Source organism: Achroia grisella, unplaced genomic scaffold, assembly GCF_030625045.1.
Source record: "Achroia grisella isolate CSIRO2021 unplaced genomic scaffold, CSIRO_AGI_Agris_v1 utg487, whole genome shotgun sequence".
Classification (NCBI taxonomy): Eukaryota; Metazoa; Arthropoda; class Insecta; order Lepidoptera; family Pyralidae; genus Achroia; species Achroia grisella.
This window is the reverse complement of record NW_026712891.1, coordinates 1,674,405-1,796,300: the sequence shown is the minus strand read 5'-3', so window position 1 is coordinate 1,796,300 and position 121,896 is coordinate 1,674,405. Positions and strand designations below refer to the sequence as shown.

General features: G+C 31.3%; 7 protein-coding genes and 1 non-coding gene across 14 annotated transcripts; 4 read left to right on the top strand and 4 right to left on the bottom strand.

Annotated features, from left to right (window-relative positions):
• The first annotated feature begins 277 nt into the window (after positions 1-277).
• LOC131845849 (endoribonuclease CG2145-like) lies at positions 278-5,882 on the top strand. The gene is made up of 6 exons (XM_059194988.1): positions 278-728; positions 2,792-2,903; positions 3,328-3,412; positions 3,854-4,006; positions 4,521-4,609; positions 5,293-5,882. The coding sequence occupies exons 1-6, from the start codon at positions 355-357 to the stop codon at positions 5,530-5,532; spliced, it is 1,053 nt and encodes a 350-aa protein (XP_059050971.1). The 5' UTR covers positions 278-354; the 3' UTR covers positions 5,533-5,882.
• A 265-nt stretch (positions 5,883-6,147) lies between these two features.
• Positions 6,148-17,723, bottom strand: LOC131845848 (5'-nucleotidase domain-containing protein 3). 2 transcript variants are annotated; one of them, XM_059194986.1, is made up of 9 exons: positions 17,499-17,723; positions 17,209-17,384; positions 16,154-16,381; positions 13,871-14,005; positions 13,533-13,690; positions 12,670-12,856; positions 11,697-11,837; positions 11,060-11,211; positions 6,148-9,723 (listed from the first exon to the last, which is right to left on the bottom strand). In XM_059194986.1, the coding sequence occupies exons 1-9, from the start codon at positions 17,644-17,646 to the stop codon at positions 9,498-9,500; spliced, it is 1,551 nt and encodes a 516-aa protein (XP_059050969.1). In that variant the 5' UTR covers positions 17,647-17,723; the 3' UTR covers positions 6,148-9,497. The 2 variants fall into 2 exon arrangements, with proteins under 2 accessions (XP_059050969.1, XP_059050970.1); XM_059194987.1 differs by having other exon boundaries at positions 6,148-9,702; positions 17,499-17,721.
• Positions 17,724-19,354: 1,631 nt separating this feature from the next.
• Positions 19,355-25,281, bottom strand: LOC131845845 (uridylate-specific endoribonuclease C-like). 4 transcript variants are annotated; one of them, XM_059194981.1, is made up of 8 exons: positions 25,164-25,281; positions 24,041-24,116; positions 21,762-22,638; positions 21,335-21,446; positions 20,290-20,374; positions 20,060-20,203; positions 19,883-19,971; positions 19,355-19,792 (listed from the first exon to the last, which is right to left on the bottom strand). In XM_059194981.1, exons 1-8 carry the CDS (start codon positions 25,188-25,190, stop codon positions 19,559-19,561), a joined length of 1,644 nt encoding a protein of 547 aa, XP_059050964.1. In that variant the 5' UTR covers positions 25,191-25,281; the 3' UTR covers positions 19,355-19,558. The 4 variants fall into 4 exon arrangements, with proteins under 4 accessions (XP_059050964.1, XP_059050966.1, XP_059050965.1 ...); XM_059194983.1 differs by having other exon boundaries at positions 25,153-25,171; XM_059194982.1 differs by lacking the exon at positions 25,164-25,281 and adding an exon at positions 24,837-24,863.
• A 105-nt stretch (positions 25,282-25,386) lies between these two features.
• Positions 25,387-27,617, top strand: LOC131845846 (protein-cysteine N-palmitoyltransferase Rasp). Of its 2 annotated transcripts, none has more exons than XM_059194985.1 (4): positions 25,387-25,627; positions 25,956-26,635; positions 26,712-26,929; positions 27,122-27,617. In XM_059194985.1, the coding sequence occupies exons 1-4, from the start codon at positions 25,528-25,530 to the stop codon at positions 27,615-27,617; spliced, it is 1,494 nt and encodes a 497-aa protein (XP_059050968.1). In that variant the 5' UTR covers positions 25,387-25,527. The 2 variants fall into 2 exon arrangements, with proteins under 2 accessions (XP_059050968.1, XP_059050967.1); XM_059194984.1 differs by having other exon boundaries at positions 25,866-26,635.
• A 679-nt stretch (positions 27,618-28,296) lies between these two features.
• On the bottom strand, positions 28,297-37,705 carry LOC131845844 (DNA helicase MCM8-like). Its single transcript, XM_059194979.1, has 15 exons — positions 37,248-37,705; positions 36,551-36,783; positions 34,975-35,062; positions 34,473-34,604; positions 34,084-34,199; positions 33,827-33,931; positions 33,335-33,481; positions 32,481-32,700; positions 31,204-31,346; positions 30,378-30,517; positions 29,441-29,531; positions 29,186-29,310; positions 28,846-29,071; positions 28,613-28,774; positions 28,297-28,503 (listed from the first exon to the last, which is right to left on the bottom strand). The coding sequence occupies exons 1-15, from the start codon at positions 37,462-37,464 to the stop codon at positions 28,309-28,311; spliced, it is 2,340 nt and encodes a 779-aa protein (XP_059050962.1). The 5' UTR covers positions 37,465-37,705; the 3' UTR covers positions 28,297-28,308.
• Positions 37,706-38,229: 524 nt separating this feature from the next.
• Positions 38,230-90,801, top strand: LOC131845843 (dynein axonemal heavy chain 8). The gene is made up of 90 exons (XM_059194978.1): positions 38,230-38,626; positions 38,703-38,813; positions 38,889-39,000; positions 39,413-39,555; positions 39,831-40,032; positions 40,371-40,534; positions 40,883-41,059; positions 41,615-41,718; positions 42,261-42,480; positions 43,045-43,191; positions 43,595-43,734; positions 44,032-44,116; positions 44,457-44,602; positions 45,033-45,177; positions 45,302-45,400; positions 45,956-46,082; positions 46,437-46,539; positions 46,901-47,066; positions 47,263-47,398; positions 47,789-47,900; positions 48,139-48,203; positions 48,633-48,792; positions 48,924-49,056; positions 49,141-49,258; positions 49,614-49,756; positions 50,276-50,456; positions 50,972-51,179; positions 51,733-51,862; positions 52,587-52,750; positions 53,152-53,295; positions 53,767-53,877; positions 53,961-54,115; positions 54,470-54,555; positions 54,792-54,991; positions 55,256-55,427; positions 55,901-56,149; positions 56,226-56,360; positions 56,494-56,622; positions 56,715-56,920; positions 57,021-57,159; positions 57,814-58,024; positions 58,840-58,996; positions 59,474-59,667; positions 60,053-60,218; positions 60,295-60,396; positions 60,906-61,128; positions 61,400-61,529; positions 62,013-62,230; positions 62,472-62,608; positions 63,072-63,124; positions 63,941-64,148; positions 64,993-65,254; positions 65,376-65,498; positions 65,977-66,094; positions 66,345-66,440; positions 66,748-66,854; positions 66,984-67,147; positions 67,479-67,679; positions 67,848-67,988; positions 68,085-68,189; positions 68,543-68,727; positions 68,951-69,084; positions 69,496-69,627; positions 69,951-70,153; positions 70,617-70,731; positions 70,839-71,015; positions 72,089-72,256; positions 72,481-72,581; positions 72,972-73,170; positions 76,347-76,558; positions 78,001-78,139; positions 78,648-78,832; positions 79,252-79,378; positions 79,448-79,583; positions 80,175-80,392; positions 80,863-81,105; positions 81,387-81,522; positions 81,658-81,811; positions 82,245-82,364; positions 82,573-82,633; positions 83,063-83,242; positions 83,656-83,854; positions 83,957-84,218; positions 84,683-84,922; positions 85,268-85,435; positions 85,979-86,120; positions 86,203-86,392; positions 86,651-86,772; positions 87,849-88,010; positions 88,617-90,801. The coding sequence occupies exons 1-90, from the start codon at positions 38,309-38,311 to the stop codon at positions 88,740-88,742; spliced, it is 14,037 nt and encodes a 4,678-aa protein (XP_059050961.1). The 5' UTR covers positions 38,230-38,308; the 3' UTR covers positions 88,743-90,801.
• On the top strand, positions 75,781-75,853 carry Trnak-uuu (transfer RNA lysine (anticodon UUU)). The gene has a single exon. It is a non-coding gene; the product is annotated as a tRNA-Lys (tRNA).
• An 18-nt stretch (positions 90,802-90,819) lies between the features above and the next one.
• On the bottom strand, positions 90,820-110,915 carry LOC131845842 (uncharacterized). 2 transcript variants are annotated; one of them, XM_059194975.1, is made up of 6 exons: positions 110,646-110,915; positions 99,740-99,799; positions 94,386-94,614; positions 91,336-94,251; positions 91,131-91,248; positions 90,820-90,904 (listed from the first exon to the last, which is right to left on the bottom strand). In XM_059194975.1, the coding sequence occupies exons 3-6, from the start codon at positions 94,564-94,566 to the stop codon at positions 90,841-90,843; spliced, it is 3,279 nt and encodes a 1,092-aa protein (XP_059050958.1). In that variant the 5' UTR covers positions 94,567-94,614; positions 99,740-99,799; positions 110,646-110,915; the 3' UTR covers positions 90,820-90,840. The 2 variants fall into 2 exon arrangements, with proteins under 2 accessions (XP_059050958.1, XP_059050960.1); XM_059194977.1 differs by having other exon boundaries at positions 94,386-94,609.
• Between the last annotated feature and the right edge of the window lie 10,981 nt (positions 110,916-121,896).

Here is a 121,896-nt window from a genome sequence, read left to right as displayed (position 1 = left end):
ATGGTTATAAAGATTTTAATATGAATAAAATAAGTTCACGGATACGAGAATATTATATAATACACAGTAATACATATATTTTGCCATGCTATGTTTTTACTTATGTATATCTGTACATTACGAAGGTCATCATTGTTTATCGAAAAAGGAACATGGAACGTAATTTTTCGTTGAGGACAAAAAGCTTGGTGTGTGGATTGAATTGAATTTAAATGCGATATCTACTTGCCGTGTGTATGCTTCGGCATCCATGATGTCATGCAGAGGTCGAATACTGCGATTTACTCGGCGCGGGCACAGATCACTAGTGCGCCGTGTTTCCATCTGAAGTAACGTATCAAAACATAGTGTAAGATGAGATTAACGTTGATTTTTCTATTAACTATAGCAGTGTGTCGTGCTGATGACATAACACACGCGGCGGGGCAAATATTCAACAGTATCCTACCAAATCTTATTTCCAATTCAGTGACAGGACAGCAAGGAAACACAGGCTCTAACACTCTACAGCAAATCGGTACAGTAGTGGGCGGTGTTGTTGATTATGCAAAGAAGAAGAGTTACGAAGACTTGTTGAAACAAGTGCAAGACTCCACCACCGACGATGACCTGCTCCGAGTTGGTGAGGAGATGTTCAACTCGGACGTCAATAACGCGATCAACTACATTGAAGTTAATGTGCAAGGCAAAACTAGTGCCATGTCCAAGAATGACCAGGCGCAAAATAAGTAAGTAACTTGTTGCCTATTTGTTTAAGGTCACATTGAATGCATATAACTTCTTGTAAGAGTTTGTAAATGTTTACAGTTAAAATTTGTTAAAAGTTGCAATAGTTGTAAATATTTACAGTTAAAATTTCAAAATTATAATTAACTTCAAAGTTGTGACTAGCCTGATAGTTTTTATATAGGATCCATATCCATAATCCGAATCAAATTAAGTTATAAATACGGAAATATGCGCTGACGGCCAGCCGGATGGAAAATGTTAACTGCCGCTTATAGAAATGACATAAACAGTAGGTACAGTGGCAGTACTGCCACATAGGTAAACACAGAATAATAAGTACCTACCAAAGATAGATTTTTATAAGCATATTTACAAATCAATTGAATTTTATTTAATTTTTTAATGGACGACCGAGAGAGCGAGTGTATACCTAGTTTATCGAAAGCAAATGAATTCATTAAAATTCAGTGTCAGTGAATATCGATATTTGCTACGGTGTTTTTAATTCAGTATGGATATAATAAACGCCCTATAACGTGCAGTCTCCTGAGTTCTTCTAGTTCATCTAGCTACTTACTAGCTTGCAGATGGGTAGGCTCGTAGAGATTAATTTTACTTATAACTTAACAGTTTAGCACATACAATCACTTACATTTAATCCGTTTTTTAGGTTTTAATCTAAAATTAGCTCAACATTCAATCCAATGAGTGCACCAAGCGTAACGATAAGTCATTTAGATACTAGATTATAAAAGCAACCATAATACGAGTACAAAAATTACAAGCACAGTATATACAATAAGAAATATAGTTAGTATAATAATTAAAATCTTACTTAATATAGAACATTAGGGGGGACGGGATAGTTAGTAACGGGGACCTCATTAGCTAGCAATGTCAGGTCGACATCCACGTTGTTCCTCCTGGTCACCATCATGGTTAATTCTTTAGGAATTTCTGTATGACTGACCTGACCTCCTACTTATCTTATTATCCTCCACTGACGCCCCGAAACCGTATACCGTTGACGCAGACTTATGCACCATTCCATAATCATCTACTTAAAAAAGTATAGAACATACTTTATATACTTACTGTATAATAACACTTATTCGTGGCGTAGCATAATCTTTCCCCGCCTGGAGCCAACAGGAAATACACCACCTCCTCTATTTTAAAAATTAGTAAAAGATAATATCAAAGAATAATTAGATACCTACATTTTTTCAATTCAATTTTTTTTCATGTGTATATACCATGTTTTCTTTTTTAATTTAAAAAAAAATCAATATTGCTTTCCCTTTTAGATGCCGATGATGTCTTTTAGATGCCTATGACCTCGTCTGCACTAGATCAGTCACGATACACATCATTTTTTATATTTTATGTTATTTACGATTCCCAATTCCCTAGTCGGACAGAATGTAAAATAAATAACCTGTAATAAGAAACTTTAGAATATAACTATACTCTTATTAAATATGCAAATTGTAGAGGTCTGCTCGAATAGAAAGCAAACGTACCGGTCATTGCTCATGCATTTATGACGAAATAGTATGACAATTAGAGATTTCTCTTGTATCTCAAAAATGTAGGAATATTATAATAGAATAATTGATATAGGTAGTAGATGATGATTCAGCTATTATTTCAAACATTTCGTTACAATTTTACTCAATAAATGAGATTTTTTTTGTATTACTTGTGTTATTGCTATTTCCATACTATTGAGGCAAATTTTATAAGGGTTAAATTACCTAATAGCGTATCTATAGAGGTGCTATTTATAATCACATTTCAATATTCGTTTTATTCACAATAATCCACCAGCATTATGTAACGCATTTACAAAACTTTCCTGTTTGAAATAGATTGCAATACAATTGAAGTTTTGACAATTATTGATAGCACTGTACAGTTTGCATCTACACTGTGGTCCTGTTATACAAATCTTAAAAATGAGTCAATTTGGACGCCGTCGTACAGACACTTAGTTTATAATATTGTTATCAAATGATCATATTATCATACCTATCATATTATCATACATAATTTGTTACAGTCTCTTGAACGTACCAGACAACGTGTGGAATGGACCAACAATCAGACCTTTTGTGGCACTATTTGACAATTACCACAAAAATGTGATCAGACCCGAATTCGTCACACCTAATGTGAGTTGACTAAGCATGTTCTATCTATATCTTTCAATACCTTCATATATCTAATAAAAAGTATTTATGAGTCAGGCGATAAAATTCGCAATATTTAGATATATGAAATTTTATTGAGAACCTAACTACAGTTGTGAATTACAGAAGAGTCGAATCTGGATTAGAAATATAAAAATATAAAATAACGGATAAGGTAAGTAACTTGCGTCGCGTAGTGACGGTAAGAAATAAATGTACTCCTGCATAGTCCCATCGTAAGAAAATAGATTGGTATTAGGTGATGAAAACACAATGTATGCAGGAAATGCATGCAAATATAGTTTTGAATACCTACCAGAGACAATATTTTAAATTTAATAAATATCTCAGTATACAGATATATGTACCAAATCTATTGATGGTGTTATAAAAAAACTTGTTACAGGAAGAATCGGAGCAGACTACCTTCATAAATACTATACTAGCCACAGGCCCTATTAGGAGTCTCATGGCCCACTTAGTTAATAAAGGTAAGTGAAGATGTACTCGCATGTATCAACATAAACAGCTACTTGTATACTATGTACTAGTAGATACCACTGTAATTAATTACAGTGGATTTAAGACCGCATACCATTTGAATATCTCTGGGAAGTCACGAACCACACTGAAAAATGCTATTAAACTTATTTATGTGAAATTCGAAGAATCTATTTGATACCATTTATATGAGTTTTATTTCGAATAACAAGTTTTCCGGAAGTATATACGTGTTACCAAGAAATACATAGATAGGTATCTATATAAACTGACTCGTATCTAAGGTATGAAAAATTGCTAAGTACATCGGTGAGTTACCTAACAAGTTGATAAATTGCTTTTGAATTGACAACAATATGCATCTGAATAACATTATAAGTAATGTACTTAGTAAATATTAATTATATTCTGATATCAGTATTATTCGACAGGTCTGACACAGTTGAACGAATACAACGAACAAGTGGAGCTGTTCAGGAAAATCTGGTTCACCAAGTACGCCCGCCACTGGACCGGTGTATGCAAGTGCAGCTGTGCCTTCGAGAACGTATTTATGGCTGAATTAAAGTCTGATCAAGTGCTGGGTAAGATTTCTTTTATTTAAACACGTATGTATGTACTGCATATACCATCTGCACCGTAAAATGTGTGGGTAATACAAGTATTGTCACTAAATACAAAGTACTAATACTTATTGCCTATGTAATCTTCGATTGCTGTCCTTTTTGTCACTCTGTCATGCTAATATTTCTTCAATTACCCTACCTAGCTGTAACATGAAATATGCATTTCATGTCTTATTATATACCTTCTAATGTCTTATTATTTTGTACGTGTGTATGTCAATTAACTACTCCTAAACGGATTTAGCGATTAAGACGATTTTTTGTGTATATTGTTGAATTGGTTCCTGCATGGTTGGATCCGGTATGTAGCGATGCATTTCCAAACAGGGCTACTGATAAACTAAAAATAGCATTTAGATTTGTAGAACCTATTTTTAGTTTGTTATATCTAGGTATCTACCAAAATACCAAATACATATGTAATATACCTACAATAAATGTATCTTATATATGTATATGCATTATTGTTTAGGTCTACATAGCTGGCTGTTCTTCGCTAAACGTGAGTTAGACCACAAAGCAAACTACCTTGGATATATAGACAAGCTTGATCTCGCTGGCGTAAGTACCTAATTCAGTATTTTCATTTAAATTATATAACATAAACTTTAGTTTCCATATTTTAGACTTGTGGCTACACTTAGTTTGTTTTAAAAAAACACATTGATCGATTAATTGTTAAGAACTACCTAATATCATTACTTCAGCACAAAAAATAAGTGAACATTGCTCACCTAAACATTACAATATTCTGTACTTATGCCCCAAAATACACTATTACATTAATTTCTGTCTTTCTGCACTTAAATAATACCAAACTAATTCTTCCAATATCTATAGTGTGATACAAGCTTGATCAATTCATATAAAAAAAAAAAATTTGATTGGCAAACAAGCTAATACCCCATGTACTAGCAAGTGGTAACCGTTTTCTATATATGCACATATAGGTACAGCACCACGGACATCAAGTTGACAGTTATGTGACTCCCGTGATGCCACTCATGCTTTGGCATTCCAGAGGACTAAGATATTATTCCACTTATCTTGTCATTTCACTGTATCACCGTTTAACCGAAACACATCTCATAACGCAAGTTACTTGGCCGTTAAATAAGTGAGACTGAAGTGCTAACCTCAGGTTAGCACGCAGATGACTTTACAAAGTCTATCTCGGTATAAACAACTTACCAATATAGGTATTCGTCAGTGGCATAAACCTTTGAAATATTTACTCATTTCAGAAAGGGTTGATATTAAAACAACACTCGATCCTAAGTGAAACTAAGGATGCCCCAGAGGTGAACATGTTCGTTGGCACCTCACCGGAGCTGGAGACGGCGTTGTACACACTATGCTTCATGGCACGACCTGACCGCCCATGCAAATTACGTTACAATAATATCAACTTCATCATACAAACCAAGACTATCAGGGCGGACAACGTTCCGTTGATTGATACAGCATATCCAGTGTTTGGTTAATGTTTAATGTATTGATTCAATGATGTTGAAGTTTATGGAGTAACTGTGTTAGGATAAAATAGAATATTCTAGAATTTATTTCTTTTCTTATTAAATTGCTTAGGATATCTACTGCTTTACGAATGAAACAATTCACTAAGCGGTTTAGCACATTATTCATCATCCTTACCCATAATAAAGCTGGTATAAGTTTTATATTTGTTTTGTAACAAAGTTTACTTAATGTAAAAATAGAAATATTGGACATAAAAAGTTATAGATATCTTGTTTTATTAAATTTAAATAATAGGTCAATCAATTTACAGGGGCTACAGCATAATTTAAGTAATTAACATTTACTATTATGAAAATTAAAAATATTTTTTTTAAACATGTCCAATGATCAAACTGGTTCAATTAAGTAATTTTGTATATGGTAAGTATAAGTTTTATTTAATATTATTTATAAAAAAAGAACGCATAGTAAAGCACATTTCTTTACAGGTACCAATTTGTAAATATTTATTGCAATAAATCTATTAAAGACAATAATATCATGTTTGTTTGAATTATTTGAAATATAATGCTGCATTGATACATTTAGGCGAAATATTATCAGTATAGTATACTTACTCAATTCATAGGTCATGACATGACCCCGTCGATAATGAAATTGCAAGAATATAAACAAGTACGTACGATAAACGGGATTTATTACAAAATGACATGAGTAAAGATAAACAAATCGGTATATTGTAAATATTTTTAATGAGAATAATTAAAAAAAAACCTGGTGATATAAACGTAACATGATTGTTTTAGAATGATACCTGGAAAATACAATACAAAACTTGATGTCATCGATTTGTTAAATGATTTATTGTCGAAGTCTATGGCACTAGTATTTACATAAAGATATCTACAAAGATGTCATCTTAGTTGTTTACAGGAAAATACTCGTCTATTTATAATGTTATTTTAACAATGTATTTCTAATTAATGATATGACATACAATGTGGTAATCGACGAATATTGGCATGAACATTTTTATTTATTTATTATTTACAACCACAGACAGAATGTCCGTGCCACTTTTAATTTATTATATTTGTATTTACAATAATTTTTTAACACTTCGTGGTGTTCCCCACATTCTTCGATAATTACAATTAATCAAAATTATATAAAATGAACATGTGACCCCCGTGGTACCTGTTATACCTTGCAATTGGGACTTAGGACTAAAATGATATGCCTTTATACTTGATAATTTCATTACAGTACCTCGCTCTTCAAATTGAACACACAGCTTATGAAGTAAGACTATTGGCGAAAGTTAGGTGAAATAGTAAGACAGTTGTTCACCTCTTGCGATAATGTGTGGTATAATAGCCATTTACCGGATTCGGTATGGTAAATGCCTTTTTTTGCCACACTGGTAACAAACAGGCTTGCGGAATGGCTCATCTAATGGTAAACGGTTACCGTAGCCTATGGACGCCTGAAACAGGAGTGTCACCTGGCGTTGCCGACCCTTAAGGAACCTTAATATACCCATCTTGAAAAACCCCCATGCTGTAGTATTTAGACAAACCCACGGTAGGTAGTTCATTTCATAATCTAAGTGTACGCGAGAGAAGCCTCTAAAACCGCATTGTCCGAGAGCACTTAGGAATTTGGGTGTGGGGATGAATTTCCTGTCGATTGATGAACCTCTAATTTACGTAGTAGTGATCACTGCAGTTTTGTATGAAATGTCGGAGTGTAGTCTATCTTCACCATAAGACACTATTATTATGTACATTTCAAATTACTAATTTTACATATGATACAATTTATTATATATTCTCTCTAATACAATAAACTGAGACTTATTTCCATAAGGCTAGTAAATAAGAAAATGTTCTACAACTTTATTTTTATTATGCTTGTATAACACTGTAAAAATAACTTCTCATTAAATTAAATAATAATATACGAAAGACGATGTTTAACAAACAAATAGAATGGTGAATACAGGTTAATTATTTTAAGTATATGTCTTATTAGTAATATTATAAATAAAAGAAGGAAGTACACAACAATCCGAAATTCATTGACAGTATTCACAAATATAACAATATTCACGAACTATTTATTTTATTATTAGATATTAACGTAACACGTGTAAACCTATTTGGCACTTAAACTATGATCTAGTAATTCTAGGGTATGATTGGACTATGATACCGATTTAGCATGTCTACATTTTCTAACTAACTAAATAGAACTTCATTCATAGAATACAATAATTTCATTAATTCAATTATATTACTGGAGTGATTAAGTCCAATTTACACATATAATATCCCAAGATGTCATTTAAAATCACTCATATGTTCCATTGATACTGGGTTATTTTCGATATGAGTTATGTTTTAAAGTTGAAACTGAAACGATTCTTGAAGTTCTGTTACAAAGAATTGGAATCGATTTTAAATAAAACCTTAAGATATAATGTAATTTTGAAATGAAAATATTCTTTACAAAAGTCCCTAATGGAATAGACAAGACTTATTTAAATATAAACTTCTGAAAGGTTTTGAAACGAAACATCATTGTAACCAATTGAGCAATGGATATGTAACTGTAAATGCAGTTACAATGTCGGTTGTCGTGTTTAATATCAGCCTATCTAGTTCTATTACTTATAAATGTTAATTAATAGATTCATTTCTTTATACACACAGTTGTAAAATTGACAGTAAAGATATGTTTTTAACACTTATATTATAGATACTAATGATCTTAACTCATCTGAGACAGTATTAAATACACGTGACTAGAATACAGTTGGCTGAATACTTACATTCTATTACTATTCTGTATGGGGCATATGTCAGTTATAAAACGGTACATGTGAGAAATGTGCAGAAAAGCTGGGATCAATAAATAACTATTATCCTTTTCGCTTTTATGCACATAATACCACTAATAATACGGAGTGCGAATTTTGTAAGTGTGTGTAAGGGTAATCTCTGGAATCACATATAAAACGTACTCTCGAGAATTGTGATATACATTATTTCAGACGTATAGCTATATGCCTAGCATATTATAAAAACGAAATTGCGACGAAACGCCAGTCATTTAATTCATCAAATGATTAAAATTTTACTCTTACTTAATCATTTGAAGACTAAAACTTATATTTCTTGATGATTATTTCACTTACTCTTATTTATTTATAATAAAAAAACAAATTCCTATGATGTGGAAACGTTACAACATACCAACAATAAAATATTGAACAATAATAAAAACTTTTTTAAATATAAATATACGAATTGATACTAGGTTTCCTCTACATTATTTTATACTAATATGTAACATTATATGTATTTTTCAGTACCGAGAACGGGTTTTTTATTTATTTGGCCTTTTATAATAAATATTATGCTTAATTATAATGATAACAATTAAAATACTTCAAAATAAAATAAGTAATAAATGGCAAGTTCGGTTAACATACCTGAGCATACAATTACACTACCACAATAAATAGTATACACTTACTAACATGAGATAAACCTCGTATTGTAGATTAGAATTATAAAAATAAAATAAACACTATACATTAACATATGTTCAAGTCTTTCAAAATAATAACACTTATTATTCTAACATTGAACTATTATTCTTAAGTGCGTTCATACCGAAGACGCACACGTCTGAATAATGTTTCGATATTTAAAGTCAATTACACAATTACTGAAGTATTTATTACATAAATAATATTATAAATGACTCTAATAAGTTGTACTCAAATGTAAGACAAAAATATGCAACTTCATATTATGCTTATATAGTTTATTTGTTTGATATTTTAATTTTAATTATGACTGTTACTGAATTTTCTCACTCCTACATATTAATACAGACAGTTTAAAAGGTTACAAACATTACAAATGATGCGAAAATTCGGTATGCACACTCAACATTAAAATTAAACAAAATACGATCCATATTCGTGTGGCATGACACCACGGCGTGGGTAAAACGTATGTGTTAGTGAATAATTCAGTAAATTAGTTATATTTGATGTGTAGATGTCTGCAAAACGGAACAGTCTTCGCGAGAAGTAGGTGGGGTTGTGATACGTTCGGAACACGCTACCGAATTGGGGGTTAAATACAGCCTTTATGTTGTTCCTGGAAGTGAGACAAGAACTCCTACAATGCGAGCATGAAAGGGAAAGACATGTGCGTTATTTACAAAAGCCAATTAGTTTATATACAAAATTTAGAAATAACCACTGCAACACACAAATATTACAATTAAAGCATTAAGTTGGATGGCGTTAATTAGAATAATACATTTTTAATATTGTATCGCCTGCATAAAAGTTTAAAATTCGCTTTGGTCCAATATTAATAATATTAAATTATAAGTTATAAGTAATGCTATATATATAATAATTTCACTATAAACATTATGGAATGCAATAAATATTTAATTATATAATGTTTGATGAACACATAGTTTGATTTTAATTATGACTGAATATTTACAGTGAAATAAAAATTGTATTAGTTTAGATAGCATGTTAAATTCACCACTAAATTTGATTTAAATGCATAGGGGTCAATTATGTAATGCTGATACGAACAATTCTGAATTGTAAAAGATTAAAATCGATGGATTTGCAAACTAATCAAGAGCAGCAGATGCAAGCTAATTGCAACTCTGAAATAGTGCATCCATTATTTCAAATTTGTACATTTTAAATCTGTTTCAAATAACAATTATTATTAACTAGCTATTTGTGCCGGCTTCGCCCGGGTGTACATGTATCTAAATATATATAACTCAAAGGTGACTGACATAGTGATCTATCAACGCACAGCCCAAATCACTGGACGGATCGGACTGAAATTTGGCATGCAGGTAGATGTTACGACGTAGGCATCCGCTAAGAAAGGATTTTGATAAATTCCACCCCTAAGAGGATAAATTAACGCGAGCGAAGCCGCGGGCAAAAGCTAGTTATATATATAAACCTTCTTCTAGAATCACTCTATCTATTAAAAAAACCGCTTTAAAATCCGTTGCGTAGTTTTTAAGATTTAACCATACATAGGGACAGACAGCGACTTTGTAATGATGATACTACTAATATCTCAAGGCAACTCATACAGCGCCATCTATTTCCAAGCTAAAAAGAGTTTGTGTTATCAGTACTATACAAGTGATAATACATAAACATATATATTTTTTAAACATAAAACACATAGAAAACACTCAGATCGACATAAGCAATCATACGTATTAATACAAATATCTGTACGCTACGAAGAATCAATACACACCCATCACAAGTAAAGCGGGTTGATGAATCGCTAGACCGAGGTTGTTAGTTAGTTAATAGTTACAGCGTTACATAATTAGATTCCCCACAATTAGTACATATATTTTACGATAGAGAGAAAAACACAACACACTTTTTAAAAAGACATATATGTTATTCCAATATACACACAAATATTTATAAGAATTTGTTTTACGAACCTTAGAAAATCCCTCTCTGCCATCCATTCGTTGAGGATCTTGAGTGCTTCGGGGTCTTTGTAGTCCTGGTGATCTTCAATAAGTTGTGTAAGCATCTGAAGCCAGTTAGCGTTCTCTTTGAAGGATCTGGTGTTCAAGGTGTTGATCTCATGCTGTAGACAGTTACGACAATTATTAATAATAAAAACCCAGAACAATTCACACAGCGTCATATAGACTATTAGTACTAGTTAAATACATTTTGTAATTACATAATATATATAGCCAATATATGAAGCAATAAATCATACAAATTTATACAAATTTCGTAATAATAAAATCGTTAATTAAAGCAATATTGTTTTCTAATAAAAATGGCAAGGTGTTGAAAATGATAGCAAACTCTCTACAATTTGAATACTGAGTTTACATAATAGATTCTGAAAAATGGTTCTGATAAAACAAATATGTCTTTATGAATCAACATATTGTGTTTACTTTCGTTTAATTTATTTTATCCACACATGCTTCTTTTTAGTAAAATAAAATCTTCAATTATGGCAAATACAAGTACTACTTCTCTATACAAAAACAATTATTAAAAATTTTTTTTGCATATATTTTAAGAAACTTGTATATATAATTTCCATAGACTGACCGTTAGCTCGTTGATGATAGCCCCAGTACGCCAACCGTGTTCTAGCGTCACGTCGGCGAGGTCAGTATAAGGGTGGTCACCGAAGTATAGTACCTGGTGACCACTCCACCCTGTAAGGTCCTGTAGTTGCTTTACTGTTCCCTGTAATTGTTAAATGTATACTTGAATAACGATCTCGCTCCGCTCATAAAATATTTAGTTTCCGACAACGACTCGACTCGGACGCAGCGGCAAGCGACCAGCGACCAGCAACACAATGTTTCTTGCTAGAAGCATTGTGTAGCTCATTCGTCATCTATAATCTCATATATTTTCCTTCTTGCATACTTCGCAGTATATATAATATATACTATTTTCAAACTTGTGTTAAAACCCAGGAATGATCCAACAGGCCAAAGTTACAGTCTAAAAAATACGCAGAGTAATTAATGCAGTTGGCTAAGGGGCGTAATATGTAGAGGTTCTCTTTGTGAGGTTGTTGTTTATGTGCAGCAATGGAAGTCGGATACGTTTGAGTGAGATAATAGAACACGTATCTGAAGAACCACTTTCCATTAGATGAGCTATATTTGCGTGACCGTTTACAATATTTTTATATATTCAGTATGACAGATAAGCGATATTCGTCGTCTATATACATGATGACGTCTATATACAGCACTACTGACATTACCTTATCATGTGACGAGAAACTACCGTGAAACTACTCATCTGTTGTCTTTACAGAGCACTAAAATGACACGCCTCTTATCCTGTAATTTCATTGAATCTGTATTCTACAGCCGAAAGCGAACTTACTAAGCAAGCTACTTGGAAGCTGAAATAGTTTCTGAATTAGTAGAATTGTTACAGTCTCTCTCTGGTATTTTATTATATAAGTACTATTTTTTATTATAAATTTTGTTTACTGTATTGAACTGTAGTAAAGTGTTTTAATATTAAATGTCATGAATTAAATACATCATGAACTCACCTCATAATAAATTATACCCTTTTCTAGAGATGAAACCTTCTCCCATATATGGGTATCGGCATTTTTATCGAACACTCTAATAGGCCGTGACACTTCCGTGAAAAACTTAGGTTTGTTGGCATTCACAATTACCACATCAAAGAAGTCTAACCAGTCATGTCCAGCCAACATTTCCATACCAGCATTACTAGTAAATGACATAAATAAAATCAGTATAAAAGAACAAACAATTAATTAATTGATAATATCTTCAGATATATACTTTCCTAATAATATTTATAAATTATGTTGCCATTTAAAAATAAAGGCAACTAGACAAGCAGTATTATACCATAAGTTTAGAATGTCAACATACGAGATATGATATTCTTAGAAATATAAATAAATATACTTCTAAACATTGCCATAACAGCGATTGATCTCAAACTTAGCTTATAAAGAGATAATTAAACCAAAGATTCAGATAAGACTACAGCTTACTCATACGGCCGAGCATGTGAACAGTCAATTCAAAGTACCTCTCCATTTATTGACTTAAGTATTCTATGCAATTATAGAACTAAATGATAAACATTTTTAGTACTAAAATAAATACTATAATGACTATTAGAAACAATTTAAAAAATATATGAAAGTTTATAGAAATATTTAAATGGTTACTTGATCGTAGATATAGTCAATCAAAATTTTGGTGCAATTTAGCATTTGGCTCTTGCTGTAATATATTCAATCTTACAAAAGATAGACTTCTTCGTTGTCTTTCGTCTTTTGTAAGATTAAATTGATTTGAGTACCTACCTGTACTAGCAAGTAGGTACTAACTTAGTGTAGCAGTTTTCAAATTACAGCATTATAATACATACACGAAATTAAAAGGGCTGTTGGTTACAAGAAACAATTTCTTCCCACTGGTCTGAAGCATCTCAAAATATTTCTTGAGATCAGGATTGGGTCTTATATATTCCTCAACATTTTGTGAAACAATCTTATGCATTACTGGATGACAACTCTGTACTGAATTCTAAAATATACAAAATGACACATTTATAAATACAAATTACAAAATATATGTATATTGGATTTATCATTTTATAGTTTTATTCCTAACAATTCTTCACATGAAAAAATAAAAAACAAATAGACAATGAGGGAATGTTACAGATATACAAATTATTTGTTTAAAAAATTAACGTGATATTACCTTAACATCTAAGAAAAGTATCTCAGGGTGATAGTCAATGTGATTCTTAATAAAATATTCAGCTACATTACAAAGCAGTCCCATTTCAGGTACTGAGAATAGATCAGCTAAGTGTACCATTTTGGCCCGATTTGCCTGAAAATATAAACTATAGCATTATGTAACACATAAAGGAAAATTAATAAGTAGAGGATGTCACTTCTTTATTATCAGCACTATCATTACCAACATACATTTATTACTAATGGGAAAACCTGTAATTTACATAAATTATGTCTATCTTACTATAACAAACTAAGAAGATCCTTCTAAAACACGTAATAGAATTATTAAACCCAATCTCGAAGAATAGTAATATTAGACTAAATCTCATCCATTTACGTATGTATTTATAATATAGAACACAATTTAATATCATTCACATTATCGTAATAAGAAAGTGTGTGAGTTTGGATGGATTTATATTTATACATATTACAGTACTGATTCGATTGAAATTTTGATTATATTCTATTAGACATGGGGTACATTTTATCCCATTTCACGGGCTGATGCCGCGAGAAACAGGTCGTAGTAATCAATATTATCCTTAAAAACAAATTGTATTACAATAGAATCCGTACGTTTCGTGGGTCATTAAATAGAGGAAGTAGCAGTTTGGCCAGGCATTGTTATTAAATAACAACCTCTACTACTTCAGAATGTCAATGATATATTATGATAAACTCTTTCAAGGGCAAAACAATAACCTGAGCTTTGGCCATTTTGTTTAACTTCAGTAGTTCTGAGAATAGGTAACTAACCAATTTTTAACTAAGTAACAAATTTTTATACCCCTAAGTGTTAAAGGTGGCTTACCCTAAAAATTATTTTAAATTTTTTCGAAAAATTTTTTTTAGTTTTAAGGTAAATGTGGCATTTAAAAGTACATACTTAAATTTTCACCCTTATATCACCAACTCCTATTTTTTAATAGTGATTTTAATTTCTATGAAAAACAACGATTGTCGAGTCAGCTAGTAATATATACACATTCGCATTTTGTTTTTTTTTATATAAAATGTGTAATTATATAATCTAATCGAAGTCAAAATCATTTAAAGTAAATTTTTTTATACCGTCCATTTTGGCTAACTACTTCTGCTGAGAATAGAAAATATAAGGACTTGTATTAATTCTGTTACAAGTAAGTACTTTATTATTAAAGTACTTTATATTTAATTTGAGTTATACAAGTAGAGTCGAGAAACCGTGTATTATTCATATATGGTATTTACAATTGACGATCAGTGTCATGCCACACACGATATTCTTATATGACCAGTAGTAGGGGAGCACAAATGAATGATTGCCTACAAGTGCCAGTCATTACTGAATACGCTATCTGGAACTGTGTTACACTCTATCATATAATAATTGAATGTACAATATGCAAGAACAACTGCTTAAAAATATTTTTTTTTTATTTAACTAAGAATTATTGATTCTATTTAATTAGCAATATCGTAAATAAATACATGTAGCATAATATTTATTTATACATGCTCGCCGCGGCTGGTATTATTGTAGGGCTGCGTGAATTATTTTCAAAATAATATACTGTAGGCTACATTACCAGCAAACAAACAAATAATATAGTATTTCCTCTGAGTAATATAATTACGTTTGAATAGATATATGTATTAATTCTGTTATATATTCTTTAAATTCTCACTTACTACTACATTGTTGTAATCCTATATAGATTTGATAACTTCAGGACTTGCATAGGGCCGCTTGCATGGGGCATACCGAAAACGAATCGGCGGTACCAGCACTGTGAGCGCGCGAGTGCAATTAAATTTAAAATATCTTTACTCAGGCAACTAGCTTTGTAAATACATATTCTATTTTACTTAATAGAAAAGCTAATTTACCAGAATGGTTGTACCATATACAAACTATACTTAAATTTAGTAAAAAGAAAATTTGAATATCGTAATTATTATTTTTAAGTAAACAATACCTACAAATATATCTATATATCTGTATTTATAGGTAGTTAGACTATATATTACTATTAACTAAACGGGACTCCAATGATACGGCAAAAACAAATATATTTTTTTCATTTACAATTACAATATTATAGTGAAATTTCAAATATGAATTATAGTATCTACAATAATATCTATTTAGATGATTTGAATATATTTATACCACGTAATGTTAGTTAATTAAAAACTGTATTTATTTATCTAGGCATATAACCAACCCATCATAATAAAAGGACAATAATATTACCTTATGTGCTCTTGTATCGCCCTCTACATAAGCAATAGGTATGATCCTATTTTTGTACATTTTGAGGACTTCTTCCGTGGAGACAGGTGTGAGGCCACGATAGACAGCTCCAAATTGTATTTGCAAAAAGGAATCCAATTTCAAGAGAACTCCCTTTTCAATATCATAATGCAGGCCCCTTACCGCAAAGTTAGGTCTATACTCTAATTTTAATATTTCTGGAGGATACTGTAAATTAACAAAAGTTTTATGTAAGTGTATAGTATCTGTATGAGTTACAACTACATACAATAAAAAAAAACTCTATGCACACAGTTTTACAGACTAAACCAACATAACATGATAGTCACTGTTTTGGGAAGGCAGTCAATATAGAATGGAAATGTAATTAATGTAAAATATTTTTTTATTTGCTGATCTGATAGTAATATATTATGATTATAGTGTTTTATAAACCAATATTTTTTTACTTATCAATACAACAGATCTTCATCAATATTCTGTATAAAATGTGAGGATTCTATGACATTCTGTGTTGGTTGTAGGAGGTCAATGCAAATTGAAATGATTACTATTGTTGTAAACAAAATTTTCAAAACATAAGGCCGGCTGAATGTTCACCTGAACAAGCTAGCTAGAGGTTACTTACTAGCAATAAAGAGTTATGCACTATATGGACTGCAGACTTGCACTGTCTTGCCATTCCAATTATAATTACTGATTTTGAATAACAAAAGAACACAAAAAATTGACATGAGGAACATAAATAGTTTCATACTCAGGGTGAGTATTCATAAATAATAAAATTATTATACATTTTAAACATTACATGTAATTTTTTAATTTAATTAAAATTTTTAATATTAAAAATTATGAATATCTCCACAATTAAAACATTAGAATTTTTTGTGTTAATAGAATTAATATTAATAGCCAACTTTAAACACTAGCTAATTAATTAATAATCTAAAGATACAAAGACCTGCCAAAAATGTCCTTACCTTGCTTTAAAGGGGCAGTAAGTAGTCAAATGGGATAAAAGTTTAAGTACTTACATTATATTTTTCTAACAGAATATCTCTACCAAGATTATAGAGAAGATGTTCCAATGTAGGTTTATAATGTGCCAATGTGTAGTCATAATCGAACCCATATACTTTGACCTCGGAGAGATCCAATTCATTGCAAGCAAACACACCTTTGGGGTTCACATCTTGAGGTAATTTCTTAGCTGGATAAAAAGTTTTAACGACAAAATACAGAAAACAGTAAAAGATAAAAAAATATTTAGCAATTAATTTTATATGTAAAATGAATGTAAAATTAGTATAAAAGTACAACTCACATCGACATTTAAGTTTCGTGCGACAATATGCTTCCTTTAATAGTTCGCGCGTAGAAAATCGCCTACATACTAATGTATACTTTTGAGAATTGGTAAATAAGATGGTTATGGTTCTTGCTCCTAATATAGAAGCTTTAAATAGACTCATATTAATAAAAAAATTATGTGAACACAAAATTTATAAAAATTAAATTAAATATACAAAGATTTATATAATAAATTATAGATATTAAAGTAACTTATGAGTATGAAATAATTAAATCAGTAAGTAAACATAGTTGATTACAGTTATTTTAACTTTATTATTATTGCATAATTGAAAATTAATTAAAAAGTAGAACAATACGTTTAAAAAACACAGTATGCATTGAATTGACTGATGGCTAACTGAATGTAATGATTGACAGCTGAAACGTGCTATTCATTCAGTAAGTAATATATTATATGTCACTTTGTATGTCATTTATTAAGACACTGAACTGACAGCTAATTAATTATTATTTTGTTATGCAGGTTCATGGCTTGGGTACAAGACCTACAATGCTAAATAGAAATTATATATTATGTTTAGTATTTATATATCCATGTATTTAATATTATTTACAGGATAAATCTAATTTCATTTGGATTCAATTTTATAGGTGTCAAGCACGGAACAGATAAATTGTTTTGTGGTATCAACTGTTCATTTTGATATTGTCATCGTCATTTACATATACTATTTCAAATATCTTCAAATACAAACATACACACTGGGGTTACTCTCACAAAGCTATCTCTTCTTCTCCACCTAGCTTGCTGCGGTAACACTTCTCTATTTACATGGAAGTGTACATGATAATGTAATGTTCCATTGGGTATAAATATCTTCATTATTTCACCGACAAGTAGACCCTAATATGGAAGAGGACACTGAGTCCTTAAATACACGTATTTTCTATATCTACCTCAGTAATCTGGGACTTCATAAATAATTGTATTGTTTAAAATATGTGACTGATACATTATTATTATCTAAGGAAGAAGAGAATACTCTCTGATTGGCTGATACAAATATTCTGATGAAAGAAAGTAGATTGGTTTAAAGTTTTATATTGGTACGATAAATAAAATATTAATTTAAATTGGTAAAATAAAGGTACGACGTGAATTCAAAATATACTGATTTAGTTATGTGACTATGAAAATAGTTAGAATAACTCAGTGTCCTCTTCCATATTATGGAAGAGGACACTGAGTCCTTAAATACACGTATTTTCTATATCTACCTCAGTAATCTGGGACTTCATAAATAATTGTATTGTTTAAAATATGTGACTGATACATTATTATTATCTAAGGAAAAACAGAATACTCTCTGATTGGCTGATACAAATATTCTGATGAAAGAAAGTAGATTGGTTTAAAGTTTTATATTGGTACGATAAATAAAATATTAATTTAAATTGGTAAAATAAAGGTACGACGTGAATTCAAAATATACTGACTTAGTTATGTGACTATGAAAATAGTTTTGTTTCTACTGGCATACAGTATTTATCTGTATGAGTTCAAGCGCCATAGATACAAGGTTTAATTTCGAATCTGCTGTAGGCATAGACATGGACTACATGGACGTGATGGGTTTTGTTAGTATAGTGAGATTACTTTCATTTTTAATTATTATAATTCTAATGTCCGCAGCTGACTTACTTTTTCCAATAAAATTGAAGACTTGTCCAGTAGGAACACCAAATTTATGGAATGACTGCAGGACAACTGCAGTCTGGGGGTTATAAATAATTAGCTCTTGCATAATTATGTAATTACAACATTTTAGGTATAAACAAAACATATTTATTTTTACAAGTGACTATACATTATAAATACTTAATCTGTTTATTATTTAAAATATTTAAACTTTTTCATTAAGGTAACCAAAAACTTTAAACACAAACTTGCTGTTATGTACATCTAGTTATTTAAAAAAAATATTTATCTAAATATATACACAATATTTGACTTGAGTATTGGCAATTAATTGAAATAATGAATTTCCAATAAATTACACAACATTTATCTTAAATCTGTGGATAGGCACTACCAATAAAATTTTTACTACGATAGCGATAAGAATGAGTAATAACATTCACATCTTTACCAGCAAGTTTAAGGTAACAGTCATTATCGGTTCGGGTAACGAAACAAAGTGTGTACAACGCAATTTCTAATTCCGGGGAAGTACCGATGAACATACTGTCGACGGGCTTATCAACTCCTTGTTGACTAAAGTGCAATTTCAAAACTGTACCTTTCTGCAAGTAGAAATTATAGTATTAGTAATAAATATACCAACTAAGTTTAAATTTTATTCGCTTATAATTATAATTAACATTTTTACTCACATCGCTTAATTGCGTATATTTCAGATAGCCTAGGTAATTAACTCTATTAGCTGTTTCTTCTTTGGAGAAATATATCCAATTGTGTAGTCCTGAAATGAGCAAAATATAAGAAGGTTATTTATGGAAAATATTTAAACAAATAAATTTTCTGGCCACTTATTAATGAGGAGACCATACCTGATACTTCACCATTTTTAAGTTCAGATACAAATACATGCTCAAACCCGGAGCTGCTAATCTTCCCCCTGCTTCTAGAATACAGGCCAAACCACAGTTGTTTCAAGAAGTCCCTTTGTTGCCTTGGGTCGGGTGTAACATATCCTATAAATAAATAATTGGGTATCGGTCTGTAATTGGTTGCCACCAATATTTAAAAATTTGAATAATAAAATTGAAGAGCACAGGACCTTTATCTTTTAAAAAGTTCATCAAGTGTCGTATAACTGTTGTAGACATGATTGCATCCATAAATGCATTTTCTTCATTACGTTCCTGTAATTAAATATGTGTATTCACATATGCGAGCTAGTTACTTTCAAAAATTTGTATGCTATTAGCATTAGCTGATAAAAAATAACATTTTTTGAGTAGATGGTATTGGTCACATAGGTACCTACTTAGAAATAGAAACATTAAAACAAATAATATTGTCATTCATGTTCCGTTACTAATCGTGTAGTTTATGTATTCGGTTTCAACTTTATGAATCTGATATCACAATATATATCAAATTGTGTAAGGATAATTAAGTTAAAAAACTAAAATCCAACTGGCTACAGCATGACACAAGTAAATATTTGTATTCTTATTAATAATTTTATTTAAAGGAATTAATAAGCTCGTAATAGTGCTGTTTCGAACTGAAGAACCTGAACGTAATAAAAATAAATAACTATAAAAACATACACACAAACACTGAAATTAATATACTAAAATCAGGCCAGACAGGTATTGCACAACTGTAAGCTTCATTGATAAATTTTTGATTTTGTTCAAGTTATTAACTATATTAAAGTCCTTAGATAACAAAATGTAGCAGAGTTTATAAATACTGCTACTGAGATAATATTTTGTATTACAAGAGATAATTAGGTTGAAGGTTAAATTTGTTAAGATACCTACTCCTAAATTCGTATATTCGAAGTTAACCAGACGATGCAAAATGCTACCTCGATATTTTGAACTACTGTTATATTTATTCTACCTATTTTATTTTGTATTACAAAGTTTATTGTATCTGCTATACTTGAGAACCTGGGTAAAGGGAGTCTTATACTTTGTGAAATACGAGTATACGTTGCAATACCTAGATTGTTTTGATAAGTAGATACCTTTATATTACGGATAGTAAGTATGGTTTCATATATTTAAGGTAAACAAAACCATGAATGACTTAAGTAGGTATCTCTGCACCTACATAATATTATGCTTCTTCTCTAAACAATGACTCACCTGCGCAGTAACATGTTCGTTTACCAAAGTGTCTCTTTCGTAATTATCTAACAAGGGGAGTATTTTTTGGACTGTAGGGATATTCCATGCCTCGTCCGTGATAGTGAATAATCTGCAAATTAAGTAAACAATTAGACAATCATAATGCTATCCATCATAGAAATACTTAGTATGATCAAAGAAGTAGGTACATACATAATGTGTCAACTATTTAAAAAACTAATACACGATAAACTGTTGTAGGCATGTTGTACATAATTATTTATTGCTAAAAAGTGATTTAGGGACTACAAATTAGGTATAACTATTACTACGGAATCAGTAAGCATCAGCAACAACTAATTATCTACTTTATTAATGACAACCAACAATTGATCATGAATTGATTACAGATAATTTAGCTAATGTTTGTGTTGATATTACTCACGGTCTAGGTGCCCTATCTTCTTTAGACTGCCCCGTAGTTTTTTCTTGAAAATTAATAGTAATATATTTTGCTGCATTATTGACATCTTTTCTTAACAAGTCTTCACTTAAAGTTTGTAATTCGGTATCGGTAGGATTATTTCTATTGTTTAAGTTATTATTTACGAGTGTACTTGGCAAAATTGGGCTTCCTGGTCGAACAGTCGTCATTCCATATACCGGGAAAGTAGATTGATAAGGCCCTTTGGATGAAGGTTTAAAAGTAGTTCCTGACGTAGATGTGTGCCCACTAACAACGCCGCTGTAACTAGAAGGCTTTGGAATATAAATAGTTGATATCTTTTGATTAGGTTGGGTAACTGGTTGATATATACTGGTAGTACTTGGCGTTACTTTATTATTCGTAGTTCCTTGTAAAATATTACTATAACTTGGTACCTTCTGGGGAGTATTTTCTCTGTCCTTGTTGTCATAAAAGTTTATTAAATCTTTAACTTTTCCCGATGATTGATGGGCAGTAGGATTAGAGGATGGATAATGAGGAGCGACATAGTCTCGTTTTCCAGACGACGTCTGATCAGGGCGAGTAGATCCTTGTGGAATACCTTGATAAGGTGGTGTAGCGGAAGGGGACCGTAAAGGAGGAAAGTCTTGTTTTTTCGTAGTCGAAATCACAGTCACCCCAGGTGGCGGCGATGTAGCCGATGTAGGTTTTAACGGGGGGAAATCTTGTTTACTTATCTGAGTATTTTGAGGATTTGGCTGTGATGTGACGTAATCTCGTTTTGGTGAAGTTGGATTCACATTTGATTCATGTAATAAAAAATCTGTATTGTGATTCAGTAGTTGTTGCTTATTATATTCTCTTCCTGAAACAACTAGAGATATTTTTGGTAATTAGTTTAATGTATAATAAATATACTCTACTTTTGTATATAAAAAAACCTCATATCTGTATATACGACAAAGTAGATATTAATATCTTTCTGTTCACAACCATGATATAATTGTATTTGCCGTCTATATTTACAGCCGGAGTCGTCTTTTGATTTGAGGAATACAGGTACATATAATTTAATTAGTTTTTAACTGTGGTAGGAACTTAACTAAATTGTGCCTACTCGTAGATTTTAATTGCCAATGTTTTTACTGATATTGGGATTTCTTATTATAGCTGAAATTATTCTCGCGTAGTATTATAAAAATATAGCATGTTGACATTGAGAAAAAATGATTTTAATCATAACTAGCTGTTCCCGCGACTTCGCGTGGAATTTTACAAAAAAAATTAATCAGAATATTTTTCTAAAATAGAAAAAGTAGCCTAAGTTACTCCTTATTACATCAGCTACCTACCAAAAAAGTTCCCGTCAAAATCGGTCCAGCCATTTTAGAGATTAGCCGGAACAAACAGACAGACAAAAATACAAAAAATGTTATTTTGGTGTATATACCGTATTTATATTCATATGAATGTAGTAAAAAACGATTATTTCAATATTACAAACAGACACTCCAATTTTATTTATATGTATAGATGTATAGATTAGTATTGTTGTTATTATTAAGGGGCCATCCATTAAATACGTCACGCGTTAATGGAAGCCAGGAGCTCTAGTATGATAAAGTGTGAGGAGGAAAGAGGATTCTCAGTCATATTTTATATAATCTATGAAGGAATCAAGTAGCAAAATATGTGAGGTTCTACTAGTGAGGGGATATTTCACAAAAGCATACAGACTGACAGAGCTTTTCAAAAAGACGGTGCTTTTCTCAAAAAACAATTGTGTGACGTAATTAACGGATTTCCCCTAGATATTAGTATAGATATTTTGAAAACAAATAGGTACTATACATATAATTTTGTTATGATTAGGGTGTTATCAAACTAATTGAGTTCCTATAAGCTTATTAATTATGTTATGTTCTTGTTGCTTTATTTCTTATTTTATAGCCTACAAAATTAGTAAATATGTATTATGTATACATATTAACAAATTTTGTGAATAAATATAACAGTAGTCAATTATTATTTTAAGTAGTTATTCATTAGGTAAATAAATTCCTAACTAAAGAGGTCACCATTTGCTTATTGCTTAAGTTTCCTCAAAATAGGTAGGTCATTAGCACAACAATAACTGCTGAATAATAGGTACATAAATATTTTACAGCCAGTTGTATTTAGTATACAAACGAATATATTTCTTTTGTGGTTAGACAAATTAAAATATAGTAAAGTTTTAAGTCTATTGTTATTAGAAGAATTACGAAATCACTTACCTAAGCTGAAATTAAAAAATAATAATGTTCCAAAAAGTAAATTCAGCATATTTTTCATATTCTTTGGAGCCTGTTCCTGTTGTGTACAAAAAACAAATTACGATGTTTACTAAAAATTGGAAACAGTGCAAAGTTGTCACAAATTTGTTATAGTTATAAGCAGAAGTTTCTCTGCTAACACAGGGTCACAGAGATATAAACGAGCGACTGACAGACGACGTGTCGAGTACTCGAGACTAAACATCTCGGCTCTCAGTGGTCTCTGTTATTAGGTAGCTATAATAATATTGAGTAGGTATTAAATGTGTAAGTGAATGGATAATCTAACTAGGTATATCAACGCTCTTGACTGGCTACTTGAAATGACGTAAAGACGAATGAAAGAACTTCGTTCATATTATAAAATGGTTCGTAATGTTATAATAATTTGCAACAGTCGTCAGATAATGAATATATAATATAATTATATTTCCCTAATGGTTGTACTCCAGATATTCTAAGATTAAAATCGAATAAAAGTTACAATATGTAGCAAAATAGTTGAAACGATAATAGCTACTGATGACGATACTACTACTACTAATACTGATTTTAAAGCTTTTTTTAAATATAGTAATATAGTTAAATTATAGCCACTGGGTCTAATTACATTAAAATTCTGAAAACTGTGATGACTTTTTCTTTCTCCTGCTTCCGATTTTTGCGACATCCTATATGTGGCGAATATGTGTCCTAAAATTATGGATAAAATTATTGCTATACTAGTGATCTAAACATAAAACATTAAAGAAATTACTTGTAAGGACATTCCATTTATCTCACTTCTTAATATTAATAATTGAATTCTGATCAGTTTTATATGATAAGAATTGCAATACCTATAGGTACATATTACATATATTTATTACTACATTTATTAAGTAGTTCAACATCTGTTATATTGGTCATTTCATGTAAATCGACATTAGAGTTTACTGCGAAACAACACTAGAAGGACAAACTATAAAGATGTTGTTAGAAACAAGGATATTGGGTATAAACACAATAGAAGTACATAATATTTTTTTGCTAAATACAATTGTCATAAAAATAACAATAAATTTAATTCATACATTTAAATTACCGAAATGAATTTTTCATTTTCCATCATGCTGTTTATATTGATACAAAGTGTATGAAAAGTTATAATTTCTCTCAAAAGTTTTATACAAATATTATTAATATCATTCTATACTTTTTGTTGCACACTCTATATAATCCTAAGGTCTACGTGAAACACAAACTATGTCAAATGACAGCTGACGTTGACACTAAAAAAGACAGACATCTGTTAATATCATTCAATACATTCATGTTTGTTAATATGTATTGTTACTTTACTTCTTACCGTTGTTTGACTTATTTGCCGGATAAATTTAAATTCATTGTGTTTTCGAAATGATTATAAAATAATTGAAAGTTACTAATACCACTAATATATAATTACAATGGAAGTCACAGTTAATATTTATGAACTCGTGCTTTATTTTTGTGTGTGGATATTCTCGAATATTTATTCCTTACACTTGTTGTTTGTTACACAAACAGGTAATGTAGAATTTTATGTTATTTGAATCTTGTAAGATAAAATATTTTTTTTCATATATCTGAACATCTGTATGTAGAATTAGTCCTTGTTTTATTGTGTCCTAATAAACGTTTATACATGAAAATTACAAAGTTTCGTCAAACCGCTCGTCTTTGAATTTGTAATATTATTTTCCTCATAGCATGATTTACACGACTTGAATGACTTAATTAATTAAAATAATTAATGTATTTCCAGATGTTTTATATAATAATACTGAATTGTCATATATTTTGAGTGACATGAGCCCTGGTTGGGAAATGTTGTATAGACCCAAAGATATTTCAGATGTTGAATGGAGTAGCTGGAAATATTTTATACAGTCATCATGGCATTATTTGATTCTCCAATTTGTGGTATCGGAGATTCTGAGAAGAACTGAATTGATAGCATTGAAATATTGGTATATAACATCAAGTGTGATATTTATTGTCTTACATATGGGATTAAAGCAGTTACTTGTGATATGTGCACAACCAATAATATTTGTATCAATAATATTTTGTGGTGGAAAGAAAATAAGTATTTGGCTAACTGGCATAGTGCTTCTAGTCAGTTATAACTCACTTAAATACAAGTATTTCTTTTGGTATTTTTTGGACCACAAAGAACTTGAAGATGAAGAAGTATATTTAATTTTATTTACCATAGCCTGGATTGAACTGAGGTGCATTAGTTTTTGTATTGATTACATTGACAAAAAAGAAAAGATTAATAACCATAACCAACCTACCGCTGTTGATACAATTGTTGACATGTTCAGTTATATTTTGTATTTGCCATTGTTGTATATTGGACCCATGATTCTTTATCAAGATTTTGAGAAGAGCTTTTGTCGACCTAAGGAAAAATTACCATTAAGACTGAAGAATTTCATTTCAGATATGTCATTATTCCTGTTTTATACCTTTATTTTGGATTTGGCATTTCACTTTATTTATTTTTTAGCAATGCAGAATGATATGGAGGTATAAAATCTTTTTAAAAACTTATTAAGATTTATGATCATAATACATACATTACATATAATATAATTCTTTTTAGACTATTAGAAAGTTGCCCACAATAGCACTGTGTGGGGGTGGGTTGTGGATGGGGCTGGAGTTTCACATGAAGTATGTCATATCATATGGCACAACTACAGCATTTGCTAGACTAGACAACATTGATGCTCCTCCAACTCCTAGATGTATAGCCAGGGTTCATGTGTACTCTCAAATGTGGAGATATTTTGATGTTGGCCTCTACAGATTTTTAGTCAAGTAAGTAAAGATTGCTAAGAGTAATAAATTAAAATTACTTTTTATTTGTTTATCACTATCTACATTATTATTTGCCTACATTTTTTCTTTGAGAATATCATGTTTTTGGTTTATATGTTAGTACCATTATAAAACTTATGCAATATACTTCTTGTTTATTGATGAATTGATAAAGCTTGTTTTTGTTTTCAGATATATCTACAAGCCTAGTTTTACTACCTTGTCCAAATGTTTCATGCTCTATGAGTCAGCAAATAAATTAATAGCTTCATTTTTCACATTTGTATTTATATTTATGTGGCATGGAACAGTTTGGAATATATTTGTATGGTCAGTTCTAAATTTTTTTGGTATAACAATGGAACACATAGGCAAAGGAATATCAGGAGGTGTGTTGTATAAATGGTTCAAGGAAAATGTACTGAAGACAAATGAGATGGAAACACGATTTATTGCTCTGTTATGTACACCATTATTAGCCCTGTCTGCCATATCAAATTTCTATTTATTTGGTGGCACTCAAGTTGGGAATTTATTCTTTGAAAGTCTTCTGAACCCTTCATTTTGGAATACATTGTTAGTCTGCATTGCATTGTATTCTTGCTGTCAAGTGTCTATGGCACTAAAAAACATAGGGTCGAGAACTGATAAATATAATAAACGGATTGAATTTAACTTGGAATGTTAGGTTTAGTCTTTTTCTATTTATTTTCATATATTAAAATTTCTGTGATATTAGGCATAAACATAGCATCAGTTACTAGATGCCTTCTTATTCATATTTAAATTAAAATTTTGTATATTTTTTTATTAAGCTATTTTTCAGTTATACTCAAATTATCAGTATTATTTTATAGAGCCATGTATAAATGTAGATTCATTAGATGTAATATCTTGACCAGTCTGTATCTGAAACTGTTTCGTGCTTATATTGGCGAACCGGTATATTTGTAGATAAACATGCTATCAGCGATGACTTTGGAAGTCATCATCATACAGTTAGTACAGTGCTTTCCCTAAAACATTGGCGATTGTTGGGTTGGCCTACGGTAAGTTGTGTGTGTGGATGCAGGTGGTTCAGAACCATATCAGATATGGGACAAGACTATGTAAGTATCCCATACTCGCCATAATTTATAGCCATTAAAATTTAAAAATAAGTTGTGTAATTATTTCATACCCATTGTTAGTAGAATGATAAAATGGTCTCAAAATACTATTTGCTAAGCTTATATGTTTATAGTTCCTAGAATTTCAGTTTATGATTTATGTGAGTATACATACAGGAAATTATTATTTTAATAGACTAAAACAGGAAAAGTATTAAAAAAATGTGAATATATTTTAACATTTTAACTTTGTATTTGAATATTTACATATTATATAGCAATAAATTGGTATGTATTGGAGCCCTTCAGTAATAGATATGAATGTATATGCATTGCTTCTATCAGATCATTTGGGTCGCCTGATATACCGGCGGCTTTATGTAATTGCATCAATTCTTTTCTGGTGAACACATCTTTACCTAATTGACTTGTTTGTTTTCTTAGAACTTCTAAGAATCTTTTCAACTGAAACAAACATTATTATCCTCATTCATTTTTATAAATTGTTAGATATTATATTAGGCTAGTCATGTATAAAAGTAATAAAATAAAAATATATGATGTAAGTACTTACTTTATTTCTTGAACTTACTCCAGACCCGTTTATTGAACGAGATAGTTGTATGTTACCGAATTCATCACTAAATGTATCCATTAAACTATGTTTCACTAAACTAATTACATCATTAGCATCTTGTACTGTGACTTCTTCTCGTAAATCTACTCTTGCACGAGCCTAAAAATAAAAATTTTGGTTAGACGACCTATAGATATTTCGTATGCTACAATTTAGTAGTAGAATATTACTTGTGATAGTCGAATGCAGGCTTCCAGTTGACGAGTTGTTATAGGTGTACCATCTGAACCATTTTCTTGATTATGACGTAATTCCAAATAAAAGTTTTGTAACACATTGGCTGCTTCGACGCTAAGTTTTGGATGTACGTATCTTCTTGCGTAGGCAATATATTTCCGAAGCAGTACCAGGGGTAGTGTATCAATATTTTCTCCTAGTTTTAATCTTAACTTTTTACTGGAAAAGGTAACAGGTGTTTTATATATGTATTCTATGTATAAAATATATTTTATTTACGTTACTAAAATGCTGAAAATTATGTGAATATAAATTAAACTAATAATTAAATACCTCAATGATGCTTCGTTATCGCATTGGCTTGTAGTAAAGGTGGAGATTATATCATTTTTAGTTGTAGTCTTTTTTTGACCGCTATGCAAAGCTAAGACATGTGCGGAAAGCATTGCATCTATTTTCTAAAACAACAATGGCGGATATACAACAACATAATTCTATATAAATACTTTTTAAACCAAGTTTGTATTTCTGGTACAGCATGGAGTTATACCAGAAATAATACTCATGAGGGTATTTAGGTATACTTACCTCATCAGGTTGATCTAATAAAATAAATACTAAATCAAACCGTGATAAAAGTGCCGAATTCATTTTTAAATTTTCAGATACAGTCTTGGCTCTGAAAGAGAAAATAAATCAAAATTGTACATGCAGTAAATTGAATGTAGATAATTTACAATGATAAAAAAATTATGTATCTAAAGATAAACAGAACATTATATTCCTTTACAAAATATTAAAAGGAATAATATCAAGCAGACGGTGTAGGCACATAGAACATGTTAAAGTCCCGAAAGATGGAGCCCCAGATCTGTATTATGTTGCCACTCTTAAGGAATAAGCAAAACAGAAATAGTTAACCTACTTATTCATCCAGATAATTGGAACAGAATTCCTATCTACCATAATAATATATATGTTCGCTGCTTAAACGTTTATTAGCTTATAAAAAAGGTATAGGGTTAAAGATATACGCTAACAATATACCTTTTTTAGAAACTATAAAAAAGGGGGAGCACATTAGGTCGCAGTGATACAGGCTCTCTTTAGCACCAGCAGATATAGCAATAACCTAAACCCTATGGGCAATATCAGGTTCCAATTTATGTATTTACTAAATAAAATAACACGTTTATATGAATACAATCACAAATTCATTTAGTCATGATAAGGTAATTTATGGATAACAATGGAATAATGCCAGCTCTAACGATTTACGCTGGCAGAACACAAGTGGAGGATGACAAAATAAGCATGAAATCAGGTCAGGTCAGTGAGTCCATCTTGGTAAATGGAAAATTGACTGCGTCACTGCGTTGAGGTCAACCTGAAATGGTCTATTGCTAGCAATGGTATTATTAGTCCACATTACTAACAATCCTCTTGTCTCGTCGTGAGAAGATACGAGTAATAAACAGAAAGGCAGATACATTCGCAGTTATAATATTAGTGTGGATATACTGACCTGTTGTAACTACCACCGGCAGGATTAGCGGCCGCCAGCACGGTAGCTCGCGCCGCCAAACTACATACCACTCCGCCCTTGGCTATACTCACACGGCGCTGCTCCATCGCTTCTAACAGGCTGCTGTGGTGGGCTGCCATCTAATCAATACCATATGATGAAATATCATCCCTTAGGAGGTAGATATGGGGTAGATTTTTTTTACTATGATAATGTAAAGTGCACCTGCGTATGCTAACGGTTTACGCTGGCGGAGCACCAGTGGAGGATATAAGTTGAGCATGAGGTCAGGTCAGTTGGCCCATCGTGACAAATTCGCAAAGAATTTATCACGATGGTTTCCAGATGTAATCGCGTGGAGGTCAACCTGACTTTGTATATTGCTGGCGATGGAGTAGTTAGTTACTTAGTTCACATTGCTAACAATACCTTTCCCCTCGGGCGGGGGGAGTTAATTGTTAGTAACAGGGACTAGTGGTCTGATTGCTAGCAATTATCTTCGTTCAATTCAGCTTCCACGTAGAGAACATCATGGTTAATTATTGGTGAACTCATAATGGGGTGACTGACCCGATTAAATGCTCATTCTATCTTCCTACACTTGAGCCTACCAGCGTATACCATTAATGAAGAGGGGTCTACGATATCATTAATTAATAATAACAATAGTAATACACTTGGACCATTCACACAATGCCATCAAGCCCTAAGGTAAGGAGGGCTTGTGTTGTGGGTACTAGACAACTCATAAATATTTAGATATTTTTTGTAAATATATAATACTGTGCGAGTAATCGTACCTGCGACAATCGTCAAGTTATCTTACCTTATCTAATTCATCAACACAACATACGCCTCTATCGGCTAGTACGAGGGCTCCTGCCTCGAGTGCGAAATCACCGCCAGCCTCCCGGCCCAGTGCCACCGTTAGCCCACCAGCTGATGCAGAAGCACCACAAACATAAACACCTATAAAATAAAACGTCACTAAGAGTAATTTATTATGGTTAGGTCCAGGTAATTTCGCCACGATGGGTCAACTGATCTATCTGATTTCATGCACATCCTATAGTCTTTCAGCACAATTACCTACATCATTACCAAATAAAAAAATACAGATTTATATTCAAAAATATTCTTTCACGTGTGATTGAATCAGAAATGATCAATTTTGACAGTATAATACACACATTATGTTTTTACATTTGAGAATACAAACATGAGGAAAACTAACGATTTTTTTTCGAATAACCGTCCGATAACGTTTGTATGTAAAGCACTATTGATAGTGTTATATGATATAATTTACCAATTAAGTCTTATAAAGTCAATTGCGTACTAATTTTAAAAGTTTCGCTTTAAAGTATGAGATATGGTAGTGAACATAATATTTGTCCTTCAGAATGGCACCGCTTGAAGGACACTATAGAAGTCACGTGGCAACGTGCGCTTTTCATGTATATAACGAACTCTTACCATCAATTAACTAACCCAACTAACTGTATGTTTAATATTATGACTGTACTGAATTCGTTCTATTTTGTATTTTATATTCAAATTTTAATTTTATGTCAATGGATCCGGAATGTTTTTATGAAATCAAACAATATATGTCAAATCTACTCTACTTACTGATCTTGTAATAGTTAATAATTATCTGGCAATTCTTTTGAGGACTCCCGCGACACAGGTTTGCCTGGTGCGGGGTCCAATGTATAATCAACTTTATAATATTTGTATGTATTGAAATGAATAAACATTAACCAACTGAACCAACTGTATGTCTAATATTACGATTGCAATGAATTCGTACTATTTAGTATATTGTATTCAGACATATTGTAACTTAAAAATATAAAGCTGCAGGTATATAACATTCATTTGAAGTTACAACAGGCAAGTTCATTGTTAAATCTACTTGATTGAAACTTCAATCTATTTCAGCGGTAGGTAGATTCCAAAAAAGTAATATAGAAATTTTACATTATTAGAATACAAATTATTTTCCATTTAAAAAGTTACGTTAACCTATTTCCATTCATAATATACGGATTATAAAGTCACAGACAAAGCTATTTAACTATAAATGAACATTTCAAATACCTCTTGGAGCGGCATGAGCTGCAGCTTGTAGTAACTGAGATTTTCCTAACCCAGGATCCCCGACTATCAACACATGTGGATTAGATCTGGGCCCGTTTTCTTGTTCGGTGCCTCCCATTAAACCTAATATAAGACCCGCCTTAACTGCTTCATGACCAAATATTGTTGGGCATAGTGAATGGACTAACAGTTTAAAAACGTTTTCTGACGCATGTATTTCCTGAAAATATTTATGTAAGTGTATGAAACGTTTAACATAATAAGAAATTTGCAATTGATTAGCAAGACTAATTTTATTCCCATCTTATAGTTGCCGTCGACATAATGTCCTATTGCAATGGGGACCGAAATTCTGAAAAACGGCAGTCTGAGCCGAGGTTCGAAATCGCAGCATTGACTTCAGATTTAAGTTGCATCCGTCAATCACGATCTGGTATTTAGCCGCTCCATAAGTCCTTCCGCGGGTTTGTAGCACCCACTGGAACCAAACGTAAATGGGGGCCACCCCATTTACGTTTGGTAAAGCAAAGTCCTGTTTCTCCCAACTTTAGAATACTTCGAAAAGAAAAACATTTGTTGTATAAGTCCTACATGATTGACAAGGCCAATAGACTAGTCAAAAATCAATTCAGTATTGTAAAACTTAATTGTAAAGCTGAATTGAATTCCTACTCGCAACTCAAAGTATTTTTGATTCTCAAGCGATAAATCATTAGGGTATGACAGGATTTTTATTAATGAAGGTTTTTTCTGGAAAGTGTCATTATTCGCTTATTGAAACATGTTCAGCTGAGAGAATATAATTAGTCGCTAATGGTAATATTGGTTAACAAAGCTGATTCAAAATTTGGTACCTGAATAGCATAATAATCCTTAAGTGTAAATGACAATGTAGGATTACTTAGGTTTCTCTGACTGTGTATTGAAATAGCTTCTATATAAAGTTGTAAAAGTCTGGCTGCTCTTTTGCCGTCTTCTCCACCTTTGCTTTCACCACGAACCTACATACAAATAAATGATAACAATCAACTAATTATAAAATACATATTTAAGTAGACAGTACTTGGATGTTTCTACACATATTTGCAACTATTTGCGTTAGGAATGTACAAAAAGATAAAATATAAAACTCCTTTCTATCTTATTATGTTTAAGTCTTGATTTTAAAAGTTTCCACTACATATTTGTGTGTCAAATCACACACAAATATGTAGTGGAATTTTAAATATCAAATGATATTTTTGCAAAAATATTTTTTGAAATTTTAAAGTTAATTCTTGCCAATGCATTGTTGAAGATTAGTAAGCATTACTTATTATAGTTATGAACAAGAATTGAATGAATACCTGTACAATTCCAGTGACAGATAGTACATCACCAGGACATGCTGTTCCAACTAGGTCACCTTGGAGTTCTATTTCAACATTTCTTGGTATTGTACCAGATGCACTCTGAAAGCAGATCAAAGAAAGAGTTAAAAAGATTGAAATTGATTGATTCCCTCTATCTATATTGGCAGGTACTTTTACTTTTAAAATTAAATAAAAATCTGTATACAGCACTTCAAAAAAATAAATACATAATAAAAGGTCCAGTTTATTACCTGAGATTGTATTTCTTGTATTTTCGCTATTTGCCAGTCTGTTGTGTTGGTAAATGGTGATGATTGTAATGGTTCAAACTTTGAACCTCTATTGCAACTTTGACAGCAAACTGGAGCTATAAAATGAAAAGTTGGCATTAATTGTCATTTATTAAATTTTCACTATGTATCTTCAGGATGGTTATTACCTATAGATAGGGTAATAACTATCCTGAAGATCATGGTAGAATATGACAGTAGATGTGCCGGTAAGGATTTTAATTAAATACTAGCTTAGCTAATAATAATAAGGATTGCTGTGTAATCTGAAATTGAAAGGTATTTAAAATTAAACCTTCATTTTCTAAATACATATTTAATTTTCATAGTATCTATTACCATTAGAATACCTGTAAAAACTCCCTGAGGTTGTATAACAGCTTGAACACTGTGGCAACTTGAACATTCAAAGGCCATGGAAGTGCAGATGAGGCCAACACTTCCTACTCTTATAACAGTACCTTTTATTGTGACTAATTTACCTGAAAATATAAGTAATTGCATAAATTTTATTTACACTAGTTGTAGAGCAGAGAAGGGCCTAAATGAATTAGGTGTATGTTTAAATGTAATTCGTTTTTTTTATGTAGGAAATGGAATACAGTAACATTTTACGTAACTTTATATACCTATGTAGAATGTTACTATATTTCATGGTATTTGTTAGTTAGTGTATTGATAGTTACATAGAAATATGGGGAATGTGTTATAATTATCACACTACTCTTCTATGGTCCATGATCCAAATAACTCTAGGCTATGGTTTCTATCAAGTGAACCACTACATCCTTCAACAAACCAGTTATTTATTCAATTCAAGTAATGTGGACTGAACTGGAAAATGTAACTTACCAAAATAGTTAACTTTTAAATTCGCTAGTGGGATCACTGGTTGATGATTCAATAATCGAACTTTTATTTGTGCTTCACATTTTAAACACTGAAAAAAAAAATAGAAATAGAAATAATCTTTATTCAAATAAACTCATTACAAGCACTTTTGAATAGTCATATTTTGATTCTACCACTCATTCGGAATGCAGATTCGTCAAAAGAAGAACGAGCAAGAAACTTGAGTGTTGCTCTTTTTAATAGATGTTTTTTTTATATAAATAATTACAGTATAACAAGTAAGAGGCATGCGATAATCAACATAGAAATCGCTACGCACTCATTATTAGTGTAATTAGATAATATTGTCAGTGCTATGGATTTAAAGTTTTTCTATAAAAACATTATTATCGTTAACGAATTCTTTAATTTTATAGTAAGCTTTTTTGCAAAGGAACTGTTTTATTTGACATTTAAATCTTTTTTCTGGCAGATTTATAACAGACTCTGGTATTTTATTGTAAAACCTTATGCAATTTCCATAAAACGAATTACTAACTTTAGCCAAAACGACATTTATGTAAAATCAGTTTGTTATTGTTACGTAAGCTTTTATTGGTGTAATCACTAACTCTTTTGAAACTGTCTATATTTTCCTGGTATAGATGATATTTTCATAAATGTATTGAGAAGCAACGGTGAGGATATTTGATTCCTTAAAACACTCTCGCAATGACTCCCTGGAACCCATACCATAAATGGAGCGACAGGCCGTCTTTTGTAAAGTAAATATTATATTTATATCAGCTGCTTTGCCCCATAACAAAATACATACAACATAATGTTATGTAAATAGCTAAAATAGACAAGTTTAGCCATTGCCACATCTGGTAATTGTCTAATTCTTCTTACCGCATAAGTGGCAGAACTAAGTCGACTCGCCAATTTAGTAATATGAGCACCCCATTGCAACTTGGAATCTAATGTGATACCTAAAAATACAGTTTCCTCAACAAAATTAATAGGTTTATTAATTTTGTTGATGGTTACTAGCCTTACATTGGGGAGAGTAAATTTGATACATTTAGTTTTATTTGCATTTAGTAGCATATTATTAGCAGTAAACCATTTCAAAACATAAGAGAGAGCAGCATTTACTTCGTCCATATCATCAATATGTCGATTGACTTTGAATACTAATGAAGTATCATCAGCAAACAGAACTATGTCAGCTATCTTTTCTACCATATAAGGAAGATCGTTTATGTAAACTAAAAATAAGATAGGACCTAGAATAGAGCCCTGAGGAACACCCATTTTAATACTAGTTCCCTCAGATTTTACACCATTTATTTCAACAACTTGCATTCTATTATTTAGATAAGATAATAATATCAACTATTTCTGAAATCTATTAAGATTTTTTTCAAGTTACCTGACTGTGGTGAATCTTTTAGAAGTAAAAAAATAACTAAGTCAAAATATGATAATTTAATACAGTAAATTTCAGATCTTTCAGTAGTCAAGCAGTTTTGGACTCATTATTTTTTTTCTAGTATATGATATTGCTTAATAAACCAAAAATATGATAACTTACTTCATGTAAACAATACTCCAATACTCGCAATGTGTACTCAGGTTTTTCAAATAAATCCATTTCAAATGTAGACCAACCCTTATGAAAAAGATCATCATTCAGTAAAGTTTGCAAATCTAATGGAACACTTCGAGTATTATCTATCTTTTCTAGATCAAATAAACTTCTATATTTCTCTACAAAAGATTTGAAATTTTTGATATGTTCAGAAGTTTCATTTTTAGGTGGATATTCTGAAATATAAGTATAACCTTATAGCAGAAATAAATTATTAAAAAAATGGTAAGGATAGTTTTGTAATTCCATTTCATTGAATTGAATTTCTATATGTTTATTATGTTTATTATTTTTATTTTTTGCAAAAATAATTATAAACCTACAAATGAAACATATAGAAAGAAAACATAATCTTTTAATTTAAATATTTACACACATGAGGAAATTTAAATTAAAAGATTATGTTTTCTGAATCACATCAGTTAAAAACTAACATTAACTAAACCTTAACTTTAACTATAACACTAACTAATTCATTAATAAGTGTAATATATTTTATTTACTTGGTAATTTCAAATAATTTTTTTATGGATTCTATAACTTATTTTTTGTGTGAAATAAAGTAAAACAAATAACAATACATAATTTATCTTAAGTATAGTATAGTATTTTGATTGTTTTCTAGACATAAATAACATACCTTCAGAAGGAAAATACAACTTCCATGGGTTTTCGCTTGCATTAAGAGTCACAATAATAGGTAACTTATTGGCTGGTGCTCTTGATGAACCTGCAGTGCTGTTTATTCGCGTGGAATTTGACGAATGTTTTATACTTTGGTTATCAACAGAATTATCTGATTTATTATTAGACCGGTTCCAGTTATACTTATATCGACCTCTCCAATTACGCGGCATATTGCAAAATAAAGTAGTTAGTGTATAATCTATTAAATAATTATGAATAAATATTCCAAGTTTTTTTTTTCTTTTATTATACAACAATTATACTTAGAAATAAATAAACTAAAATCAAATATTGGTACAGGAATCTTACAAAAATTTGTTTTGGAATTAGCCAATCTTTATATTATTAATTTAGTTCAAAAATATTCAATAATTCAATTTAAATTATCCTAAATATTGTTGATATTTTGTTTATTTATGTTAAGACATTTAAGACATTGTCTTAGATATGTCAATGTTTATGTCAGTATGACATTTCAGTTTGTTGTTAAACTCATTTTGGCGCGTTCAATTTTATTGATTTCTCTTACTTACAGACCTGGCTGTATGGGCGCAGTTCCTTTGCCTTTCCTTGTACAAATAGAACAAAAAATATATTATTTCTGGCGGGAAACATTAAAACAAAGTTTATATTATTTCAGACTTTATGTGATGATTCAGTTTATGATTTATAGGTACCTAAATACCTAATATGTTATAATGTTTAAGGACGAACATTGAATATTCAAAATTCTTAGGAAGTGACTAATTAATATATATTTAGCTCATATCTGTTACTTCATTTGCATAAAATTGGGTAAATAAAATAAATATTGTTTTTTTATTAAAATTAAAATATTTCTTTTTTAAGTTTCATTATTCAAGGAGTCAGGATTTGTAAAATTTTTAATTTATTCGAAATTCAAATTACATTTTTCGTATTTTAAATATCAATCATAAAAATATCAATTGTACATTGGTACGTCGGTTTACTTAATATTGAAACTGAATTTAAGATATAAAATTATCGACGATTATGTCTGGAGAAGGCGGTGAGCCCCCGCCAGAAGGTCCAGCAGCTGAGGCTACTGTTAGTGGTGTACCTGATAAAACTATAGAACGGGATGAAGTTGTAGCAGAAACTACAGCGAAAGTAGAAGAATTATCTAATAGGATGTCGCGGAAGCAGTCTGCTTTTCCAGAAGTGATAGGCGACGAGGAGCGTGTAGAAGTAGATAGAACTGCACTTGAAGCCATACTCGATGTCGGGTCCCGACTACAAGATATTCAGAAAAAGAGTAAAGTTTCAATGAGTACGTTAGCCTTGGCTCATGAGTCTTATAAAGACAAACAAGTAAATAAATTTTGTAATTAAATGCTTTGTTTTATTTTAAAGATTTTGAATTCTACTGATGATTTTTTTTTTGTAGGCAAAGGCTAAAGACGCTCGTAATAATAGAATTGGAGGTATTAAAAATCAGCATCGATTTTTGTTGGAAAATGCAGCAGCAACATTAAACAAAAGCATTGAATATGTATTGGTATGTTTCATACCTCTAATATTGTATGTACTACATTTTTAATATGCTGTATTAAAATTGTCAATTTTATTTTAGGAGGGAGTGTTTGACGCTGATGTTCACATAGATCTTTTAGAGAGCGCTGTTGCTGAAGGTGGAAGAAATTGTATAGTTCTGTGTGATGCTTTGTTACCGCCATTAAAAATGGGTATGCACCATCTTAATTGAGATATCTAGACAAGTATTTAGGAATTCTTTGAAAATATAAGTATGCAAAATGCAATTGTTTCTCTTTATTTGGAATACGGAGGGTATCTAAGAGATGTTACGTTTCGTATTGCTACTACTTCGGTACACAGACTCATCACACACAACAAGAACCAGCAAGAAACTAGCGCTTTTTTAAGATTTTGGGTGATACAAACTCTGAAATAGCAAAATATTGACTTAAGTAAATAAATCGTTATAAATATAACAAAACAGAAGCCCATGATCCCGGGGAGATAATCAAAGAATTAGGTATATTGCACAGAAATGTAGATGTTCATAATTAATTATTATAGGTATTAAGCATAGTATTTTAGTTTATATCGTAACATCGATTTATTTCCACTGTCCAGAATCGGGGCGATTTATACATAACCAGAAAGCAAGGATGGAACGTACTTATATATCTGATGCGTCTACTATAGGAACGGAGGGCATATGTATAGCAATGTATAGGATAAAGAACAAAGCTATTGATACAAAAAATGTAGCCGATGTAAGTTTTAATATATACTTATATTATGTATGTTTATTGCCTAAACTACCTTACTGTAAAATATACTACATACAATGTATTTAGAATTTACAATCTTATGGGGCGACTGAAATCATACTCCTTTCTAACGAATACGACTTTAGGGCGCGAACGTTGCACGTTGGTTTAGTCGGTCATAATTTTATATCCAGCTTGAATGGAAAATACAGATGACTGTTTTTAATTCCATTAAAAAAATTACGTACAACCGAATTTAATATCGAATTTAATTTCAGGATTATTATATGGTGATGTTTGATATGAACCGAGAAACGGAGAATGTAGTTTCTGGTATTTACAAAACTATGAATCGTGTGTACGTGCCCGCTCTATACGCTTGTAAAGCATGGGGTGACATCAACCCACCAAATCCTAAGAGTGCTGATATTATCAAGTACTATAAATCAAAGATAATGTTATTCATTGAATATCTAGAAAGTGAGTAACATTAGAACATTAACAAAGTAACTTTAATTTAGGTTTAAAAGAATTAACTGAACACTTGGATTTGACTGAATTCAAAAGAACAGATTCAAACACATTTTATTATTATTATAATAAAAAATATTATATTCATACAAGATAAGATCTATTGTATACTTTATTTCAGAAAAAAGTTAAATAGTAACTTTTTCTTTAAAGAGTTGATTACATTAAGCGTGTAGTAAAAACTGACTTACGTAATTAATTTCTGTATTTTTATAATTTAAAAATTAATTCAAATACCTACCTTTTTATCTTTATGTAGTAAATGAAATATATATATTTTTTAATAGAAACCAAAGTAGATTTGGATTGTTGCACGAAATTCAAAATAAATCTAATGTTGTATGAAGATGAACTGTCCGATTTAGATAAAATGAAACTAGCTGTAACAAAAACTCACGTTCTAGAAGAAATATGTTCTTATGTCAAACAGTGGGTCAGGCAAATTACTATGGTAAGTATTATTATTGATATGTGTGCACGTGTACGAATTCTTATTTTTTCATACCATTGGGAATGGCTACTAAGCTGACGGCTTATTCGACGGAAGTGGTAACTATTTTGCTTAGATATGCACAGGGCTAAACATTTTAATTATCGAATTGCTTGTCCTAACGGTTTGTGATAGCGGGCCACTAGTGGAGTATGAGCAGGAGTCAGGTAGCCTAGGATAAGCTACCTGACTCCTGCTTGCTTGCTGCTCCGAGCAAATTCACCAGGAACTTATCACGATGGTTTTCAGGGAGACCCCATGGAGGTTAACCCGACATGGTATAATTCTTTAATATGGCGCTGATTCTAGGTTTTAGTACAAAGTCAGCAGCTGCGTCGTGAACCTGCCAATATAGGGCCTTTGGCGGAGTTGGACCATTGGCGACGACAATTGACCACATTTACCTCTATTATAGAGCATATCAAGAGCGATCCTTGTCATATGTACATACACACGTTGATTCGAGCTAAATCTAAACTTATAAAGGTTATTATTATGTTTTTATTTTCTATGACACTTAATTATATATTTTCTTGACTACTGTCATGATATATTATACAAAATATACTGTCTCAAAGTGGTGACTCTCATCCATACTAATATAATAAATGTAAAAGCGTGCCCTACTGTCTGTCTAATTGCTACCTTTTAACGTCTAAACGACTGAACCGAACTGAATGAAATTTAACGTAAATATAGATTATAATACGCGGACGAACATAGCTTATCTTTAACTCAAAAAAAGCAGACGAATTCGCGGGAAACTGCATGTATAAATATGTATATAATATAATATAAAAGTTAATTAATTTTGCAACTCATCGGACTTTAACAGAAAGTAATACAGTTAGGTAAGAATTATGGAGCATGCCTAATTTGAAATCGTGATCCAAGGATTTCTGTTTAGAGACTCCCTAGCCTTAATACTAGACATATACAAAAGAGAATCGAGAGATAAGAAAAAAATATCAAAAAGATTTCTAATATATATTCATAAAATCCTCATGTTGGCATTCATAACTAAACCTTAATAATTTGTAGAAATGGCGGTTGTTGGATAATCAAGTCACTGATTATTACAATGAGGCTTATGATAATGTAAAATATTTATACGCTTTGGAAAAATATTGCGAACCGTTATATAGGTAAGTATAATAAGTCAGTAAATTGTAATACCTACATGTTACATTTGGTTTAATTAATTTAGAAATAATTTTAGAAAATCGTCACAAAATATCTATCTATATTAATAAAATTTACGATTAAATTTAGCAAAAGTAGTACCTACTTAACTAGATACAAATTAAGGTGAATAAGTCATAAATTTCCCAAGAATATACAATTATTTTTTTAGTAACATATTCGATTCTTGTTAAATGATTTATGCTATTGGTTTCAGTAATATTTTTTAGATCTGAACTTAGATTTTATTCAAATCTAACAATATAATAATAATTAACATTTGATCATCGTCATTATTGCCTTGATCAGCGTGGTTGTCATTTTTTTGCACTGATCCTCAACCGGCCTCTTTTTATGCGTATCATCTTTCACATAGTCCATACATCTTTTTTTGGTCTGACTCGCGCTTTATATCTATCTACATAGATATTAAGTATTTTCGCTAATTATGGATTAATCAAGTACCTAATCGATATTGGACTGATAATGTAATAAATACTGACAGATGCGATCCAGTTACAATGCAGCAGTATATACCAGGCCTGATCTATACAATTCGCATGATATTCGCAACATCCCGGTACTATAACACTACAAAGCAAATATCGACGTTGTTGGTTAAAGTTACTAATCAGATACTCAATATGTGTATGGATTATTTAACTAATAGTGGTAAGAGGACCATTTGGAACCAGGATAAGTTAAATTTTATAAAGAAAGCAAGGGTAAGAAAGATAAAGAAGTAATTGTTTCAGTTATTATATTTCTTTTTATTTGCGTTGTACAGCTAAAAGATTTAGGAAGATATATAAACAAAACTATTCACTGTACTGTTTCGTACGTAGCATAGCTACAAAAGTAACATTGTATAAATACTATTGCATATACCTACTAATAATATGATTTAATAACAAACATTTAAACGTACCATATGTTTAAATGTTTGTTATTAAACCATCCTCAAACGACTAGTTAAATTCGAATTAAACTTGATATCCAGATAGACTATATTCTAAATTAAAATAGGACAGGATATACCCGAATTATAACTAAAGCACGCGAGTAGCGGCGCCCGAGAGAGATAGTATTCAATAATTTTCTTTTTCCCTGTATATCAATAATAATTCTATTTTTAATAATTAACAATAATTATACTAAACTATATGAAACAGATAAGTAGAAAAAAAAATAGTACTAATAATAATTAAATTTATATCTTTATAAACATTATTTCAATTTCCATTTCATTATATAATACATTTGAGTAAAAATGTCTATTTTGGATATAGTTGTGCCTGAACCTATATAACTTTTACCTTGAGTGCTACAGTGAAACTCAGAAGGAGATGATGGAAGCTGCTGACGAGAGGCCGTTTGATTGTTCCGAAATGTATATATTTGGCAAGTTCGAAACGTTCAGAACACGATTGCAAAAGGTTTATATTCTTATGGAACTCTGACCGATTCAATATCATTATATGCATAAATTGTTACCACCGCGTTTCTATTCATTATTTACAGACATCGTTAGTTTAATCCCGTATACTACTGAAAACAACTACAAAACATATTGATCACATTTACTCATTTAATGATTCGCATAGATCTAGAATTTCCCATGATACCGAATATTGTTTACCCAATATTTTTAAGATACATCTTCATCGTGACCTTAGGACAGTAAACATAAAATTACTTGTTTTTTGGTATAACATCTTATCTGTGGTAAAACTAAAGGTTACAGACTAGGGGATAGACTCGTCTTTTTCACTTATTATTTTATGTGTAAAAAAATATATTGATAAATTACATTTTGTGTTTGTTATTGTATTGTTCCAGATAATTGATTTATTCCAAACTTATATTACTTATTATGTCTTAAATAAAACTACATTAGAAGGTATCGAAGAGTATGCGACTAATTTTAATAAACTTTTCAAGACAATATCTACTAAAAGTTACGATGCTTTAGATCACAGGTTAAACTTGTTTCAATAAGACTGAGTAGTTAGTTTTTAAAAATAGAAGCATTTATTCTTTAACTAGTGGCTGATGTTTTATATTTTGACACAAATGAGGTGCAACAGATAAAATTCAGTTCAGCGAATCTCAACACCACTCTTAGCGTAATTTTCTAAATATTCTATAATGCCAAAATTTTTATGTACACATAGTATAAACATTATTAACATTATATTATTTCAAACGATACCTCTATTTTAATAATATGTTACTTATTATTTTACTAGAAAGAATTAAATTTTTTATTTGTGCAGGCGGCCCGATTTTGATAAAGATTATAAAGTATACAAAGATGCCGTCGCCAGCCAAGAGTTATTGTTGGAAAATTTCATGATTGCGGTAATTATTATCCTTCTGAAACATTATCTTCTATGTTACTTAGGTAATACGGAATTGAGATTATTTTTGAAAAGGAGTTTAGATTACAGAGCTCTTATTTTATAAGCCTATAGATATTTTTTAAATCGATCATTTCTTTACCATTTCATTGTAGGTATTGAAATAGAGAATGTTAATTCTGATATCATGATGTTACTACACAAATTTATGGTACTTTAGTACATTTTTGTTGACTGATGTTTACGTTGTCAGTACTCTAAACAGTTTAATCATTAAAGGGCGTCAGCTTATCAAAGCTTAAGAGATATAAGGTGTCTATTATAAAGTTCTTTTATTTCAGAGCGTTAATAAATGCCCAACAACGGAAATTGCGCTCCAATTGTTATTACGATTTGGAACGCTAAAATTGGATTGCTTGTATCTTGAAGATCAATATTACGATCTGATAAGTAAATACACTGCTGAAATTGAGTCTATACGTGACAGGTATATTTCTAAGCGTGTAACAGTTTTTCTTTTTTGGTTTTCACATTAACTAAAATCCAGCAAATTTAATTTCCATTTTTTATGTAGAGTAAAAGTACAGTATGTTTTCAATAGACCATGCACTAGAAATGTCTAGTTCAGTTTAGTTTAGATGATTTCAATTATAGGTTTTACCTAGGTTTTTTACAGTGGAAGTTGACGCAAGATAATTAACAAAATCGGTACTGCGATTACAGATAAAAATAATAGTTATATATTATTGGATATATCTTTATATACACTAATGTTCTTGTATTTTTTTAAATTATATTACTAAATAAACGATATAAAGCAGCTTTATCTAAATTTATCAATTACAAGAAGTATTTGATATATATTATACAGTATTATACACGACAAGTAAAAAATAACAATAATAATATACATATAGATATAATGAGGAACGAGAAAATCCAGAGTTACCGAGGAATATGCCGCCAGTTGCCGGCAGAGTCATGTGGATTAGATTTTATGATGAAAATATCAAACGACCAATGAAAGAATTCATGAAACATTATGAAGTTATTACACATATGGTAATTAAATGGGCATGTTTTAATACATATTTTTCTGTTTTATTATTCTACTATATTACATTAAAATTAATAGGTAATTAGGTAGTATATAATACTTATTAAATAAAATATAATTTTATTTCAGAATACACAAAGGTGTATAAAATTATACAACGTAATGAGTATAGTATTCACGGAATTTGAATTAATATATCATAAAGCCTGGGTAGAAAATGTTGGGCAGGTAAGACTAATGGGCCACTTTATAATATTTTGCTTATTTCTACGCGATGTACCTACCTATGAGTGACTAATATTTATAATAATAATAATATTATTTTTATATAGCTGACAGTAGAAAATAACTTGTTAGCTGACTTAATACGAAGAGAGTAATTAGTACTTTTTATAATTAATTACATATAAACAATATGAAATAAATACAAAAAAATATATATTTTATTCCCATACGCAAATATATACATATCTACAGGTTTATGATGAAATCATTCTTTTTATTTATTTATTCGTGCTACATGCAAACTAAATTTGTATACATGGCTAACTTAATGTTTGATAACTTCCTCTACAAGTCTTTTTTCTGTTAATTCCGTATCTGATCTTGAATATACATATAGATTAATATATTTTTGTACAATAACACCGCCACGTCTTTATTACAGAATGTATTCGTACTGTGCTGCCTCTGATTATCGATCTATTAATATGTTATAAATATATATTATATTCAATATTTCAGTATTTAGGTATTTATTAAACAAAGCATGATTCGTTGTAGGTGCGCCTCGGTTTGATCGCGCCGCTTTTAATTCGGCATCCTGTAACTAACATGTATATTGTGAACTTTAGTATTTATATACCGGAGTGTATTAGAGAGGTAGAGTACATGTGGCAGTTGGGACTCAGTAAGTAAATTTTAAATGTATTCTAAGTGTATTAATTATTTTAGTTAAAAGCAACTAAACTATATTGTATTATGGTCTGCTTTCTTAAATTTATATCATCATCTCGAGTACACACATAAGAGCTGTATAAATAATTGTACAGTGAAACTGACTACAGCAACATTTCAGTCTTTGACTATACCTATCAAATTACACTCTTTTGTTACGGTGTGTAACAGTGCAAAGCTTCCCTAGCTTCCGAGAGTAGTATAAAGAAATAAATTGCTGTTGTTACTAGTACGACGTTGGGCCAAATGTTTCAGTGCGAGCTACGACGTAGGTCTAGATGTTATACCTATATGTTGTACATTGCAGATGTACCTGATGGAGCTCAGGTGGTTGCGTTCTGTAAAGATAAAATACTGGGACATTATGAACGAATAAAATATTTAGTTGAAAGAAATAACCAGATAAGAAGGTACTATTTTAAATTTTGTTGCGTACAGAATAGTATTATATATTTTATTGTTTTACATGTAAAATATTAGAAGTAAATAATGTCAGTAATTAAGTTCTAAATCGTGGTGAAAGATGCAGGCATGCATTTCTAGTGTCTTTTTATGGTATTATTAACATCATCAACCAATGAACTAGGAAGTAGCAAAAAAGTATAGATATGCTTATCCTATGTCTAAAGTTCGCTTAGCAGGAACTACCGGTCTACTCTATCGAAGAAATAGTAGATAAGATTAAGTTTAATCTTATGGGTTCCACAAACGTAGATAGCAATAAAAAAGTTATTTTTGATTAAATTATGAAACTTGTATGATATATTTCAGGAGTATGCCTAAGTTATATTTACCTTTGCTTCGAGCTCAATTGATTAAACTCGAGAAAGCGTTCCAACCAGGTCTATCCACCATAACGTGGACTTCATTAGAAATACCCTCGTATTGTGATAAGATAGATGCAATATTGGACGAAGTAGATCTCTTCGTTAAAGAGGTAACTGGTGCCATTATTATAACTAACACTGAGCTATTAAAGACTACTTTTTTATGTTATCGTTACTCTTTATAAAATGTATTGAATTCTTGCAAGGTTTTATTAAAAAAATCTTTTAAGTGACACGGGCCGAATAACTACTATGAATGAGGATGAAGATATTAGGACATTCAAGAGAATTTTCTCATATTTTTAGGTGGTAGACATGAAAGAAGCTCGTATTGACGCGATTTTACAGTCCATTACAAAAACCTTGTTAGTGTACCTTCCGGAAGAAGCTGTCGACCCAGGAGTGTTTTATGAAGAGAATTATAATAGACGTGACGAAATAGGTCAGTTTGTAGTTCATGTAGAGAATCAGGTATTTGATATTTTGTAGCACTAGAATATATAACTACTAAGTTTTAGATAACCTCGGTGGTCCAGCGTTGGCACATCGATGGTCGCGGGTTCGATTGCTCACACGGTACAGACAATTGTATTAAATGAGTGATTATTTCTATTGGTCTGGCTGTTTTATGTGTATTTACAAAAATGTACATCTATGTATTTATATCAGTTGTTTAGTACCCATAACATAATCTCTGCTTAGCTTTGTACTAAAGGGCGCTATGTGAGTTGTCCTAATAAAAGTTTTTAAAAAGTTGTAATTTAATAAACTAATGAATGCCTAGTCAATTAATACAATAATATACCCTCAGGATTGTTAAATTACATTTCAGCATCTGATTTACAACAGAAGTCATGTAATGCAGAAATTGCAGTCATTGAGTTGGTTAATAAATTTTTAGACAGTGTACCTTCAAAACAAATTCAGGACTTGAAAGATAATTGGTAATAATACATCATGATAATTATGATCTACTTATATTTTGTCAACGTTCTTATTACTGTTTTAATTGATTATTAAATATTTCACCATTAACTTTTATTAAGGTTTTTTTTATTTTTGGCTATAATAAATATATATACATATATTTAAATCACCTCACAACTTATTTCATTGAAGCTAATTTTTTTTGTACTTCATGCTATAAAAGTGATGGTATGTGATTTTATTTTGTATATTTAGGTTAGATACAGAGAAGGCATTAAAACAAGTAACGTCTGCCACAAGAGTATTTCCAGAGGATGCTGGTATGTTTGTTTATATATCGTAAAAGAAATATAAGTATTTATAAACACAGGTAGTACCAAACTAATAATAATAAAATTTTTAGTTTACATATGGTATTTTATTCTATTATTAATGGACATTAAATTAGTTACAACAAAAAAGGATTTACTAAATCAGTCCACAATTCACTATTTGTCAAAGAACATACATAAAATATGTTCATAGAATCGAACACAGAACTTCATTTTTCTAATGTTATATCGGTATCAATAAGTATCTTACTATTAATGTCTGTTTGTATTATTGAATTTGCGCGTACAATACCTTAATTTTCAGGAAAAGCCACTCATAAGTACTCATTGCAATATTCATAATACGGTTCAAGTGTATAGGCAAGCTTGTTTTCCAGACGTAAATATTAATACCGTTCAAACGATTATGTTCCTCAGCATTTGTAGAGATAGAAAATCCAGATAGATTTGACGTATTGCCTGCGATCAATGAGTGCAACGAACTATTTGCTTATTTTGCTACCAAGTGTCTGGAATCCCTCATTAAGTGCACAAGGCAGAGCTTAGATCTGCTCCGCCGACGGGCTTCTGTATCTAGGTATATCAATGTCTCTTTGCTTAATAACAATAATACATGTTTTTATGTTATTATTAATTCATATTAAAATGCAATTCGATAATGTTGGGCGACTACTAGTTATTATTATTGTTTATCATTGAATCTTTCAGCTTCCTTACAATGACTACTGATCCCGAGGAACAAAAGAAACTGAAGCCTCTTATGTTGACTATGATGTATTTAATGATTCCTCGCATTTTAATAAAGCCAACCCTGGAGGAAATACAGAATTCATTTTCTCAAGTATGTCTATATCGTTCTTAAGTTTTTGTTCATATTTTTTCAATTTCCTTAAGTTTTATATGTTTCTGTTAATTTTGGTTGTAGGTGGTGTTGAATTGTATTATGGATATTCACCGTTACGTCTTTATGTGGGGACAACAAGAATTAATAAAAAAGGAAAAAATGGAGGGACGGTCTTTGTTAAACAGTAGGAGTATGAGTGGTATGACCTTATTGTAATGTTTAAAATACTTTATTTCTTAACTAACAATCTTCGCTAGTTTTAAACGGTATTCCAATTAATTTATAAAAAACTTAACGTAACATCTAAAGCTTTTTCCGAAATCTCTATTGTAGAAAGTATGAAAACCGAAAGAAAATCCATTTCATTGTTTTTGAGATTACCGCGAACATAAATTGTATTTTGATATTTTTTAAATCGGTTAAGTAGTATTTGAGTAGGTATATATTTTACAATCAAACAAACAAGCGTACAAATTAAATATAGTCTATAATATAACTATAATAATTATATGGATATTTTAAAATGCAAATTTAAATACGAACTATTTTTTCAGCTGGGTCAAGATCAGGATCGAATATACTTGGTATCAGAAATTACTTCAGAATGGTTTCGGAACATAAAGACATTGTGAGATCAGTAATGGCTTTACAAGGAATGATGTATATGTTTAAACCAGACATAGAGAAACTGCTAAAAGTCAGTATTACTTATCCAATAATATATTTGACCATCTTTATTGTTCATACTTAGAAGCAATCAGTGACAGGACAGTGTTACAGTCTGTCTATCTGACTATTGTAGCTTTTTATGATTAAAAGGCTGATTAGATCTTATTGAAATTAAAATATAGAACATTACGTTAGTAGAACGGACATAGCCTATCCTTTATAAAAAATAATATGAGTGATAATACTTATAATAATAACCCAGGCCAATTAGAACAGCGCCATCATAGTTCATTTTTTTTTTAAAACATACATAATATATTATATATATGCAATAGAATACATTAAAAGCGATATAAACAGACATACTCATGAATATAAATCTTTACATCGTGCGTGGAATCGAACCAGCGATGATCGGAAGTAAAGCGGTATGTCAAATCGCCAGGCTACCGAGGTCACATCACGAGACCAGATATTGATAATCTTTTAGTATAAAAAAGAAGACAAAGTTGTATGGAACGAGTAGTAGTTAAAGATTTTATTTCAGACTTATGGCAGGTTCGCGCCTTTATGGGCCGAGGATAGAGTCCAACAGGTGCAAAGCTTCGTTGATTCAAATCCTCTCAATGTAATCATCAGAGATATGCTCAAAAAATATGAAAAACAAACTGAAGAAGTTTTAAATTTGCCAGAACGGCATATTATAGGTTCAATTCAAATCAATATGGGTGTGTATATATTTCTTTACTATTTTATACACGGTAAATTCTTTTAAATTATTTTTTTGCGCACAAAATTGTATACATGGCAGACTTAATGACTCATGGCATTCCTTAACCGTTGCACTGATTAGACAAAATAAGGCGGTACAGTTCTAAATTAATATGTACTTAAATATTGCCGTTAATTGAATGAAATAGGAATAGTAACCATTGAGATATCAGAGACTTCGAACAAAGCCGTCTACTTGAGAACTTCTGTCATATCCATTTTAACCATCCAAGGCTCAGTATAGCAATTTCGGTACGGAGGGAATGGCAATTCATGAAGGGTATAACAGGCGTCACATTGATATAATATTCGTGGCGCTTTGCACGCTATATAGATAACAATTGGCAGGTATTCCATAAGATTGTTTGTATTCCAGTTATATAAAAGTTTATGCAACTATCCAGGTATGAATAACTTTAAAATCGAAGTTCTAAAAGTATTTTGACCTACTAACTATTTATATTTTCTATAGATAAAATAAAATTAGCATTGCACGTGGAATCTGTAGAATGGAAGCGTATATTAGGTAAATTGCTAAGTCAGGCATACAAGGAACGTGTACAAAGATTAATGCAATTCATCAATGACCGCATGAAGACGATGGGCAAGAAGATCAAGGATTTGGATGATGTCAGATTGGCTATGTTGTGTCTTGAATTGATCCGAGAAGAATTCATAGGGTAAGTTTTTAAGTTTCAGAGATTTTTTATACTACGATGATGGCAAAAAAGCATACGACGCTTATAATGGTAAATGAAATATAAGAAAGTATCTGTTACCCGCCACTTCATATTAACAAACTTTCGTGCCCTATTTCACCCTATTCCATATTATTTTTTTATATAATCATCGTGATGTAATCATATCTTATTATTTAATTTATTTAGATTCGTGCGCTCGTTTAGTAAAAAGGAGTAAAGTTAACATACATTCACTTTCGCATTACAAAAAAAATCAACTGTCGTTGTTAACTGTCGTTCTGGTCGTTCACCACAGTTGACATGTCTACATTTCGCTTGGTGTATTTTGAAACTAACGTCGCTACCACCACCTCTAGAATAAATTTTTAGTCCAGCTAAAAATAAACTTTCACTCAGTTTTTTTGGTGTCGGCCTGATTTGAACTCACGATCTCTTGGGCGTAATTCAGAGTAGTAAACCTCTAGGCCACGACGGTCTCACATTATTTTAGTATGTATATAATTAAACTAAATAATTGAACCATCTCTTATAGTATGGACATGGAATTAGATTTAATTGAAGAAAGCTACGCGACATTTGCACAATTTAATATTGATATACCTAAGGACGATGCGGATATGGTTTATGGATTACGATATGCATTCCAGAATATGCTATTAACTGTATGTATATTATTAAGTTTAAAAGTTAAGTATTACGTGTCGTATAGGAGGTACTTAGATTATTATTGACGTTCTCGGTCAAGCACCTAGCGGTTAAGTTAAAGTTATTTATGAGTATGATTGTTTACGTGTGTTACGTGTTGTGTACGTATTTGACAAAATATATTAAGTTTTTCTGTCATACCTCCAACCCACCCATTAAGGTCTGCCTAGCATTATCATATCATTATATATATTTAGTATATTATTATAGTATATTAGTTATTATTATATTTAGAATAGTTAATAATGTCTAGTTTGAGTTAACTGTGAATGAAAGAGCAAATTTATATTGAACTTTATTTATATTAGGTAGGTACACGTTTAGTGAATTAAATATAACTAGATAATTAATTTCTGATAGTGTAACAACATAGGTCGAAGAGTGTTAGGTATTATCACTTTAAAGTCTTAGTTTATTATTTAGAGTAAATTATGAAATTAAATGTTTGTGTATTTTTCTTTTATTTATTATTTTACGCTATTTCCTACACGTATAGTAAAATCAGATTTACAACAGCTCATTTAAATTTTAGTTTATCTCTACATTCTACTTCTATTACAGTCTCTATATCTATCTCGTCAACTTATCATCATCATCATCATCATATCTTTCTCTGTACTAAAATGTTAGTATAGAGAAATTAATAATTAAATAATACATAATGATAATTATATATTTTAGTCACAACAAGTACAACAGAAAATTGTAGATATGCAAGGACCTCTGCAGAAAGAATTGACTGAGGGTGTGGCGACATTCCTTGAAGACGTGTTGAAATTCGACGCCGATTACGATGCCTTCGGGCCGATGACCCCTGGCCTCAGTGCCAGAGAGGCTAGTGACAGGTATCATTACCTTATTATCATCATTAAAATTATAGGAACCCCAATATAACCCTTTTTATGTCTCTACTGCCCTTTATCGAAGTTGTCGATGAAATATAACAGTGATTGCATCACTTTGATAACGAATTAAACACATTTTTTTGATGGATGATAATAGAAAGGTGCATTTGCGCTAACGGTATACACTGGTATGGCTCCAGTGGAGGAAGATAAGATAGCAGGTCAGGTCAGTTAGCCCATCGTGACAAATTCACAATGAATCTTTAATGATGTTTTCCAAGAGGAACCGTGTGGAGGTCAACCTTACATGTTACAGTGCTTGCAATAAGATCATCATTCCACATTACAAACAATCCCCTTTCCCCCCAATTAGATTTTAATTAGAGAATATATTGTTGCAGAGTTATTATGTTTCAATCAAGATTCGATGACCTATGGCGACGATTCGAAATGTATTCCAATGGTGAAAAGTTATTTGGAATGGAAGTAAAGGACTATCCTATATTGCATCAAAAGAAGAAAGAATTTAATTTACTCAGCAAATTGTACGGGGATTTTTATTTATTTTGGGTTTAACATTTTGCTATAATTTAGGGTCGTCGTTTGTACTCGTACAGTACGAGTGGTATCTTAAAACCCTCATTAGTATACATATTGAATTGTAAAAGCTTCACATGTTGTAGTAAAATATATATGTGTATGTAAAGCATAATATAGCATTGCTAGAGAAGGAAAGATCTAATTAAAATCAAAGAATCGTAGGAACACTCTGGCCAGGCCGCTTGGTATGTACCAAGCTTGGCCAGGCATGTATTCCTTATACTATGTAGTAGGTTATTATCAAGATATGTTTGAAGTTTTCAAAAGTATTTGCATTGTAGTAAATATCTTATTACCGTACCTCGTTTATTTTCTTTTCTACAATATTTTGTGTAGAATATACTTATTCTTTTTTGTAGTTGCAACAGTTTAGATTTAGCTACAATATAATATAATTTTTTTATTTTACTTCTCAGGTACAGTTTGTATTTAGCTGTTATGAACTCCATTGACGGGTATTTTGAAACACCCTGGGTTGAAATCGATATTCAACAAATCATAGCACAATTGACAGAATTCGATATTAGGTAATGAAATTTGTACCGAATACGTAGTTATATTATGTTTGGGAATAAATTATTGATTGATTCTTTTCTATTCGTGTTTGCAGATGCCGAAAATTGCCGAAGGGAATGAAAGATTGGCCTGCTTTCATCGAATTAAAGAATAAAATTGACGATTTCAATCAAACTTGTCCCTTGCTCGAGTTGATGGCAGATAAATCAATGAAGGATAGACATTGGAGGAGACTAGAGAAACTTATGAGTTAGTGTAACCATTGCAATAATATTTTAAAGTTCTATAATTTTGTTAATGTATTTATAATTGTAGTTTGTAATTAACCTATGTATGCTGAGAAACATACGTTGTTTTGTGAAGAAATTATTTTCTGGACTGAAATAATTATGGATTAGAATTCCTCTATTAAAAAATTTTTATAATAAATTACCAGTTTATAGTAAGGCGTAGAAAACAACTAACTGAATATACTTTTTATGGCAAACAGTATTTTGCAGTAAAAAAATCCAGAAGTTCCCAATAGCCGCCACTCTGATACAAGACGGAGTATTTTTATATGAGCGTTACTTAATGTCACTCAAATAATTGTATATTTTGTAGATTGTGTTTTGGATGTGGAATCCGATTCATTTACACTTGCTAATGTTATGGAAGCACCCCTATTGAAAAATAAGGAAGATGTAGAGGTCAGATGTTTTCTAAATATTGTTGATATTCATCACTCTTACTTGTATTGTTTAATGTAAATAATGTACTGTACGTAGAAGGACTAAATATAGTGGCTTAATCTCTACCTACTCTGTAAGAGTGGGAAAAGTCACATATCCATTAATATAAAAATTGTATAAAATTGAATGGAACTTAACAGTTTAGTTGCTATTTCAATCGAAATTAAAATTATTCAATATCGGTTTTAATGCAGGATATCTGCATAAGTGCTGTCAAAGAAAAAGATATTGAAGCAAAATTGAAACAAGTGATTGCTGATTGGGCAGTCGTAGATCTAACATTTGCGCCATTCAAAAATCGTGGCGAGTTACTTCTTAAGGCGCAGGATACCCTAGATATTATTACTATGCTAGAAGATTCTCTGATGGTGCTGAATTCTTTAGCGTCTAACAGGTATTGAATTTATTTATTTAAATACTTTTAGCAAATATAGTTCGATCATCATGATCAACTCAGAAGTGGCATTGTACATACATATACACGTATATTCTTTAATAGGTGCTTGATGAAGCTTAAAGATGTTTTTTCCACTTTTCATTACGTTGATATAATTCTGGAATTTTATATTAGGTGGTAAGGATTGGAATCTATAAGTGGCTAATAATAACAATGACTGGTAGTATGTACAGATAGTAATGGCAAATATTTATAACTTAGGTACAATGCACCGTTTAAAAAGGATATACTTTTGTGGATTAATAAGTTGGTAAGCACGAGTGAGATTCTAGAGAAGTGGCTTCAAGTGCAGAACTTATGGATGTATCTGGAGGCTGTATTTGTAGGTGGTGATATTGCAAAACAGTTGCCGGCGGAAGCTAAGAGATTTGGCGTGAGTATACTTGTAGTATTAGAATGTTGCTATGTAACTAGGTGTGTTACAAATGAAATAATGAAATAACTATAATACAAAGAACTCTGGTGTATCTGTTTTTGGAAACTTTGAAAGAAGTGTCGTCGAGAAGTTCGTCATTGATGGTTTAGTAAATGGTTTTTATTATTTACATGTTTTTTATACTGGTTTAGCACATCTCTTTACTTCCTACTCGCACGATACAAACAGTGTGCGTGTAATGTGTTTTTTTTGTGTAGGTCTGGGTGTTTTCTACATATATCATGTATGTATTTCCAAAAAAAATCGAAGCATTTATATCAGCAGTTTATTTCTCATAATACAAACTCTGCTTACGTTGGGACTAGATGGCGTAGTGTGAATTGTCCAGGGTACATTAAGTAATTAGTGATGTTGTACTTACATCAATATTACTCTAAAGGCAGCCTTCAATATCTTTTTTTGTATTTCAGACAATCGACAAAACTTACGTCAAGATTATGTACCGCGCCCGTGATATAGTTAACTGTGTAGAGACTTGTACTTCTGATGAAACCCTCAAGCAGCTGTTACCACATCTATTTGAACAGTTAGAAGCTTGCCAGAAATCGCTTACGGGTTACCTCGAGATGAAGCGATTGATATTCCCGAGGTTCTTTTTCGTGTCAGATCCAGTGTTGCTAGAGATTCTTGGACAGGCATCAGATCCTCATTCTATACAGGCAAGTGCAATGTCTTTCTTCTTCTTCTTCTTATGTTATCACATTTTACTAATAAGTTATTATATTGTATGAACAGCCCCATCTTCCGAGCATCTTTGATGCAATGTATACAGTCGATTTCGATGACAAGGAGAGGATAATAAATATGAATTCTGATAATGGCGAGACTATTCCTCTGGAACGACCTGTCGCCTGCGTTGGAGGTGTAGAGGTGATATTTCAAGATCTAATTTTATTCGGAAATATTATAATAATAATATAATCTTATTTTTTCTAATGTGCGTTCGTCAAGCATGTTGCTTGTAGGAAACAAATTTTAAAAATTTTATTGCGATAATTTTCAGATCTGGTTGAATACTTTGTTGGATACAATGAAAGATACGGTTAGGAATATGATTGCTAACATTTCACAAACTATGTCTGGCGATCCGGAATTCGAGTTTTTAGTGGGGTTTTGGAATTTCCCTGGACAGGTAATGATTTTAAAATAAACTATTTTGATTTGCAGTTAGCATTAGCACTTATCTTCTAAAGTCTTAAAATTCTTGGCTCATGTTATTTCCAGGCTGGCTTGTTAGGTATGCAAATTTTGTGGACCAGTGATGCAGAATATGCGCTAAAGAAGGCTAGAGCGGACCGGTTTATTATGAGGCTGACCAATCAGAAATTCCTTGACTTATTGAATGGATTAATTGATATGACAGTCAAAGACTTAGTGCCTTTAGATAGGACTAGAGTTGAAACTATGATTACGATTCATGTCCATCAAAGGTACTGTGAATTAATTTGAAGTTGATTGAAAATAATACGTAAGTGTTTCATAATGATATTAGTAGGAAAATTTGAATGTATGTTATGTATATTTTTACAGAGATATTTTTGATGATTTAGTACGGATGAGAATTAAATCACCCATAGACTTTGAATGGCAGAAACAGGCTCGATTCTATTATTTTGAAGATAGTGACGATTGTATCGTATCAATAACAGATGTGGATTTCTTATATCAGGTTAAATTTACGATATCTTAATACTCTTCTACTCTTCTACTAATCTTTATACTCTATTTAATTGAAGATATCTTAAACTTAATATAATATTATAAATGTGAGTTTGTGAGTATGAATGTTTGTTACTCTCACGCAAAAACTACTGAACGCATTTTGATGAAACTTTACAGTAATATAACTTATGCATCAGAATAACACAGACTATATTTTATATTGAAATTTAATGCGAGTGAAATCGCGGGCACAGCTAGTAAATATGAATACGTAACTAGGTATTTAAAAATTAAATAAAAAATTTCAATTCGGCGAATTACGTTAATGACGTTGTGTTGTTTTAATAGGTGCAGTATTTATACTTTGGTTGTTACATATATAGTTAGTATATTGTATTAGAAGTAAATTATAGACATAAAAACTATATAGAATAAAGTAAAATAATTAATAATAAAGAGTACTACATACAAATGAGTATCTCTGCAGATGAAGTTTTTTTTTCAATCTCCTTTTATTGTCTTGCGCAAAACATAATACGCCACAGATACACAATATATATTGCACGGCGCGCAGCCACAATTAGATGACGAGCGTGTCATAGCTGTATGCGATGTAAATACTAAGTATGTCAATACTCATATCACGGTACGTTTTCTTCAGAATGAATATCTCGGCATCACAGAGCGTTTAGTAATCACGCCTCTGACGGATCGCTGCTATATCACGCTCTCGCAGGCGATCGGTATGAGTATGGGCGGTGCACCTGCAGGACCCGCGGGTACAGGCAAAACTGAGACCACCAAGGACATGGGCAGAACGCTTGGGAAACTAGTCATTGTGTTCAACTGCTCTGACCAGATGGACTTTAGAGGTTTGTGCACGTCTCTTTATAAGTTTCATGAGTTTTTAGCCTCCTTCTTAATTCATAGGTATATAATTATGATATGAAGAAATTGCCTATATGGTCGTTTTTGCGGTTAATACATTAGCAATTTCTCTTAACCTGACATGGTTTTGAATGTGCGAGAACCTTCTACATAGTGCTGTGTTATTGTTTCACCCATGTAATATTTAGTGGTCAATATTAATGTCAAAATTATGAAAATTATTCTGATAGTAAAGTGAATGATTCATATATTCGTAACATTAATGATGCATTGGCGGAATTTAGCCTATGACGATAGCTACATGAGCCACAAGTAATCATATCTTATCGTAACGGGAGCTATAGATGAATAAGGGCTAATATTCTTATTTTCTACTAGCTGTTCACGCGACTTAGTCCGCGTGGAAATTAACTTTATTTTTTCAAATATAACATTGGCTTAAGTTACTCCTTATTACATCAGCTACCTGCCAAAAAAAGGCCCGTTAAAATCGGTCCAGCCGATTAGCCGAAACAAACAGACAGACAGACAAAAATTGTAAAAAATGTTAGTTTAGTGTATGTACCGTAGTAAAAAACGGTTATTTCAATATTACAAACAGACACTACAATTTTATTTATTATTTATAGGTTAAAGGTAGAATGACTAAACATGTCTCGAAAATTTGTCAATAATTTATATGTTATTCATAATTATTTATTTATACACTTTGTCAAATTAATTTATATTTACTGATTTGTTCAAACTGCCACTTACCATCAAAACCAGTATAATTATAAAACTTTTCTCTCATTTATAGGCTTAGGGCGTATTTACAAAGGGCTGGCGCAATCAGGAACTTGGGGTTGTTTCGACGAGTTCAATCGCATTGAACTTCCAGTGTTGTCGGTAGCGGCGCAGCAAATTTATATCTGCCTTACCGCCAGACGAGAAAAGAGAGAGTTCTTTATATTTAGGTGAACCGCTTTTTTATTTCAAAATATGTGTAACTGACAGTAAACACAATATATTATGTTAACATATTAGTACCTAGTTACAAAGTAGTGCTACATATTTTATTTGCATCAATAAATATTTGAACACGTCTAGTAACTTCATCACGGACAAATTTGAATACATGCTACACAATTACAGTTATAAAAATAAATACAATAATATTTATAGCCTGGTTATGAAAAATTACGCTTTGAATATTTGGGAGCACAACCGATAAAGTCAGACGCAAGGCAATTAAACAAAATTTATTTCAAAACAATCACCGAATCCGAACCAAGAATCAAACTCAGAACCTCATTACAGAAGTTATAATAGAAACAAAAATTTATAAAATCCTTATTTCTGAATTATGTAAATTAAAAGCATAGTGTAATTAATAATAAATTTCTTCATTTATTGAAATGTAACAAAATATTGATGTAATTTTGTTTATACAGTGATGGCGACGTAGTGAGTCTGAACCCCGAGTTTGCCTTTATCATCACTATGAATCCAGGATACGCGGGCCGCCAGGAGTTGCCGGAGAACCTAAAGATTCAGTTCCGTTCTGTAGCCATGATGGTACCTGACAGACAGATCATTATAAGAGTCAAGTTGGCTAGTTGTGGTTTTAAGGAGAATATATTGCTAGGTGCCTAATATAATTATACAATAAACTAGATATAGCATATGTTACTAGCTGACAAAAAACAGAGCACTCGTCTATAATTTTTTGGTGACTAAACTGCGACAGTCCACACTTGGCTTCCCAGCTATACCCGAACTCTATTCCTGATGATGATGTTCAGAGGCGAAATACGTGTTGCTATATGGGTGTAGTACTCAATAACCATACTATACTAACTGAATATGTGTGGTCTCACTCATGCTAATTTTAGCGGAATTAAACAAAATAATATAAATCCATTGAGTAATGAAACGAACATTCATAAAATGATACCTAATTCGATAACAAATGTTTATAGCTTTAGGTATTCAGTAAATGTTAGATACTAAATTCTTGGTTTTAATTCTAGCCCGTAAGTTCTTCACCCTGTACAAGTTATGCGAAGAGCAATTGTCTAAGCAAGTGCACTATGATTTTGGTTTACGAAATATTCTGTCAGTATTAAGGACTATGGGCTCTCAGAAACGAGCGAATCCAGAGAGTACTGAAGAAAACATAATGATGAGAGTGTTGAAGTCTGTATAGTTTCACAATATTTTTAACTTATTTTTACTATTATAGATATTTGAAATTATTTTTATTCAATTACAGGGAAATGAATGTATCTAAACTAGTCGACGAAGATGAACCTTTGTTTGTCTCTCTAATTGAAGATTTGTTCCCTGGTATTAAGCTTAGTCAAACTGTACATAAGTAAGTGTTTCGAATGATACTTATCTTCAATGACTATTTTAAATGTATATGTGGTGTGTCCTAGATTTCTTATAAATATATATAGTTATTATATTCTTCTTGCTGATTTTCTTCATCACCAAATAAACATTATCGATTAAATAAGATTTTTGCATTGTGTATAGCATTATTAATACTATTATCCTAATCTCCATTACTTATTAATCCCTTTTCCCCATAAGCCATTAATAAGTAATGAGGATACATATGGGTTAACTGATCTGACTGCATCCTCATCCTATTGTCCTCTAATAATATTCAGAGTAAGTATATCTTTATCGCAGGTCAGTGCACTATTTTATTTAAGGGATAATATCAAAGTAACGAAAACGCTGCCCCAATCAGTTATAACTATATATTATATAGATTACTAGAACATATCTTCTACTTTGCTTATTGAACTTCACTTTTGCTTTAAGCAATAATACGCAACTGTGATGAATATAACAATGATTTTCATTAAATCTTAGAGAAATGCAACGCGCTATAAACTTAGTAACAGAGCGGACGGGTCTCGTTAACCACCCCGATTGGAACTTAAAGATCATTCAGTTGTTTGAGACATCGCTAGTGAGGCACGGTTTGATGACAATGGGTCCTACTGGTTCTGGAAAAACTACCTGTATTCACACATTGATGGCAGCATTGACAGAAGTTGGCAGGCCGCATAAAGAAATGAGAATGAATCCCAAGGCAAGTATACGAGTACACAGCAAGCTTTTTAGGCAGTAAGTGATGGAATGTTATAATTTTATTTATCTATTAATTCTTAACAATAAGTATTTAATTACAAAGTTAAATAAATACTTATTGTTATCGTAAATAATAATAATAATTGCATATTGAGCTACAGTATTTGTCATTTATTAAAAAACTCATAGAATAAAAGCATTTCTTCAATAAGTATTTCTTTTAATTAATAACTAAGGTGCTTGTAATGTTTAATTTGCATGATTTATTGTAGGCTATAACGGCCCCACAAATGTTTGGTCGTTTAGATGTAGCAACGAATGACTGGACGGATGGAATATTTTCCACATTGTGGAGACGTGCTTTGAAAGTGAAAAAGTCAGATACCACTTGGATTGTTCTAGGTATATTATATAGGTTTGAAGTATTATTATTTTAAAGTATATCTTGCTGGCAGATTGTCCACCTTTCTTTTTAAATAGATATTGTATTATTTTGATGAATGAAAGAGAAAAACATATTACGCCGACCCCAAATAAATGGGATAAAGAAGAAGCAGATGATAATTGTAATATATTGATACCTGTTTTTTTTTCTCTTTATTGTCACTTTTGACTACTTCTTTGCGAGCCCTCTTGATGTTGATGATGCGTTGTAGTTGATATGTTCCCGCTTCAGTCGCAATATCTGTAATAGTTCTATTGGTCTTATTAGAAAATATTCTAATACGCATCTTTAAATGTATCTTTGTTTCCATACACCTTGCGAAATGTATACATGTCAAGTGTTGCGTTCTCCATAAAGCTGACAGTTGACGACGGTTCTGGGTACCCCACCTAGATAATAGTCGCGAAGGTACATTATTTATTACTATAATATTATTATAGATGGTCCCGTGGATGCTGTATGGATTGAAAACCTAAATTCCGTACTTGATGACAACAAAACGCTCACATTGGCTAATGGTGATCGTATTACGATGGCACAAAATAGTAAGCTTGTGTTCGAACCTGACAATGTAGATAATGCTTCCCCAGCTACAGTTAGTAGAATGGGCATGGTGTTTCTATCTTCGTCTGTGCTCAAGTGGCAGCCTGTATTGGAGGTACCTATATAAAATGTTATATTGTCATCTATTTTGTGTATCGTTTTATAAATGTACGGATTTTCCGTGTAAATTGTAATTGTATTTTCCCATCAATTACGTAGGAATATATATTTATTCATATTCTAACTTGTTCCTTAAAAAAATGTCATATAAATTATATATACATTTTAAAATCAGGTATATTAAACCCAAGTCACCAATAGATCTGAAAGATACAATTAATATACATGCATTTCAGGGTTGGTTGAAAAAGAGATCACAGAAAGAATCTGATTCTCTCCGTACTGCTTTCAATAAAGTTTATGATGAAGTTCATATGTACGTACAACAGAAGTTACCAGCTAAAATGAAATTACTGGAAGCTATTTATGTCAGGTATTTAACTTTAAAATTAGTTTACTTACGTAACAAACCTACATTTTGTTACATAAGTAAACTAATTTACAGAGTACATAATATTTTAATTAGGTTCATAATAAAATATTATTAGAGTACAGAGAAGTTATTATACGATACTTAAAAGATATAAATATTAAAGTTTTTTTTTATACCACGTAGGTGGCAAACAAGCATACGCCCCATCTGATGGTAAACGGTTACCGTAGCCTGAAACACCAGGGGTGCCACATGCACGTTGCCGACCCTTAAGAAACCTTAATATACTCTTCTAGAAAAACCCCATGCTGTAGTCCCTCGAGAAAACCTCGAGAGAGGTAGTTCAGGTAGTTCATTCCACAATCTAAGTGTGTATAAAGTATGGAATAATTTTAAACATTTCCTATTTATAAAATAGTTCTAGTGAACGTAGAACATAACAATATATATAATTTCTTTACAGACAATGTATTGATGTTTTGATCGGTCTCCTGCAAATAGAAGTTCCTGGTGGCAGTAAGTATATTTTACAATATAACATTTATATAATTATAACTATATTTAAGCTTCAATGGTCTCTAGAGGTTTAGCACATCGCTTTACTTCCGATGGTCGCGGGTTTGATTCCTCGTACGGTATAATGTATGTAACATTTGTATTCATGAGTATGATTGTATCGGTCTGGGTGTTTTCTATGTATATTATGTGTGTATTTTCAAAACAAAATCTCTAAGTATTTGTATCTGTTGTCTAATACCAATAAAACAAACTGTGCTTACATTGGTACTAGATTGTGTTCTGTGTATTGACCAGGGGTATTGTAATTATTATTCTAATTGTCAGGTATATTAAACATCTAAACTGAAGGAATGAACCTTCATTCCTTCAGTTGAGATGTTTAATTTAGAATAGTTTTAACGAAAGAGTTTAAATAGATGCGAGTTAAATCTAAATTTATTAGATTTCTTAAATTTATTATTCACTAATGAATGTTTATGTAAGACCAAAAGATTTCTTAATTTTATTAGGGTAATTTAGGGTAAATTAAAGTATCTTTATATCAACTTAATCTAAAGCATCTACTAATTTGGATTATTAGGAGAACACCAGATTTATACTTAACACACATTATATTTTATCATCATCATTACATAGTATAAAATAAAGTCGCTGTCGCTGGCTGTACCTTTGTATGCTTTAATCTTTAAATGATATCGATTTTTTAAAATAGAAGGAGTGATTCTAGAGGAAGGTTTATAAGCTAGCGAGTAGCTAAAAAATAAAATATAATATTAAATAAAATAATATTGTAAGTAAATTGACCGTTATCAGAAGTGCACACTGACCGTCACTTGGAGCGTCTGTTCATATTCGCCATGATGTGGTCGCTGGGCGCCGTGCTCGAGTTGGATGCGCGCACGCGCATGGCCGAGTTCATGACCAAGCTGCCTGTCAAAATGGACTGGCCCGGGGCCAAGTCCAAGGAGTGGATTATGCCTTTTGAGTACATGGTCAATGATACTGGAGTATGGCAGCATTGGTAATTGTATATTTTATATTATACGTATTAATATTATAATCGCGAAAGTTTGTGAGTATGGGTGGATAGATGCATGGATTTCTTATTCTTTCACGCAAAAACTACTCGATATGGATTTTGATGAAACTTTACAGTACAGCTTATACATCAGAATAACACATAGGCTGAATTGGACGAAGTATAATAATAAATGTCAAGTAAGTGTGATGCAGACGAAGTTGCGCGGGTTAGTTAGTATATTATTAATTTAAGGTTTTGTTTTCTCAATGATCTTTTTATGTTAGCAGATTAAAGATGTTAATTTACTCTTTTTTAGAAAAAAAATAAATGGAGTAATTTTGCTGTCTTTATAATCTTATAATCTCAATAATATTATAAATGGAAAAGTTTGTGAGTATGGTCCATTCATACTCTATATTACCTCTCTATATAATCTATTTCATATAATAAGAAATCCATGCATCTATCCACCCGTTTGTTACTCTTTCACGAAAAAACTACTGAACGGATTTTGATAAACTTATAGTACGTAGCTTATACAGCATAATTATATAGGCTTTAAATTTCATGCGGGTGAAACAGTAGGCACAGGTAGTTGATAATATTTTTTTAATGGCGACGCGATGCCGCGGAAAGTGAAAAGAATTCATAAAAATAAACAAAACAATACCGATATTCGTTGCTTGACGTTCTATTTGCAAATTTAATAAATTTATTTTGAAATACATTTTAAAGCTCTTTGAGATAGCAAACATAAAATATAATTACTTTCCATTTGGATGTCCTTCGAAAATGTTTTGAATTGATTTACCTTAATAAAATGATCGCGTTTCATTTGCTTTAGGTCTGAAATCGTAGAAGATTATATCTATCCCTCGGACAGTATACCAGAATATTCCTCCATTTTAGTACCCAACATTGATAATGTGTGTATATCGTTCTTGATCGAGACAATAGCAAAACAAAACAAAGCAGTTTTGTTGATCGGCGAACAGGGCACTGCGAAAACTGTCATGTTAAAGAGTTACATGCAAAAATACGACAATGAGGTTAAGCTGTACAAAATGATCAACTTTTCTTCAGCCACCACGCCTAATATGTTTCAAGTAAGATTTAAAAGGATATTTAATAAAATACTTATTGAAATGAAACTAAAATTCCCTAATAATTTGTTTAGATTTCAATAATTCGAGAAATATACACTAAAATCTCCATTTTGCATTACAGAGAATCGTAGAGTCGTACGTTGAAAAACGTGTTGGTATGACTTACGGCCCACCTGGTGGAAGAGGCATGACTGTGTTTGTAGACGATATCAATATGCCCATTGTCAACGAGTGGGGTGATCAGGTAATTTACACAATTTAACAGTTCAGTTGTGAAATATACTAAACCAAATACTATTAAGGTCACCTTGAAATAGTTCTTAACTGTTATTTTTACTGTACATATGTACATATATTGGTAACGGTTAACAAAAATGGTTTTTTTACATATTGTATTTAATATTCCAAGAAAAAATTGGAAAATTGTACGTAATAAGAAAATATAGTACATTTCACTAAGTCATTGAAGGTAGAAAGCATTAGTACTAATGGGTAATTGTAATAGCCGTAGAATGTATAGAAATATGAATAATAATAATAAGTCAGTAATAAATTTAACGTCTTGGTATAAAGTCCTCAGTTTCTTCAGTCAAGTTTACTATTCTCTTTTGTGACATTTCTACAAGTGAGCATAGATGGTATAGAGAATAGGACTTTATAAATGGACTGCTTTCGAAAAATAAAACGCACGCTGTTTACTTATTGATGCTATCTGATTTTAGGTTACAAATGAAATAGTGCGTCAAATGATGGAGTGTGGAGGCTTCTACTCATTAGAGAAGCCTGGAGACTTTATTATTATTGCCGATATACAAATGTTTGGTGCAATGATTCATCCAGGCTAGTGCGAGATTAATAATTTTATTTCTTGTTTATTTATTATTAACCTATTTTACGATTTATACAGAACTAGCGACTTATATACTGTAACACGTATGTATTATAGGTACATATGAAACGACATTAAAATCCGTTGCGTAATTGAAAAGATATAGATAAGCGAACAGACAGTGCATGCGAATTTGTTTTATACTTTAAAGGTTAAGCAATTTTACAATTTATATGCAATTTATACTTTGTTAATATACAGGTGGTGGTCGAAACGATATACCTCCTCGTTTGAAACGGCAATTTAACATATTTAATTGCACTTTGCCAAGTACTATTTCAATGGATAGAATCTTTGGTAAATAAAATTATACTCTATATGTATTACTCTATAGCATGGAATCGGTATATATAGACATTTTTAATTATAGATTATAAAGCTAATGAAATAGGTAATAAGGAGCCTACCTACTTGATTCTGAAAACCTACTTGAGACTGAGTATGATAGCTGCCGTTTCGTTGTTTTCATATTAAGACTTATCAGTCATTAAAGAGAGAACTTGTAAAGTCCAATTATTAAAGTCTTTATAATAAAAAAAGTAATTATTAACATTCCATATTATATAACGATGTTTTGATATAATAACTAGGTTTAAATTTTCAGAAACAATCAGCGCTGGCTATTTTTGCAAATCACGTTTCGATAAGAAAATCGTCGAATTTATGCCTAGATTAGTGCCAGTTACTCGGATTATTTGGCAACAAACAAAGGTAAGGTGTTAATTACGTTACACGTATTGATTTATTATTATCAATACTATTGATAAATGGAACGCTTCATTTTAAACCTTGCTCTTTCGCTTTTAAGGTAGTTCTAATGTTTGTTTGTATAATTCTTAGGTAAAGATGTTACCAACACCAGCTAAATTTCATTATGTGTTCAACCTTCGTGATTTGTCTCGCATATGGGAAGGTATCCTATTTATCAAAAGAGAAGAGTTACCGTCTATTAAGACCGCTCTTAAACTGTGGTTCCACGAATGCTTAAGGGTTATTTCTGACAGGTACGAAAAATAAAAAATTGAAACAAACCGTAGATTACGCGAGTAGACTGCAGGTCTGTATTGTATATATCTGTCCCCCTTTTCAAGTTCTCTTTTTGGACGTTTTACTTGCGGAGAAGATGTGGCAGTAAAATACAGGATACGAGGCAGTATATCTTAGCCCACCGTAACGGCACTAAAGGTGCCTTATAGTTACGCCTTTCATGTATATTAGAGGAGAATTGTATTTGTTACTTACCACCAGGTAGGCCGTCAGTTTGGTAGTCACTCCGGTTTGTATTACAATCACAACCATCTGTCTAACATTTGCTTATTGCAACTAACTTTACAGATTTACAACTTTTGACGATAAGGACTGGTTCGTGGCTAACTTTTGGAAAACAGCTGCGCAAGAGTTACCAGATGTGGCAAGCGAGTTTCCCGACCAGGAAACTTTCTTTGTGAACTTCCTGCGAGAACCGGTAGAACCGACGGGAGATGAGGATGAAGATTTTAGTACTGACGCGCCAAAAATTTATGAAGAGCTACCTGCGTAAAGATTAACCTAATTATTCAGTTTCACTATATATTTCTCTAAAGAAGTGGGATAAATTAAATATTATTATTATATTATATAATGAAAGGAATTACACTTATGTATTATAAATTTTTGCTTGATCTCTAGAAATAGGTATATTTGATTTAAATATTACTTTTTTAGATGGGACTTTGTATTGATGAAGCTGGGCCAATTCCAAGAACAGTTTAATGATCAAATCAGAGGTGCCCACTTAGATCTCGTATTTTTCCATGACGCTATGGTGCACCTATTTATTATATCCAGAATTATAAATACTCCACGGTAAGAAAAATGTTTTTCACTTAATATCTATATTTTTTTCCATTACCATAATGATTTGAAATGATAATATGAATCAATGAATTGTTCTAATTTCAGAGGTAACGCTTTATTAGTAGGCGTCGGAGGATCTGGCAAACAGAGTTTGACTAAGTTAGCTTCTTATATAGCAAACTTCTCATTTTATCAGATTACACTATCAAGGTAAATTTTTATAGTCAACGTGAATTACTATTGTGAGTTTATAAAATTCTGTATTGCATGAATCCAGCATCTTATCTTATACAGATAAGAGATCAGCAGTGAATGGTGACTGGCTGAAATGCTGATGGTAATTATTGTTTATCCGTAAAGTAAGTTTCATAAAAAAATCCGTCACAGTTACGTATTAGTCATATCGCACGTTCATAAAAGTTTTAACAACTTTAAGTTCGGTTTTCTGAAAGATATAATAGTTATAGTCGCTATATAGTGATAATTTTATTACATTTTACAACCTCAGCGTTATGCAGAATTAAAATTACTTCAAATGTTTTATACACGTAATGTTCTTTTAGATCATATAACGTGAACAATTTCATGGACGATATAAAATATTTGTATAGAGTAGCTGGGCTCCAGGGGCAGGGTATTACGTTTATATTTACTGATAATGATATAAAGGACGAGCAATTTTTGGAGTTCTTGAATAATATTCTCAGCTCAGGAGAAATAGCTAATTTGTTCCCTAAAGATGAAATGGGTAAATATTATTTAGTCTAAAGTAATTTCATTTTTCAAATTAACAATATATGTTTATAATATACTGTATTCAATATGAATTTGAGCAACAGATAATTCTAGAAATGAAATTGTTTAGTTAATGTAATCAAGTGAACACTCCTTATGTAATAGATTTGAACTTGATTTATCGGTTTAATATTATATCTTGTAAGTAAATTGAATGTTTGTATTATATTTACTAGATGAGATACTAAATGAATTAACTCCAATAATGAAGAAATATGCTCCTAGAAGAATTCCAGTCCCCGACGTTCTTTATGAATACTTCATTATGCGATCTAGGTCAAATTTGCACGTCGTTTTGTGTTTCTCGCCGGTATGTTATGCTGTATTTTTCTTAAACACATTAAATATACCCTATATAATGTGATTCCTGTATTTAATTACTTTAGTAGTGTCTGTTGTATATTAATAAGTAGACTATATATTACTACATGAATTGCTCAACATCGTCTGCGTCACATTCCCGTTTTTCAACATTTTTCATCGCAGCTTCACTCCTATTAGTCTTAAGGTATACTATGCGGTATAGTATTCATCAATAAATGGGCTATGTAACACTAAAAGAATTTTCAAAATCGAATCAGTACTACCGGAGATCACCCCAAAACATGTAGAATGACAAATTTATCTCTTTGTACTACAGTATTAGTATATATAAATAATTATGAACTGTAAAAGGGACAAATCAAGATCTCACCATAATTGTAATATCTGTATTTTGAAGGTCGGTGAAAAATTCCGAAGCAGAGCCCTGAAGTTCCCTGGCCTCATATCCGGGTCTATAATGGATTGGTTCCAGAAATGGCCAAGGGTGGCGCTAATTGAAGTAGCATCTCATTTTTTGGCCGACTTCCATGTTAGTAAAATAAAATTCTTTTCTTCAAGTTATTTATTACGATTTGGATTTGTCTTTATTCATGTGGTCTGTTGATTCATTTAGTACATTTATTTCGTTATTCGCTTGTTTCTCTGTTTTAGCTGCAGTTGACTTTATCTATGTTTTGATTTAAAGACCGATTAGGTATCGCAGATTACTGGAGACAGACATCTCATGTATGAGATGTCTAGTCTATTCTGTGATATCAGTGGTCTATGTATATAATACCGCGATGAACTCATCTCGTTTGCTATTTCAGATCATAAAGTACATAAAAATCGTATTACATTTTCGGTTAACAGGTAGTATGTTCTGCGGAGACAAAGCTGCAGTTGATCGAAATTATGGGCATGGTTCAGGACAATGTGGCCGACACATGCACTATGTATTATGATAGATTCAGGAGGCAGACGCACGTCACTCCCAAGTCATATTTATCCTTCTTGGAAGGGTACAAAGTTTTGTACAAGGAAAAGCATATGAACATTGCAGAAATGGCAAGGAGGTTTGTTCGTAGAAACTGTAGTAATAATAATAAACTAAACTTATTCAAGGTACCTTTTAATTATAATAAATGTTACAACTTCAAAGTCTGTTTAAAAAAATCATCGAATGTCTAAATATATATGAAATATGAAGATATTTAATAGTAATTTTAAAAAGAGTATTGAAATAATTCGTCCTGATAGTAGCCCATATGGTGAAACTTTAGACAATCAACTTCGCGTGCGCTACTCATTCAATACAATAGACTCGTAAATCATCAAAAATATTTTACCTCCCGGGAACTAGCTTGGGAATACCACACATGTTGTTAACATGCTGTAACATCGGTATTATTCGAATTCAACGGTAGAGCGATTTTAACGGTATTAAATTGTTGTTTATGTAAAGTTTAATCCTATATTCTTTGTTGTTTTTAATTAAAGTAGGTATGAAAACAATTTATAATTTATATTTAATATTAGGATGACAACTGGCCTTGACAAATTGGTCGAAGCCGCTGCTAGCGTTGATATTTTGAAAAAGGAATTGGAAGTAAAAGAGCTTGAAATAAAAGAGGCGACAGCGAAGGCCGAAGAGGTATGAGTGTAAATTATACATAAATTATTAAGGGACATTAAAAAACAAATGGTTTTAGAAACAGGATTCTGTCCAGAAATGTAGAGTATTGATTAATCTGATCGTAGGTACTCGCGGCTGTAGCAGAGTCGGCAGCTGCTGCTGAAGTGGTAAAGGCAGAGGTATTGGAAGTGAAGGACCGCGCCGTGAACCTGGTCAGCGTAATCGCTGCGGAAACTGCTGTCGCTGAGGAGAAGCTGGCTGCAGCTAAACCAGCTCTTGAAGCAGCTGAAGCTGCTTTACAGGTTTGCTTAGAAGTAGTCACGTATATATGTTAGACGTAAAGGGGTATAAGTAACGAAAACGCAGTGGTAGTATAAGTATTCATGAAAGTCGACAACGACTAAAGAAACAACGCGTAAAATTGAAAAAAGTTAAAACTTTCACTTTAAAACGATCACCTGAATGTAGTCCGAAAAGTTCCAAATTTATTGTCTTATTTCTTTTTTTTTTTTTTTTAATAAAAGTTATTCAATTCTATTTGATATATATATATATTATAGTATTTCTGGATTTCGACGTCATATACTTTTTATGACAACTCCTGTGTGTGTGAAATAGAATTTAGTGCAGCATGGTCACTAAACAAGGGGCCATCTATAAATTACGTCACACATTAAGGAGGGGCTTGACAAAGTGTGAAAATGTATGGACAATTATGTGATAGCACATTTTAAAATCTAATATATCTATCTAAGTATGAAAATACAAAATTTGAACTAACTAGGTACTATTAACACTAATATACTAAATGTGTGACGTCACACCAGGGAGGGAAGAGTCTCATTAATGAGACTAACTGTGGACAAGGGACGGGTCATAAAACACGAAATTCGTGTGACGTAATTTATGGATATCTTCCGAATAAAGAAATAACTGCGAAGCGCCTGACTAAAAACTATAGCAATAGACTCCTTGTGAATATAATGAAATATTTCTGTAGGTGTTCACTATGATCAGTGGAATAACTTTTTTATTATTAGAGATTTTGGGCTATTGTCAGGTGCTAAGACCTATGACACTACGACCTGTAAAATCTCGCTACCTAGACCCGTGACGGACAAGAATTTAAGGATATCTTTAGGAGCAATGGTTTTTATCTCATGAGGATTGAGTGTATACTTTCTAAAGCAGATTTTCGTTTATATGTATGAGTGGGCTACAACCACATAAGACGTGTAGTGGCGTTTCCTCTTCTGCTTCAGTACCTATTAACTTACCGACCAATATATATCCAATCTATTTAGATTGGATATATACCTAATGTTCGCACTTTATGAAATAATATTAGGAAGATTAATAATCGTCTTTTACTTAGACAATTAATGCCGCTGACATTGCGACTGTGAGGAAATTGGGCAAGCCGCCGTATCTCATCACACTAATTATGGATGCTGTCATACTGCTATTCCGAAAACGAATTGACACTGTCAAGCCTGACCCTGAGAAACAATTTTTGATGGCTTCTTGGGCAGAGTCTCTGAAGGTAATAAATTACATAATTCTGGATAGAATTCGTTACGTTACGAAGCGGTAATATCTAATATATCTGAGAATATTTATTTATATAAATAAAAAAAGTTATTAATTAACATATGATTATAGCTATAATGTATTGACACTAGTAATTTGATTTCCCATGATTATTGTTTTAAGAATGTGTTTAATAAAATAAAATTATGTCAATTTGTTTAATATTGTATATTTAAGGTAATGGCAGATTCAAGATTCTTAAATAATTTAAAGTTTTATCCAAAGGACGAGATCAATGCTGAAATGGTTGATCTATTGCAACCTTATTTCAACTTCAGGTAACTAGAATATATCAGGCATAATAAAAATGAACTTTTTACGATAAATGTAAGACCGTATTTAACCGTATAATTTTCTTCTAAATTATTTTTACTAATGATTTATTTTATTTACTTTTCTAAATAAGTCGTCATTTTGTTGCTACTAAATTCACACAACACTATGTAATCCCATACTATGTAGATTATCTTCTACAGGTACTGAGGTACTGATAGAAATACTTAATTTATATGCATATATTTTTTAAATAATTAAAAATAAACTATACAATACTTCGAAACCACAATCATTGGAAATAAGGCATTGTGCTAAACCAAAACTCACCGACACCATGAAAAATATATATACCTATTGTTTACTAATGAGTATTGTATATTGTTCTAATATAGTCAATACACATTCGAAGCTGCTAAAGTAGCATGCGGCAATGTCGCCGGTCTTATTTCATGGACCATAGCGATGGCACAGTTCTACTCTGTGAATAAGGACGTCCTGCCTTTGAAGGCCAACTTAGCAGTTATGCAGGGCAAGTACCAGGCCGCAAAGAGAGAGCTCGAGTCGGCTGAAGCTCAGCTGCAAGCGAAGGAGGTTAGATGAAAAAAAAATACATTAATATTATAAACAAAAATAATAATAACCCTGGACAATTAACACAGCGCCAAGGTAAGCAAACCTTGTGTTATTGATACTAGACAACTGATATAAAATGTATATCAGTTAAAAAATATTTTATTTATAATATAAATACTTCGATATTTTTTTGTAAATACATAATGTACATTAAAAATTACCAGACCGATACAAAGTATCATATTCATGAGTACAAAAGTTAGCACCGTGCGAGGAATTGAACGCGCGACGCGGAACTATAGCGTGCTAAACCGCTAGACCACCGAGCCTGTCAAAATAATATTTTGTTAGTTCTTTCATTTACTTCGGTAAATTAGGTATGTGTGCTTTAGCAGATATGGTAAAAAGTTGTCTGCTTTAGGTCTTATAGCTTCACCTATTTCAATCGCGAACTAGCTTGATTTTTAAGATTTGTTTAGGTTAAAAAATGAGATAATATGTAATTGCCTCGTAATTGCCTCAAAGTGTTAAGTCTGCTGTGTGCATTTTAATTTGTGTAATCATTTGTGCATTGAAGTTTTAATAAATAAACAGCAGTTAAATTACGGCATATTTCTTAGTACCTAATACATACATCTAAATACAATTCGCCAATTATTTTCAACCAACTCCAAAAAGAAGTAGTTCTCAATTCATTGTTACTCAATATTTTATAACCATGCAGGAAACTCGATCCAAAAAGAAATTTCTTATTTGTCTTTACCTTTAGCATTATTTTTAACTACTCATAAAAAAACTCATATGACTGTGATAATGTATAAAATTATACGAGTATTACTGTTATATTCATAGGAATAAATAACCATAGTGCTCTTTTATTGAAAGGCCACATGCGGATAAAAAGTCTTGAATGGAAGGAACCTCGTTCATACAATAGTAAAAAAACGGGTTAAACTAATTGGTAACTCACAATTCAGGTTCCGTTTCGATTATTTACTGAATTAATTCATGAAACTTACATAAAGTAGATGAAATAGTTTTTTTTCATGTAGGACATTATAGCGGCTTATGAACGTAAATTTATTATATTATTATTTTTTCCTGACCATCCGTTCTTGCTATAGGATTTCATATGCCTATTATTTCATATCTCTTTATATTTTATTGTATTCTATAGACATTAGTTATTAAGGTATGTATATATAATTGGACCTAAATATGTGTATAATATTAAATTAAATAATGAAATGAAATAAAAATATAATCTTATAATATACCATGGTAGTGCATTAAAAGAAATAAGATTAATATAAAGTGACTTTACCATTACGCGAATGGAAGTCTATTCATATCGTCAACATTAATTGTGATTGTAATGTGATAATGTTTTGCATACATTGCGATATAAATATGGTAATATTGTTTTGTCAGTTGTTAAACGTAATGTTTACTTAATAATGTATATCATATTACGTCTTCTTTATGTACTGACTGAAAAAAAACATTGTATAGATATAATATCTTTGAATCTATAAAATAAACGTCTACAAAGCTTAAGGATATAGTTCTAAATTTTGAAGCACACAACTCTAAAAATTTAGTAAAGACAGACCATAGTAAATCGGAAACACAATGAAGCGATTACAAAGAATACGAAAAGAGCCGGCGTCGAGGGAAAAAAGTCTGACAAAAAAAAGATTGAATTGTGGTCTAAACAATGTTTTTGGGAGGTGTAAAATCTTCAAGTAAACAATATAAACTTTTAAACTATACTTACATTCTATATTTATACCTGCTGAACTAAGGACTTATTTGTAGTTTACAAATTACACTGTCGGTATACCTATATCTAATAATACATATATGGTCAAAAAGAAGTAATTAATATTTTATTACGATATGCCCATGTTGAGAAAATACCGGTAAAGCTCACTTTTTGTACGTTGTAAAGTAACGTTCATTCATGATTTCTTTTTATGTTTTATTATGCTTAGTGTTTTCTTCAATTTCATTCATTTCTCCCTTGGTCTTTTCTTTTCTCACCTAGTAGGCCTATAAAGACTAACAATGTTATATATTGTTGAACGTTTGTTAAATATTAGATAGGTAAGTATATGATTTTGTAAATGGATAGTAGGAAAAAACTATAATAATAGAATCTAACGTTGGAAATGTATTAGGGTCTATATGTCATTACTTTTAATGAAATCTCTCATCTCTCCTAGCCTACTAGAGAAGAGTAAAGGGGATAGATTTATTGTTAGTAATTTGTGCTTGTAGCGGCATTGCTGAAATATACATTACACATGAAGTCAATTTCAAAGTGGTACTCTCTGGAAACCAAAGAAGTTGTCACAATGCACGAGATAATTATCTTAACTTTGTGATCATACTGTTCGTGTCCTATTAGGGTCCCGCCCGCGCCGCGTCTGGCCGCTGCAGTATACCGTTAGCGCAGGCGGCTTCACTATTTCGTTGCCAACGGCCAAACAAAATATTACTGGATTTATTTATTGCCCTGAGTGTCATGTAATGATATTATTAATTTTTCATTAGTTTATGTTGGTTTCAATGAGTTCAGTATTTGTATTTATTAATGTAATAATAAATTTCGTAACAACACTCACAGCCCGGATAGCTCAGTCGGTAGAGCATTGGACTTTTAATCCAAGGGTCCAGGGTTCAAGTCCCTGTTCGGGCGATCCACTTTTTGTTGTACAATAATGTTTATTAATGATATTTGTGGATTTATTAGTCGAATAATTGTAATTACAGCAACGTTTTGTATACACATTTTTTTATAGACCGGTTAAAATTATTGGTATTTTCAAGTAAAATTTAATATTTTTTACTTTAGGTGTTTACTATTATCGATTATTACCAAATAAATAATAATGCGACTGTCATGCAAGGATTTTTTTTACATAACAATTACAATAATTCGTATTGGTTGACAATTGGAGAGACTGATGCGTAACATCTATATAACATACTTACATAAAAAATAATTTCTTCTCTTTTTGGAGTGGGTTCTCAAAAGAGATGATCATTCGTAATATATATATATTATATTACATTAAACGTTTCCACCTAAATATTTTATTTTAATTATAGTGCTGAAATACTTCAATCCAGCAATATTGATATTTCGATATTTCGAGGTATATGCAACTTAAAAGCATTACTAATTATAGCGCGAGTTGGCTGCAGTACAAAAGCAGTTCGACGACGCCATGGCTTTGAAACAAGCTGTACTGGATGATGCAGCCAAGTGCCAGCAGAAGATGGATGCCGCCACTGCACTTATTAATGGTCTTAGTGGCGAAAGAGTTCGGTGGACGGAGCAGTCGGCGCTGTTCAAATCGGAGATAGAGAGGCTGGTCGGCGATATATTGTTGCTCACTGGGTATGTTTTCTTTATTGGTTGATAATGGAATAATGCGCACATCCACGCTAACGATTTACGCTGGTGGGGTATCAGTGGAGGATAAGATAAACATGAGGTCAGGTCAGTTAGCCCAGTGTGGCCATGAATTTATCACAATGGTTTCCAGAGAGAATCGCGTGGAAGTCAACCTGACATTGTATATTGTTGGCAATGGGTTTATTAGTCCACGTTGCTGACAATCCACCCCCCCCCCACCCCTTCCCCTACCATCCATCCATTATTTTACATCTGTATATGTATGTATGTAAGATATTTGGGGCAACGTTTTCGACCGAAAGAGACTTTGTACTAAACTAAGTCTTTTACAAAGGTCTGTACTGTTTCACCTTTTCCTGCTACAAAGCAACTAGCTTTACAAAGTTTGCCTCTTTGTCTCGCCAACAACTCTGGGGGCAATGCCAGTCTCAGGTGAGGCAGAATTTTGCCCCTAGGGTTGATGGCGGGGCAACGGCATCAAAGGTACTCATGTAGAAGCATTGTATAGAGCCCTATCTGCACCCTCCTATCGAGGCGCGGAAGACCTGGATCTAGTGTCTATAACCTCTTTTTCAGTTTAAAAGGGTGAGATATGGGAGTTACGGTTGCTGTGTACGGAGGTATAGCATATTAGTCATCAGGAATGGTATCACATACATTTTTGATGACCGTTGTACTGGTCATGTTTATAGGTGACGGTGAGCACTTTCCATCACGCACACATGCCATTTCAGTTACATACTGTACTCGTATATTAAAAAAAAAAACTTAAACAACTAAATGAATTTTATTAAATGACTTATTAAAATTAGTTATAACCATGGAGCGATTAATGTGCGGATTATAGTATAATTTGTACAAGTATGAACTGACAAAATTTTGATTATTATTCTTCCACTTATTTCCTATCGGCCAATCAAATTTTATATTCTTCTCATATGAAATTCAAAGTTTTAAGGTCAATGCGTAATACGAGTGTGTTGACCTGTGTCATGACCCTAATCGTTACGATGGAGATAAAAATCTATTTTGATAATATTATCATTAAACGTTGGTCGGAGCTATGTATGTAGAGCACTATGTGGTAGGTATATGTGGTTATTATAATATTATGGACATATTTACGACGTTAAGTATGCATGCATGGTTTTAGTGTTATTTACGTACCTATATTATTAAGTAGAAACTGTAATGACTATAGATATATTTCTAGTATTCTTGGCAAAATTCCAAATTCTCAGATATAAAACTTTATCTAGTACTTTCTTTTTGAACGATAAGTACATTTTTCCGAATATGTTTTAATATTATTTGTATAGGCAAAACCAATAACAATGTACGTACGTTTCATTTATTTATTTCTATTTATTTATATCTATATGTTTCATTTTCAGTAATAATTCTAACAAAATATAACTTTACAGGTTTCTATCGTATTCTGGACCTTTTAACCAAGAATTCCGTTCGCTATTGATAGGCAGTTGGTTAGCTGAACTGTTGCGAAGGAAAATACCTGTCTCTATGAATTTGAATATCACAGACCAACTCACGGATACAGCTACGGTTAGCGTCTATTCTCATAATTGACGGCCTCGGTGATCTAGCGGTTTAGCACACCTTTTACTTAACTACCATTTGTATTCATGCGTATAATTGTATCAATCTGGGTGTTTTAAGTATATACAAAAAAAAAGTATAAGTATTTATATCAGTTGTCCAACATGCTCTGCATAGCTTGGGACTAGTTGGTGCTGTGTGAATTGTCCTGGGATATTATTATTTGCACTACATTCGCTGCCGTTCTCCATCAGGCGGTGAGATGAGTTACTTTCTACCTCTTACCTGCAACTTCGTCTTTTCGTCGTTTAGTTGTGTGTGTTTAGATGTGAAAAGGTAAAAATTAGACACACACACTTTTGAATTTATAATATTAGTATGAAGATGTAATAAAACATACCCCAATTTAAATAGAATATTCGGTATGTACCTACTATTTCGGACTTACTAATGTTGGTATATTAATTTTATTCATAAAACTATCAGTTTTCTCATAAAGCTAATTATTCTATAGATTGGTGATTGGAATTTATGCGGACTACCGACAGACGAGCTGTCAATTCAAAACGGCATCATCGTAACGAAGGCGTCTCGTTTCCCGCTGCTCATCGACCCGCAGACTCAAGGAAAAATCTGGATAAAGAATATGGAGAAGTTTAATGACCTCATCGTTACTACGTTAAATCATAAATATTTTAGGTCAGTTTACATCCTATTATACTTTCAGGTACCATTTTGTTTATTTAATCTACATGCTAGTAAATTCATGTTACGTATATTTATTTATTGTAACTATTATTATACTACTATATTTAACTATTATTATTCTCTGGTATTCCACAGAATAAAGTATACTCAGTATTGAATGCACAAATAAGTTATTACTCTGAGGAAACTTTTAATATAATGTTGGTGTAAACAGTACATAAGCTCAAAGTTCAGTAAAAATAAAATGGGATAATAAAATAAGCTATGATGATAAAAATACATTGATGTGAACTGAATAATACTTTCACTTTATTTTGCTCTGAATTAATTTAGAGGCACATTTAGAGTCGATGTCTACATAAACTACACGTGCGTGTATTATATGAATTCTATTTGTCCTTATTTTTCAGAAACCATATAGAAGATTGCGTTTCACTCGGTAGACCGTTGTTAATTGAAGATGTAGCTGAAGAATTGGACCCCGCACTAGATAATATATTGGAACGTAATTATATAAAAATCGGATCTACTTTTAAGGTATGTCTAACTTTCTTTGATTTTCTTGTCATTGAAGTTCGAAGTAAGATGTATCTTATATATTTTTAGGTGAAACTGGGTGACAAAGAAATCGACGTGACCCATGGTCATAAGATTTACATAACAACGAAACTACCCAACCCCGCCTATACTCCTGAGATTTCGGCACGAACTTCAATAATCGACTTTACTGTTACAATGCAAGGTATGATATTGGAATTCTGCGAAATAACAATCCGCCATCGTCATGCTAAATCTAATGTTCAGTAGCTTCACCTATTGTTATGTTGTATATACGTACGATGTTTTCCGGGAATTTTTTCCTTGAACACTGATATTTTTCTTATAAATAGATCTTCTTTTTGATAACATTGATGTATACCTATAGGAAATGCGCTATTGTTATCAGTAATTAGTTCTCTATAACACATTCATAATTAATGCATTTTCATAAAGATGTTAGTACTTTTAAAATAATCATAATAACTTTGGACAGTTTACATAGCGCCATCTAGTCCAAAGGTAAACAGAGTTTGTATGATGGTCACTAGACAACTGATAGCAATATTTAAATTATTATTTTTTGTAAATCAATACATAATACACATAGAGCAAACTGAGATCGATACAAACACTCGTATTCATAAACTCGTATTGTATTCATAAAACACACGTAGTGTTTGCATCGTACGAGGAATAAACTCGCGAACATCGAAAGTTACCGCTATATCACCGAGGTCATCCGATGTTGAGAATTTTTGTAAATCATAGTAGTATATTATAATAATGTAATCAGGCTTGGAAGACCAGTTACTGGGAAGAGTAATTTTAACGGAGAAGGCAGAAATGGAGGCTGAACGCACTCAGTTAATAATGGACGTGACCGCTAACCGCAGAAAAATGCAAGAATTAGAAGCAAACTTATTACACAAGCTGACCACTATACAGGGCTCTTTGGTTGAGGACGTATCTTTGATACAAGTGCTTAATGTCACTAAATCTACGGCCACTGAAGTACGTGAGATCTTGTATTTTTAACACCTACATATTTTATTATCAAATAGTTTATTAGTTAAGAAATAGTACCTAACCGTCTATTAAAGATATTAGAAACGCTAACCAGAATATATTTTGGCACAAGTGGTATTGATCATGCGTTTCAATTCCTGATGGCTGACGTGTCAGACTTTGCACTGGTAACCTTAAATGGGATAGCAGTTGTAATAATACCTTTAGGATTTTTGTGTGATGGTGAACGCAATACTTGACATGCCTACATTTTTCTGAATGTATTCAGATCCGACTGTCTCCAAACTGTGAATATTAGTTTGATAAATCGTAAATATTTTTTATTAATAGTAAGGTAGCCTATATTTGGGTATACTTCAATCTGAAGTGGCAGGGGCGAATCTACTGCCGTTTCATATATACATTTTGGTTTTGTTATTGTGGTTTTCTGCACCTTTTATTTGAACGATCTTCAGGTAAAAGAAAAACTGGATGTAGCAAAAGAAACTGAGATAAAGATCAACGCTGCTAGAGAAGAGTTCCGGCCGGTGGCAACTCGTGGCTCAGTGCTGTACTTCTTAATTTGCAATATGTCGCTTGTATGTAACATGTATCAGACATCGCTGGCTCAGTTTTTAGAGCGGTTCGACATATCTATGGAACGATCTCCTCAGAGCCCTATCACCAGTCGAAGAATTGCATTCATCATTGATTATTTGGTTAGTCTTTGTAATAGATTTTATGTAGTAGATATACTTAAATGAGGCTTAAGTAGAGGAAATGTATTCAGTAAAAAGAGTTTAGATAATAACTATAATTCATTATAAAGCCTAAAAATTCTTACTACAGATACCGTTGCAATTAAATAATATTGTTAATACTATGATATAATATGAATAACTAACAATAAAATTAAATTAATGTGATATATGTATTTGTTGTACTTGTTGTAATAGATTTTGCAATATCTTTTTACTAATTGAAGTTAATTATTTTCAAGACTTACGACGTATTTAAATATATAAGTCGAGGATTTTACGAGAAACACAAGTATTTATTTACACTGCTGCTTACTCTGAAGATAGACTTGCAGAAGGAATACATAACCTACGATGAATTCCAAATATTGATAAAGGGTTAGAATATAATTTAAATTTTAATAAATTACATTATATTTTATGAGTAAAGACGATTAGTAGTATTCTATTACCACTGCATAGTCATTTATTTTATATTCTATAAAGAAGCGTGTAATTACATATATGTTGTAGGAGGTGCTGCTTTAGATCTAAATGCGTGTCCACCCAAACCATTTAAATGGGTAACAGATATGTCTTGGTTAAATTTGGTGCAGTTATCAGAACTTCGACAGTACACAAATATTCTTAATCAAGTTACTAACAATGAAAAGGGTTGGAAAAATTGGTGAGTTATTGACGTTTTATCTATATTTAGAGGGTGTAGGCCCAACGTAGACTGATTTGAATTTTATTTATACCAATAGACCTATATGTACTTTGTGTCTCAATTTATATTTGTCACTGACTCTCCTGTGGTGGAAACACACCGACTACGAACCTTGATATAAGAAATGGCGGTAGGTTATGCTATCTACCATATTGAATTCAAATATACCCAGCGAAATGCGGGCTTGTTAATTATTGCGTTCACTTCCATGTCGATAGTTGATAACGTCTTGATTACACCATATAGGACAACAGTGACGTTATATAATTTTCATTTACCTATATTGAAAGCCGGTACTTTCTGATTATTGAAAGTTTCTTTTTTAAAATGAAAAGCCAAGTTAGAAAACACCTTTCAGTTAAGAACATCTTTTTTTCTAAATTGTATTTAGGTTTGACAAAGAAGCACCTGAAGATGAGCCGTTGCCCGACGGATATAACTCTCTGGACGTGTTCCGGAAACTATTGATCGTACGTGCATGGTGTCCTGATAGAACACTTGCACAAAGTTTGTAAGTACCACTAAGTTTTTTACAAGGTTTAAGTTCTGCAATAGATAATAAAGCTTGATGTTTGCACAGAGTTTGTAAATGATATGAGATAAGAACTACATGTATGTAAAGAAACTTTACTATGAAAAAAGAAACGCTGATGTTATCTGTTATATTAATTTACATGTATCTTTTAATAAATAATAAATAAATGTAAACATTTTTTTAGGAAATACGTCGTATTTTCAATGGGTGCTAGATTCTCTGAAGCGGTTATTGTTAATTATGAGGTAATATAATATTTTTTCCATGTTTCAATTTATATATCGGGTATACAAAGTTTATACGTTTCCATCAGTATCAAGGTCTTACTTATTCATGATATTTAATGTATTATACCTATGTACTAGTATATAATAATTACTTATTGAAAATTATGTATAATTTTTGATGTGTGTAATATTCATGTGAATTATAGTTTTCTTACATTGCTATTTTTTTTTATTTTCATTGTCCACATAAATCTCTGTTGCTCTATGGTTGACTTAGAGAAAGTATCTTTATTTGTGTAACATTTTATTAATAAATATTTAAAATTCATATTATTTTTTCTAAAGGTGAATTATGGTAGTAATGTATAAATATATATATGAAATTTGCAAACTCATAAGAATAGTTGATCTTTATGGGAAGTGAATTAAACTTAGTGTTTTATTTAGCAAATGGTTCTGGAATCACGACCTCTCGTCCCGCTAATTGGGTTTCTTGCAATGGGATCTGATCCAACGCCGTCTATTGAAACTACAGCTAAACGTTTGGAGTGTCTTTGTTCCTCGATATCGATGGGCCAAGGGCAAGAGATTCACGCGAGGAAGCTTATAGATCGAGCTTTGAAAGAGGTTTTTTTATACTATTTTAACTTAATATTATATTAGTTATTATCTGACATTTATCTGCCTTCATAATTTGTGCTACATGAGGTACACAGAGAATCGCAAATTAAAGGATATTAACTTAAACACATCTTACTTCATTCAATTTCATAACTAGTCTTATGCATGTTCAGGAAACTCGTTTTTTCTCCCTTAGTATGCGGTATGGTACTTGTAGTAATTATATTTTATTAGTACATTAATATAGAATAGAAATTTTAAATTAACAACTTATTAATTTATTTGTTATTAAAATCTAAATATCGAATAGATATTTAAAATTTTAACTTCGCAATATGTGCTACTCTATAATTGCATGTAATTTTTTATATAAATGATTTTTAAATCATAAACAGAAAATAAAATATGTATGTTTTCAGGGTCTATGGGTATTACTACAAAACTGCCACTTAGGTTTAGAATACATGGTAGAGATTATGGAGCAGTTTGCAGAATTGGAAAAAGAGCCAGAAAAAGTACATGAGACGTTTAGACTGTGGATAACTACGGAAGTTCACGATAAGTTTCCCATAACTCTACTCCAAATGTCCATCAAGTATACTTGTGAACCACCTTCAGGTACGTTGCCAAATAAAATATTTTTTGGTTGCTCTATTTTCTTATATTTATTGTTGTAATATACTTTATTTCCGAATTTTCATACATAAATTGTACTTTCAGGTATAAAGGCAGGTCTAATGAGAACCTACGACTCCATGAGTCAGGACTTCCTCGACTACAGCGACAGTCCGTTCTACTTGCCACTTATTTACACAATTTCCTTCCTGCATACCGTTGTGCAAGAAAGACGAAAGTTTGGCCCGCTTGGATGGAATATTCCATACGAGTTTAACTCTGCAGACTGGCTGGCGTCTTGTATGTTTATACAAAATCATTTAGATCAATTGGAACCTGGGCAATCTATAAGTTGGACAACTGTGCGGTGTGTTCTGTGATCTTGTAAATTTACCTGTACCTGTTACATCTTCTTTCTTGAGAGAGTTATGGCCTAGTGATTTACTATTAGTCAATTTATATTTTTGGATGACTGAAGATTCTGACTCTCCGGTGATAATTTTCTATTTATAGAAGAGACAGTGGTAGGCTCGACTCTATTGGTATAATTGATCCAACGTTGTAACGTTCATATATTCAAATTGGAATTGGAATTGGAACTGTTCAGAACATCGACAGTTGAGAACGCTTTTGACTACTCCTTTTAGGATAACATTTGCCCCCCGGAAGGAGACGGCCAATTGACATGAATAGTAATTATTACAGTATGTACATTGTATGATACACGTTTAATTCATTGCTATTTCTTTAGTAAAGGGTATGATTTACATGATTTAAACGTAATTTTACTTACGGAAGACTTTTTGTATAAATAATATTATTGGTGTACAGTTACATGGTATCTGCAGTACAATATGGTGGTCGGGTGACTGATGACTACGACACACGTCTGCTGGTGACTTTCTGTAGAGTGTGGTTCTCTGATCAATTATTTTCTGAGGACTACCAATTTTATAAAAACTACGGTATAATGAAGTTCAAAAATATCCCTGAATATATTGAGGAGATTGAGAAGATGAAGACGGTTGATCCACCTCAGGCTTATGGTCTACACACGAATGCAGATATAACGTATGTTATATAATTTAAGTTATTATTAGATTTTGCATATTTTTAATTTATGATTATAACTCGAATTTAATCCCCAAGATTTTGAGTTTGAATCTGGTCGATACCAAAAGAAAACTTTGTTTATCAATAAAATTTCTAAAAGATTCTCAACACCGAAATTGTAAAATTAACCCAAGGGACTATAGGACTTAGGGTCGCCATCTTTCACACAGAATTTAAATATACTCGGTAAATATGGCATATCAAGTCTACTTTCACCGTGACGTCCACTGTTAATAATACTTTGTTTCGTTTATGATAATAGTCGTGTAGATATAAAATTATTATCACATGAATATTTTATAGATATCAACGCAATAAGACCCAAGAGTTACTGGATACAATCCTCTCGATTCAGCCAAAAGAGTCGAGCTCTGGTGGCGGAGAGACGAGAGAGGCATCAGTTTACAGACAGGCCAAGGAAATGCTAGATAAAGTGCCTCCTAATTTTGACCCCCATGAAGTTAAGGAGAGGTATATATATATATATACTAGCTGTACCCGGCAAACATTGTTTTGCGTTAAAATAAAATAAAAAAATAGGGGTGGACTACCCCTAACATTTAGGGGGATGAAGAATAGATGTTGGCCGATTCTCAGACCTACTCAATACGCCCACAAAATTTCATGAGAATCGGTCAAGCCGTTTCGGAGGAGTATGGGAACGAAAACTGTGACTCGAGTATTTTATATATAAGATATATAATTATACTAAGAAATGTTTGATAATATAATATTTGCAAAATATTTTTTTTAATGTTACCTTCATATCAACTAATTTATATAAACTAAACATGTGTTATAGCTATTGCAGTTATACATTAAAATAACTATGATAGTTAATTAAGTAGTTTACTACGTTGTTTAAAATTTTTTAGATTGTATAGATAGGTACGTTGTTAATGTTTCATTGATTTGGTTAATTTCTATAATAGTTTTCTAAGAATATCGTTATTATCTAGAAGTATATGATTGTAGATTCTCGAATAAACATCTATGTGGTTTCGTTAATTTCAGACTAAGATACTACGGCATGCTGAATTCGATGGTAATATTTTTGCGACAAGAAATAGATCGGATGCAAAAAGTGATATCTTTAGTAAGAACCACTCTAAAAGATTTACTACTTGCAATCGATGGTACTATAATTATGAATGAGGTGAGCTAATTACATCAAATAACTGTATATACAATAATATTTTGATGGCACTTCTACTTAAAATTAACATTGAACTGTGCAGGCTCTCCGTGATTCTCTAGATAATATTTATGATGCTAAAGTGCCAAAAATTTGGTTGAAAAGTTCGTGGTCGTCGTCGACACTCGGATTTTGGTTTACGGAGTTTCTCGAGAGAAATATTCAGTTTTCATCATGGTGCTTCCAAGCCAGACCTAATTCTTTTTGGATGACTGGCTTTTTCAATCCACAAGGTAATTATTACGCATAATTTTTGTATTGAAATTAAATCTCTAATTTATTTTGTTACTTTATCTTTAATTTCGTCTAATTCTTTGAGTTAAAAGATTGTCTATGTCTGTTCTCATGATCTAATCTATCTTCATTTGACGTATTTCATTTAAATTCATTTTGTCTTGTAGTCGTGAAAACGTAACAGTCTGACACTCTTGGATATTTATATGTTGATGTTAGTATGGATGTGTAATATATAAATAATATTATTGTACTAGGTTTCTTGACTGCTATGCGTCAGGAAGTAACTCGAGCCCATAAAGGCTGGGCGTTGGATATGGTCACCTTGCACAATGACGTAACGAAGTTCACATATGAGGAAATAAAAGCACCTCCGCCGGTACTTTTACATTCACATTTATAATAATTGCTTGCACTTACTTACTTTATTCGAACCAGTGAATGAAAGGAGTTTGTAATCAGTTTCGTGAACATTATAAAAAAACGTTAACAGAAAAGGAAAAAAACTGCGCCGACCTCTATGATAATGCAGTAGGGTGAGGCCATTACGTTGATTCCGATGATTTCTTAAGTTATTAAAATTCGGATAATTACAGAGTTGGATTATCAAGAATCGTGTGCGTTAACATCATTATTCCAAATTATTTAACCGATTTGCGTGTTGGAGCGCAGTAAATATTATACTAATTCATTTTTGTATAACTATCCTTGTAAACAATTCCTACAATTTATTAATATTTTACCTGAAATTGCTGTAGGTGTTGTATAGAAAACTGGGGCATTATATGACCGTAGTATTGAGGAATGGTAAAGCAAAAAAGGCACTACTAGTATTATATAACGACTTGACATCCGTAGTGCTGTTCATGTATATAGGCGACTATTGATATATTCCATACCAGCCGTCAAGCGTCAGTGTGTTAGGTAGTCCAAATTTTGTTTTAATATTTAATAAATGTTAAAACATTAGAAGATTATTTTGTAAGATTTTGTTTGCCTTTTCCAATTACACGAAGTGTTTCGACCAAATATTGTTTTAATCTTTTTCACATAGAATTGTACACTTAATAGAAACATGATATTTACCAAGTTGATATTAATTTATGAACTCCTGGTATTAAGTTTATACAAATGGTCATCCAATCGTCCATTTACAGCTTTGGTTGAAAACATTTAATATGACCTAAAAAATTGCCTATTCTAGTCTATTCTTATTCTATACGTAGACCATCACCACTACCACTGGAAACCACTCCATAGTCTCCATAGTCACGACTAACCACACTCACTACATCGTTTCTACTTTTTAGAATAGTTCTAGTTTTTTAATAACAGGTGCTCATAAATAATATCATGGTAAATATTCCGTTTATATAATGTTTATGAATATTGTTTTACTACAGTACTACGGGTTTTTATCTTTCAATAAATACATATAGAACGATTGGTATGCAGGAAGGTGTTTACGTACACGGAGTCTTCCTCGACGGTGCAGGCTGGGATCGCCGTAATCTTCGACTTTGCGAGTCAACATTGAAAGTATTATACACCCCATTACCAGTTATACACGTATACGCAATAAACTCTACAGCTCCCAAGGACCCTAAACTGTATCAGGTAATTTGACTAAAATGTGTATACATCATGATTACTTTATTATTCAAGCAGTCGCTTTCATTTATAGGCATGGGGCAATAAATTCCATTCATTAAATTATAATCAGACATGACAATGAATTTAATTAGTATCAAAATATATGTAAATGAGGTTATCTCCTATATTGTGTTAGTACATTTATTTGCAATCATTTTATCAAACGTTCTTATTTTATAGTTCTAATATTTTTATTACCAAGTGGTAAGGTTTCTTAAATTGATATGTATGAATATCAAGGATTTCTAACTTAACATAACATGACACAATCTTAGATACGTCGTTGTTTCGGCAGTAAAACTTTGGAATTGCAATGCTTGACATATCTATGTTTATTTACTTATACTTATTATTATATTCCTTTGTTTAATAACTAAACTTATCGAAAGTTAAGTTTACTATTAACCCATTTTCGACTTTTTTTAGTTTAATTTTGAACACATAGTCATGCATTAATTACAAGTTTTAATCATGTCATTGTTCTAATTGTAACATTAGATAGGATAATCAAGAACTCTTCTATATTTAAAATAAAAACAGTATCAATAACATGTTTGTATTGATTATCAGTGTCCAGTATATAAGAAGCCTGTGCGCACTGGACTCACGTTCATCACACCTTTATGGTTGCCTACTATCAAAAACCCAGACCACTGGATTCTTAGAGGAGTCGCCATCTTGTGTGATATTAAATAACGTTCTTACGTGTTTTATTGAACAGTCTGTAAATAACACTAAAACCAAGTGGCAATAAAAGAACAGTGAATCGCTCTGGATCGCGTCTCTAGTGTAGTGAATTCAGAACCGATTTTTCATAATCGAGCCCTTTTTACTCTACAAGAATAATTCCAATATTGCCACTGATTTTAGTCTAGTGAGAAGCCTGTTTTAAACATATTTGTTGTATGTTTCCATCATTTACATATATGCTACTTTTACTTTTTAATAATCATGATTGTAATTCTAGAATAGCTAGAATAATGTTTAGATGATTAACTGTTTACTAATTTGTGAGTTGTTCTAGCTGTTTTACACTATTCACGTATTAGGTAATTTTTGAAATTTCTCATATATATTTATTATTAGAGGTTCGTAGTGGTTTAATTAATAAAAGAATTTTACATTTAAATATGTTTATTACCTGTGAAGATATACCAAAGCACTGAGAGGTATTCGGATTGAATTACGTATATTAATTTATTTACTAATTATTTTGAATATCATGCTACATTTAAAATACTGCATTGGGTATGGATGGTCTCATTTCTTAAACAGCCATGTTTTAGATCACGATTTTTAACACTTGCTATAAAGCAAATAATCACAAAATAAAATCACTAATAAAACAATCGACTGTAACAACTTTAATGGACGGAGCGCATTCGCTGATATTGTATTGTTTACAATCACATTGTATGGAAGCATTTAATAGGGATTTTGTCTTAATTATCCGGACCATATCCATATTTTTACAAAGAAAATAGTCCTACCGTATATCTAAATATGTTATAACAACATAATCTAGAAGTGAATTGAGAGAAACTGTTATGAAGTGAATTAAATATTCTGTAAAGTTTATATAAATAATGTAATGTACATTTAAATCCTTAACAACACGATTTTATTTTTTCTGCATTATGTCTAAAACTTTGGCAGTGATAGGTACTTGAACTAATTGAAGTAGAAAATATCAGTCTATTAATGGGCCTGTCTGAAAATGAACTAGTAGGTGTTAGTTCGATGCACGCACATTTGTTGTTGAAATGAGTTCACGAAATAAATGTTGCATCTGACTTAAAATTTTAGATTAAGAGTAGAGCAACATCTTATTCTAGAATTGTATCTCTATGTAAGTTTTGCAACAAATTTGTCTTTGCATTCCATTTAGTTGTACATACAGACAAGTATAGCATATAACGAGATCTAGCTTTCCTAATGAAATATCGTAACAATAACATGGTGTAACAGATTACAACAATTAAGTTAAAAACTACGTAATTATAGTATATTACAGTCTTATCATAGTAATAATATACAAAATTATTTTAACACGATTGACAACATTATACTCGATTCATGTATATTTGGTATATTCAGTACACAATCTTGGTGTATTTTACATGTATAACATTAATTAGTAGCATATTTATTTATTGAAATAGTGCAGACAGGAAAATAATTTATAAACGAGAGAAAAGATTTTGAATGAAAATCTCCAGACCCTCTGCAACCCATTTGAGAATTTCTTTCTCTTTTCGTAAGGTATGTTATTCAAGATTGATATGAGGTATACATTTTGTTAATATAAAGCGAACTTACAAAGCCAGTAAGTAGCAAAGCCATGGCTCTAGTCGCTAGTCAAATTTATACCTTCCTTTGATATAAATATTTTTAGATTACTTAAGCATATTTTAATTCGATAAAAATAAATACCAATACAATTCACTGAATATGTTAAGCATAAATGAACAGAGTATAATGGATAATACTTAGGTTGTATGATATAAAATTTGCTACCAAAGATAACATTGGTTAGCGTATAAAGGAAACTGTTTCTATAAATCTATTTCTAATATATGCACAATTAAAAATATTTTAACATCGTACGCGTAAAAATAATATCTAATCGTTGTTCGTTGTTACAACGTTCGTCACATTTAACTTTATAGTAGGCGTATTGCCTATACAAATGTCGAAATACTAAAAGGAGTTGCCTTTGGCTAAATTATAATTACAAAGAAATTATTGCACACGTATAAATACACATAACGTCTCTTTGGAGGTCAGGGCTCATTTATTCTCTTTTGAGTTCACCACGGGAATTACCTAGAGGTTCTACAGATCTTGACCTAGGTGCTCTGAAACAAAAATGTTTAATTATTTTTAGTTTCTTATTTGAAGGTTTTATCGAAGTCTATGCTATTTTCATCGCTAAAGTAGCTGGCTAGTTACGCTGTGTTCCTTTTGAACACTAAGGAGAGACAACCATTACGAGAACCACAATGTTCGTTCTCTCTATTAGTTGAACCATCAGGTAGTTTGTCATTGTTAAAATCATATACAAAAGAATATATGGTCACTAACCTTCTTCTTGAAAGCGTCAATTCAATTTTTCCTTCTTTAACTTGTTTGAAAAGCGATATGGCCCCCGCATGGCTCAATCCACGTGTTGGCACATTGTTCACTGACAAGATCTCATCACCTATAATAACATAGTAATTTTTTAGCAATAATTTTTTTGTAGGTATATTGGATTTATTTACAATATATTTTTAATATAATACTGTACCTTCAAAAATAGTACCCTTGTCTGCTGCTTGACCATTTGGAAAGACGGTCTTCACGAATATTCCCATTTTTCCTTTTGGTGAATCTGTTCCTCCGACAATACTGAATCCAAGACTTTTATGGCCAGGTCCTTTCCAAAATTCGGCTTTACTTAGTTGATTGTGTGAATAGTGACCACCATACTGATTTTCACTATTTTGTGTACCATATTCCTGCTGTCGTGATACATGCGAGTTGTGATTTGGTGAGCACCTCTGGGAACCAACTCGACTAAAAAATCTACTTCTACTGCTATTTCTTACTTGTTCAGGAATACTCTCAAATGAGCGATTTTGGTATAACCTTGGAACATGTTTGATATAGTGTGGAGAATTTTCTTTAATTTCATTAGTTGCGTTATCATTTGAAAATTGCGAAATTGCCACTGTTTGAGGTCTGGAATTGTGAAGTGATATAGGTCTATAATTATTATTACCGTGTGGATTTCTAGATCCTATTATAGGACGCGATGAAATTTCAATATTTGTAATATTTTGCAAAGACGCAGATGAATGATTATATGAGTGTCTCTCTAATAACTTTTCGTCGTCGCTTTTTGGATTGGATCGTAACAGATCACTATTTACTGGAATCTCAAAATCACTATTACTAAATGATTCAGTTCTGTTAAGACTCGTTTGCTGTTCTCGTAGTAAACGAATACTATTCGTATTATACTTTTGATTGTCACTAGGAAAGTGAGTTTCGATGATAATTTGATTTGAAGATGAGGGTTTATGAACAGTTTGGGAAATAATATCTGGAGGAACGTTAGCGGTCGGAGGTATAACTTGATTCAGTTCACAGGTTTGACTATTTATTATTCGACTTAAAGTAATAGGAGTGATTTCATCATGCGCCATTACTAAGTCAACTTGATAACGTTGAAATAGCCCTCCATCTTCAACTGTAGCTTCAGTGGAACAAGAGTTAACGATATGTTGTACCTCTTTTAAGGATGCTAAACCCCTCAATATTCTGCCATTGACATTTACTATTTCATCGCCAATTCTTAATCTGCCATCTCTATGAGCTATTCCATCGAAATCTAGTTTAACTACAATGTATCGAATTTCACTATTAGATCCTGTATTATCAAAATCCACTCTATGCTGAGCCAAATACACACCTAAACTCTCATCCAATCTGGCTTTTAGTAATCTTATTTTTCTAAATCTCTTTGTGCATGGTCCACGACCGAATATATCTATTTCAGTATTTTGATGCATTTGTGTTTTACTTTCTAATAAGGATTCCTTGTTAAGATTTGGATTTGATGAATGTTGTACATTAAGTATCTGTGAATGTAAAAGTTTTATTTTCCTTGTTTGTACTCGTTCATCTAAAGTAATGGTTTTGTAAATGTATGGATTTTTTTTATTAATCGTTTTCTTTGGAAGTGGCGGAGGTTTACCATCATTATGGTCAAATATTTGTGAATTTATAGAAATATTGGAATATTTATTTTCTCTACTTGTATTCTCATATTCTTGAGCCGTTCCTTTTTCGATAGGAAATAAGGCACATGGTGTTGAACTCCTTCGAGCTGGTATCTGAACTCTGCTCACGTTGATTTTGTGGTTCAGACTTAGTTGTCTTGAAAAATTGCTATGAAAGTTTTCATTTTGCATATCATTAACTTCCGTTTTAATAGAACCAGAAGATAAGTGACACGAATAACCTGGTGGAGAATGATTACTATGTTCATCTGTGGGACGACCATCGCTATCATAGCCAGATTCATTTGAACTAACATAATTGCTCAAACGATGAGCTTGTAAAACTTCAGCAGTTTCAGGAATATGATGTATGCTATGTGTAGAAGAGGCTAATTCTGTTTTTAAATCTCTCACGGATCCAACAACGGAGCTATATTCATATACTGGTAAACTGTTTCTGTTTCTAGGTATTAACATAGGATCGTAATCAAAAGGTGTTCGTTGAGAAATCATAGACGATCTTCGTGGTATATCATCAATACGTCGTATATACATATTGCCATCAATTTCATTAATGCTTCTCATTGAGCTTCTTGAAAAATCATAGTCATTTCTTAGAGCTGTATTAAGAAGCATATTGTTTTCATGAATAGATATACTGTCGTTACTTTGGTATCGTTCTTCCGACCGAGAGTTATTGAGATATATTCGTTCTCTTCGTAACTTTGGTGATTTTCGGTCTATTCTTTCCGAGAAGCTTTGTCTCATACAGCTGGTTCTTTGTTGCGATCCCATATTGTTTTCTTCTGGTAATACCGATAACTTGGATCTTAAGAAAGCATAGGGGAAATTAGGCTTTTTATTTGCACTATTATTAGTCTGTCCTTCTAAATTTGGAATATTGTCACAACTAACGGCCTTAGTTGAAGACGATACTAGTGTTTCATCTGCCATTACATTGAGTTTTGATGGCGACTTTTTATTTTCATTCACAGCATTTTGTAAATCAATATCATCCGATGGGTCATCAGCTTTTACGTAAGTTGATAAATGTGATGTAGAACAGCTTCTATAAAGAGAAGGTCCATTTGCTACTGGATAATTTTCATTAGTTCTGTGAGCATTTAGAGACTGTGATTTTGATGAATTTAACATTCCCGTTGAACCCATCCTATGGAAAAATGACTTGAAGGGACTCGGCGATCTGTCTCTGGAATTGCTTTTAATAGAATCCGTGTCATTGTCCTTTTTCAGTGACGTAGAATCGGAACTGCTGCGCCCCATTTTCCAGTGTTGTTTTTTCTTATACTGTCCTGTGACTACTGCTGAAGAATCTTCACTGATGTTTTTAGCAGACGGTATTTCTTCTGTAACTTTTGGATCTGGCTTTTTTAGCATATCTAATTTTTTGCCCATTCGACGACCCCACGTTGCAAACACTGGAATAATTGATGTAACAATGTTAATCATCATTTTTATATTTCATAATTTTTATAAAAAATATTAATTATTTAGATAATTTCGAATTATAAGTGAAAAATACAATAAATATTATGAATAGATGTACGAGTACCTTTTTTCATCTCCCTGACATCGTCCTCCATGACCATTGCTGGGAGAGCAGTGACTACCGTGAAGTCTTGTGGAGCATGCGTTGCGCCGGTAGCGGCGGCGGCGTCTCTCCCTAGAGACGGCGTTGCGACGGCTAGCGGCGCGGTCACTTCCCTGCGCTTCGGCCCGCGGAAGAGGCGCATGATGACCGGTTACGCATCCATCGCACCACACCGCACGCGCCGTCTGCTCTAAAGTACGATAAATTTACTCTAGTATCTGCCATAAAACAATTAATATATCGCTCAATGATATAGAATATTAGGACTTTTTTACTATCTTCATATAATAAATTACTATAGGTTCATATTTTGTTTGGTATGTGTTTCACTCAATTGCAAGCAATGTACAGTAAATAAAGTCTATCATTTACAAAAAGAAGCATCAGTACTAAATTTAAATCTCTTTTATAATCAGAAACAGACAAGAACCCCGATTGATTTTTACTTTATTTTATAACGGTTGGATTAAGTAGGACGTAACATACTTGGTTTCTTAATGAATAGTAAGTATTACTATTGGACTGGAAAATGTAGTGTTACAGTAGGTAGTGTAATTATGAATTTGTCATTGCACGAAAATTTACAATTTTTTATCGTGTAAGTTTGTGTAAAATATGCATTTATATAGGCACTTCACGTGTACCTATAAGTATGTTGTTAGTGTCATACTAATATTTTTTTAAATCGGTTTAGTAGTTTCGGTGCTAATTCAATACAATCAAATAAATTTATAATATAATATTATTATAGATATGCTGAGCTAATGAACTTACTATTTTTATTTCCTTCGAGACATTTATTTGAAAATACTATTCTAAAATGTACGTAAGTTTTGAAAAATATCATAGCAGCTGAGATTTTTTCATTGAACTGGTCGTGTTCTATAGCAATTATATTTATTTTTAACAAAATACGGGCACCAGTGCTTATCATGGTAATATTTTTGCCAATCAATATTTGTAATTTGTATGTTACATCATATTATGAACCTTATTTTTATGATTGTTTTTAGTTAGGATTTACTTCATAATTTAGAATAATTATGACGACGGTTAGATGAACCGTAATATTTATAATGTTACCTTATCTACTAACAGAGCAATTTGAGTGACTCATCATTAAAAGGATTCAATAGCAGTGGTTGGACGGGATCACCGGAAAACCACGTTGGCCGAGACTCCACTGCCATCTAATAACTGGACCCCACTTCAACCAGTTCTGGCTCATATTCTACATCTACAGGTTTATTTTTCACTTAAACGGAGACGACAGCACGTAATAGCTGTAAAGGTATCTTTAGAAGATGTTCAATCTAATTTTAATGACTGCCCGTTACAGGAAATGTTAATGGATATTACTTGTATGTGCGAATAATAGCGAACACAGTATTTTTCTTTATTATAATATACAGGCCCTCTTTATATATAGATATATAAATTATATATCTAGAATATATAGGGGATTGGATTGATAAAAGCTTTACATAATTAAGATAAATTTGAAGTTGTGTATCTTGTATTGATCAGACATTATTTTCCTCCGGCGCAATGCTTGATAGCAGATAGTAATGATCAGCAATGCAAAAAAGCAATGGCAGCTTGAGGATTGCAATGTGGGCACGGCAATCAATAAGAGAAATAGTCGTTATGTTCACATTTTTACCTTTATCACATTTGTACCTTAATTAATTTTATTATTTTATGTACTACAGATCACCACCAGAATATACTATTAAACTTTCCACTTTATCGATTACGAAGTTATAACATTGCAACTTAGCCATCCGTTACCAAATCATTTCAGGAATAAAATTAACTTTAAAACGTAGAATTACGTAATTATTAATTTTAGTATCATTTAACATATAATAGGATTTTTAGTTTTGAGTACAAAACGAAGTTTTTATTTGCTTTTATTGTAGTGATTTCTCTATTCATAATCTGCGGATAACTGAATATATCACGTACGTTTTCCGCTCTGCTTCTTTAGTCGGATGAATAGTAGTAGCATAGTCATGTTGCAAAAAATGCGATAAGTATAACTATATTACTGGATATTCTAAGCGTCTCTCATTACGAGTGTGTGAGGAAGTGGGACTTCCGGACCGGACGTAGGCCACACTTAACGATTATCGAATAGCGGAATACGTAACATTTTGAATCGGTCGCACCTGCTGCTTGAATTGAATGTCATAATCTCGCTAAGTTTGTTACGATTATTAAATTACTATCAGAAGTCATACAGTTACAAAATATATATGAAGGTATATCTTTTTTTTATAAAAAAAATAATGTTGTCATCATTACTAATTATGTCTACGTTAGTTCTTTACTATCTAATACGAATACGAATACATTTTCTACAATTTGAAAGGGGTTAACGTGATTTCTGTTATGCTGTTTATGTATATAAGCGACGATTACATGGTTATTTACTACAGCTTGTTTACTATTCCAATTACATAAAAAAATATAAGAGCATCTCAGAGTAACTAATTAAAGATAGAGTTATAAATTTGAAGCAATAAAACATCTTCCCGTAGTATCGGAATGTAGTGATCGAATAGTGTCCGCTGTTACCCGTATATAAACAAGTTTGAACATACAACTGCTTTTAATATATTAACTTTATAGGTAAAAGTTTATAAAGGTAGCGATGTTAACTGTATCGGCGTTGTTTTTATTAATTATTGGAGAAATATAAAACGAGAAAAATAAAGTTTCATAAATCTCAGAATTTATTGTAACCGCTAGTAACTAGATTAAATTTACCTTGTTTTAATGTCATATTTACATTATATTACATTTACAGTCTCAATTCGTATACAATTGTTTCACATTGTATGCAAATTATTATATTTTATCCGTCTGTTTAATTATTTATATAATATTAATTTTTAACCACTGCTCTATTATTTTCAAATTATGATAATTTTATATGTATCCACGAAAGTAGTGCATCTATCTATTACCTTCATTGCTAATTCGTTAAACTGTCAATTAGAATAATTTAAAGAGAATTATAACTATTTGCAGTCCTTGACGTAGGTACATACCGAACCTTTAAAGTGTCTGGATAATGCCTTTGCTGTCCAGTTACCACCCACTTAGCATTCCTATAGGGCATACAAATGCCATTCTTGTTACTGATTTGTTTACGTATTTACTTTGTAATTACGTTTTTCTAATAGTACTAATTCAGAAACGTGAAGGTATGTTAATACCAACGCACTAACAGTATTAGCCTACTTTGTGAATTCTTGCGGTACAGCCAATGATTTGTTTAAATTAATGTCGTTTGAAAGTCTATTATTTAGATTTTTAAAAATTAAACTGAAGTTTAATTTAATAATAAATTTAATGATTAAATTACAATATAATTTTTAGTTATAACTATCCAACAATATATACGAACCTATATTTTACGATATTATCTATTCAAATAAAAGAAAATCTCTAACCTATTCTTACGCTAATTCAGTAACCTTTATACATTTGTGCAAGAAAATTCGATTTAGGTAATTCATTAACCTTGTTACCTATTTAAATTAGTAATTTTTATGTTTATTTCTGTAATAGAATGACATTGAGATATAACCAGGTCTTAAGTAACACTAATCTAACGATCAGCGTAATTTTTACATCGTATTAAATAATCGACTACTGTTATTATGTACTAGAATAGATGCTTATATTAATATTCGCTTACGTGTTTGTATTCAACGCTTTGACGGGCAATGACATCGAGCGCGGTCGAGGGGCAGGTGCGTCGATAACTTATATTTGTAATACTAGTACAGCGAGCGCACTACAAAGTATACGCATCTGACGGGCGTCGTCATGGCCATAGTATGCGTATCCAAATACTGGACATTAATAGACAAACTTTGGTCATATTACACTGCGTATTATGCCGACCTGCCCCATTCATTCGTAATAACCGTACGATCAACTAACTTTTAAGGAGACTACTTAATTCTTAGAATATTTTTATTACATGAGTATTATTTACCGTAAAACTTTCAATGAAATCTGACAATATACAAATATGGTCAATTAGGAGAGTAGTGTTATTTTGTTTAAAATATACGAGTATATACGGGTCTAGAATGAATTAAAAAGTAGAATAATTAAAGCATGATTTAAAAATTGGGACGTGCTATATGCGACTGTATATCCACAGATTAGATAAGCATATAACAGCTTAGGTTGCGGATTATAAATCATGAGCAGCTAGAGACGTTTAATTTATAATTTAGATTATATGTATGTATACTAACGTGCAGAAGAATATTTAATAAATGTAAAAGTCAATATGGATTTGGTTGAGTAATTTATTTGCATAGTGGATAAATATTCGCCTAAGCATTGTTTGGACTGTGGGTGTAGTAATATAATCATTGGGTACGTTGAACTATGTTAGGATAACAGTTTTACGAGTAGAGGGCCAAATTATTATCTTTAGAATGTGTGTGAATACATGCGAATACATGTGTATTGAATTTACAAGTAGTAGGTAAATCCAGTATCTCCAAAATCCGTCTCCATTACTAATAATTGGTTTATAGGTTTTTTATAACGAGCAGCCGATCAAAATGCTTCTAATCTATACATATAAATAAAATTGGAGTGTCTGTTTGTAATATTGAAATAACCGTTTTTTACTACATGCATATGAATATAATTTCGATACATACTTGAAAATAACATTTCTTACAATTTTTGTCTGTCTGTTTGTTCCGGTTAATCTCTGAAATGGAACTAGAACAATTTTGATGGGACTTTTATTGCCAGGTAGCTGATATAATAAGGAGTAACTTAGGCTAGTTTTATTTAAAAAAAAATTAAGTTAAGTTCCACGCGGACGAAGTCGCGGGTACAGCTAATGATACATAAATATCCTAATTCTGAAAGTTTGGAAGTTAGTAACACATGAACACTCTGGATTTTGCTATGCCGTGTCGGGTAAAAAAAACCAATTAACAAATATAACCAGACTATACTTAAAATAGAACCTGGGGTTAGTCATCAATCAAGTATAGTATATAGTGAGTTGGTACAGACAACCGTCCCTTATTTAACAATTTTTAATCCCTATCAGTTCACTCGCTGCCATGTTTCTATTATTACTTTTAGATATTGTAATAAAATTAGACAGTAATAATAAGTACATTGTAGCGATAGTATTAATAGAAATTTAGCCAGGATGCAGTAGCTTACCTTTTCATCGAACATCTTTCATAACGGAGAGCTCTAAATGTATCTTTGAATGCAATGCGGGTGTAAACAGAGTTAAATACAGCACGGTGACTCACCTCATACCAGTGCACATGGAGTGGATCCTACAGCGGAGGCGCTGGTGATGCGACGCTCAACTGAAATGACACATATTTATATAACTATAAAGTTTAATGTCATTAATTATTACAAATATAAAGTTATAATTATAATTAAAATATTAGTAGTATCTTCAGAGTTTTTATAATTACTAAACTAAACTTTATATAATGCAACATATATGTGTAGAAGTATAAGTTTATTGTTCTTATTTCTTTAATAGATTTGGAAAAATCTGTTTAGCACCCATTTTACATGTCATTAATGTGTCCAAAAGAAGTATTTGTTAGAGGAAAGTACTACTAGTACTAGAATTTTTGGAATCGGTATAGGTTTATTTTATACGTATACGCCAAAAAACATTTTTGAAAATCGTATGCATACCTTCTGCTATTTTTGAATCGCTACACCACTTTTAGAAACTAATAATAATAATGTAATCCGCAAACTGCTATCCCTTTCTATAATTTGCTTCTACCCCAAGTTTTTCTGATGAAATTGCTAAAAGACCGCCTCTTGACTGTCAACATTTAATGTAAGTATATTTTATTTTTAGAATGAAAGAAATCTTCAGTTAATAAATGAGTATGTATGTAACAGTAATAGTGAAACACAGTAAAATGTATACCTACAAATAATCATAAATCTAAATAGTATTTCGCTCTACTTTAAACTGGAATTTTACACAATAATAAACAACACATAAATCGCTTCCCAGTAGGAATCTAAACTTATAAAAGTTATAGTAACAAACTTAAGTAACTCCTAAAGGTAGATGATCTAAGCTCAGACTTAATGTCTAGTGAGTTAGTATCTGATGTAGATGTGTTATTCGCTAGATAGAGCCCTTTTAACGCAGAGAGATAGAATGGCACAATGGAACATACAGAAATACCTGGAATACTTCAGTATCAATAATTATCATTGTCAATATCTTGTCAATTTTTGAATACTTCAGTGCATTATTATAGGCTTAATAATTTAATGACATACTTTATCTTCCGATACCTGGATACTTAGAGCTCAATTAAGAATCCCTGTGATTATTTTTACAAAAAAAAAAATATAATATCATAATGCTGGTGGCGTCTATGGATCGGAAACATAAAAATTCCATCACGTAGAAATGTTTTATCGCCATCTATACCAGGACAATAGGGCGGCGTTGAAAGAGAGCCTAATGGAACCTACCTATTTGTAGTTGACTTTACGCTCACCATGACATGCAAATAGAACTGATATTTCGGTTCTAATTTTTTTTTATTGTTAGCAACTTCTGCTAACAATAAAAAAAATTCGGTTAACTTTACCCATGTAAGGACAATGTTTTTGAACAAAATTAGTGTTTTAACTTATTTCCAGCTCTTATATTTACGATCTTATTATTTTGTCTAACGAAAAATGTTTTTCAATGATTATTAATATCTATATAATAGAACTGTTACATTCGTCCAATAAAATAACTAATCAACAATACTATGCCATATCATCTGTACAAATAACTTCTTATTGCTAACTAAGTAAATAAAGGTAGAGTTTCTGTTCTTAAAAAAAATGTACTATTCTTGATATGTTAGGTGACAAGTTTTTCTATCTATTCTGTGATTTAATTAAATTGATATCACATTAACGTATTGCTCAGATCACTAATATTAAAAAAATTAAAGATTTGATGTTTTATAGGTTAAATTCTGAATTTAACGTTATTTTCCCCTGTCTTTGTCAATAAAGAAAGCCGAGAACTTGATTCGTTTAAAACACCCTAAATAATCTTAAAAGAACACAAGTTTACGCTAAGTATTTTCTGTGTATTTCCCTCTTGTCTAAGTCTATATTACATTGCTGTAAGGCATTTATCGTTGACTTTGCTTTTTTATTAGATTCAGCCGCGTGTTCTAATGGCGACTAATCTTGAGTGGGGAGTTTGTTAGACTGCAAACGACAGGTACTCCACGGTGCTCACTCGATCGTTATTAACAACCATTTGTGGCAAAAACGCAAGCTATCCGAAATTTAAGAGGGCTATTGAGTTTGTTTTGATATAACTTAACGGAAAGTTATTTGAAACTTTGTAAAATGGTAACTATTTGAAAATATGTAAAAACTATGAGACATTATAATAATGATTATTCAAAGCATACAATACACATGAGCGAGTATTATTATATAATGTTATTTTAAGGTGGTACGAAAGTATTTATATGTTATTATGGGCGACTGTATTTACGTTATAACAAGTCAATGTCACTTGATCTAAACCGCGAAATAAATACCTTATTCACTTATATTGAAACAAAAGGGAAAGATGCTTTAATATATGACTTTATATACATGTTACGATATGTAATATATATGTACATATATTTTACATATCCTGACTTATACTTTTATATAATCGTCAATTACTTAAATATGAGTTTAATTTTTGCCTGCACAAACTAGTACATAAATACACTTGAATATTAGGCGAATAATCTTTCCTTTATTTTATTGTACTTATAAGTAATTTGAGTAGGCATCTTAATATGCTATCCCATTGCTTATCCAGGCCAAGATCGTTAGTATAAAGTTTCATTTATTGAAAGCAGCGTTAAACCATTGTACATACATATGCAAATATATCTGTATAAATATTGGCATTATGATGCTAGTAGTTTCTATAAGTAGGTACTTATTTGACGGTCTCGGTACACACTGCCTTCGATGGTCGCAAGTTCGACTCCTGGTACAAAAAATCGTTATCATGAGTATGACTGGTGTGGGTATTTTCTATGTACGTTTCGTATGTATTTATAAAAAATAATTTATAAGTATTCTATCAGTTATCTAATATCCATAACACAAGCTCTGCTTATCTTGAGACTGGATAGGCTATGTGAATTGTCACCCACATAAGTATTAATAATAACCCAGTATTATTAATACTTATGTGGGTTAGTCATGGACTACAGTATACTACACTCTATCTATACAGTAAAAAAGTGGCAAATATTTTTTATGAAAACTGTGCGAATCAGTACTAATATACATGTTTCTTAGTTGTAATAGGAATTTAGTGTGATAGCAAACTCCTTCTGCAATAAAATATAATAATTATCCTTTTTAGTCTTCTAACGATATAACGTGTTCACAAAATTGTATAATTAGCTTGAGGAAGTAAAAACATTAAATTAAACTTCTGTTGGCCATCTTTATAATAACTATACATATATTTAAACAAAGTCCCTAATCTATGCTTATTTCAACAGGTAGATACTTATTTTAGTCTATTATTTCTATCATGTCATATATATAACATTAAAAAGCAAACAAATGACCCTACCCTCTATTCTGTGTGATTACTTTTAGAAATAAGTTCCTCAATTTACAGTAACATTAATTTGCTCACAGCAGTATTTTTACAATATATTTGTATATTTTAACTAAAGTATACTTACTAAGACATGGTGTCCGTTTCATTTGTGACATTTTCTATATATATATATATAAGGAATTCTAGTATTTCATAGTAATCAGAGAAACGTGGAATGACGTCGGAATAACCAGAAGTTCACAAAATAACAGCTCATAACTTTGTAAGCTAACTGAAGTCACTGGATAATATTGTTTTAGCAATATTCATAGTATTGGGTACCATTCACTGTTTGCATATTATTATCATTGCACCGTTAACGCGGAAACCAGACAGTATTTTAATTTTAATTTGCTATTGCTCATTTAATAATTAAAAAAAATAAGTTTGTTTTCTCTGAATTACAGCACTTGTATTAAAAATTAATTAAAACCTGGTGGTGACATCTTCATATTTTGAAAATTATTTCGTGCTCCAGAATAGTATTCTGAAGTAATATTAAAAATCAAATGCAGATATAGAGGCGGTACTCATATCAGGTAGTAAGCATAGCTTATAAGATCCGTGATAGCCTAAATGATCAAAGAAGAGTGTCAAAAAGTGAAAATTTGTAATATTGGTACGTTTTAAAACATAAGTAGGAGTTTTTTAGAACGAAAACTATGGAGTCTGTGCAAGCGAAGTTACTACTTGATGTGGTAAACAAAGTAATTATGACTAATCCAGTCAGCCTAATGGAAGATGTTAACCGTCGTGTCGTCCACATACCTACGTGAACAGCATCACAAACACCACAAAATACATCCTGATACTCCTGGTGCCTTTATTATTATACATGCTTACTTATTTAATAAGTAAAAAATATTCATTATAATTTTATTAATCATATAATTATGAATAGTTAGGTGAATATGTCTGATTCACAGACTTCATAGTATGCCTAATAAACATTTTATTCACATTAAGACTAGTATGTTCTCCGATTTTGACACGTAATTATATAATTTTGTAAATTATAATATTAATTGTATTATTAGTCCAGTATCAACGGAACTGGTTTACTTTAAATGTGTATATCATGTCCTACTTTCATAAATGTTAGAGGATTGTTATAAGTTGTATGTTGTTATAACATTCATTGTTTTTTACTGCTATCATTGGTGTTAATTTCTAAACAGTGGGCCATTAATTTGCTGTCTTCCATCTATCTTTACATCGATCTTATAGTGTCCATTACATATTTGGTATTTCATAATTTATATTCATGTACAATTTGTTATTGTTACGGATAATGTTTTTTTATATTCTATTAGACTCTACATTTTTCATGAGGGCCGTAGTTTGATTTTACATATTTACTATTTTGTGCATTTAATAATGCTGGGATCAATCGTTTATATAAATATTAAGCTATATTTCCAAGGTTATTAAATGTTTTTTTTTTATTTAAGGTCTTTAAAATTATGATACTATCTCTTTAAAATTAGTCTATTGACTACGTCTTTAAATCTAAAAAAATATATTGTTTCTTCTTAGTAGCTTCATTTTTAGATCATAGTAGTTGCTTAGTTGAGCGGTACTTAGTTGCATTTATACCATATTTTACTTTTACGTTATTAATTTAGATTTCATTGCTGGCTTGCGAAAAAACTGCATACTTTTTTTTATATATAATGTACAGTTAAATGATAAAGAAAAAATGTAGAATACTTAAATTAAAAGGATTGGGAAATGAGTTACATGGTAATTTGTCGCTGGTACTGTTAGAGGGACAATTTACAACCACGTAGGTGTAGGCTGCGCGTGCGCACCATACACGTGGGCGGATACCGTCATTCACCAAGAGATGCCCCGAACCACCTACATTTATGTGGTCTTTACGACCAACAACAAAAAGTATGCATGTACCTTAATAAAACTTCAACACCTTTACAATCACACTATTTCGTAAGCAAACAAAGAGAACAATAGTGTAACTATTTGTAAACTAACACCTCTTTTGTTGTAAAGCGACTTTTTTTGTGTTGTCATAAATGTGTTTCTGCCATTACCGGAATTCGGTAATGACGTTCAGGCAGTAGTATATATTTTTATTATTTTCCGGTTTTATGTAATAGATAAGAGATTATGGTCATCATCCTATTAGTTCATGTGGAAATAGTCAACGGTATCGGAAGGTAGACTTCACGGTTACGCTGCACGTTGGACAAGCGGCTAGCGGAGGTAAATCAAACGCGTCAAGCTAAGCGACATTAATAGCCAGCAATAAAACAAACTCGACTGTTTCCTGTCTCAAAATTGTATCTCAGCCGTCTCAAAGTCTAAGATATTTACGATTACTATTTACCATAGTCATTTCTAGTGGGTTTTTATATAATTTAATCAGTTTGTATTACTATGATGAAGTGTTTTTGTAGATGCTTACTGCAGTAAAAGTACTTTCGTATTTTGGTGGAGTCTATTGATAACATATTACTTAAACCCTAGTCCGTTTAGTTAAGGTATTTCAGAGAGTATATTAGAAAATATTTTTATTACGCGACGAAATTTTAATTAATTAGTATCTTTCTTTGCCGAATTAATCGACCATTTATACTTTTAAAATATCATATTACATTAATGAATATTTAGCTATATTAGTAGAAACTTGCTCTTCTGATTTGTTTCACATGCTATTCGGAGAATTCACCAATTAAAGCAATTTTACATATCTTAATACGATGCGTTATGCTTCATGATCACGAATTCACAATATTTTTTTCTTAAAAGATATAAAAATCTCGTGATGTTTTCCATAAAATGTTTTATACGAGTATAGGTGAAAAAAAGAGTGGTGACTCATCTAAAATTCTATTATATTCAAATTTTGTTGATTTGTGAATAATTTTATTGTCTGCGGTAGATCAATAACCTATTAATAAGTTAAATGTATAAGCCGGTTTTTAAATTTAGTAATAATTTGGCGCCACAGTGTAAAAAATCGGACAGACAATTTCAATAAATGAAATGGATGTTAACAGATGATTTTAAATTTAATAACAATTCTATGACGTACTAATTATATGTAATTATTAAATTTACTATGTCTGTAGACAATGTAAAAAGTATCTTAAATTTCAGCAAAGAAGGTAATCGTAATATGGAGGAGTTAATTATGATCATTAGAAATATTCGTCAAAGTCGCTAATGAGAGTACATAAATGTTGGTATGGATGTAATTGAGGGATACACCTCAATATATTAGGCGAATGGTTTTTAGTTACCTAAAACGCGTTGCGTGCTGCTTCAGTTGTAATAACCACCTAGTTGTATTGAGTGAAAGCTGTTAAGTGTTATTTAATCCATGTAACAGGCACAGAAAAAGCATTCCCCGTTGACGGACCATTCACGAACGTCTTTCATTAGTAAAAATTAAAATTCCAATTAATATTTATCTCGGTGTCTGTGGAACCTGTTCGCTTCCGGAGTTACGCTTAACAACCAGTTTGGCGCCCAATTTGTGCTTTTGAAACATTTTTTAAGATGCTCCGCGGTTCCTTCACGGTGTCTCATTACGTAATTGTTGTACAGAAACAACCATTTAAGAGAGTGATACCACTATCCAAATTAATATTGCAAGTTACTACAAATTTTCATGAGACTGGAAAGGTTTTGAAATGTAGGTACTTATAAATTAAAGAATATGAATTAATTAATACAAAAAAAAATACAAAACAATAATTTGTTGTCAAATTACTTGAACGTAAATTAAGTTATATTGAAGGAGAATAAATACAATTATTGATTTCTTAAGTAAGTTATTTTATACGAAAAATATAATGTATTAAGATTGAATCTATTTTATGTATATTCTAAATTTATTAGATACTTAATTCTTTAATAATTTTAGAATAGATATATAATTTCTTGTGTACGTGAATTATCAGTGGTAAACAATTATTACTCAAAATTTATTTTTACAATTACATGAAATGACAAATAAGTATATAGGTATATATACACTACACATATTTTGTAAAAACACTAATTTGTTGTTGTAATTCTTCAAAATAACCTACTAAATAATCGGTATATAATTTATATTATAAGTAGCGGTTCGTTAGGTTTAACCCGTTTTTAACAATTTATAAATTTTGCAATGACAATTTGCAATAAAGTATTGTCATATGGTGACCCTAGAGATTACTCTTCGTATAAATTTACAATCGTCTTCTACGAAAATAAACTGCATGGATACAATAAATCATTAGGATCTGAATTATTGTTTGAAGTATATTGTTTCAAAATTTTGTGTGATATATCAGAGACGATTTTGAATAATTATTTGACAGGTACACTAACGCTTCAGCTTGCGACGAAATGCTATAATTGGTTGTTAATCCAATCATAGCATTCGTCGTACGGCTGATATTATTCTCCATATTTCGGTCCCGTTAACCATCGGTAAGAATAAAGCCTTGTATATTAATATTTTAAAGTATATAGATTGTAAAGATGTGTATTATTGAGGTAAATACTATCAAGGTCATGCAGCGTAATGTTAACATCCTCAAGGAATTCTACTAGAATTACTCTATCGTACACAAATCGAAGGTGAGTGATGAATGCGCCATTGATGTTTATGATGGTAATATCACACGTATAATATTAATATTATCGACACGACTGGTGCCCAGATGAGATAGTAGAAGATATTGTCATCTATCGCAGTCGTTGTGAATGTAGAAATTGATATATTCACATTTATTTTATTTATTGTTTCTGCACGAATTTACTGAGTAGTTTAGTGTCGACTAGATTAGAACTCACTAGAACTTTGTAAAAATTACTCTCCATGTTACACATAATATTATAGTGAGTTTATTACTTACTACAGAAATATGTTACCTGAAAAGTAATATTACAACTGCATAACGGGTTTTCAACTGCACCGTTTTTAGTTGTCGGTCATAATATTCGTTTTATTTGAGCAACATTACATTTTGAAAGATATGCGAGTGGCTTATGTCGAGATGTTAATTACAGAGGCGTCGTTGATGAATTGTCCAGATTAATACATGAGACGGTCTGGCGGCATCCAGGTCGCATGTGCGTGCCCACTACGGACCATTGCGGCCGCCCTCAATGAGTTCTGTTCTGTATCATCTCGTAGAGAACATTCATGTCTAAAGATAAACCGAGATATATTAAGTTGAATGTGTTTAGACAAGTAGCGAAACGTTCACGATACTAATAATTTTTGAGTTTGCTTTAGTATTTCTTGTAGCAGTTGCAGAGCTGGATTATCAATAGATATGTTAGGAGGAATATGTGATAAAGGCGTAGATAAGAATATAGAGAATGAATGAGTATTTTCTCAGAATTTTTGTAGTGATAAGGAATCTGTAGCTTTAGACTTATATAAACAAAATTTGATGTTGAAGTCTTTTGACAGATTAATATTAAAATAGGTTTTTTCTATAACAGAAGGACAACATTATAATACATATATATGCAGAAATGCTATATTGATGGTTTATTCAAATTAGAAAATTATGTTCAGGGAGTAATTAGCCTATGGTGTTGATGCTTAAAAAACTTTTTTATATAATGTATTCTAGCTTATGTCGTAGTACATGTAGTACTTACATGTATCTACCGGGTTGTAAAAAGTTTTCCATCTAGGTACAGCATTAAGCTCTCAGCGCAGTAATAATCGTGGCCATTCCGCATGTTTATTATAACTAACAGTAGATAATCGTTAAGGTCTAAAAGTACTAGTCACGAATGACCGTAATGAATATGATGAGTAGTTAGTCACTTTAATATAACATTAATAATAATAAACCAGGACAATTCACCCGCCATAATTCAAAACAAAACTAGCCAAAGCTACTACTGTAGGTACTATGTGACTAAAAACTGGTAGAAAAACTTAAATAAATTATTTTTGTTAAACCATTCATAACATATACAGAAAACATCCAGGAAAATACAAATAATCATAATCATGAATACATATGTTTATATCGTCTGAGAATCAAACTCGCGACCAATGCAAGTAATGTGATGTGTTACGTGAAATAGATGAACCACCGAGGTCATTTAAATATTAATTTTTAAGGCAGCTTTACTTCTATTACATACTAGTGCGTATATCCATATTCGTCCAAGAACTCATAAATTTCTGACTTTTGTATATATTCGTATTAACATTTGATTATAGCTTATATGATTTTGGGATAATGTATACTTTTCAAACAGAAAATAATTTCTGAAATCGATACAGTATTTACTTTCTTCATATCGAAATCCGCGCTCACTCTGCATAGTTAATACATATTTTCTGACAATTTCTCTAATATTAATCACTAAAAATAATCAAGACGAGGAACGTTCCCTGCACGGTAAAAAGCTTAAGCAATAAATCTGTTTATTTTATTAACAACAGCTGCTTATAACATTTCTTTCGGTTACACTTTCAAGCTTGAGTTTGGATATATGTATAAATATGTCTTCTATCTTATACAAATTTATTTTTGCACCGAATTAAACCCAAATAGAGAAGTGTTTAGAATTAAAAAAAATATTATCATTATAATTTATATTTATATATTATATTTATTATTGTGCAAAAGATTTTGCAGAATCTGTCATCAGAAAATATGCGCTGACTTGGAAATGTAAGTGCGGAGTATTTTGTTATTCGAAGTAAACACGGGATATTTTATTTATAAAAAATCAAATATCTTTTTACTAATATAGTTTATACATCTTACGATATATCAGTAATAACAAATTTTATAAATCTTAATCCATAATCTATTTGTTATCCTAACTCTATTGAGTTACACTATTGTTATACTTAAATGTGAAAGTAAGTCTATTTATCTATTTGTTATATTTTTATGATTAAATGGTTGATAGGATCTTAATGAAATTACATGTGAATATAAATTATATCACAACTATAAATATAGACTATATTTTCTCTCAATAAATAATAATAAGTAATAATAATAGAAGGTGGAATAATTTGCATAAATGAAGTCGAGGATAACTACTAATCTTTCTATTCTATACAAGGAGTAGCGTAGAAGTAACATAGACAAGTCTATTTTATTATTTAGTAGACTAAATGATTCTGAGATTAATAGAAATGTTATTCTATATTATGTATATCTTCATGATTTATAAACAGGCTTAAAGTTTTAGTACCTAATAATTATGTATGAGTAATAATTAATTTAACTTTTTGTAATTAGGTATTGATTGATAATGTCTCGTGGTACACAATAGTATCGGTCAGATATTATGTGTTTGTAATTACATTTGGCCTTTTACTATTCAATATGATAATGATGATTTATATATGCAGATATTTGGAAGTTTATGTTTTCTGTTAATATTGATGTTGTTTCTTCAGTACACTACTTTTATCCAAACATATGTACATTTCCGTCATTAATGCTATACCTTAATATTTTTATTATTAACGTAATATCAATTTAGTCAGAATTTAATAAAATGCCGGTAATTTTTAATTTACTTACTTTTCTAAGATATTGTATATTTTGACGGGACAAATGGCTCCAACAAAAAGTGACCGGGTGAGCGCAAATCACATGTCATTCACTGCACTGTACCATACACTGGAGTCACAAAGTTACCACGGACCTAAGTTCGTTATCAGAGCGCGAGGAGACGTGCGGATCGATCCCACTGCAGGAATGTTTTGATAAGGGCGGGTGTTCGAGTGTTGGAAGAAGGAAAGACGTGGAGGGTTCCGCGACGACAATGTGAGGAGCGGAGTCCACGGTGCGCGCGGCGCGACTGACGCACTCGCTCGAGCGGAGTCTGCTCGCCTCCGCCGCTCCACTGTCAGCCGAATTGCCCATTCTCTACTACAATATCCGAGGATGATAACTTAAACTGAATGCACGCGACAAGTGCATCCATTCATTACCATAAGCTGCGCTTCAGAATGCTAATTTCTGTTATACATTTCTGATGTATAGCTTAATGGATATAAAACCTGAGAACAAAGTAATATTCTTAAAATCAAATTTAGAATACTGTTATTAAAGTCATAATTTTCTGTTTGGCAGACCATGATCATCTGTCTATTATTTCCTGGACGCTTGTACAGAAAAAGAGAGTAGTTTGTCAAGACGAGCTAACTGACTTCATGCTCATTTTATCATCATCCATTGCTGCCTCACCAGCGTAAACCGTTAGTGCAGGCGGGTGCACCATTCCATTCCACCATTCGTGTATAAACAATAAAATATATTATTAATCATAATGGTTATTTGTACGAGTTATTACAAATATTTTATACAAGATATTTAAATACTAATTACTTGAAAATAATATAGCATATGGTAGAGCCATTGCTCTACTATTTGCTTGTTTACAAATATTATTGAATGGACTAATATGAACGGCAAAATGGTATGTGACAAATACAAAAATAATATGTAACGATGTTATTTATAAATAGTTCTTCCAGTAATTAATTTAATAAACAGTTCTCTTCTATTCCTGTGGGAATTTCAGTTTCTATAATAAAAGTAATATGTAAATATTAATTATAAAGCATCAATTATTTGGCCTGTGCATGAATTTCAGTCAGTTAGTCAAGAAACCATGATAGAAATGTTAATACAATTTATGTATATAATTATGGATTAGGTTAAGCTCTATGTTTATTTGTAATGTATTTTTCTTGTGGATGTCCCTTAAAACAAATCTGGCATTCGATAAGATGGTGATACTTCAGAGTATTTCGCAAAAAACTAAGGCACTTAAGTCTTGGAAGCTGAAGCTTGTTATTGCAAACAGCAGACTGCGACATAAAGCAAAGTTCATACTGCGCACTCTCTACTGCATTTATTATGCTGGCAGTAGTTATTTGTACTAACATACTACACAAAGACAGTTGCATTTAGGCATACGGTGCACCTGATGATTTTTTAAAAGTAGTGTACGTGGATACGTTCCCTACTTATTTCAGTGGCCAGTACTTTGCTATGTAAGTTGTGCTTCGAGTGAGACAAGATAGTGAAGTTACAGGATAATAGGTGTGATATCTTAGTTCTCAGGTATGCCCACGAATGATCAGTGTCACGTACGTCATTATGATCATGTACGTGATGGTGACGGGTACCACCGTCAGTCGTACCACAGGTCGTCCTGGTTGTCGACCTGATTCGCCTTACCTTATTTGCCTTTCCAATTAAATTAAAAAGCAATATGACTATAATAGGTTTTCACTTATAATGGTCTATATTTATTTTTGTCGTAGAAATCTTAGCTTGGCAGTGAATTATTAATTACAAGTGTATGAAATCTCCACTCATAATAATCTTATGATAATCAATATAAATTTGGTTAACAGTTGTATAAATATTAAATGTCCTCATACACTTATATACAAAATAATAATATTAAACTTTAAGTCAACCGATTAATAGCAAGCATGTAGCGTTGAGGACGTTGTAACTAAAATATGTTGTTACAATCTATATATGTGTATCTTTCAGCAATGAACAATCCTAACCACAATTTACGTAATTCCTGAAATTTAATGAGTACCAACCATCTCATATATTGGCCACAGTCATTCAAATACGAGTTATGAGTCATTTATTTAATTTAATAATACCTTATTTGTGTTGGTTATAGATTGTAAGTACTTATTAGCATTACTAATACGAGACTGCTACTGTATATTGTATTACTAACAATGTTCAGGCGACCCCACTGGGCAGGACAATAAAAAACTCTAGGAAACTATAATTTTTTTACAAGTACGAAATCACTAGAAAGCCCTCCACTGAATTATAATTCTGCGTTGAAGTAAATAACATTTACTATAATCTACATAATGTGGTAGTAGTATACTATTACTGTAATAAGTACAGTATAATAGTTTAATTTTTACCCGTAATGTTGAGTGAAGCTCTGAGGGGCATCCTATCAAAATTGCTGTCTTACCACTCTATACCTATGACTTTTAATAATTAAAGTTAATTAAGTTTAGTCTTATAAATATGTAATTTAAATTTTCCACGTCTTTTGCGTACCAAAGGGGGGTCAAATCCACCATATTTAGTGTTAAAACTACTTAGATGGCAACATTGACCGTATATTCGCCTCCAGCGGCGATTCGCTAAAGCGACTCAATATAATTTGTAGTATGGTAGGTATGTTGTTACGATAAAATAATGTTGTTGTGAAACGACTACATTTACTGGTTTGAAGGTGAAACGAAATTCTGTTATCGCAAGTAAATCTGAACCAATATCTTAACGGCTAACAGACCTGAAGTTTTACCGGTGTTGTATTAAATTTGTTTTTTAACATTGCATTACCTATGTTCTTTAAGTAATTTAAACAGGTTTATATTAAATATACATTGTTAAGTACAACTTTTATATGTAAGCGAGCGTTATTGATTTTTATTAAGACTTTATCTTGAAACGTCTAAATTATTTCTGGTACGAACGAGTCATTTGAAAGTCTTGTTTTATAGTTTTTTAATGTCTTTTCTTCACCGTTTAAAGCTACTGTCAACGAGATTACCTATTAATTCCAGACAACAAATGTAAACTACTTTTTCATAAGAGATTTTTAAAATATACTTTTATCTCTTATTTTAAATATAAACCTACATGTACATGTATATATTTAAGTACCTCTAAAATAAATGCATCCGAGGTGAATGTTCGCTAAATATGGAAAGTTTACAAATATTTTAAGTTTTTTTGGAAAGGTTCATTTTGTACCGTGGTAAGAATTAAACTATACTTTTTCCTAATATTATATTACGACAATGCTTCTAGAAACATCTAGAGACAAATATAGACCACTGCAGATTAATGCATCTTTTGCTAGTTTATTTTGATTGTAGTTAAAAATATATGAAATTTTATTTTTGATGCACATTTTGTTGATCTGCATAGTGTTAATTCTTAAATAGACAATTGACATACAAACAAATCTAACTCTTATTTATCGATTGATGATACACAGACCGTAGCATACCGTCTCCTGTCGACTCCCTTTAGCGACGTTTTGAAGCATGTGGCACGTTTTTCGCGTGTGTCACGTGCGTTGCCACTCGATACCGGGCCATGTGTTGTTCAACATAATCTTGCAACTGATAACGTTAAACATTCTATGCATATTGTACAAATAGATATGTTTATTTACTATATGTATTAAATCGAATTATTATAGTAGGTACTACTTCATCTGTGATTTAAAAACTCTTGGATTTACATGTAATTTATTAAGGGAAATACTTTCAATATAGAATTTTATACATCATCTCTAATTGTCATAATTACATTTTATAAATTGACTGATTAAAATAAGTGAATATTAATATTTTTATTACTCAATAGTAGGTTAAGTAAACGTAGCAATATTTGTAGTATTTCGTTTGTATTATATACTTTTAAACCCAATTCTATATCATTTATTTAATCTTAATCAATTTAATTATGGACCAACATGAAATATTCTGTATGCCTTATGAAATAGAAATTAATATTACAAAATTTATTTACATTGGTAACCGGGTCCTAACACAAATAATTTTATGGTAAATAAAGGTACCTTTTTTAACGTCTCGATTAGGTTGCACTAACTGTGATAACATGTTTTCTCAGTAATATGTATGTACCAGAAGATTTCTCTACGACCATCACTATATTGTCCAAAGAATGATCGCAATACAACGCTCACCCGTACACTTATTGTCGGATTCTACCGAACTTTGAACTTATCACTGGATTTCACGCATTTGATAGTATTAAACACGAAACATAGAAATAAAAAAATAAAAAAACTGTTTATAAAGTTTTAAAGAGGTCGGGTATATATTTTTTTATACTCATAAATATTTTTATCTGGAATGGCAAACAAGCCGTCCAAGGCAATCCGCCCATTGGTAGGCAATAGACGGCACCACGAACATCACGTTATCCAGTAATAAGTTCATTGCATTGCTATTCCTGAAAACTAAATTGATACGTCTAATTTCTATACAGATTAACTATAACATACTCAGTCTTATAGTATTGTTATTCAATAGAGTCTTGCTTATTAATCATCATTCATAAAGCCTTTATCACGTTTTGTGCACTTTTTAGCAGAGAACAATTGGGCTGCAGAACATACACGGCAAAGATAACGGTGCATTAGCAAATTAAGTAAATACCTACATACGTAGTTACTAGCCATGTCGTAAAATTAACGTTTCCAAATTTATATTAATTTAGTAAGAAATATGCGTCGAAACTAGGACAATGTAACTGACAGTAATGTTTAATTTTATTATTCGTATTGTGTGTTCATCAAAGCGAATGTTGTGAACGCAATAGGTAAATCATTACTGGCCAACATACTAATATTTTGTAGCCACATAATTACATGCCTGTTATAAACTGGACAATGTAGTAATAACAATACAGTATACGTCATAGCTATTTAATAGATATTTTATTAACTTCGTTCATCATTGTATTAGTAGACTATGATAGCCCAGATAAAAATCTGGGCTAAGGTTTCCTACTCCTACTTTTTACGGTCATTTAATTGGTTACATTATTTATAGTATTAAAAATTAATACATAATATAATTGTCTTAATTCATGTAATTAGTGGATAAATTTTATCTTACTAAAATAATAATAAAATCTTTGTAGTTTCAAATTAACAGCTTTAAACTAAATACATATGAACGTATGTATATATACTGAATTAAAATAAAATTGTAATTTATAAAATTTACTGTCTGTCTGTTCGTTCTTCTTGATCTCTGTAACGCATACATCGATTTTGATGGAACACAGGCTACTTAGGTTCTTTTATTTTAAAACGTTTATTTATTTAATAAAAAGATGCGGGTAACATCTAGTTAGGTATATAGTTAATCTATTGCATCTAATATATTTATTTAAGATTCCACGTAGGGATATACTTTGACATTTTTTATTGTATGGTCATATAAATATAGCATGACATCTAATTTTAAATAAATATAAGGAAATCTCTATTCATATACTTTATCGACAAGAGTTTCCTTGTATTATATACAATTATGTTATGAGTAATAAGCTAGCATAACTCCGCATTTGTAGAATGCATTGCTACTAAAAATAAATACCACATCTTAAGGAGGTGATTGGACTATGGAATATGCACACACATTGTTTAAAATAACTCGAAAAGTTAAATAATAAAACAAAATTTCTAATAAAAACCGTTTATTTATTGTATTTTAATGACAAGGTAAATTGAAATTATTAATAAATTTATCGTAGAAAGACATACCATATTACTTGAATCGTGAGTCAGTCGTATTATTTTCTTCTGTCAATTGTGACTGCTGATGTTGATGTGTGCGAGTTAACCAGAAGAGTCGAGTGCTCTATACGTATTATTGGCAATTCTTTATTGTTCTGTATCATTAGTTTTCTTGTATACAAATACACAAAATTATTTTGCAAAGCACTACGTGGGTATAATGAAGTGGTTTGTCTAAAAAATACAAAGTTAAAAACAGGAATATAGTATAGGAGTACAGTAAAAGTAGGTATTTTATTTAAAATTAAAATAGAGCAGGGAATTTTCAGAAATATATATTATTTTTATGGATGATAATAGAATGACTCTCCCGCTTGGCGCATATAGTTTACGCTGGCGGTGCATCAGTGAAAGATGATAAAATGAACATAGAGTGTGGTCAGTTAGAATTTTATTAAGATGGTTTCCAGGAAAAACCGCGTGGTGGTCAACCTGGATAACTGGATATGCTAATAATGGATCAACATTCCTCATTACTAACAATTCCCTTCTCCCCAGTAGATAAATTACATATACACTAGAGACCCTCTTACTACTAATGTAGTATGACAGATCTACCTCTACATCAAGATACCGTCGTCCTTGATTCCTGGGAAATACGCACTGACGGCTTAACTGATCTGACTTAATAATTCTTTCACCGCCACTATATACTGTTACTACAGAAAGGTGCACGATTCTCTGATCACCATTAAACAAAATAGGGGTAATTATTTGACCGCTGTTTTGCATCATGTACCCATTCATAAGGTAAGAGACACACGTCCGTAACAAGCGCAACATGTTTCGTTAATTGCTTACAACAGAAGTTTACCAATTTGCCTGGAATTTTAACCTCGCTCCGGTATGTAGGGATATTATAAAGGTAGCGATGAGTGTACCACTTGTAACACCGAGTATTGCTTGTAGACCTATCAGAATGGCTTGAGTAAGTCCTTGTTTATTAGAGCGGAAGGTATCGTTTATAATGTTTGTAAATTTGTAAATACACAATGTATGATTATTATTGTTGGCTGGTCCTCTTTTAGACTAATCTAGGTTTTGTAACAGGAAACAATTTTATTATAATTTTAATGTTTTGCATTTTCAGCTTTGGATAATTCTAGAAGTCTAGAAATGTATCTTAAAATCCCGTATAAGATGCTGTAATATTTTTGTATTTGCGTAATTATTATATTTAGTTTAACAAGATTACTGAATTCAAATAATAAGCATTGAACCTAGATAAGTAAGAGATGTACAAATATGGCCGGATGGACTTGTCAAAAAGTAGATTTTTTTTCACGTAGATCCATGTTTACACATATTTTCAAATATATTCTTATAATAAGTTTAAATAATTTGGTATTATTGCGAATGTATTACGAAGACGTATCGGTTAAAAGTTAATTGAGTTAGAGGTAAATTAGACCTAAATAAATGCAAATAATTTTAATACTGGATAGTCATTTCTCGCATCCGCTTGTGTGCCTAATGATTTGGTATTTTAATAAAAAAAGAAACGTTTCTCGGCTATTTATTAATATTTTACGCTTTTTTATATTTAATACTGTGGCTATGTATTAATGTTATTGAATTATTATTGCAGTAGGATTTTAATAGTGGGCCGTTAACACTTCCGCTCTGTTAACTAAATGGTAACGCATAGTTTGTTATTATACTGTGGTTGGTAGTAGTTTGGCGTATACCTAACTTATTTACGCAGTTGAGTATACAGAGTTTATTATGCCAGGTGCCATACATAACACAATAGATGCCCTATCGCATTCCAGGAATGCCCCAGTTATTGTCTTTTTTATTTGCATAACATTGTTACAAAACTGTATACTTCTTTTTATACACTTAGGTACTTTATCATCATGTCAACCTATATGTATTAAATTCCAGATGTTGAACTGTATACTTATAATAATAATAATGACGATATTTTATAGAAATTTAAGTATGTGAATACTTAGCGATGACTAAGAGAATGATTAAACTCACATATATTTAGACAACGAAATTATCTAATTATGATATGTAGCTTTTTAAATAATGATTACAAAAGTTATTTTCATTTATTGATCATAAAAGTCCATAATGTTACTATGATTGTGTGTTGTGTGTGTGTACAATATTTACTATGATTGTGTGCAAACCAAGTGTTTAGAGGTATAGTACACTAACTAGTCTAGATACAACAAGATATGGTACATTCATACACGTAAGACCTAATGTGATCAGTATATTAAACGATCGTCTTACTGTCACAGTTCATATATATTACTTACAATTAGAGTATTGTCTAATAATCTTATAGTAAAAATAATTGTATAGATACACTTCATTCAGATAAAATACGAGTATCTCCATTGAAAGAGGGCATTCTACTTTTAATTAAAATGAATAAATGAAAATTATTACTATAAAACAGTGTACAGACGTTAATTCAGGAAATATGTTTGAATATGAATATGTTTTGAATATTTGGCCTTTATCATTAATATTGTATTTACTTTCATGTAGCTATTGGATACCTTGTTTAATTATTTAGTATATTATAGTAAGTATTTATTTAGTAAAAGTTTTAATATTATTATCTTATAGAGTTGCTTTTTTTGTTATATTAGTGTTAAAATATTTTTTTTAATCAATCCATTTTTATTACATCAATTTCAGCTAGTAGCATTGTGAGATCGTAGTTTTTATTATTTCCCTCGACTTCTAGATCCCCGAATTATAAATAATAGATTATTATTTAGATAAGTATTTAGTATCTCCTTGGACTTCTAGGAACAGAAAGGCGTAATTTAATATCTGGCTGACCTGCAAATAAGATGATCGTACACTATTTTAAATTTATTCACCAAAATTGCATGCAATTGTATTTTCGTTTCCAAGTATTTTACAATGTAAAACAAACTGTGTGACTCTGATGCTATTATTCGCCGTAAGCTAATTTTATTCCAGACGGAACAGTACAAGTGTATTTGTAACAGTTCTTAGGAATATAATATTGCAGTGTTACATTTGCTTAAATATATCAGTCATGTTTAGTGCAATAAAACTGTGAAATGTTGTTTAGAAACGATTTAATTAACTATACTAAGAACGTTATAACGTAATGATATAGATAGTAATCGATAACACATGCTTTATATAAAAACTATAAGTGTCACTACTAAACTAACACCAGTAATTTATCGCTATAAAACTCCCTCTTAGATTTGATTATAATTATGATACTATAAAATTAAATTATTGAATAATAATATTTAATGGAGCATTTAATCTTTCAATGTCCAAATTAAAATAATTAGATACGTATTTATAAATTCATTAATAGGTAACTGTCGTTATAATGTTAAACAAAGTCTTAAAAAAATTATTGAAGGGTAATATTCCAATTACCTTAATAACCTTGGTAATTACACGGTGGTTTAGATTATTTTGGTAATACAAATAAATTACAAGAATATCAAATTACGTGTGTAAATAACCATTTATTTGCATACGTAATTTAATATTCTTGTAATATAGTCCATACTAAATATGTCAATGTTTACTTTGTGTAACGCACCAACAAATCAACACAGCTACAATGAAATTGAAAGTTTGCGTATTAGACGACAGTTATAATTTATTATTGGCCTACACTATAAACAGCTTCCTGATATTTCCGACTATGGCAATAGCGGAGGTAGGTTAATTGCTACACAAACCATATCCTCTACTTTGTTATATGATGTAGGTACTTAACAAAATGCACCACTTAAATTAATATATAATCCTATAATGTACCACTTTAGGTGGCCGACCTCACCATGGTCCCTGAAAACCGTCGTATTTAATTCCTGGTGAATTTGCAATGATGAACTGACTTCACACTCGTCCTGTCATCATCCACTGGTGTCAGCTAGGGCATACCATTTGCGTATGTGAGTGTAGCATTCTTTGAATGTTAATTAAAAACAACAAATATTGTACTTACTGTACTAGCCCAGCTATAGCTTGATTTTGAGTTTCATTTCATTTCACTAGTATATATGTATACAATGGTATATGCTGGCGAGTTACAAGTTCAGGCGCTACCAAATAAACCATCAGTAACGAAAAATACTTCTTTCATGCCTGAATCAATATCCTTACTAGATATGTAGAGCTACGTTTCGATTACCGGGAATATTAAGTACCTTTAACAATTTACTCATATAATGCAAGCGCATAGTTAGGCTAATTTAGTTAAACATTGACTGTACCTAATATTTTCACTATTTAGTAGATGCAGTAATCTACGGACATCGCTAATATATACGTAATTGGGTCGTTATTGCATCAAACAAATGAAGCATATAATAATTTATGTATTCTTTGCACGCAGTAGTCTAGTTCGATTTACATACATACATAACACATAAGTACATTGTAAGCTGTGTTGAACTCCTTACTTGCTATGCATACGAGTAATCTATTGAAGTTCTAGGTCATTTGTTCACAACCTGTTCAATGGTTCCTTCCTATGCATTTTTTTGCTACGCTATTGTTGCTGTTTTGCAGATTCCCTGATTGAGTTATTGGTTCAAATAAATATGCTTCGTCAGTTTGGAATTTTAAATATTAAATAATATTACGATACCTTTAAAAGACTGAATTTATCACTATTGATTCCACTATTTGTGGTGAATCCTCTAAAAGACCATTAATTGTTGAAGAGTTACTCTATTTTTTTTAATGGGATTAAAATACTCAATCTACTTTCAGAACACTTTTGCTGAAAAGAATTATTAGTTTTCTACCATGCAACTATTAAATCATTAATACTTTATCTATATAAAAGTGATGACGACATAACTATCTTTATTTCAATTGCTTTTAAAAACAAATATTAATTTTAGTACTCGCTTACAGGAAGTCAAGAAGACGAAAGTTACTCAACTGTTTAACGGGAGTAATATTTAAAGATGTATAGATTGTAATATTGTAGATTGATATACTGTAGATTCAATATTATATAGGGAATGTCTGAAAGTATGAAATCAGAAGTTATTTAGGTTTAAATTGAGAATATTAACCTGAATGGCATATTTCATATTTCATCGTATTTCATAAAGCAATATTTTACACTTGTCAATCCGATATGAAAATCAATAAAAGTGGTTAATAATCTCTTAGATACCTTTTATAAAATTTATTGATAATATCTTCACGCTTTGAAATTGTGCTATTTGTAATATTCAGAAAGCATTAATTGATTACTTATCTGATGTTTCGGAAATGTAACGATGCGTTCTATTGCCACACTTAAATGTAAATTTTAGTAGATTTGTTTAGTGATTTGCTTCGTTCTACTAAAATTTACATTTAATGACTATTACTATGATTATAATATTTTAATGATTTATTCATAAAAATCGCAAAAAGTAATTTGAACTTCCTTAAGATAGA

What these genes read in the sequence shown, in the direction of transcription:
- LOC131845849 (XM_059194988.1), top strand. Translation starts at nt 355, where the DNA reads ATGAGATTAACGTTGATTTTTCTATTAACTATAGCAGTGTGTCGTGCT. An exon ending in AATGACCAGGCGCAAAATAA is followed by an intron (nt 729 to 2,791) that starts GTAAGTAACTTG and finishes AATTTGTTACAG; the next exon opens with TCTCTTGAACGTACCAGACA. An exon ending in CCGAATTCGTCACACCTAAT is followed by an intron (nt 2,904 to 3,327) that starts GTGAGTTGACTA and finishes AACTTGTTACAG; the next exon opens with GAAGAATCGGAGCAGACTAC.
- LOC131845848 (XM_059194986.1), bottom strand. Translation starts at nt 17,646, where the DNA reads ATGAGTCTATTTAAAGCTTCTATATTAGGAGCAAGAACCATAACCATC. An exon ending in CACGAAACTTAAATGTCGAT is followed by an intron (nt 17,385 to 17,498) that starts GTGAGTTGTACT and finishes CTTTTTATCCAG; the next exon opens with CTAAGAAATTACCTCAAGAT. An exon ending in AACAGCCCTTTTAATTTCGT is followed by an intron (nt 12,857 to 13,532) that starts GTATGTATTATA and finishes GTCATTTACTAG; the next exon opens with TAATGCTGGTATGGAAATGT.
- LOC131845845 (XM_059194980.1), bottom strand. Translation starts at nt 24,749, where the DNA reads ATGTCGCAAAAATCGGAAGCAGGAGAAAGAAAAAGTCATCACAGTTTT. An exon ending in GAAGATAGGGCACCTAGACC is followed by an intron (nt 21,447 to 21,761) that starts GTGAGTAATATC and finishes CTTAATTTGCAG; the next exon opens with ATTATTCACTATCACGGACG. An exon ending in ACGAACATGTTACTGCGCAG is followed by an intron (nt 20,375 to 21,334) that starts GTGAGTCATTGT and finishes ATTTAATTACAG; the next exon opens with GAACGTAATGAAGAAAATGC.
- LOC131845846 (XM_059194984.1), top strand. Translation starts at nt 25,528, where the DNA reads ATGGAAGTCACAGTTAATATTTATGAACTCGTGCTTTATTTTTGTGTG. An exon ending in CAATGCAGAATGATATGGAG is followed by an intron (nt 26,636 to 26,711) that starts GTATAAAATCTT and finishes AATTCTTTTTAG; the next exon opens with ACTATTAGAAAGTTGCCCAC. An exon ending in CTCTACAGATTTTTAGTCAA is followed by an intron (nt 26,930 to 27,121) that starts GTAAGTAAAGAT and finishes TTTTGTTTTCAG; the next exon opens with ATATATCTACAAGCCTAGTT.
- LOC131845844 (XM_059194979.1), bottom strand. Translation starts at nt 37,464, where the DNA reads ATGCCGCGTAATTGGAGAGGTCGATATAAGTATAACTGGAACCGGTCT. An exon ending in GTTGTATTTTCCTTCTGAAG is followed by an intron (nt 36,784 to 37,247) that starts GTATGTTATTTA and finishes CTTATATTTCAG; the next exon opens with AATATCCACCTAAAAATGAA. An exon ending in TTTAAAAGTTAACTATTTTG is followed by an intron (nt 34,605 to 34,974) that starts GTAAGTTACATT and finishes TTATATTTTCAG; the next exon opens with GTAAATTAGTCACAATAAAA.
- LOC131845843 (XM_059194978.1), top strand. Translation starts at nt 38,309, where the DNA reads ATGTCTGGAGAAGGCGGTGAGCCCCCGCCAGAAGGTCCAGCAGCTGAG. An exon ending in TAATAGACGTGACGAAATAG is followed by an intron (nt 47,399 to 47,788) that starts GTCAGTTTGTAG and finishes ATTACATTTCAG; the next exon opens with CATCTGATTTACAACAGAAG. An exon ending in TGACCAGATGGACTTTAGAG is followed by an intron (nt 58,025 to 58,839) that starts GTTTGTGCACGT and finishes TCTCATTTATAG; the next exon opens with GCTTAGGGCGTATTTACAAA.
- LOC131845842 (XM_059194975.1), bottom strand. Translation starts at nt 94,566, where the DNA reads ATGCGCCTCTTCCGCGGGCCGAAGCGCAGGGAAGTGACCGCGCCGCTA. An exon ending in CAAGGGTACTATTTTTGAAG is followed by an intron (nt 91,249 to 91,335) that starts GTACAGTATTAT and finishes ATGTTATTATAG; the next exon opens with GTGATGAGATCTTGTCAGTG. An exon ending in TTGACGCTTTCAAGAAGAAG is followed by an intron (nt 90,905 to 91,130) that starts GTTAGTGACCAT and finishes TTTTTGTTTCAG; the next exon opens with AGCACCTAGGTCAAGATCTG.